At 36.8% G+C, this 144,179-nt stretch overlaps 3 protein-coding genes across 14 annotated transcripts; 2 read left to right on the top strand and 1 right to left on the bottom strand.

The window, feature by feature from the left end:
- Positions 1-24,617: 24,617 nt before the first annotated feature.
- On the bottom strand, positions 24,618-43,113 carry METTL4 (methyltransferase 4, N6-adenosine). 6 transcript variants are annotated; one of them, XM_085571984.1, is made up of 9 exons: positions 42,868-43,113; positions 41,700-42,214; positions 40,927-40,989; positions 37,416-37,782; positions 35,423-35,492; positions 33,455-33,629; positions 33,135-33,241; positions 32,452-32,540; positions 24,618-26,408 (listed from the first exon to the last, which is right to left on the bottom strand). In XM_085571984.1, the coding sequence occupies exons 2-9, from the start codon at positions 42,126-42,128 to the stop codon at positions 26,266-26,268; spliced, it is 1,443 nt and encodes a 480-aa protein (XP_085428110.1). In that variant the 5' UTR covers positions 42,129-42,214; positions 42,868-43,113; the 3' UTR covers positions 24,618-26,265. The 6 variants fall into 6 exon arrangements, with proteins under 6 accessions (XP_085428110.1, XP_021407206.1, XP_085428109.1 ...); XM_021551531.4 differs by having other exon boundaries at positions 24,618-26,411; positions 42,872-43,113; XM_085571983.1 differs by having other exon boundaries at positions 42,872-43,113.
- A 106-nt stretch (positions 43,114-43,219) lies between these two features.
- On the top strand, positions 43,220-60,569 carry NDC80 (NDC80 kinetochore complex component). Of its 3 annotated transcripts, XM_085571981.1 has the most exons (19): positions 43,220-43,305; positions 43,361-43,529; positions 43,696-43,857; positions 45,022-45,236; positions 45,628-45,714; positions 46,459-46,582; positions 46,710-46,882; positions 48,102-48,204; positions 49,014-49,103; positions 50,368-50,461; positions 51,591-51,697; positions 52,493-52,637; positions 52,932-53,137; positions 54,281-54,433; positions 54,692-54,781; positions 55,516-55,608; positions 57,061-57,191; positions 57,708-57,810; positions 58,162-60,569. In XM_085571981.1, the coding sequence occupies exons 4-19, from the start codon at positions 45,136-45,138 to the stop codon at positions 58,282-58,284; spliced, it is 1,923 nt and encodes a 640-aa protein (XP_085428107.1). In that variant the 5' UTR covers positions 43,220-43,305; positions 43,361-43,529; positions 43,696-43,857; positions 45,022-45,135; the 3' UTR covers positions 58,285-60,569. The 3 variants fall into 3 exon arrangements, with proteins under 3 accessions (XP_085428107.1, XP_085428105.1, XP_085428106.1); XM_085571979.1 differs by lacking the exon at positions 43,696-43,857; XM_085571980.1 differs by lacking the exon at positions 43,696-43,857 and having other exon boundaries at positions 43,220-43,529.
- A 9,790-nt stretch (positions 60,570-70,359) lies between these two features.
- Positions 70,360-138,695, top strand: SMCHD1 (structural maintenance of chromosomes flexible hinge domain containing 1). 5 transcript variants are annotated; one of them, XM_021551571.4, is made up of 48 exons: positions 70,360-70,542; positions 81,972-82,047; positions 82,489-82,650; positions 84,886-84,968; positions 85,071-85,201; positions 86,721-86,835; positions 86,988-87,107; positions 89,921-90,087; positions 92,268-92,361; positions 92,614-92,824; positions 93,629-93,746; positions 93,828-94,011; positions 94,520-94,717; positions 94,801-94,914; positions 95,368-95,474; positions 95,562-95,644; positions 95,797-95,910; positions 98,143-98,220; positions 98,293-98,412; positions 103,736-103,880; positions 104,102-104,198; positions 105,601-105,673; positions 107,303-107,442; positions 108,442-108,576; positions 109,400-109,627; positions 110,288-110,436; positions 111,164-111,252; positions 112,378-112,496; positions 113,143-113,310; positions 114,353-114,478; positions 116,365-116,444; positions 117,840-117,997; positions 119,648-119,763; positions 120,294-120,355; positions 122,329-122,416; positions 122,823-122,954; positions 124,169-124,318; positions 127,709-127,835; positions 128,001-128,120; positions 129,378-129,463; positions 130,492-130,614; positions 130,824-131,014; positions 131,784-131,893; positions 133,243-133,313; positions 134,189-134,360; positions 136,295-136,453; positions 137,146-137,269; positions 138,290-138,695. In XM_021551571.4, the coding sequence occupies exons 1-48, from the start codon at positions 70,363-70,365 to the stop codon at positions 138,390-138,392; spliced, it is 6,096 nt and encodes a 2,031-aa protein (XP_021407246.3). In that variant the 5' UTR covers positions 70,360-70,362; the 3' UTR covers positions 138,393-138,695. The 5 variants fall into 5 exon arrangements, with proteins under 5 accessions (XP_021407246.3, XP_085428099.1, XP_085428098.1 ...); XM_085571972.1 differs by lacking the exon at positions 70,360-70,542 and adding an exon at positions 70,870-70,955; XM_085571973.1 differs by lacking the exon at positions 89,921-90,087.
- The last annotated feature ends 5,484 nt before the right edge of the window (positions 138,696-144,179 follow it).

The raw sequence follows: 144,179 nt of genomic DNA, 5'->3' as shown, positions 1-144,179 counted from the left end.
TGGCACAGGTGTCTGGTGAGATGGACAGCAGTGCAGTCACACTGCCCTTGGCTGCCCAGAAGTCATCCCTGCAGCAGTGGCCACCTCATTCCTGTCCCACACCTCCACAGGAACAGTTTCCTCAAATGGTTCTGCACCTGAGCTGAAACCCCATCCTGAATGAACAAGTATCAGGGGACTTACAGCTACAGTCTCATTCCCAGGGGAGCCTAATCACCAAATTAGTAGGTATCTGGGGACACTGGCTGGGCTTAGAACAAAAACTTCATCTTTGATGAAACAAAACTTAAGTTACACCTTCCAAATTTTAGTTTCCATCAACTGAAGTTTTCCAGGAAAGTATTTTTTTCTTGGATTTTTGTCTATTAGTTCTCCTCTGCTGCACAAATGATGTTTAATGTGCTACATTTGATAACAAATGTAATATATCCTTTCTTTCCATATGGGTATTTTCTTCCAGTTTTGCCAATTTTCAATATTAATTCTTCTTAAGTGATGTTCAACAAGTAAATATATTCCTTTCTAACATATTCTCTTGTTTAATCATGTGTTAATCTGATTTTCTGCTTTTTTAGGGGTCAAAGGGCTTGGCTCAAATCCTATAGCAAACTTGCTTTCTTTGCTTTGTGTTTCCTGATTATTTTTTCCAGGATGTCTCAAAACATCCTTACTATGCTCATTCAGTCACTGGTGCTAAGTGCCCAAACTAGCTGTATAAGTGTAAAGAGTATAATGCACTTGTCATTATAGCATTCAGGCTTCAGCAAATATCCCTCATGAAAAAGGAACAACCCAGAAATATGTTTCTCCTTCAGCTGAAATCCTATTGTATTCTGCTACTAAATCCTTTTTCCCCATTCTTCCACAGACTGTGTTAAATTTACCTCTAAAAAGGATGAGGAAACAACAGCACAGAGAATTCATATGGTTCAGAGGAATATGTGTCTAATGTCCAAGAATGGTGGATTAGAGAAACCACAGGTCTGATTCTCTCTGGCGGTTCCTGACTTTCCTCCCTCTGTTTTTCTATAGAAATGCACAAACACTTGGTGAAACATCAGTCCCTGGCATACACCTGCCTCACTGATCGCTCACAAACACACAGGAGAGCTGGGGATTACTTTGGGAAATATTTAAGGAAAAGAGAAGAGAAAAAAGAGGATGATAGGACAAAACCATGAGTGAATTCAACCCATTCAACCCACAGGTTCAGGGAATGGTTAAAGGTAGAGTAAGGAAGAAAGATGCAACCCTCAGCCACCAATAAACCATTTCTCTCACAAGACACTGCTAGATAACACATGCTAAGTCACGGGCTCTATAAGCAGTAATTTTAGGAGAGATGATTGTTAGCTAGTTGAAGTACAGTGTGAGTGGTCCCTTAAAACCTAATCTGCCTTGGAAATGTCTTAGGTCATTCAAGGAATACACAAAACAATCGTCCCCGAAACCCATCTCTCTATCCAGACAGTTTTGGATCACAAAGAATTAGATGTTTGTTTTGCTCATATTTCTATTAAAAGGGTGTATGTTAAACTTAGTACTAATGAAAGGAAAAATAATGGCACTCAGCCTCTACCCCCAAATGAGTCCCTCCTAGAAGTGTTTCATGTTAAATGTCGAGATCGTTATGCAATTATATTTCAAATTCACATGCAGACATACTGTGCTTGCATATTTAACTATGTTTTCCTATACAAGACTGCTTTCTGTCTTACAGATTGAATCACTAGCTGAAATGTCCCTTCTGGCCACATTTAAAATCTTGATTATAATCCTTGATGAAATAGGGAAGTGAACAATCCCTGTATTTAATCATAATAAATTAAACTAATGAGCTTTCCTGGCAGATTTATTACTTTTCCTATGGATGAAATTCCACTGGCTGATCATATGCAAGGCAAAGAAAGTCTTATATAAGGGAAGGGGGTGGGGGAGGGGGTGCATAATATTTTACTTGAAAACAGTACATGTTTATATGTTCCTAAGAACAAGTAGGTTTGTGATTTTTCCTTCACACTTCTATAAGCACCAGAGAGGAAGAGTCAAGGCAAACTTCAGAGACTCAGCAATGGGGTGGAGAGATGCGGGATAGTGCTAGGAATGGTTTTAGCCAATAGCAGACCTATCTGACACAAGGAGATAGGCTTTAGTTCTGTGCCATTGCATTCATGCAGTACAATACAGTGGCTCTTTTGGCAGCACTCTAAAACATATACTTCAAAATTTCATGTACTTATTTAAGACTACACATGGAAAAAGATAATATTTTCCACTAAAATCCAAGAAGCTGTTGAAGCACTTTCCCTTTTTCATCAGGAAAAGCAGCTTAGGATGGGGTTTGGTCTTGACCCTGCAGAGATTTTTCTCGGTAATACAGAGACAAAGTCTTGGATCCTGAGCTGCAGGTAGAATCAGATAGGAGGGCTTTGCTCCTTGAGCTTCCTGGTCTGTTTCAAAAGCAGACACAAAACAAAAAGTATCCTCTCTTCACATTTGTCTTAGGGCTGTACTAATGCTGGCTGACAGCAATGCAGAAGAAGACCCAGAGTGAGGAGACACATACCCCGAGAGAGCTGTGACCATGCATGAACTCGGATGGGCAATTGTTAGCAAAAGGATCACAGATGGTGTAGCAATAGACCAAGTTCAGTGCATGAAAGGACACAAAAATCTCCATATCCATGTAATAGCAATTTGTCCTTGCAATTCTTCCCTTTCTTTTTCTCCTGACAATCAGATAAAGTGTGGGAGGCCATCTGTCTGCAAGAAGACAATCACTGATCTTTAGTCCCCAGTAGGGTGAACTTAGTCATTGCTTAAGGAGAATCACAGGTCTGAGTCAATTACTGCAGACCTTCTACACAAAACATGCTTGCTTCTTTATTCCATTCAGATAGAAAACTATTTTTAAATGCAATCCTATGACTTTGTTTTCAGACTTCTTGTAATAAAACAGGAAGTGCTTAATGTTTCTACTTCTGGAATTTTGGTCATTCATACACCATCACTTTAGACCACGTAGTGCCAGTCCAAGGACATGGTTAAAATTTGTTGACATGCATTTCAAAGACCTGTCAATTTGCAAGCATCTTGTTAAAATAATGAATAATGTTGTTTTCTTTTGCAGATAAAAGTTGTTCCAGACACCAGCAGCAAACTCAGGCATCAAAGAATTTCTGGTCCAGTGGAGCATTCACAAGACTAATTGATACTTCAGTTGGATACTGCCTGGTAAGGCACTATCCCTGTAATAATATTCTTTTGACTTTCTTCTCACCCCGTGAAATATCAGGTGAGAAAAATTTCCCATCCAGAAGCAAACCAAGACACAGAGATACCTAGCAAAAGCAATGGTGAGAGAGCTGGGCAGCTGCTTCATTACAGAGTTACAGGCTACTGGCATTTGACTGGCGTTCCTACAGCAAAAGACAGACAAGCTCTGGCTACTAACATTCCTTTTTCCCTCTCCTGCATACCTCTCTCAGAAGAGGCAACTCTCTGATAATTGCTACTGCCCTAGAAATGGGTAAGATGGGGCTCCAAGTGCACTGTGCAAAGGCAAGCATAACAGAAAGAGAAAAAATTATATTAAAATCCAGTGTTCTTACTGTCTTCTTGTCTAAGTTTGCTGCTTCTGGGTGACTATGGATTCAGCATAGTATACATGGAGAATTTAATTAAGGAGGGCCAATGAAAGCAAACCTTTCCCTGCTCAGCACAAGTACTCTGATTTCAGTTTTAGAAGCTTGCATGATTACTGCAGGAAGCAGTTATACAGAAAAGTAAAATTTTATTCTTCTTCATTCTTAAACTCTGTTTGATTACATCTGGTAAATATTGTGCCCTAAAGTCATTTAATTATTCAGCTTTTCCACTTTTAAATAATATTAGTGCTGTATGAAAGGTTACCTGGAGGGCCAATTTTAATGGCTAAATACATCCTGAATAAAAATATTCAAAATTATTTCCAAATGTTTACCAACCCCAGCTTTAATAATATTTTTTTACAGCATAGTTAAATTTCAATGTGTCTGTTAAATTTCATTTATTTTTTTGATCTAACTCCTGGGCTACTCCAGTTGTGGATTTCTGGATATTTTGGAAACAGGTGGCTGTTAAACTAAGTTCTGGTTGAGAGGAGAGTATTAATCAGTATATTGCAATTTGCAACACACTTAAGACTTGAATCCCCCATTAAATCCAAATCTATCCTCACAAGACACTAATTATGGAAATGCATTCATATATTTCAGTGATATTAGTTACACATCGACATCTGCCTCAGACAGACAAATTAAAAAATACTGCTGCAAGTTAAACATGGGGCTCTTAGACACATGAGAAGGGAGATGCCACACCAGGCTACCCCTGATTGCAACAGAATTTCATTTCTATGCACTTATATATAATTGTTTCAAAGATGATAGATAATTTCCAAATACAATCACTGAATAAAAACAGATTAAAAAAATCATAAGTTAGATGAAACCTTTCATTATAAAAACCTCATATTTTCACATTGATTAAAGTCCCAGACTGAGCAAATATTCATTTGGAGTCACTAGACTACACTCTCCATCATTCTACATGATGCTATGTTGTGCAATAAAAAAGTATAGGAAGCACAGCAGTATCTGTCAAAAGTATTGACAAAAATAAGGCACTCAATTTCAACAATTTTGCTAGTTATAATATAAAAAATTGTCCTATTACCCTGCCTATAATAAATAATAATCTTCACAAGGGTTTGAAAAAATGATATTACAGTTACGTGAATTCATAACTCTCAGGGTATCTAAATCAGGGAATAATATCTAAGGTAAGCAAAGCCTTCTGGAGCCTTCCCTTACAAATCCAAATCATACACTAAAGACAGTGCAAAGTTCAGCAAAGCTAGCTGGAAGGCTTCTGTGAGCCTCAGGAAGGATTGATCAGACCATGACAAAAACATTTCAGTCAAACATAAATAGAACTCCCATTCATTCAATAATGGTGTATCACTAGTTTAAAAGACAAAGAGCTTTTCTGTCTTCTAAAAAAAAACATCTGATTTGAAAGAGTGATGTAAAAACCCTTACAAGTAGATTAATCAAAATGGATTTTCACCATCTATTAGGTCACACATCTGTAACCCAAGCCTCTTGGTTCCTGCCAGATTTAATACCTGTTCCAAATTATGAGGCACTTTCCTGTTTAAATTGCTAAGGCTTTACGTTTAGCACTGCAACAATATGGGTGGTTTAGGCAGAGGTAAATTTCTTCACAGAAGAGAAGATCTAGTACAGCTTGAACCCCTTGCATAAAGGAAAAAGAAAAAAAAAAGAAAAAGAAAAAGAAAAAGAAAAAGAAAAAGAAAAAGAAAAAGAAAAAGAAAAAGAAAAAGAAAAAGAAAAAGAAAAAGAAAAAGAAAAAGAAAAAGAAAAAGAAAAAGAAAAAGAAAAAGAAAAAGAAAAAGAAAAAGAAAAAGAAAAAGAAAAAGAAAAAGAAAAAGAAAAAGAAAAAGAAAAAGAAAAAGAAAAAGAAAAAGGAAAAGTTATAAAAAGGAGTGACTTTGACTGATAACAGCCATGTAGTTTTTCAAAGTGAAAGGCAAATATGTGACAAGGTTATAATAGGCTCAGAAAGACTTCTCCAGAGGAATAACATGTGTATGCTTCCTGGCAGCAGGACTCTTCTGTAATGAATATACCTGTTTCTTCAGGCCTTGTAGGAATGTGGGCCTGGGGTTGGAGGTCTAGAGCTGAGGTCTCACCTGGGCTGGAGATCTGGTTTACAGCCACACCAATCAACCAAAACCCACCCACACCGAATGGACATGTGTGTATTTTTTGTCTCTGAACTTAAATTCTCTGAAGTGATTTGATGTTGTTGAGCTTCCTGGTTAAGGAATGGTCTTTCCTTGAGGAACCCCTAGTGCCCATTCTGAACACCACAGGAAATGCTGCAGTGAAATAAGAAGTTCTCTAAGCAAATCATTGCAGAAGCCCCAAGTTATCAGAAGACAATGTGAAATGGTCACAGCCACTTCTTCTTCAATACACCTTCTCATACCACCCTCCTCAAAGTAAGGGGGAGAGAAGGAAGAAAATCCTCAGCCACCAGAGCTTTTGATGGAAAATCCATCTGGTTTTGCTGGCATGAGAGAAGCCAAAACTTGGATCTCCTGAGACTAATCATGGTTTGGAAACTACAGCCCAAAGTCTTCACTATGTTAACACTTCATTTCAGGAAATAAAAAATAATAGGGAATGAGAGTGAATGCTGTGCTTCACTAGATGAGCAGTCTTGGAAGAAATTTCAAGAACTTCTTCATATACTTCAGAGTTCTGCTGGCACCAAAATTTTGTTTTACTGTGATGTTTTCATGTAGGCGGATAAATTTTCAGCTTCCAGTTTCCAAACAAATATCATCTCACTTGTGAAGTTCTTTGTCTTCCAAACAAAGCTTTAGTGTTTTGGATTTTTCCTGAAGAATTTCAGCCTGATGGATATTGGCAGTGGAAGGCATGTTAAATAATGCATGAAGGAAAGGATGGACACAAGAAGTGTCAGTTTTCCATTTTAAAACCTTTTCCCCTGCAGCCTTTGAAACATATTTTATGCAGTTTCTTTATAATTCATACAAATATATAAAGGCTAACCCTTCACATTAGGCTTTCATGAATATACCATGCAAATTCATATGCAAAGCAGATGTAACCCTCAGGCCATTGCTACATGCCCAGCTGTAAAAGAGGTACCACTGTATCAGGCAGCATTTTGCTGTTTCTGGCAATCCCTCTGAATTTAAGTTAGGAATGAAACAACATGGAACAGACAAAGGAAGCCTATTTTACACTCCTTTACACTGGAAGTACAAGTACAGATCAACGTACTGTCTCTAACCTTGTGGGATTTTTAGCTGTCTCCAGGGTAAATAAATCAGCTTCTACTTTTGTTCCTTCTCTTAAAAAATGCCCACAGTTCTGTCAGTGATTTGAAAGTAGTGGTGTAGGAAGGTATTATCTCAAAAACTGATTCCATATGTACAACAAACATCCTTTATTTCAAACACATATGTATTTGCATTGCTTTCTCAAAGCTAGCCTGTGACAAAATGGATGATCTCATTCAAGAAAATCTTCTTTCTAATGATAAATGTTGGCATCATATATTTTGATTTAAAAAATACTTTATCTTACTAAGAACCTGTCATTACACTGGTGTCAATATGGAACTGAAGAGAAGTATCTGAAAATGTTTGCTTCAGCATGATCAAAAACCAACAGAAACCACTGGAAAGACTTTCACAGTCTTTCCTGAATTTAGTCTTAAATCCTTCCAGGCATCACAGTCTATCCTGCATTTATATTCCCACCTAAATAAAGTTGAAATATTTGTGCATCAAAGAACAATTAGACTGAGAAAAGAAAGAACAAAAAATACTTTCAAAGAACAGTTTCTACGAAAAATTTAATATTAGTATTTCACCACTAGGCTGAAACAGCATAAATCAACCATGAATGTTGACACAAGACATCCATTAAAATGTTAATTAAAATGTATTCTGCATAACAGCAAGTCTTGGCAGTGCAAGTCATCTACAAAACACTATAAACTGCAATTGAAATTTGAAAAGAGCATGTGCAATTCTTTTAAAAAAATGTATAATTTATCTCAAGAGACAAGGAAGTTTTATAGCATTCAAATTGCCCAGCACTTTAGGTTTGCCTGAAATTACACACACATCATATAGTTTGGTCCTTATAAATGGTATTATTTATCCTACCCAATGCTACCATGCTATCTAGGTTGAGGTCCCAGTAAACTGGTGTTTTTGCAGAAAGGCTTAACCTTTGTAGCTCTGATCCAACAAATTCTCTCCACCATAATCTCTTTGTAATTAATAATTTATTATACTTAATGAGATTTCTAACATGCAGAAAATTAGACAAGTTGTTATGTCTTCAAAGGATCGCTTCCTGCCAAGCAAAAGTAAGAAAGCAGCAGAACACTCAGTAGAAGGATGATTGCTCTGGTGTAGACAAACAGATATTTTTTTTTAAGTATGAATTAATCATCTCCAGTTACCTCTAATGAAGCCATTGTTACTTAGTTTTTATATATAACTGTACATCTCTTAGTTTTTATATATAACTAAAGCTTTATATTCAAGTGTTGTACATCTGTCAGTTAGCATTAATGTGATACAAGGTTCTCTTTTTCAGGCTTTATGAGAGCTTAAATTAGCTAATTTTCTCTCAGGTTGCTCCTAAGCATTGAGATTAACTTCAAAACAGTAAAATCTCACTTTTCTCTCTTAAAACATCCTTCATTCATCTCTTTGTCAACAGAAAATCTATTTCTTTTAAACTTTAAATGCTGTTGTGTTGACACCATGGCAGCCAATTTGTGCAGCAGTAAAAACATGGTCCTTGTTCTCCACTGCTTCTTCCCTTCCTGTGGATCATACATGTGCCACGCTGGACCAAGACTTAAAGGGTCTTCACCAAAAGAGACTACTCCAGACATCTTTCCTGGGTAAGGCAGACTGGTTCAGATTAAAACCTCAGATGCAGACATATTCAGAAAATTGCTCTTGCTTGAGCCAACTCATCTCCATAACACATGGTCAGAGGAGGAAGTGGCCTTTGGCACGTAAGAAGGGCAATTGCACCCTTGTGAGGAAGCCACTGTGCTGTCTGTGTTTGCTTATGGGCTTTTTTTAGAGTGAAGCATACTCAGTAAACCTGTTAAAAGGAAGCTATGAGAAAAATGAGAAGATGCTAAACCAGGGTTGAGGTCAGCAAAAAGCAGATGCTGATGTAAGAAGGTGGGCCATATTTAGAAATAATAGGATATGGATGTACACTAGGGAAACCAAGTATGGTAGGATTCAATAATGCAGATGGGGATAAGATTCTGGTGTAAGGATCTTAGATTTTCAGTCCTTTCTTTTCTGGTGTGAGGATCTTAGATTTTCAGTCCTTTCTATTCTCCAGAAGAGATTAATTTTCAGGGTCTGATCTGGTTTCCACTTTTCCATTCATATATGACACATCCTGTGGGACCAATCAATGTGAAAGGAGAAAAGTGGGAGATGAAAATGTTGTTTACCCACTCTAACCAACATTTACAGCTAGATATTCCTCAGAACTGCCCATTTCTTCCTTATGGGACTTTGGAGGAAGCGAGTGGAATCAAGATACAAGACTCATCTTGTTTGTTTCAGCCTCTTACACTGCTCCAAGATAGGAAAAGCATGTGCAGCATCAGGGAAGACTTACTGAGTAACCAACTTTCGTGATTAGCATGGAATCAGTGTTAGCTGTTTTTTCCTTTGGGGCTGAAGGATGGGATTAGCATCTGGAATTATTTTTTTGTGCTATGATTTCTACTACTGCCTTTGCAATGTACCAACAAGAACATGAGTGCCAAAGCTTCTTGATATTTTCTCTGCATTTACCTTTTCTCATTAGAATCTATTTTAATAATCACACATTACTCCAGAGCAGCAAAAACATGCTTTTCTTTCTGTCTGAAATGTTGCACTTGGTATGCAAAGTTGTTTTTAATCTTCAGATTGGTCTGCATACGTACAGATAGTGCCTTACAGCATTGTTTTTGCAGCCTTAATGGGGAAAATGTACATACTGGAGCAAAGTAATTGGATTTCAGCTGAGAAGCAGCATTTGAATGAAATCAATAAAGATTCTGTCATCTAATATTTTAAGTTTGGTACAATGTGTATATTGCAGGTCAGTGTAAATTCATTAAAAAGATCAATGCAATGAAATTTGTTTTGGGTGCCTTGAAATATCCTAGGGTGACTTGAGAGGAAGTTGCCAAGGAAACAAGAGATGCAACTCAGAGAAACATTTAGGTGTTTTAAGTTGATGTCTGAATTCTACTGAGTTTCTGTGATAGTATAATATAGGAGGTTGTCATGGAAACAAAATTCAACAAATAGTTAATGAAGAGCCAGGCTGGGCAATTACTGCAGGTGGCTGTGTCAAACAGTTTGGAGCAGAACACCCTTAAAAAAATGAGAATTCTCCACAGGTCCTTGGTTGTTGTTTTTTACATCAAATAAGAAGAGGAAATTATGCTTAGGCATCAAAAGAGTAGATGCAATTCTCAAAACTGCTAACAGATGGACATCTTTATAGCTGTGCTAATTTTTGATAATATAAATCATAACTCCTTAACCAGCATCTAGAAGCTCTCATACAGGTAATCAACCTGATTTGAAGTTCAGATATAATTTTCTTGTATTATTGTCCATATTAAATTAAACATTTTAATTAAAAATACTTTTAAAACTCAATTTGTATCTTGATTGGTGTCTCTTCTCTTCCAAAGGCTTTTTGTTTGACATGATGTTTTGGTTACCCTAGGTTTAGTCCCATGTGTACTTTTCTTCAGTAGTAAATCCTTGCCAAACTTATCTTAATTTCTGTAATAGAACATAACAGTCATTTTCCAGGATCATGCACGCATCAATGTTTTTCTTCCTTTATTATTCCATTTCAGCTTCTCAATTTCCTGTCTCATTAGGTCTGAAGCATTTGTTAGCATGTGTACAGTGCTTTAGGGTCTCAGCACTGATGTGAAAACTCATATAACTTCCTATCAAATTCAAAGGAGAAATCTAAGAACACATACAGTAGCATGCAATCTATATTCTTTTTTAATGCATTGAAGAAACCATAGCATTGGCAGTCTCAAGGAGATTAGCTGATGCAGGTTCCATAACTGAACATGCAGAAGGAATTTCATTCTGTTATATACAGAAATAAATATATATATATTCTCTTCTGCGCAGACAGACCACACCTGATGAATAGATAAGATAGACAAGGTAATCTAAATACTTCTGCACAGAAATTCTTTTCACAAAGCTACATAAAATTCACAAAAATTTTACTTCCCCAATGGAATGTCCTCAAATAGTTGTTCCTGGGAAGTATTTCCTGTCTAACATTCATACCTTAATATGAGAACATAATGCTATTTTACTTGCTAAAAAGCTTCTGGCCATTATGTTCTAGCTTCAACCTGTCACTCATTCAACATAAAGCTTTTTGAGACATTTCACAAAAATTTTTGTCAGCCTTAAATAGCAAGGGATTAAGATGCCAACTACTGGATGACAATATCTGTAGCTACCTCACCATTTTCAGTTATAGCTACAATTGTGAAATTTACATTATGCCATTTCTGCCAGTTACAAACACACACACACAAATGGGACATTTTGAAGCATATCTGTGCTTGCACAGGAATGAGGGTGAGGGAAGCTTGTGTAATGTGCTTGGCTACTAGAAATACCATATGCCTTTAATGAGGTTTAGCTTTTTCCTGGACACAGAAAAATCTTCCTTTTGATCCCTTCTCCTCCTCCTCACCACTGTACCACAAGGGTGCCAGAGGTTAGTGGAGTATCCACACACCTGTGGTCCTGTCTCTCCTTCTGCCCCAGGCTGTTCCTCACATAATGCAGCTGCACTGATGGTGAACAAGAGAAAAAAATAGGCAATCCAACCCAAAAATACAATATTTTTAGGACCGCAGGACCCCTCCAATTTGTTATGGGATTTTTGTGGGGTTTTGTGACCTCAAGAAAGGGAACATAAGATGGAGTGTTACTTTCAAATTTGTCTTCACAGAGCTTCATGAGATCCAGATGGATGCTGGGCTAGAAGAAAAAAAGAGAATCAAACTTTCACAATCTCATTAGAATTCTGGAAATATCAGCACTTCCCCAGACCCTGAATAAAGATTTCCAGGAATAAAGATTTCCAGGAAAATTTCAGCTTTTATGCAAGTCTCTGGACTTCATGGTCATGTAGAAAAGTGCTTAAAAGGTTTAGAAAGAGAGGACAGAAAGGCTAAGCCCTGTATACAATTTTTGTATGTTTTTTATCATCTACATATTATTGAAAGGCTTAAAGCATGATACATGAATGATTGGGATTGGTCAAGAATCAAGACTTGAAATGTAAAGCATATTTCACATGAATGCATGCCCTTGGAAACCACACACAATCTCTTTTACCATCCATCTTCCCAGCAGAATATCTAAATAGAAGTAGGATTTTACCAAACACCAGAAGATGTCCCTGAGCGATGAAGGGTACAGTAAGATAAAGAGAGAAAAAATAATTCATTGTCATTCCCAACATAGTAGTTAAGCCTACCTTGCACTTAAATGCATTTTGCAACCTGTATGATTCTGTAATTGTACAGCTTTGTGCTAAAGATAATACAATAACCTTGAATTGTGTTTCATAGCAACACAATCAATTAACTACTTACATATGGACAAACACTTGAATATATTGTATTGTGTCTAGATGCTACATTACACTTCTCTTGTAGACTGCATTCAATTAACTCAAGGCTGCTCTGAGCTCCTGAGCAGGCTGCAAAATAAAGTCCTTCAGTGAAAGGGCGTTTGCCTCTTGTGTGTCAAGTTATTCAAACTTTTAACTTGAATGAGTCCTCTGAAAGTTTAATTGCAACACTATTAGTGCTATAAAGTCTCTTTTTTAAGGCCTGTTGCAGTTTAAGGAAGCTGAGGAATCAAATCAGACTCTGGCTCACTGCTCATTGCCCAAACATGGTGTAGTCAGCTGGATAAAGGCAAAAATGCATCTTTATTTGCTATGCAGTTAAATATCATATGTTCTCTGGAATTTTTTTAATAGCATTTATGAGAATTTATCAACTTCTTGAGATCTTAAGTAAAGGGGTATGGGAATAAGGAACCTTAAATTTAGTTGTTTTTCCTCTACTATTTGTATTATCTAACAAGAAAAAAGGTGCTCTGCTGTAACAGCAGTGTTTTCCCAGCAACAGATTTTGCTTGGTGTTCTGAAAATACAAGCTGAAGAGACATTGAAGCTGTGGAAATCTTGGGATACAAAGTTATGCTATTGTATTCATCATTTGTCCTTCTTAAATACTCATATAGGTTAGCATTTATGTAAGAATCATTGGCATCACTGGGTTTCTTGCATATTTTGTAATGACAAGTGCAGCTATGTTAGATCAGGGGTAACAAATTATCCTTTACCTTACTAATACTATCATCATTTCACATTTTGACTATGCACAAAAGCAATTCGCATCCCATACACAAATTTAATGCTTGTACCTGTGAAATTGGCAGCAGTTCTATAAAGAAAACAGATTCCTTGTTAATGATTTTTCAAACTGTAAATGTGAAAAGTAAACCTTAAAAAATTTCAACAGTCCCTTTTTCATTAATATAACTTTCAAAATGAATAGGTTTGTGAGCTTTTTTGTTCTTGAAAAACATATTGGAGAGCGGCCAGAGCTGTCTTCCCAGGAGAAGTCTGTTAAATAATAAATATAAACCCCACTAACTTTCAGGCACTTCAGACCAGGCACAAAACACAGAAAATTCACAGCAGTTAGTCAGTAGATCAGAACCAGGGATTCAAGTAATTTTTATTCACTTGTGCAACTCAGGGCAGTTTGTCTCTCACTGAACTGCTGTTTACACAAAGCATCCACAGCTGAAGAACATTTTAAACATCTTGTGTACGGAACTTCCCACTAGGAAACACAGCTTGTGATGTGGCAATTTAACAAAAATAAATTAAATCTATACACGACCCTCTCAAAGGCAGAGCAAAGGAAGATTTGCCAGTGCTTTGGGGAAAATTCTCCCGTTGCTTACATCTTCTTTCAGAAATTTTCAGGTCTCTTCTGATCTGCAGACCCTCCCTGCATTTTCACAGTATGGACTCATGGGTAAATTTAAGCCTATGGCCAAAAGACCTCGTAGGGACTGAGCAAGAAAATCCACATCAAAGGGTACAGGTTGGGACAGAGAATCCAGCCAGCCACTTGCTCAGCATCAAGGCAACAGTCGTGCACACCCATGGGCCAAGCCTCTTGCAAAATTGGTGTGGTCTGCCCTTGGTGAACAGTGAGAGAAAGGGGCACAGAGATAGGGCTGCTAAATGCCAGCTGTCCCTTGCTGGGGGGCTGCAGCATCTGGGGTGGACACCTCCAGCTGAGGTGGCACCACCTCAGCATCAAACACACATGGTGCAGGGTCTGCTAATCCTGACTGTGGCATCCTTCATTCCAGGTGGGAGAAACCCTTACGTCTTTCTTTCTTTCTTTCTCTTTCTTTCTTTCTTTCTTTCTTTCTTTCTTTCTTTCTTTCTTTCTTTCTTTCTTTCTTTCTTTCTTTCTTTCTTTCTTTCTTTTTCTTTCTTTCTTTCTTTCTTTCTTTCTTTCTTTCTTTCTTTCTTTCTTTTTCTTTCTTTCTTTCTTTCTTTCTTTCTTTCTTTCTTTCTTTCTTCCTTTCTTTCTTCCTTTCTTTCTTTCTTTCTTTCTTTCTTTCTTCCTTTCTTTCTTCCTTTCTTTCTTTCTTTCTTTCTTTCTTTCTTTCTTTCTTTCTTTCTTTCTTCCTTCCTTCCTTCCTTCCTTCCTTCCTTTCTTTCTTTCTTTCTTTCTTCCTTCCTTCCTTCCTTCCTTCCTTTCTTTCTTTCTTTCTTCCTTCCTTCCTTCCTTCCTTCCTTCCTTCCTTCCTTTCTTTCTTTCTTTCTTTCTTTCTTTCTTTCTTTCTTTCTTTCTTTCTTTCTTTCTTTCTTTTTTGCCCATCACTTTTCAGCCATTCCTTGCACTGGACAGGCTGCATTGCTGAGTTGGGCCACCCTTCAGCAGTGACCTTGACTTTAGACTGTGCCCCTCACTGGGCCAGCAAACATCTGTTCAGAGCTCACATAAGCACAGGTGAGAAGTTTAAGTGTGCTGCTAACAGAGAGATTTGTACTAAAATGTAGGTGGGAGTCTGAGTTAAGCCTGTGGTGAAGGCATGGTCTCAGTCTAGACATTCCATCACAAGGATGACAGATCCAACATGCACCAATGCACTGTCCTAAGTCACACTTTTGCTAGTGTCAGGAAAGGAAAGCAAATAAAGCAAGGAGGTAAGGACAAAGCATAATGAGTAAAAATATATATGTGTATCCATAAGAACATGTGCCCACCCTACACACACACTGCATAATATAATTGCATTTCCCGTGATAACACCTTCAGGAAGATAGTTCAATTTCAGCCATGAAACATAACTCCATTTTTTTGGGCATGTCATAGATTTCAACTGGCAGTTGGTAGTTTGAGGCTGAAGGAAACACTTTCATTCATTTCACTGAGGGTAATCATGGTGTGCAATGGCACTGATTAAAATTATAATCTGAAAGAGGGCTAGAAGTGAGAGAAAACCTCTCTGCTCCCTCCTGCCTCTACTTGCTTCCCACTCCTTGGTGCTGGATTCCTCAACCTTTGCCACAACTTGCTGGTAAATAGTCTGGGCTAAAATTAGGTATATAGCAAATGGTAGGTGTTTACCATCTGCTGCATGTTGTTAATTCTTGATGGCCTGATAACATCTATTTTTGATGTTCTTTATTATCTTTCTGGGGAGAACACAGGGATAGGGCTCTAGTGCCACCATCAGTGGTTTGCAGTATTTGCTGCTTTGCAGCCACCTCTGCCATAGCAAAGAAGTTTAAGAAGAACATGCTAGGTAAGACAAGTGACCATGACAATATTTGAGTTATTATCCTTCATTTCAGTGCCTTGAAATCATCACTGCTTTTTCTCACCTGGTTCTGAACTCTCCATTTGCATTCTCACCTACAGTCATGCTTCCAAAGATGGAGTAAACAAGTCAGATAAGTAACTTAGCACACATGACTCTTACTAGGTAGTAAGCATGTAAATGATGGCTCTTTAAAGACAGCAGCTGAAGGCCTGAGCTGCCTTTCTGAACTTTTACATTATACATGGCTAAGTATTCTGCATTATGCTCGGCTAAGCATCTGCAAATAAAAACTGGGAAGAGAAAATAGCTCAGAAATTAGCTCAGGCCTCTCAAACTAAAGAGAATGTTCATCATAGGTCAAATTTTCAAGTGAAAAGTTCATTAAATATTTTAAAGGTTAGTACTGGATGCTACCTTTATAATACAAGCTTGGCATGCATTACGAGTTTTCACCTGGAATCCTAAGCTTTATATTGACCAGTTATTCTGGAATTCCGACTTTATGTAGACTTCTTACTCTTATCTTGCACATCCTCATAAAAGCTCCTTCATTGCATGCTACCAGTCATCTCTTCCTAGAGCCAATGTTGGCCATACGCAATAATTCCCTTTCATCTCCAAGGTGCCAGAGATTCACCATGACACCAGCTGTGACAATTAAGTGCTTCATCCTCTAATGCACCAGATGATGCAGTAGTCCAGCTCTCGATCCCATTGAGCTGCCATCCTGGCTGGATGCCTCTGCTATCTTGATCTGTCTTCCCAAAGCCCTTCCTGAGAAAGCTTGGCTGTGTTCTTCCAACTGCATGAAAAAGCCAACAAGCAAAGCACTGCTTTCAGGACTAGCAGTATATTTGCTTTCAGCATCTCTGCGGTGAGTCAGTGAGACAGATGTACTCTGGAGGGCTAGCAAAGTCACATTGCCTTTTTATGAATAGCTGAGATATTCAAAACTGCAAAACAACTTCCCAGAGGAGGCAAATGCCCTAGCCTGAGTCGGCTTAGGCCCTCCTAGAAGACTCAGTGTCTGGAAACATTAAGAGGCAAGAAATATCAACAGCAACTGTAAATGTCAGCGAAGAGTTACTATTCACAAGTGATACATTAAAGATCCCCATCCAGTGGGAAAACTGTATTTGATATTAAGCTGTCCCCAGACATAGAGCTGTGCTACGTAGAGATGGAATACTTGTACCTGAAACAGATAAACTCTCTGGCTGCTTTGAGAAAGCCTTCTGAATTATTTGTCTTTTTCAATCTAAGGAGATTTATAGCTCACCATGAGCTGGCTATACTAGGACAAGCAGGAAAAAAAGGGAATGTCTGCAGGTGAAAGTGTTACCAAACTGCAACACACCATGTGACCTAGAAGCAAGAAGTTTTAGATACTTAGCTCAATATTTCTAAAATTGTGGTCTGGAATGTTTCTAAGGGTAAATAAAAGATACAAAATAAGTTTAAAGTGTCAGCTATCAGGAGCAGCTGTAGTTCATTTCTAAAGGAGGGGTGTTATGGATGTGGATTATAGAACAAGGCTGCAATATTCACAAGATGGGGAACTCATACACCCTCAGCTGGTACCAGCAGCTCAGCTCCTTCGAGGCAAAGCATTAATTAAAATCACTTGTAGCTGGCAATTATGGTTTGGTTTGATACCCCTGTAAGACATGGAAGGAGCTATGTCTGATGAAGTGAAGTAAAAATGCTGGGATTACACGGAAAAAATGAGTCAAAAAATAGTCACAGATGGTTTAGAAAATACTACGCCTGCCTTATAGGGAGCTATCTGTTGTTTTCTAGTCTGAATAAGCTGAGAAATTCACAGAAGGGAAGAAAAGTGGACACCAGAAGCTGTCAGGCAAAGGCTTTGTTTGTGTGATCTAGCAGCATTTCATCAGCTTCCAAGAAAATTCACAAGTTCATACCAGCTGAGGACCATCACATGTGCTGCTGCTATGAAGAAATGGAAGAAAGAATAAAGGTCTTGCAAATATGAAATTATCAACTATAGTACCCACTCAGAGAAAGAAAACTAAATAGTTGTATCCCAAAATCTTATTCACATACTCCCTTCTTTCACAAACACACAGCATATGCAGGATAAGGACTGCTTGCTAATCCTGGGCTATTGCAAAGGAAGAGAAGTAATCCTCTGTAATCAAATCTGTATGAAGCCTTTGTTTCTTCATAATAAAGCATTCATGTTACAGATGCCCTGCCAGATTTTACCATCTTGCCATTATATTGATTCTTAAATAGGAAAGCTATCGTACTTCTGACTGCTTCTCATGAGAAGACTAATTAGATTATTTCATCATCTGGTTCATCAAAGCAGGAAATACTTAAGTGTCACAGCTGGTCTCAAACTAAATATCTAGTACCAAGATTTTAAATGAAAATTATTACATCTTCAGTGGATAAGCATTTTATAAATGGCTAGACAGTAAAAAATTATGAAGATAACAGATATAATCTCACATCTTTGGGCTGCAAAAGGAGTCAGCTCTGCAAGTGCATTTGGATTTATTTTCTTTTGCTTTTGCTAGTAATATCATCAAAGAGGTTTTGCATAATGAACAGATCTGGAAAACTGAGAGAGCTATTTAGATTTCTGGCAAAGACTTATGACTGAGAATTAAAACCTCTTAGGGAACATCTTCATTTTAAGTGAATCTCCTGTTATTGATGGCACCTTCCCAGAGTACTCACCACATTGGCAAGATCAACTACAAGGAAGCACATCCCCCTTGCAAAGGAGCCATCCCACTGCCCAATCACTATTCACTGCCCATCATTCCTTTCTGAACTTGTAAATGATCTTGCACTTTTGCACACACTGTGTACATTCACCAAATCCTTCTGTAAAGAAACGCATGTGACAAAGCCACAACTTTGTTGGGCTTCACCTTCTATATATACACAGAGGAAAAAGAAAAGACAAACTACTCATGTGAAAGAAGTGTTTGTTACCACAGTGACTTGGAGTGAAATGGCCACCTATCACTAGCAGACACTTAGGAAAAGGCCTTGCAGATCTAGCTAAGACCTCAAAAAGAGCAGTATGACAGTGGGTAAATAATTTCCTTTAAAGAGTATTCTTATGAAAGTCATATGTAAAATCAAAGTCTTCATATTATACCAAAACCTCAGTAACTTTGTTATGGGATAATATAATCCTATTTCTTTTACAGACCTATAATGTCATTATGTAAATGGCTATACAAAGCCATGATTGTATCAACAAAATGAAATTGTTGTGTAAGACAGTTCCCAGCCTCTGCAAATGAGGCTTTTCAGCACTGTAATACCAGAAAGTTTCCTCCTATAATGCTAGAGGTAATGTTAACATTGTTGATTCCTGTGGCATTTTTTACTTTGAGGTTCATCGCAATTAACCTTGAAGAACACAAGACCAAAAAAACAATACATATGTGGAAGTTGCATCATGCAGTGAAAATTGTAATAATATTTAGATTCCTCTTATGTTCTACATTTCCTTGACTTTATTAGAAATTTAGAAATCCTCATAACTTTGCAGGTCAGTTTACTTGGTCAAAAATAGCTCCTGGTAATCTATACTCTCTGGGTTATTTAAAAGAAAATAGGCTGCAGGCCTCATAAAAATTTTCAACTATAGTTTTGACTGAGTCAATTTGATGTGGAAAAATGTAATTTTTATGTCATAACTATCTTTTTAAAGTTACATGAACCAACAGATGAACCATGAACCACAGAAAAGGACACATTCTTTCTGAACTCAGCCTAACTTTTGGAATGTAATGGAAGATGTAAATCATTTAAAATCATTTTAAAACACACATTGACTAGTTTGAGGGCAATAACAGTGTCATAAGAGTATTTCCAATAAGCTGTCTCCTGAATTAATAGCATTGAGCTGTTACAAGACAGTGCTATTTAATAAACCAGTAAAATGTTGCTAAAAACTTCAGTTAATGATCCTGTAAAATCATGGCTCATGATGTTTGCCAATATTTTTAGCCTATTACATTATTAGATATTCTTAAATTTCTAACTTATCTCTGCCTTTGTGCTGGTTTTACCTTGGATGCATTTCATTTTCTACATAGTAACCAGTGTGTGGCCATATTTTGTATTCTGAAAAAAAGGCCAGAAATGAAATTCAGATTTTTGTACAATTCTGCATTTCACCTGTAACCAGCAGTGTGTAACATCTGCTGTGCTAAAAATGCTGGCCAGGGGACTGCACCCATTCTCCTGTGTTGAAAAATGTCTCCATCTCCAAAAAGGCAAAGAGATGGATCTTTACAGATCTTCACAATAAAGTCTCAAATGTGTGTATGAGCTTGTCCACAGTAATGGTTTAGAGAACCATGAGCACTGCAGTGGCACTAGCTGTGAAGTGTACAATCCTCATTATTCCACTGCTTTTCAGGCACTCTTTTGCACTTCGTCTGTTTTCTCCTCTTTACAGACCCTCATTTTCTCATACATAACTCATTTTCTCATCTCATAACTATATGTTACAGAAATACCCTTTAAGGAAGGACAGAGAAGGGAAAAAAGAGATCTAAGTCAGGCCAAAGTGATTTTTTCACCAATCCCAGGTGCTTAAAGGACTGTACGCTCCACAATCTGAGGCAAGTGTAGGCAAATTACAGACAAAATGAGAATGTCTGACCTCCTTCTCCTTCAGCAGAAGTTATTGTTTGGGTTTTACACAAGACAAGGAAAACTGAATATGGGTGCTCAACATTCCAACTGCTATTTTATTTTAAAACAATTTACTTACTGACATGGGAAAAAGGAAGACATGCCAATGCATATTGAACAATAGCGGGGGGAAAAGCTTACTCAAATATTTGCCTTCATAGCATTTTAGCAGTAGTATTTTAACCATGAATACTATCTCACTAGCTGATCTGGAAGAAGTCTCCTATATTCTGTCAGGGCTATCATTTCCATAAAGGTCATAAAATAAGGCCTTACTTTGTTGTTTTTTTTATCAAACAGGTAGCACTAGAGAACTGATAAATAAAAATCCCCTTGTGGATAGTAGTCCTGCTATGGTACTGATGTCCTATTTAACTTTTTTACTTACAAATTAGGCAACATAACAGAGAAATCACACCTTTCTCTCATGTGGCTTACAAATTCTTATGTTCTTGTGGCAGCAGCCAATTTTGTTATTGCCATAACTTCCCATCCTCCAGCTTACATTTACTAAGTAGCCCCTTGTTCCTCCCAAACCACCAGATTCATGTTTCCAATCCCATGCCATACTCTGTTATCTACAGTTGTTTGTGGAAACAGGCAACAAACAGCTTCAAACCATGCAATTTTACAGACAAGCCTTCCTAACAATTGAAAGAAATCTAAAGCTACCTCCAGTAACAAATATTTAACAAAATAATGTTACTAATGTGTAAATGAATATTAGATTGAAGAAAACCAGTTGAGAAATAAAGGACGAAGGAAGAACTAAGCAGCAAAAACCAGAGCTTATGGAAAGTCAGACTAACTTTCCTGTAAGTAAATGTAAACTACTACCTGAAATATAAAAATGCTCTGAAACAAGTAATGGAAATTTCAGAATTTCTCGTCACAGGGAAAAGATGAAAGATGATGCATTTCTTAAGAAGGTGCTGTGATTTCAGTGTCAAGACCCCAGTGTCAATAGTGCCTCCCAGCCCTTCTTTTCATAAGACAGGTAGCTAAAAAGCCAAAAGGGAGGACCACTACAGAGCTCTGTCTGCAGTTTGGTGGCCAGAGTACTTCCAAGAATGCCTGATGTCTTGAGACCAGAGGCATTTTGAATTTCAGCCCTTAAGAGCATGGCCCATAACTCTCGAATCCCAAAACAGCCCGTGTGGCAGGCTTAGACCCAGAGCTGAAAGCCCAGGCTCTGCAGCACACCAAGAGTTTAGCAGAGCAAATAAAAAATACTTGCAAGTAAAAAGCAACTTTCTTCAGAAAATTTTCAGTCTACTTGAAGAACAACCCTGACAAGGTGATAACCTCAAATCCTTCATGCCAGGAATTAAAGTCCTCATAGCCTGGCCCAGCAAAGTCACGCAGCCTCATTAGAAGAGCTCTGATACCACGTAAGTGACATCATGGCACATTGAGGCTGCCAAAGAACCCATGAAATCACAAACCTGCCCAACCCCCTGCAGGCTTCCCACGTTTCTGAGATGTGGCCAGGGTCACAGGAACACACCTGGGCAGCTGCTAAGCTGGTCACTTATCAGTGTCAATGTGATGCTTCCAGAAGATTACCAAGCAAAAATAAATCTACTAAACAGGCCCCAGCAAGCTTTCAAACTATGTATGGTCTTGGGACATCTCTAACCAAATAAATAACACTTTTCCCCACAAATTTGTAACATTAGGACTCTGCCAAGTAAAAATACGGTGATATTAAATTTCTAGTAATGTACATACTGTTGTTATTTAAAGCACTGTATACGAGTGATTCACACTACTCCAGCAGGTCAGCTTTGCCTGGAAACACACATGCACATACACAATTCTCTCCATAAAAACCTGGCTGACCCAGCCATGGAAACATTCAAGGTCAGGTAAGGGCTAGGTGATGAAGTTATCCCTGCTCATTGCAGGGAAGTTGGACTAGATGACCTGTAAAGGTCCCTTCCAAATCAAACTATTCAATGGTTCTATGAAAAAACCTGCCAGATGGGACAGCACAAGACTTCTTTCAGAAACTGGAATATACCTCATATCCCTTGGCTATTCTCCAGCCACCTTCCACTCTCTTCCTCTTATGTCCAATTCAAAATAAGCAGTAGGCAAGTCTTTGGTATGTTGAGGCTAATGAATGCAATTATGAAGGCAAAGTAGCATTTATCTCCTCTAATTTAGAGTTGTTTATGTAATTTGGAAATCTATTTTTAAAAGCCAACCCTTTGCTGCTGCTGACACCTATCCAAGCTGAATGCTATGAAGAGGTACAATCTCCTCACTTATCTCACTTCTTTAATAATGTTTAATCTTGCAAAAGAAGTTTTGCTGTTTCCACAGGAGTACATGCCTAGCAATCATTATTCCAAAACATATCTTACTTTTTACTTCACAGAAGTTTAAAAATACAAGTAAAGGTCATATGCAAATTTGACATTTCAAAATCACACTCAAACCTGAAGATTCATAAAAGTTTGATTATGACACTTGATGTAGTCTACATATAGAAAAAGCTTAAAATTACTTCTTTTTGTAATGTAACTGAGTTTTTTTTTTTGCAATAAGACATAATTTTAAAAGGCTGTAAATAGTAGAGAACACCTAGCCAAAGAAACTTTTACCATTGTCCTGCTAAAACAACAGATGTACCAAACAACAGTTTCTGAAAATCCTTGAGTAATCACAGTTGTCACTTCTCCAAGTTGCCACACGAAAAATTTATAGCTTAAAAAACCCTTTTATTGAGTTAATGTTGTAAGTAAAATACACACTTCACTTATTTTTTATTTGAATGTGTGATACAAGAATACAAAATAAGAAAATCCCATTTAAAATAGGGCAAACAACCTTATAATTCCTTAGGAAGATGTGCATAATACCTAGGCTGATACTTATTAAATACACCTTTAACATCTCATTACCATCTTGTACTCCTTCATCCTTACTTTCTCCCTTTTTTTTTCATTTCTTACCAACTTGGTAAACTCTTCAGAGCAATTTTTCTTTTTTACACAAGGCTTGACAAAACAGGAGATATTTTTCCCTCTGAGCTATTGACATATTTAATATAAAAGGAAACTGGATCTTGAATTGTCCAGTTCTATTAGCTGGTTTCACTCATCACTGATCCTTCAGTATGGTGCAGATTCTGCCTCAGAAGAACCTTTTGACAGACACTGAATGATCTGATGGCTGGTTAGGAATGGCTGAGGTTTTGGAGAACTGGAAAAGTGTAAGGGGCTATTTAAATTATGAATTCAGCATAACAGACAAATAATTATGTTTAAAAGATGATCCTATCAACTCAAACTATCAACTGCTAATACCACCATGAGATTTCCAAGTTAGCAACAGGCTTTCTCCTCCTAAGAAAATGCAATGGTTCCAGGCTGGCTGCAGATGTGGAACATCACTTCTGTTATAGTCACAAGGTTTTCTTCACAGCCAGAGCAGTGGAAAAGCAGCAAACAGGTGTCCAAGGCACAGTTTTTAACTATTTAGGAAAGGATTAGGTATGCCATAAGTTCCAATCTTCAACTTTTGACTTAGCCTGAGAAGCTTATAGAGTCTGCCTGCACAAGTCTTCTACATACAAGCCATACTTAGGAGGCTGGATTCCCAGGTGCTGGAAGCAGCAATGATGGTAGGTTAACAGCTGGACTTGATCTTAAAGGTCTTTTCCAACCTTAATTATTCTAGGATTCTAGAAAGCCACTATTTGCAAAGGGACTCCACAGAAAAGACAAATTAATAAGGTAATCAATTCCTAACCAGCCTAAAGAAGGTTATTCCCCTAGAAGGGTTCTGTTGCTTAGCTCAAAGGAGAAAAGTGGCTTCCTGATCTCTAAGATTGTTCATCTTTTATTTGGAATTTAAAAAATAATCTGGAGTTGTTCATAGCAGCAGATGTGGAACAGACAACATTGTCATTTCTTGTGCTGTTTTGAAGAGTACAAAGGGGAAACAAGATAACTGCAGCAGTTATCATTTATTCCACGCTTGAGTCCCATACATCATTTAGTACTGGATGAGAGTATCTTGGGAGGGAAGGGCAATTCTGACTGGGAAAGCAGAAGCTCCAAGAAGGGAATGTCTTATAAAACTAAAATCAAATAAAGAACCTTCTATCCCTTGTAGCTGTAGGTAAGATTGCTTGCATACTGAGAGTTTAAAACACAGACTAAATAAAATCATGCAGCAAGAAATGTTTTCCTGGGTAACTACTTCCACTGCTACATTATTTACTTATTTTGAGTATATGTTTAACTGTTGGGGGAGGGAGAAAAAAGAATTTTCCTTGTTTTATTAACTCCACTTCTCCAATAGGCAAAACATGGAATTGAACGGTAATATAGAAACTGAGTCTGCAAAAAAGACACAAGTTTTTATTTTCATTTTTATTACAAAATTATAAAAAATACTCTGCTACACTGCTAATATTTGAAGTTTAACTTTAAAAGTCTTCACAACTCAGCAAGCTACCAAAATGGAAATGAAGGTAAAGAAGTTAGATAATGTATTTTATTCTCCGTTACAAACAGTCAGAACACAGGAACCTGCCATCAGGAAAATCAGTTTGTCCAGCACCTTTGCCTGTATAAATGAGTAAGTGGCAGAGGCCTCATTACTTTTTTTTTGTATTTTTCAAAGTAAATCTAAGCACAGCAAAGGATACACAAAGTGTACCATTCTTTAATATTTTTTTAAGGGATCATTTTTTTGTTAGCTGAAAAATGCAGCTCACTGGCATGGCTTTATAATGTTCCAGAACATAAGGAAAGAATTTAAAAATTACATATAATCTGTTATAATTTCAGAATTTTTAAGAGGTTGAGACTGATTATTTACAATGTAGTAAAAAAATTATTACCATATACACAAAACAGAATTGCCAATTGTTTTAAAAGTATAATTTTACATAGAACATGGTCAGTCAAGAATTCATGCACCGATAAATATAAGCACTTCTCCATTTATTTTCCCTGAGGCAGACAGACACAAACAAATATGTAGGAAGATATACTGCTTTCATAACTATTTTAGTTCAAAACAAATTGTTTTGAAAAAAAAACTTTAAGAAAACATGTATCATTCAGAATTGTTTACTTCCATTGTCTCTTGAAAAACAATACATTATAATTCTTTAAAAATAGCACAACAGCTAAAGTACAGCACTAGCAAAGTGCAATTAGCTCAGATTTGATAGCTTCAGTGAGAATACTTTAAAGTATCTTTCTTTTCTTGATGTTTAAAAAGAACAGGGATGAACTTACACTCTAATATTGTTGGCAGATGAAAAATTGTTTTAACCCACCATATTAACCTGGTGGATTAATATAATTATTCTTCAAAAACCACAAACCTATAGAATGACAAAACGCTTATTCTCTAGGGTTATGTTAAACATCAACCAAGAAGGAAAACTGCAGAGTAACCAGCCCAGTTATGCCAACTTTTTACCAGTTCATTGGATGGTCAAATATGATCTTGGGGTGGCTGACCACCAGGACTCACCAAAGAAACCCCTGGTACAGAAGAACATGTCTGCAAAGGGGAGGGAACATATGTTAATGATTTTGGGGAAATTATCATCATCTGTAGGTTATTCAGAAAGGTCAATGAATGTGTATGCAAAAAATACAGTATATAAACAGGAGCCTTCTCTGTAATCAGCATATACAATATTTCAGAGAAGATACTTCCTCATGCATCTGGCCAAAAAAAGAATGCCTGCTTCTTAATGCTACCCCTACTGTTAAGGAGTTTTATCTTCACTGATTTTTGATAACGAAATCAGTATCTAAATATGTTCAGATGATCAAAATAAGGGACGACCTTCCACAGAGGGGAGATAGCATTAAACAGATATCTTGTCACTTAAAGAATTCTAACTAAAATGCAATTGGTTTTATTTCTGTTGCCTTTAGGTGCACCATCAGTAATAAAACTTAATTCAAGAGCCCCCTGGGAAGATGTGGAATTTCAGAAAGCATAGATGTCTAAGATCCAGCTCAGTTTTCATTCTGCAGAAGAGTGAAATAATCAATGTGCTGAAACTTCAAGACCTCATTTCCCCAGCTGGTCCAGCCAGGCTGTAGGTTGCGAGCAAACAACTCCAAGCATTCCACATCCGGCTTGACAAACTCTGCCAGAACTGCTGTGCAAGAGGAAAAAAAACAAAGACAACAACAATGACAATAGTTCAAACAACAATAGTAAAAAAATAAAACCTCCCCTGTGATGCTAGTAGATGAAAAAATGAATGTTTCATTTAAAAAGGGAGAGACAGAAAATTAATTTCAGAGGTTTCATCAAACAGCTGGACTATTTATAGTGAGAAAGTAATTTTAAATAAATGCCCTTGAGATTCTGAAAAATACTGTCAAGGCCTTCAATAGCCTTGATTTATTGGTTTTCATTTAGAGAAAGGGAAAGAGGATTTATTTCAGCCTTTACATAGATGAGTTCTGAATTTTTTTTACTAATATCAAGCAAACACCTACTAAAACCTCACTTACCTCCAATAACATGAGGGCAATACTTAAATAAATAAATAAATAAATAAATAAATAAATAATCCTTCTCTTAATTAAGATCACATCCTCTTTTCCTCTGTACCTTAAAGTGGATAAAAATATTTTTGCAATGACAACTGTTAAAAGTAACACCAGTTAAATAAGTATAGCGCTAAAAGTGCTATAAAAATGCAGGAACTATTTTTTCCCCCCAGTATCAACCTGGCAGCTGAAGAGATATTTCTATAACTGTTACTGTTATTCAGTAACATAAATCTCTTTTAAAGTTAGGCATTTTTGCTGCCTAAATCCAAATATAAAGTCACCTGTCATTAGCATCAACTGTGTCACTGATCATGACTGCTATTCTTGGAGTGACAGAAAAAGATCTTGCATTTTGCTTGAAAAGTGTCATTGCAAAGAATTTATTGTTAAATGTGTTACTTTTCATATAGAGGCATTTAGTCTGTGGCTGGTTCAAGCAACTCCTTAACTAGATTTCATAAAATAGCTACAAAAACATTGTGTACAAAATCATAAGAAAAGCAAAGGTTTAAGGAGCACCCAACAGAGAGAAGACAGAAAGACTCAAAAACTTATCTATACTAAAAATTGCACGTTAGGTTTTTTGTTTTGCTGCTGAAGATAAAAGAATAAAAATTATGGAAACATATCCCTTTCCAAAGGATACTTTGGTCATTTTTAGATCAGATCTGCCAGTGATTTCTGAATCTCTGTCCCTTAAAAATACAGCTCATATGGCCAACATTTTGCTGCTTCACTCAGTCTCTTCAGATATGATTACTGCAGAAAGCAAAAATACATCCAGTCAACATTCACAGATGCCCTATGTGAGACTCTAGCTGATCAGGTCATGGATTGCTCCTGTTGCAGAAAGATGAGCACTCACTTAACTTTCTAGTGTTAGCCAAGCCAAGGTGCATTTCCTACCTACATGATCACTTCTTCCAAAGCTCCAATATATTAAAAACTTTTCTGTAAATATTTTTAATAGTTGTTTCCAGATTTTATTGTATTTTGGCATGGCATAAAAATCTATTCGCCTTCAAATCTTTAACAAATGTTATATGAATGTCTCAGATGGGTTATCATCAAGGCAGCTTTTAATCTAAAAAATACTGCTACCAGAAGGAATCTTATTCAAAAAACCTGCTTCTTTTAGAGGCAAGATAAAATGTTTAAACAAATCTAGCATTTGCAGAGAAGAGTCTGGGAAGTTTAGAGGAAAATGTACGTTCTGACAGAAAACTCATGAACTGTTTGGTGTTGTGGGTGTTCATCTAATTAGACACCACTTATGAATAGCTGCTTAATACCATTTTGCAAACACATCATAATAAAAAAGTGGTAAAATTTATTGTTCTTTTCACAGCTCCATTAAGATAAGAATTTCTTGTGCATCATTTTGCTGACAATTTGATCAGAGGGCTGAAGCACCTCTACTTAGGAGGACAAGCTGAGAGTTGGGGTTGTTCATCTTGATGAGAAGGCTCCAGGGAGACCTTATTGTGGCTTTTCAATGCTTAAATGGGGCCTATAAGAAAGAAGGCAACAAGCTTCTTTTAGCAGTGCCTGCAGCAATAGGACAGGGGATAAAGGTTTTAAACTAAAACACGATCAATTCAGACTAGATATAAGGAAACAATAAGTTTACAGTGAGGGTGCTGAAACACTGAACAGATTGCCCAGAGAGGTGGTAGACCTTAAAATTCACAAGTTATCATCATAGCACTAAGTTCAGTAATCCAAAGCAGTTCTGTTAGGCACCAAAAACTTTCATGCCTAGAAAAACAAATTTGAAAATCACACTTCGGAGATTCAACCAGCCTCAAAGGACTGATTCACCAGAAAGCAAAAAAGGGGTAGCCAAGAAACCAATCAGTTCAGCAGAAGCAGGAAATATGTGCCAGTCTTTCTATCAATTTGGTTCTAGAATTTAAAAAGGAAGTAACAGGACTCTCCTCCTCTCCTTCTGGAAGAGACAGCATCTTTTTAAACTTAGAGGGCTTTTTTTAAAAAAGAGACTTATTACATATAATTTGAGACCACATTATAGTATGATTCTTCATTGCTAGGTTGTAGGCATTTACATAATCCCATCAGGCAGTAACTTGCACTGCAATGAAATTACCATATCAAAAGAGCTGAATTTTGTTGGGTTAAAATCTCATTACATTGGTTTCCTTCAAATAGGAAAGATCAGTGTTCAAGTTACAAATTATGTCTTCTTTTCAGACCTTTACATCACCAGCAGGCTATCTTAACACACATGGATCTGATCTGCAGACCTCAAGCAAACCTTTGGGGATTTTTCCTCTGAAAACAACTTAGAGAAGTTCCATCATTAGAAAAGTCAAATATTGCGGTTTTCTACCACAGAAATAGATTGACAAAGAAAACCCAGAACACAATTACTTCTATCCACTTACAGATACCACTGACAGGAAACAGGTTAAATAGATGATAAACAGCCTATTCTTTACCACTTGCAGGTGTCACAAACAGTATGACAGCAAGTCAGGCACTTATACTTGAGCACCTAATGCCCTAGGACACTGAAACAAGCACAAAGCCAGCTAGCAGACACAACAGCTCCAGAAAACCCATTTCACTCTGAAGCACGATCCAGTGCCCAGGCAGGAGACTTGACACATCTGCACACTCCTAATCCCAGACACGTATTGAATATTCATGCTCCTAAAAATGTTCAAATGAGATAAAGAATTGTCTTTGAAACAAGCAACACTTTCTCCTTATTTTTGGACTTCCACTGCCTAAAAAGCAGCTTCTGCAATAAGAAATTGGATAAATAAAGTGAAAATAACTGTCTGCTTTTTCATTGTTTGATCAGTGAGCCATGCAAAGCACAAAGTGTAAGTTTTCTCAGTTTAAAACAATCCTTCAAAATAGTTGGCAACATAGAGGTCCTTATTGCCCAATTTGTCTAAACCCTGGACCAGAAAATGACCTGAAATTCAGCTCAAAGATGGCTTTACAGCACTGCATCTTTCCTGAACTTTAAGTTAAACCTAGATGGTGATGCACCAATCAATTAGTCTTACAGCAAGGGCTGACAAGGCCCATTAGGAAACAAAAGGCATTTACTTTTTTTGGTTCCAAGAAAACCTTTGTAACATGGCCTAATAAGCCATCATTGCTACAGGAGGAGGGACCTCCTATGATTCCTCATTGCACAGTTCTGCTGAATATATGCAAATTGGTTAGAACATAGCCAAGAATTAATTCCAGTGCTTTTAGGCAAACTCCTACACAGCAGTGTTATTTTCTAACAAGAAATGCGTATACTTAAAAACTGGAAGAGCAATGGCTGTAATAAGAACAACCTATAATACAGGAAAAGGAAAAAAGGTGATGTGAAGTTATGTAGAACTTCACACATATCTGTAACAGAGCATCTTCTGTGCTCTCTAAGAGCACCATTGAATTGAATTAGGAAGAAAACCTGCTGTTATTTGAATCAAAACCTGGAGTAATAAAATTTGATTTTAACACATTTGCATAAAGCAGCTTAAGTACATTCACAATGACATATTAGAGCTCTAAGCACTGAACACAGCATATGCATCACCAAAAACCCCTACAGTTGCAATTTCATGGTTAAATGCACTGTAGAAACACAAACATCTCTTTTTGATGGCTTACTTTAATTTACATCTTTCTCTTCCCCCAGAGAGATAAACTTTTCTAATCAGTCATTAAGTGGCTACATATGTACGAACATACAACCTTTATTGTTGTAATAAGAAACAAAGTGCCCGACAGCATCAGTAAATACTAATATTTTTGGCTTTGTAACTACTTAAACAAAGCATAAAGAATATGTGTGACTCATCAAGTGTCCTTCTCCCCCCTTGCCAAATCTCTACTTCTGTTCGAATTTCTTCTGAACCCCTCTAGGATGTAGCTCAGCTGCTCCCTACTGGCTGCTTGAGAATATTGCCTCGTCATGAAAGCAACAGCTTGTACAGCATAGAAGTCAGAGCATCAGCAATCAGCTTTTGCTTTACAGTCTACCTTTTTATTACATAACCATATTCTGCATAAACCTACCAAAAAAAACGTAGGATATACGTGCATTTTCACATAAACCTTTTAAATCATTAATATTGTTCCACAGCCAGTTCATTCTTTCAAAGAGAAAAACAAATGGTGCACAATGTTATCAAATCCCATCACTCAAGTGAAGACTCAAGAAATATACACAAGAAATTAGAAAGGACAGTTTCTTTCAAAGTCTACTCAGGGTTATAATTTATAAAGTATTCTCCTATATAATTTCTAGATTCTGCCCTACAAAAGAATTGTTCCGAGGACCATTGTTGCACACAAATTTTCTATAATATATCCAAACTGCTGGTTTGCACACTTGGATGCCTCACAAGTTTCCCATCTGTGTCCAAGTTTGCTGCTAAGTATTGGCTTGCTAAAGAGATCCTAGATGACAGCCTCATAAATATCCATCCCACTGTTCATTAGCTTAAATCAACTCATATATTGCCTGCTCTAGCCCTAATTCTTAAAGATGTGGCTTTGGGGTGGCAAAAAGATCCTCCTAGAACTGCCTTTTTTTTCTATTTTTACCTATCCAAAGTATGTCCTTCCTACTAGTTTTTTAACAGGGTGTGTGTGTATGTGTGTATGTAGATATACATATACGGCAATTTAATAAATGCAAGCCCCCAGACACAGATTTTAGAGCATCCCTGGAGGTACAAAAATTGTTCAGACCAAAAGTAGTTCTACCCCTTGGGAAGAGAAAAAGGAAAGCATATCAGCAAAGCAAAGTGTGACACACCTCTCCTATCCAAAAGCATCAAACATTTCTTCTACCTGCCTTCTCTAACGTGAATACAAAACACCTGGAATATGTGCAGACTCATCATGAGCTTCCCCCTTAGTGGAGGATGACATTGATTTTGTGAGAGGTATTAAATATATTTCTTACCACAGCCTTGTAAAGCTCTAAGGTGCTGTAATGATGAAAGAAGTACCACTTTCTATTGACAAAATTAGTAAAAGTGCTTCAGAACAATTCCTTGGCCTAGCTCTAAAAAGTTGAATTTATACCCATACTAACTGGCTGTCTGGAATTACTGCATCAATTTCAATGAATGAAATACAACTCCTAAGAAACAAGCAGGGCATGCTTTATTTGCTGCCTCTTGCTAGCAGTCTTAAATAGTTAAGTTTTTGGATTTAAAGGCATAATTGTACTACAGGCATATAATCAATTCATGCAGATATGTAAACATTTATTTTAGAATGACATCATAAAGAAGGTTTCTGCTTTCCTATTTTATGTATTCCCAAAGTTCTCTCCCTTACAAGGCACTTTAGGTCATTGTCACAACTTCATATAAAACTGTTTTTGCAGTATTTAAAAGATAATTTTGAAAAAGGCAACATTTTTTCTACATCCACCCAAAATGTTCACACAGTACTACTTGAAGTTCTAGTTTTCACATTAATTTTCTGAAACCAAGACTGAGGTGCTTCAGAACACTTTTAGAGGAACCACAAGTTCTGTTAAGTAAAATTGCTTGACAGCTGGGAAATTAAGGCATTTCTAGGTACATCCCATAATGAGGCATTCAAGACCACTGTGCTACAGAAACATTAGGCAAAAACACCAAAACATACCAGCAAGAGGAGGTTTATGTGAATGCAGACTGCAGGGTATGCTGACAATTAACTGATGCTCGGGAATTGGAAGAACACCTTCAGATTTCCTGTCATATAAATCGGAAAAGAAAATAAATGTGAGAATGAATGTTAATTCAATGTGATACTACAGCTCTTGCAGAGTTATTTCAGATGGGAGATAACACACAATGCTCATTCATAAACTTCAGGGAAGTCCAAGGGAAGTTAAATGTTGCTCAAATGTAATATATAAAATGATAGTTTATCACTGAGGCTTTGGACAAAACATGGTTTACAATAGCCATGCAAAGGCACTGAGAACAAACAATGCAGACCTGTAGGTGTCGCTAAGTGTGGAACAACAGCAGTATCCCCAATCTGGCATCAGCCTGTGCCAAGGACTTGTGGTCCAAGAGAACCTGTCAGCAAAAGAAGCCCTGTCCACAAAGCTTTTGTCCAAGACAGTTTCTCAAGACAGCAGATACAAGTAACAGACAGGGGGTTCCATTCTATCATCTCACTAAGGCACTCTCTTATTCCAAAGCTTATAAGTCTATCTTTAGGTCCAAAATTAGTCAAGAGGTTTTGGGATATTTTATTGCATTATGAGTAAGTGATATATACAAAAAGAATCCTAGCAGCTGCAAAAAAAGACATTTACCATAAATATCTGGACATACCTTAAGGCTTCCTTCACATCTCCCTGAACTCTCCCCAATATGAGAATTTCATATGGTTTTTTGTGCAAAGAATCCAAAGGCAACACAAATTCTCCAGCTGTAGTAATCTGACAAAAGAGTTAGAAATATACAGCAGAAAATTTTAATATCCCATATTTTTCCAAGATCTTTTCCTTTATAGAAAGAAGGATACTGATGATATCACAGCTTTTAAATACAGAAGCAAATGGCAGTAAATAGACAAATTAAAAGAACACAAAGTGTCATAGTGCAAGTCTTCTCAGTCTCCAAGAAATTAACAAAATAAATTGAGAACTTACTTTTACCCAGTGCCACTCAGCAAGTGTCTTCACTGACCAGTGAGGATAAAGTTCATCCTTAACAAAACGTAGGTGTTTCTGTCTATTAGTCACCCATGTGACTACAAGACAATTTGGAGCAGCTAATGCTGGTATAGGAATCTTCTTGATTTGCCATGAAGACAAGTAGCTGTACCTATGCCAATAAAGTGAGAAAGCAAATTAGCATATACCAATCATAAAAATTGCAAAGCAAAACAAATGGATAAAAAAATTACACAGACCAGTCAATTCAAGAATTATCTCCTGACAATCTAAGTCATAAAAATAGTTCAAGACTGACACCCAGTGGACAATTCTGAGAGACTGTGTATAAAATCATTGGTGTATGTATGTAAGTTTTACTGAGCAGAACCTTGAACTATGTATTTCCACTATCCCTTGAAATAAAGCAATATTAGTTGTGATTCTGAAGTTTAGAAACACGTTTCATTTAAGAACTATCAGATGTAACTCAATATTCTCATCTTTGTGCCAGAACAAAGCTATTTAGTGAACAGAAGCTTCTTAGGCAATGTAATACTATTCACTTCTCATAATTAACTCTTTTCTGAATGAAAATGACAAGTGAGTCACACTAATTTGAATGGCAAGTGAAAAGGTCATTAGAGATAATAACTTCTCCAATTATTTTCACAAGTTGTTAATTTTTTTTAATTATCAGCCATGGTAGAAGTCTTCTAGCTTATTCAAAACCATTCAGCACTTTCCTGAGATAACTGAATGCTCCACCGGTGAATCCAGGATGCTTTCCAGATCCTATCCTGTTCTACCATTTTTTTTCATTATGCACTATGAATAAACTGCAGCTCATGCAACCTACACATTACAGCACCAAAAATATTGGCACACTGCCTAATGAAAATCAGCGGCCACCACGTGGGTACTCAGGACCCTACACACGCTACAGTGAGAAACAGTAAACAAGGACAAAATCCAAATACCTCCTGGACTAGACTGTCCAGAGGAGAAAAGATTCACACAGATGAGCAATGCTTCACAATGATTGACTGCCAAGAAGATAATTATAAGCAGTGATAGCTCCTCCACTTATTGCCTTTATTTCATAAGGGAGAAGGGATCTTGGTGACTAATTTATGCTAGTTACTACAATTCTTCTCTGAGTACCTTACAAGCTCAAGAAAGACACTTCTGAATGAGAGTTTACAGAGGTTTCTGAAGGGCTTTCAAAGGAAAGCCTATTCATCAGTCTCTACATCTTCAAATTATGTCTTCATAACAAGCATCAAAAGATACAGTGAACTTTATTTTAGAAAGTTGTAAGACCATATTTGCTGTCTACCCTTCTTTCAAAAAGATACAATTCTATGGTAATCAAGAGGACTCCACTGGCACAAACATGATGTTACTCAGCAGTGAAGGAAGCCCATAAAAATTTAAGTTAATGACTTCATAAACTACAGTACTCAGAGTTCCTATTGCACTAGAGGATTTTACTGCTGCATTATTACATTCTTCTAAACATTAGACTGAAGCTTAAGTTACACCTCAAATTAAATAAAAACCCACTCAAACTTGTAAGCAAGATTTCAGTCTTAGAAATATTTACACATTTATCTAGCTTTATGTCCACTGAAGTAACCCTATTAATTACAAACTAATATGTGCATGATCCAAGCCCTACAGAACAGCGGAATCCATACTTTCTTGGTAAAGGTCTAACATTCTCTCAGCAGCTAGATAATTTAAGATCTACCCTTGTAAATATTTTGTATGCCAAGTATCCAACACACTTCAGTGAAATACCAAAGGCAGTTCATAGATTTGAAGGTAAGCATTTGTCAAAATATTTACAAGTTTGAGCTATAGTCTCATGTTATATTGGTCCTGGATTGGATCAGTATATTAAAATGCTAATTACTCTTTGTAAGCTATGAGGACAAAGTTTGATTTTTCTATAAAACATACCTGTTACTCCTCTTAACAGACTTGTTCTCCCATGGTGGATCAATCACAATTACATCGTATTTTTTCTTGTCTGGCAAGATTAAAGAAATTAAAGGAAAAAAAAATAGGATATTAAAGTGTAAGTCTCAAAAATAAAAATTTTTTCCAAGTTTCCCAACAGAAAATATGCCGTATGGCACCCAGCTGAGTGAAAAGCTACAGTCCTGAATGCAAGATTCCTGTCTTGTTTGATCTTTTATTAGACCAACAGGGACATGCAGAGCTTCAAGCCAGCCCTAGAAAATTGTTTTCCACTACTGGAGGTAAAGAGAGACAGATAGCTAGACATAGTGTATGAAATGGGAATCAATGAACAAGAGTAAAAGAACAGAAGGAGTTTTCATGGGAGCAGCTGAGCTTACTTTAGCTGGAGGATAGAAGAACACACCCATGAAAAAACAGAACTCCTCAATTTTATTTCTCCAGAGAATGTTCTTTCATTGAGTCTGACGGTAAGAACAACAGCTTAGTATTTGATGTTCATTACTACACCTTATTCATTTAACACTCGAGGTGTTATCCTTACAGTGGACTGACCAGCAAGAATTACTTCTCTTTTGGCAGGTGAAAGGGAAGATGAAAAATAATAATTAAAATGGACAGCAAACTTACTCAGAAAAATAGTCTACAGTCAGGGCATTATGTTAACATTCACTGTTGTTTATTTCAAAACCATTTTCTCAGATTTCTTGGTCTGCTCTGTAACTCCTTGGAGAATCTAAAATGGTCAGCTGTGCAGAGTGGTAGCAGAATGATAATGATCTTCTTTCTTTCCTACAGATGAAAACTGCTATCTAGATAGATTTTGGACTTTAAACACAAAATTATTATTTATATAGTAAGATTCTACCTCCTGAATATCTTCTCAATAAAAAACAAAATTTAAAAAAATAACATCTAAATTACATATGTTTCCTCTCGTGTGCAATTAAAAAATCTAAAATTACTGATTAGAAGATAGAGCAGTAATGCCCAGCTCTTGCTCACCGGCAACATCTTTCCTGTAAGATTGTCTGTCCTACAGGAAAAAAAGCCTACCTGTGACTGATAGTAATAAAAATAATAGTAATAGTAATAGTAATAGTAATAATAATAATAATAATAATAATAATAATAATAATAATAATGAAGGTCAGTTTGAAAGCTATTGGAATGGCACTGAAGACTGAGGCATGCTGTCAACTCAGGGCTGCAGACAGTGCCTTGGAGAGCTTTTGATATATTTCTACAGAGGACTTGATTATTCTAAAATCTCCTCATTTCCCTGTCACTATTTTTTCCATAAGCCAATACTCTCAGCTGTGAAACATAGAAGCTGAAAAGTCAAGTCATGCTTGCTACTGCTGGTCTTGCCCTCCATCTGGGTGCAACAGCTTCTCAAACTGTTATTTTCCCTGGGGGACACTGGGCTTTGTTCCACGACCAGTTTATTCCAATCTAAAAAGACCCTGCTCCTGAACAGGATGAGTCTCTAAGTGAACATTTGCTTTATGGTGCATTATCTCATCCCTCCTCCATGGTTTAATCTAGCTAAAAATCAAGACAGCAGGAGCACCACTTCAGCAGCAGCATGGACCTACCGATGCTAAAGGCTCATCCTGTGGGACAGGGACCCAGCAGCACAGCTAGTCCCAATTCAATGTGTTTACGTGACTTCTATGCTGACAGCAGCTCAGAACACGCTCACAAACTCCTGTATTTTGGCTGAGATTTTTAAAGGAGTCTCCTGGAGATGCATAATCCCGTCATGACATGATTTCCTACCCACTCAAGATTACTTTGAAAGTCCTTACCTATTTGCACCAAGTTAGAAATATCACCTTGAAAGCCTGCAGCAGCATTTGCTATCAGTGTGATGCTGTATGTTAAAATCTGTTCATTGAGAGATCTTGACATTAACTGCCCTTCTTGGGCAAGAGAAAAGGGATAAATTATAACACCCAAAGATACTTACAGTTCAGCAGGGGCTGTAAGCATGAAATATCAGATAAGAGGAAACTGCTTTTTGGTGGTACCAAGTATTTCTGCCCCATTAACATAATTATCTTTGCACAGTTTGAGCTGTTTTCCATAACACACGAAGGCAGATCCTGGTCTGCACTGGAGGTTTCCTCCTCTAGCACACGTACAGCTTGATGGTCGTTTTCATCAACAGCTGGAAACTGCTTTGCCATTTCACATAATTCAGCCAAGCCACAGACAATGCGCTGAGGAATATTATTCTTCCTGCAACTGAGTTTTGCAGTAGTTCGCTGAAGAAAACCACTTTTGAGTCCCTCTTGGACTAAATGCAAAGTCCCTTCCCAAATGAGCTTCCTGACCTGTACAGTGACCAAAGGAAAAAAAAAAAAAAAAAAAAAAAAAACACACAGAGGAAAAAATAAAAGATCTTTCAAGTATCTGCTTGACCAGGGAACGCAACTAAAATCAAAACATTTTAAATTTGCAGGCAGGGAAAAGGATCCTTGCCAGTTATTGAGATCACTGGCTCAAAAGCTACAAATGCATTATAATAAGGCATGTGTCTTGGTCTAACCCCAGCTGGCAAACAAGTACCACTCACACCACATGCCTACCAATCCCTGTTGGGAAGAAGAATCCAAGGAAAAAGGCAAACCTCATGGGCTACTATAAGATCGGTTTAAAAACTGGAACTAAAAAATTATTATCATTATTTTTATTATTGAAAAATGGGACAGAGAGAGAAGAATAGCACAAGAGAAACAACTGACACACAGTAAGATTGCTCACCATCTACTGACTGATGTCCAGCCCATCCCTTTGTAGCAAATCCATGGCTCCTGGCCAACTCCCTTCATTTATAGTGAGCATGATATCCTATGCATGGAATATCCCTCTGGCCAATTCGAGTCACCTGTCCTGGCCATGCTCCCTCCCAGCTTCCTTTGTGCATCTGCTCACTGGTAGAGCATGGGAAACTTAAAACTCCTTGACTTAGGGTAGGCACAGTTTAACACACTGTTGTCTGAATTGTTGCTGTCAACATTATCCTCATGCTAAACACAAAATGAGAATCTTTGATGTTTCCTGATCTATCATGACCAGGCTGGAAGGGACAAAGTAGCTGCATCTGGGTGCAGACACTTGGGCAACACATCTACCTTTAGCATCCAATATGTTGACTCTGGGGCTTTTAAAAAGTCTTAGGTTTACTCTTCATTTTCAGCAGTCCCAGTCCAACTCTGCATTAGCTGTCCAGCTACCAAGCAGAAAACTAACTCTATCCCAGCCAAAACCAGGACATCACACTAACTTCTGTTGTTGATTTTCATTTTTTGGTAAAGTTGGAATAATTAGAAGGCTGGAGAAAGAAAGAGGGAGAAACTGAGTAACACATTTCAGACAACAGATGTGGAATATCATTGTTTCAACCAAACACAAATTTCAAAGCAATTATCTGAAGTTTAATTTAAAATTCTAATTTAATTTCAAGTTAATGTGCCCGTGAACATCTTTTTAATTGAAATGTATACTGGGATCTAAAAATCAGTCATTTTTCACATTTCAATTCACTTCATAAAACAACAGTTTATGCATTTTATAGTCATACTGAAGTACAATCAGTAAATCAGAATTTGATTTTTGCAACTTAGTCCTAAGTGGCAAAAAAAAAGCCTAGTTAGTCATGATGACATGAGTCTTGGATGTATATACACTGTCATTCACCTGCCAGGGAGTCAGCACCTCCCCTTCACAAAATTTAGAGACCCATTTTATTTCCAAATCATGAAGTCCTTATGACTTTTGATTCAGTGAGGTAAGTTTATCCATTGGCCCATTGTCAGTTACAGTGGCTTTATTAAAGGTTTCAAATACATACCATGGTTTCAAAAGCTTCTGATTACAGAATCTTCAAGATTACAAGAGGGTTTTACAAAATGCACTTTATTACAATTCCCAGATTAGTGGCAGGGGAAGAAAAAGATTTTTTTTAATAATTTAATAGTGCCACCTCTAGATACCAGAGTGTACAGAGTCATAAATTTTTAGTACCTAGGTTTGTGATAAGAAAAGTTCATACTGTTTTAACAGAATTAATAAACATATCTATAGAAAGTATACCTTCTTACACACATGTTAACTCACAGGTGGACAGTCTCTTAACTATGAAGCAATCAAAGCAGGAGGTTTTACAAATGGCTGCTGAAGGAATTTAGCATATTTTGTACTGTTCCCTATGTTGACATTGACTGAAATTCATAAATGGATTCAACAGCTGAAATTCATAGATTCACTTGCAAAAATAAAATTGTGATTGTTTGGGTTTATTTTTGATGAGTCTACAAATACAATTAAGTGCCAAAATAATCTGGGTTAATTTGCAGACCTATAGCATTTAATAACACAAATATCGTAATAATCCAACACTTTCTAATCTGTGAATGATACAAGAGGCTACCTGGAGTCACAGATTTTTCCAAACTCTCTTTTCCACATATTCAGCAAGTATCACCAACGTTACACAAGCCTCCAAGGCATCAAACTTCTTATCTTCATTTCTTTCCTTATTTCTATTATTTAATTATTTTATTTTAGCTTTAACGTTTTCATATTCATGTTGATGCTAAACGTCAAAGTTTTCTCCTTTAATGTGATTCTGCACATGCGCAGCTCGTTCACGAAAATACTCACAGGACCTCTACAGTGTATCAGCAAGCTGCAAGTTTACCACAAGATTGTTGCCATGTAAAAGAAAAAAGTATCCTCATCTAAATGTAGTTCAAGCAGAACAGATTTATGCAAAAAGCCCAATGTGACTAAACCTTTGTCAAGAGAAAGAAAGCAAGTGTAGCTCCTAGTTCAGGTTCGCATCACTATTGGGCAAGCAGTAAGAATACGTCAAACATCACCTACATATTACATTGCTACAGTTCACTACTATGCTTCAGTGTAACTCGGCTGCACCTTCACCAGTACACCACCTATATAAGCACACAGACTTGAATTCCAATTCAATCATTCATTAGTAGGATTATATAAAACGTTAGAGAAGGATTAATTTTTTTTCAATTGCAGAATAAGATACTTTGAAGCACATTTGGTCACCAAAGTGTTGAGTAACTCCAGCACAGCATCCTGAAACACTGAGGAGCTGATCTTCAGAACAGGTTATGTTGCCAATTTCAAGTCAGCTAATTCCTAATATTCAACTAATCACAACACAATGTTCAATTGTCTATAACTGTCCAAGTTACTTTGTGAATGCAGCTTCCAGCTCTTTGTAATGTCTCAGATACAATTTCACATGTATCTACATAGAAGATTTATGGTGTAAGCATGAATTTAAATAAGGATTGGAGAGATGAACTTTCCTTTCCCTTTCCTTCTTTGCACCAGTGGAACAAGCTACAAAACCAGAATCTGTTTGTAACCCATGCCCTCCGCTCTCCACAGGCCCAAAGTCAAATAGCTTGTACTTGCAAAAAATATTTTTTCCAACTTACCTTTGAATGGTATTCCAAAGCATCTAGTTCACCTTGGTTGAATAAACATTTCCTTTTACGTTTCTGCAGAATTGGCAAAAACCAACAACAACAACAAAATCCATATCATTCCATGATGAAATAAAAGGGAAAAAAATCAAACATACCTGAATTACAAATTAACTCTTTAAAAGCAGAAGAAATTTTCCATCTCTTTTTCTATCACAAGTCAAATAAGCAAAAAGATCTGAAAATACCTAACCTGCTGGAGGCATTCACAAGGTACATAGGTTAAAGCTGGTTTAACTTATTCATGGCACTAGTATCTGAAGGTACCTAGTGCACAGTTTGTGCTCATGCCTCCTTTGGGCCCATACTAAAAGTGGCAGCTGTCAAGTGCAGATATACCAATAAAAGAAAAAAATTAAGTATGTCTTCATGATTACATTTATTGGTTTAGAGTAGTGACTCTTATTTTCTTTTGACCATATGGAACAGCACTGAACAACACTGAAAGTAAATTCATACTGTCTTCCCAACTTGCTAATCTGCACAATCTCAACAGCTACCACGGCTTCAGACTGTGTACCTGACCACAACCAGTGTCAGGAGATTTCAGGAGCAATCCACCGCTTATGAGACACAAAAAGCACATTACTGACATGAGGGACACAAGAATATCCCCAAAAGTTCCCGCTCTTCTACACTACCTAAAAGACTCAGGTATGCAAAACAGTATTAGTATATTATTTATCAAGGGATTACTGTAATTTACTGTGTTACAGAGAACATACCTTCCTAGCAGTGGCAAGAGAATCTCCAGTGTGACCCTTTGATCCTTCTTGGTATTCCTCTCTGTTGCTGTTGGCCTTTATTTCTGTCAGACTCACCTCAGGGCATCCCTGATGCAGCTGCTCCTCAGAAGCTGCAGCTATATGGGGCTTAGAAATATCAAAGAACTCCTCCCGAAACACGTATCTCATTTTTGCTCTTTTACCTTCTGTTTCTACAGCACCTCCACGACCATAAAAAGGACCTTCACTTGATGAGAGGGTGGCAGCAAAAGTAGAAGTATTGTGACAGTCTTCAGTAGATGTGACAGAAGTATTGTGAGTGACACTACTTGGGTGTGCAAGGGAGTCACAGATCTCATAGCCACACTGATTGATGAAAGAGAGATGATCCACAAGCCATCCCGCTGTCAGACGATGTACCACAGACATTGTAACTCCCTTTTTCAGGATGAAAAATCAGCTCCCTGAAACGCCAGCCTTCACCAACCATTCACACTTCCTGGAGAAACCTCCTCCTGTGGGAATTTTTATAAGAATTATAAAAGATAACAGAATTATCACTGTTTAATAAATTTGCACCTACCTTCTAACAAACATTTCCATGCACACAGAGGGCACACTGCTGAAACTTCTGACTTCAGCTGATTTCCCCATTATGTTCATCCCTATACCACTACTTTTTTAACAGTAGCTGAATTTTATATGACTTTTTATATTTTTATACAGTATGCGCTTACTCAGAAAACAGCCCTATGACACACCCATTATGCCTAACACTATATGACATGTGTGTATATCTATACACTGTATGTACACCACATATACATGCATTTACACTAAATACCTTTACTACACATTACACATACGCTATATAGACTGCGCATATACTATATATATGCACATACTATGTATACACGTATGCTATGCATATTCATACATATATGCATATATACGCACATATATTCTGTATGCATATGCATATATATATATGCATGCACTATATCTACACAGACACACCATATATATACACATATATACATATGTATAGAGACATATTTATACATATATACATATAGAGATATATATACATATATATGTGTATATATACATATAGAGACATATATGCATATATATACACACACGCACAGATATATATATATATACGCACATACATATAGAGACATGGATCGCTATGACAGCACCCGGGAGCAGTAATACAGGAACAAGGGCAGCCACGGTCCCAGCGCTGCCCATTCCCGCGGGCACACAGGGACCGAGAGCTCGGGCTTTTCCCCAAGAAAACTCTCGGCGGCTGGAGAAAAGTGCGGGGCTCGCCGCGGCCGGCAGCGCCGAGCACACACTCACCGCGGGCGCCCCGCCGCCGCCGTACTGCCGTGGTCCCGCCCCGAGCCCTTCCGGGCGCTGGGCCCCTCCTCCCTCCATGGCCGCGGCCCGTGCCCGCCCGCCGCGCCGCCGGCCCGCGGCCCCGCCGTGACGCACTTCCGTGGCACGCCCCGCGCGACGTCCGGGCGGGCGGATTTGAATTCGCGGCGAGGCGGCGGCGCTGGCGCTAACGGCAGGGCCGGGCCGGGAGCGCGGCGGAGCAGCAGCCTCACCGCTTCACCCCCGGGACGCGTGTCCGTGCGGCCGGGAGCGGGAAGGCGGCGGAGCAGCAGCCTCACCGCTTCACCCCCGGGACGCGTGTCCGTGCGGCCGGGAGCGGGAAGGCGGCGGAGCAGCAGCCTCACCGCTTCACCCCCGGGACGCGTGTCCGTGCGGCGGCGCTGAGCCCGGGCTGCGCAGTCGCTGCTGAGTCCCCGCTCGCCTTCGGTATGGTTTAGACGCGCTCTCCGGGCGAGCCGGGGGAGCTGCGCCCAGCTCTGCCGCGCTTTGACGCTTTCTTGGGGTTCTTTTTCCTGCTGGCGTGTTGGCTCTGGCAAACTGTTCTTAAATCTCTGCTCAAACTCTGCTCTTACGGCGTCCTGGCTTATGTCAGCAGCAGTGTGGCCAGCAGGACCGGGACAGTGACAGACCCCTGTTCGCGGCACTGGTGAGGCCGCGCCGCCAGTGCTGGGCCCCTCGGTTCAGGAAGGACATTGAGGGGCTGGAGCGAGTTCAGAGAAGGGCAACGGAGCTGAGGAAGCTCCTCACAAGTCCTGTGAGTAGTGGCTGAGGGAGCTGGGGTTCTTTATCCTGGAGAAACAGAGGCTCTGGGGAGCCTTATCACTCTAGAACCACCTGAAAGGAGGCTGTACCCAGGTGAGGTCAGGATTTTCTCCCAGGCAACAAGTGAGAGGACACGGTCTCAAACTGCACCAGGCTTTGGTGGGACAGTTGGAGGAATTCCTCCACAGAAAAGGCAATTATACTCTGGAATGGACTGCTGTCATGAACGAGTATGTTTGTTGCTCAATCAACCACCACTTCTACCCAGCATGGTGGTGGAGCCAGTGTCCCTGGACGTGTTTAAGGAAAGGCTGGATGTAGCACTTAGTGCCATGGTCTAGCTTACAAGGTGGTGTTTGGTCATAAGTTGGACTTGATGATCTTGCAAGTCTTTTCCAACCTAATTATTCTGTTATTCTAGAAGCTATTTTCTTGCTATGATTGTGAAAATTCATTCTCTCTGTGGTTGGCCCCAATTAAAGTGATAGAATAACGCAGATTCTTCCTCAGACAGAGTGAGGTCCTGAATGTGCTGCCCTATGAATTGAGATTGAGCTAAACTTCTGTTGTGGTTTTTGAGGTGCAACTAGAAGAAAAATTAAGCAACAGTTTATATTAATAATGTGTTTTGGTAATGTCTGTAATTGAAAGTTTTTTTATTAGTGACTAATTCATGACTTAATTCTGTGTACTTCAAATTCTCCCTTAATGCCACAGTGGGGACAATGGTATTAATATTCTAGTTTGATTGATATTCTGCATATATAGTCTGAAGGGAGCCATAGTATTATCTTAGAATAGGTTTTTCAGTTATTGTGCTATAATACTGGGAGATCAGTTGCAGATGAATGGGTAGGCACAGAATGAGCAGCTCAGGATCTGATGTATGACTGAAGTGCTATAAGCAGTACTTGTGGTAGTGTGGCCTTTTTCCCAGTGGACTGAACAGAAAAATTTCTCAAGCTCTTTTGTTTCTGGAACCTATATGTTTGAAGTGGCCAAATATAAAGAAAGGCAAACCAATAGGTTTGGAATAAGCACTGACACTTTTATTAATAGAATGGTTAATTTAAAAGGCTGTGATTGCTCTTATATATTTCTAGAGTCTAACATAATCTTTTTTCTAATTTTTTTTTTTTTTTGGTTCCATGCACAGGTCTACTTGTTTATTCTGAGCCTTTGGAAAATCATTGTGTCATTTAGAAAAGATACCCTGGATTTTCTGATACTGCTGGAATACTGAGGGCTTGTGGTTTACAGTAGAGTCAAAATGAGGCGAAGCTCAAGTATTGCTGGAAGCAGCAGTCGACAATCTATGATGGCACTGAGAGTGCAGGACAGCAACAAGATGGGCCTTCAAACACCTCAGATGTAAGTCTTGCTGGTCATGTTGCTAAAAATAAGTATATAAAACTAATTCTGAAGAGATTTGTCATAGTGTGTTTAAGTGTGAACAGCAACTGAGGGGGAAAAAAATTGAAACAGTGAGAAGAAGGCTCCTTACAGCCAAGGATGTTTACACACGTGCTCCAGTTTTGCAAAAATACTTGCTTTATTTTTATGTACCTATGTCACGTTTCAAACGGTAACACTTTGTCACATGTCTCTTAAGAGGTGGCTGGGTGCATCAGTTGACTTGACCTTTCCAAGATGTTGCTGGGATGAAGGTGCTTAGGAATATATGAGTCTGTGTATAGCTCTTGTATGAGCAAAAGATGAATTGGTGGAAATAGTCACTTGAATCCTTCTCTCTGCTCCTCAGGAAGGACAGAAGCACCTTTCGGAAGCTGAGCACAAGCAAACCTACATCTGGAGCTTCAGAAAGAAAAGTCAGCTGTTTTGGCAACAGGTATGTATAGCTTTTGTTCTCTGCACTGTAAATTAAAACAAAAATGGTCCTCTAATTTTGGTATTTTTCTTGACAGATGTTCACTATAGGGAATAATGGATCTGAGGCAAGCAGACCTTCAGGTCTGCCTTCCTTCAGTCCTTGATCACTAAACAATAATGTGTGAAGCAGGAATTGCTTTGAGACCTGGCTTTTTTTCCTTTTGGGAATGATGTGCACTGCAGACCTTAAGAGTATCTCAGTACATTTTCTTGTTTAAGGAAGAATGACATCTGAAGTATACTCTGCATTAGTTTCCTCTCTCTAAGATACAAACCTTCCAAAAATCTATAATCTTTCTGCTTAGCTCATGACTCTCTGTGTTGTAACTTCTTGATAGTACTCCAGTGTTGCAGGGGTCTATTCCTTTTAAATATTCCTTACATATTTCAGATTTTATTTACAGTCACGAACATTATTTTTTCTTCATCTTTGGGGTATTTTTCTGCTCTCTAGAAGTTTATTTCATTCAATAAAATGAAGAAAGTATTAATCTAGGATGCAGTAATCCCTCTGTTGTATGTGTGGCATTGTGGCTTCCAGGTTGATGATGTTTTTCCAGTGACCTTAAATGAAGAAAAAACTTCAAGGAACACTTTGTATAACAAATGCAAAGAAAACATAAACATAGCAATTGTTGTGACTTGAAGAGAGTTCTTCTTTCTACGTATTGTCACAAGACCTGTATTTATTATCTGTCCTTAGAATAAGTGGTGCTGGAGGGTCACGCAACAGTCAGTACGGTGTGTTTGGGACAGAAAAGATAAAGGATCCCAGGCCCCTTCATGACAAGGCATTCATCCAACAATGTATCAAAAAGCTTTGTGAGGTAACATATGAACTTATTCTGCATGTATCTTATGAGGTGTAAAATGTGCTAATCAAAATGGGTTTTTCACTTGGTTTCAACTATAAATTTCATTTAGTGACTGGTATTCCATGTTTCTTTTGCACAGTTCCTCAGTGAGAATGCTTATGTCCACAATGTTTCCATGAAATCGCTACAATCTCCATCTGTTAAGGACTTTTTAAAGATCTTCACCTTTATCTATAAATTCCTCTGCCCTTCTTATGAGCTGCCTGACTCAAAATTTGAAGAGGAAATTCCCAAAGTTTTTAAAGACCTTGGGTAAGATGATTATTGTTAGTCTCCTGGGCTGAATAGATATGCTATGGCTAGAAATTTAGAAGCTAAGAATTCTGCATTGATAGCTGAGAAGAATGGATATTTTTCTTTATTCAAATGAGATTCTAAAAGTACAACGTGCTGATTGTTTTGTTTCACTTTTGTTTAGCTCTAGGTTTGCTCTCTTATTTTCGGTGTCTGATAAACATTTTATATTCGAACTTGCAGAACATTTTATATTTTATATTTGAACTTGCAGAACTATACACTCTTGGAATCTTGCTTTGGAATGTAAAATTTAATTGATTATTTGTATAAAACTTTGAAAGACAAGACACAATTTTCTTTTACAGACCATTCTGTTAGAATCTCAGAGCTAAAATTTCCAGAATTCCCAGAATCAAGACAATTCAATTTACTTTAGTTTACACAAATTTAATTTAGTTTAAAATATATTTTTCCTGCAATTTTTCTCATTCTGCTTTCAAAGCAGAATGTGAAAATAACAAAAATTACTGTCGAGGTGAGACAAACACTAAGTTGCTGAGTGGTTTATTGCTGAATTTGTTCAGTGCTAGAAATCATTAATGCCCCAATGGTTTCCAGAAAAGAAAATCCTCTACTTGTTGATAATTGTGAATTTTCAGTCTCGTTTAAAAAAAAAAAAAAGTGTGTTTTACTCCTGTAGATTTGAACCCATGATAGTGTGAAAGTGCCAGGGCTCCTTAAATGTTTTGTTCACTTTTCAGCATTTTAATAAAATTGTGTTTTAATCTGTAACATTTAAAACTGTTGACCTAGCTTGAAATGTTGAAAAGGATTATACTCTGCTGCACCAAGAGTGTAATTCTGGACAAAATTACTAATCCTGACAAGTCACTTAAAGTTTTGGGAGTTCAAGGAGTATCTGGATGACACTTTTGATCATATGGTTTGAAGGCAGTCCTATGAGGAGCAGGGAGTTGGATTTGTTGATCCTTTGGGATCCCTTTCAAACCAAGATATTCTATGAATCACAAAATGAGATGCGCATGATATTGAATAAAATAGTGCTGTAAGAGCTCAACTTACTTCCTTTGAAGTACAATAGAGTTGAGTTTGCTCTTTCTTCTGGGCTTTCATCTCCATATAAAAATGTGCTGCTTTATTTTCAAAATGTGCTGGTTTGTTTTCATCACTGTCTGCCACAGTTATTAAAAATGTATCTTCCTTGGCCTTACAGGTACCCCTTTGCTCTGTCAAAAAGCTCCATGTACACTGTGGGAGCACCACACACCTGGCCTCAGATAGTGGCAGCTTTGGTTTGGCTAATTGATTGTGTCAAGGTAATGTTTGTCTTAAATATTTTCCCTTTCCAGGCTGAAATGTTAATTTTAATACAGATCTAGTAAATATTTTCTACTTATCTCCTTGTTTAACATAAATATGAACTTATATGTTCTTAGCTGTCATCTGGGAGCTGGCCCTTAGCCTTATATTTAGTAACTGTTAAAGTGAGCTTTTCATGTTTTATTGTGATAATTTTTTTCTTTAAATGTATGCACTATGTAAATTCATGTATAAAAAAAGGTGGAGAAATGCTGATTTATACATACATTAAATGTGAAAAGTTAATGAGTATAATCATTGAATAGAATGTGTATCTTCAGTGCAAATGTTGTGGCATCTGCCATTCTTTCCTAAATTTGAAATCTAAGCATGGCATTTTCAGTGGAAATTATTCAAATGTCCTGTGATTCTGATACAAAGTGGCGAGTTTTGTATTTGGGGGTAATGTTTTTATTTAATTTTGGTTTTGTTTGGTTTGAGTTTTTTAGTAGTGTTGGCTGTTGTTGCTGCCAGCTCAGGTCTGAGCAAAATTTGACATCTGTCACAGAAGTTGACCACTGCTGAGCTGAGCACTCATGAAAATTCTGTCCTTTTTTTGCTCAAAAGACACAAGACAATTTGGCAGCCTTGACTGTCCACTTCATGCCTCCTTACCTGTGCGTTTAGTCAACTCAACACAGGCTCATTCCAGCCTGCTTGCTGAAATCCTAATACATTGTTACTCTGCTTCTTTTCATGAAACCAATATGAAAACCTAATGGATGTCTTCACATTTGTTCTTTGTGTGTGCACTTCTGTTTTTCAGCTGTACAATGCCATCAGGGAAAATGCACCATCATTCGATGACAGACAGAGCTGGGGAGGAGAGACAGATGATGGAATTGTACATAATAAGGTACCATAAAGGAAATTAGAACCAGAATTGCTCAACTGAATTTTGCCACGTGATGTAACAACACAATTTAAATACAGTTTAGATTGTTGTGTCCAGTGTTTATAGATTCTGTTTCCTTTTATATTCACAATGCTTTCGAGGAAGTAGAGTAGTATTATCTAAAAAACCTGATCAACTATTTCCTGAGCAGGTATCATGGCCAGTCTATTGGTGAAGACTGGGTATTAAACAAAATATTCTCCTTATTTTATATTCACCTTATTCTCCAAGTATCTACTGTTTCAGTTCTCCTTTGTGAAGAAAGGGAATAACTATGCTGTTTATTGTTTTAGTAGAGGTTCTGATATATTTTGCTTTAGCACTCAAGACTTCTGATGTTAACAGCAGTGCAGTGCAAAGACAGAGACTGAATTCTAAATATAGTGACTTGTGTCAATACCTACTCAGTTTACTGTGTAAAAATTAGTTGTAAAGTTTTATTTCTGAGCCACAAAATAGGGTGGCAGTGTAATTCAGGCTCTTAAAAATCCAACAGCTTGCTTTCTTTTTAATTGATCATGGATTATTAGTACTACTCAGATATAACTCAGTGTTAATTCACAGCATGTGTTTGGAGAGGGTCGCATTATAAGCTAAAACATTTAATTAGAAATTGCAAAAATAAAGTAAAATCACAATTTTGTACTAAGTTTGCAACATGATGGTTGTCAAGTAAAACTGCTTTTCAACTAAATATATTCTTCTACATTGACACTTATGCATATATGTTGATACAAAATTCACAATACTGGTGTAATTGCTTCTGAAACTTCTGTAACTTAGGGTCTAGCAAATTCTTTTTGCATAATCTTTCATTATAGGTAAGTACTTTGACATCTGCAGATCTGAATTGTAATGGTCATATTTATTGAAGAGGTCTGTTAAAGAGATCTCCAGTTTCCATAAACTAGCCTGAGAGAATCATATGCATCAAGATGAAAAAATCTTAAATATTGTACCTACAATCCTTCTTAAATATCCCAGAAAAATACAGTATTCCCAGATCTTTCTTAATGTTAATTATAGGTGTCTCCTTCTGCCTGAATATAATCTGTTGACATTCTATGTTCAAAGGGAGCAAAAAGTTTAAGTTTATGAAAGTACAATCAAAGCATTGAAAGATATTTTGGTGTCTGTTAATTTCACTGATTGAGTAGCTTTAGACTATCCAGAGATTTTACAGGCCTTGGAATTGTTGAAATGAAAGATTTTAAATTGTTTTCAGCTTTTCATGGACTACTGTGTGAAGTGCTATGATCTTTTCATGAAAGGGAGAGATACCTTTGAAGAGTTGGATGCTGAAGTGCAGTCAAAATTAAGTAAGTTTTCAAGTTTTAAGTATTCAATTGTGTTACTGGTTTCTTTTCTCCTAGCATCAGTTTGTTCAATTTACAAGTGAAAGTGATCTAAAGGAGTCTGAAATTCCTAAGTACCTTTCCGTTACTTCAACTTAATGCTCTCTTTTTTAATATATTTTTAGTGGTACAGATGCACAGGTCATAATCTGCTATCAGCTGTAGCTGTGTCAGCTGTTTTTTTAATGGCTTTGTTACATAAAACTAGTATACAGTTCTTCAGATGTGAACTCCATCTATGCAGATGACTCTTGTCTCTGTCTGGCAAAGTTAACAATTTAAAAAAATATATATATATTTTCAGAGCATGCACACCTGATATGTAAGTTCAGTTTTTGAATGATCTGAAAACAGTCTGCAAGAGTTCCAAACTGTTGTGAGGGTTTCTGGGTGTAATTCAGCATGCACCTGTGTTTGTCTTCAGGGAGGTAGAAAATTATTAGCATTTTTTGACTCACTCATTTTACCACCTACAGAAATACAAACTGAATGTGATAACAAGGAAGAAAAATATTTCTTAATTTCTTTGCTCTCCTATGAAAACCCAGCCTAGGAGCCTTTTTTTTGCAAACTGAAGCCATCAGTTCGACAGTAAACAAGCTACTGTGTACTGTTAGTGGATATTTGGAAGAAATAATCATCCCGTTGTTTGGCAAAGGCCAAGTGAAGTTAGGGAAAAGATGTCTCAAGAAGCAAGGAAGTATATAGATAAGAAAGAGGTTGTTAAATAAGTTTGATTTGTTCTAGCTTCAGAAGGTAGTCCTGACTTGTATACTCTCCTGTGGTGTGAACTGTATGAGAGTTTGGAAACCCTTACCACTTGGGAGTGACTTTGACACGAGGACTCTTTCTGACATAAGGACTGAGAAACCCATTTCTCTTCTTGTTTTGGGACTTTTGCCTGGTTGCGTTTTAACTAAAGGTTTTTCTGATAAGTTGATAAGTTTCTTGGTTGTTTTTAGTTATTTCTTTAGTGTAAAATAATTATCCAGATAATGGGTATTTACTGTGCTGAAGCTAAAGTTCAGATAGTCAAAATAGGTGGTGCTATTGAGATGAATTTGTAACCCCACTCTCTTCTGCTCTCCCACAGAGGATTTATTTAATATAGATCCATTCCAGATTGAAAGCTTAGCAGCTGAAAACAAAAGACTTCAAGAAGAGATTGCAAGACTAGAAAAAGAAAAGGAAAGTGAGCCGGTTAGTAAATTTGGTGTCCGTTTTTTATGGTGGAGTTGAATTTTATAATATTGACCATTTCTGAATGAAGACACTTAACGATACATAACAAATGGAAAACTCTCAGTGCTTTGAGATTTTGATTAGGCCAGGTTTTTACAGACTCTATACCATTATAGAACAATGTTTTTTGTGTGGAGTGTTCAGTCACTATTTGTTCAGTAATGTGCAGATTTTTCCAGGTAATAAGGTATTGTCTGAAATATTGATAAAATACTTGAACCACTTTTTTTAATATAAATTTCAACCTTATTTTTCAAATCTGTTAGTATGAGGCATGGGATTCAGTGGTAACAATATATTTTATGGAAAATATTTTGCTTGAAAAGATGGATTCAGCTTTTAATGCGTCATGAGTTTAAAAATGGATTAGCAGCTATGCAGGTGGCAAATGGAGACTCCTGCCAACTGTGCAAAATGTGCAGAGTTTATTCCTGGCCTTCCATGCCCTCATTTTATCTGTCATCCATATATTATTAGAGTTGTGAACTACCTGTAGTAAGAATTGTCTAAATGTAGTATCTGATGCTAATGAGAGACAATGCTGAAATGCAAGAATCTTTTCATCCTTCTTTGCTGTTATTTTAAAGGTGTTTGACTTGACTTAGCTGTCACAGAGATAAAAAAATTGTTAAAGTTCTTTAGTTTTATATTTATGCTATTGCTATTGACCAGTTACTCTACTGTCTTATCTGAAAGTGAAGTCATTATTTTATATTTATCCAAGAGTGGTTGTTCTTTTCACACATTTCCTAGGATCGTAGAGTGACGCTACGAAATGTGAAATCATCTCTTCAAGCAGATGTCCAGAAATACCAGGCTTATTTGACTAATCTGGAATCTCATGTAGCCATCCTTGATCAAAAGTTGGAAAGTGTTCATGATGAAGTTGAGACAGCAGGTAAGGAGGCCTTGATTACAGTCAGGAGAGTGGAGCTACAAAGAACCTTCAAATAATTGTAGTTCTTAGCTTGAGGACAGAGCAAGATACTTGGAATAGGATGATGCAACAAATAAACTTTCCAGAATGGATTGCTAATAAAGATTTTTTTTGTCTAATAGCTCTTTGTACACTAGAGTAATGAAAGGTAATGATATGTAATAATTATGTTATTTGCTCATAAAATACAGAGGTGAGGTTTATGTATATCAGCTGGTATTTTATGTCCATTTCACAAATGTTTTATGAACTTAGAAATGGAAGTAGAAGCCATGAAGCAGGAGAATGCCCGGCTCCAGCACATCTTAGATAACCAAAAGTACTCAGCTGCGGACATTGAAAGAGTAAATCATGAGAGAAATGAGCTGCAAGAAACCATTAACAAGCTGACTAAGGAACTGGAAGCAGAGCAACATCAGCTGTGGAATGAAGAGTTAAAATATGCTAGGAATAAAGAGGCGGTATGTGAAAACCCAACTACACTCAGAGTGGCTATCAGTTTTCATCATGCAAGCTTAAAACTGGAGTCTTGATAATTTCTTTCCTAAATAATCTTACAACACCGTACATGTATCTAACCAGACAAAGCTGACAAGAATGGCCTCTTTTTACAATATCTCTGAAAAAAGTGGGTTTTTTTCCCTTTTTTCGTTTGTGCTTAATGGAAATGTGTATTTTTTTTCTGCATCATAAGAGATGTATATAGATTATGAAGCATTGTCAACTCTCACTGCTATAGCATTAAGAGCTTTGATAACATTTCCATGCCATTGCTTTAATAACACAAGAAGTTACAGGCTAATGTTAATATTTCAGAGCAAGGAAGTAAGGCAAAACTAATTAATCAATAGCTTTGCATGCATTTAGAGCCTGATTAGTTCTTTGTGTAGAAGTTGTAACAGCTTTCAAGGGCCAAGTTCAATCCCTTCAAACAGAATGAAAAGTTATAGTCCTGTAAGTGATGGGATTTAAAAACTTCTGCGTTGTCAACTGGAGAACTAAAGAAAAAAGTTTCAAATATATTTGGTAGGCTTACCCTTTATCAAGCATTTGTCTTAACTTAAATCCTCATGTGCAAGTATGAAGCATGTAAAACTGGAAAAAAACTCTTGGGTTCTTCAATTTTTAATTTAATAACACTCATTAATTAGAAATCAGAGCATTTAATAAGCTTTGTTTAGTTGTATGCTCAAGTTAGTTTGTTGTTAGGATGTGTGGCTGTGTGGAATTTCCTGTCAAAGCTAATGAGAGAAGGTGTATTGAACTGATGACCAGTCATTGGTTTAGTATTATTTTCCAGCATGTTTTTAGTTTCCTATGAGCTAATTCTCAAGAACTTGAGGCAGGAAAAATGGCAGATGAATATGGAAAACCACAGGTGAAACCATTCAGTGTGCAAACTCTGAAAGAATCATAGAGTAGTATCTAATGCAGCAAACTGCTGGACTGGCATTGCAGAGAGCTCTTGAATACTGTGGAGTAACAAGGAATCATGGCTATAGAGAGCAACTCAGGAATTCGTTTAAAGTACTATATGAATACTTCTTGCAAAGCTTTTCACTTGTATCTCTTCTATGATTTCTGCCCTTTTCTCCTCTGAGCAGATTGAAATGCAATTGGCAGAGTATCATAAACTGGCTCGAAAGCTGAAATTAATTCCAGCAAGTGTTGAGAATTCCAAAGGCTGCAACTTTGAGATTCAGTTTAATCCTGAGGAAGGACCAAATTGCCTAGCCAAATACAGAGCTGAGATCAAGGTAAGTGGAGTCAACACTGAAGGCTTTAGTTACCACTCACAAAATATATGTGTTTTTTTTGGAAATGCTGGGAAGGTCCCTCAATCTCACAATGAAATGTCTTTGAAAAGCTTGTGTGATGAGTCACCATAATGACATTGTAGGATGTGAAAGAAATTTGGTATTGGAGAATACAGTAGCCCAAAAAAAATAAAGGGGTGCATCTTAGTTCAAATAAGCAAATTGTACTTGTCAGATCTTTTTGTATGCATATTACAGGCGCCCCTTGTGAGGATCATCAATGAGACTGAGGAAGAAATTAGTAAAGCTACTGAATGGAAAATTACTTTGAAAGAATCTTTGGATCAGGTGCGTTGGTTAATGGAGATTAGGACTAAGATACCAACCTAAAAACCTTATCTGCTGCTTTAATTCAACCTTTTGCATGGGTAAAGTGTAAAGTGATGGGTTGGTTTCTTGGATTGGTTGGGGTTTTTCTGAGGACAAGTAGAGGGGGAGAAGCTGTGAGAAAACTGCTTTAATTGTGATGGAACCTAGAAGTTTTTCTAAGAACTGGGGTCTTCGTTGGTTGAAATATTGTGTATTCTCTGAATTAAAGTTTACGTAGCTTACGTATATTTGACTATAAACATTGGAAGTATTTGTTTTTAATAAGTTGTCCGGACTGAAAGAAGGAGAATTTTATTTCCTTGTTCTTCTACCTTTACCTCGTGCTCAGTTTTTATTGCTGAGCATGATGTTATGTGGTATGGAAGGTCCTCTTGGCCAGCTGGCCTGGCTATGCATTTCCCAGTCTCTTGCCTATCCATACCCTACTCTCTGATGGCTCTGGGAGGGATAGAAAGCCTTGGAATGCTGTGCTAGTACTATTCAGCAGTAGCCAAACCAGTGGTGTGTTACCAGCACTGGTTTAGCCCCTTATCCAAAACAAAGCATAATACAGGCTGCTATGAAGAAAGGTAATGCCATTCCAGCCTACCCTAATTGTTTTTTGGAAGCTACCAGGTGCAGTTTGTGATGGCATGGATTTATATGTTGGCATTCTTTTTGAACCATATTTCCTTGGTATGTTTTCATCCTAGGTGAACGTAATGCTAGAGGACAAGAAACGCAGTGTGAAAATGCTGACAGAAGAAGCTGAAAAGCTGGATGATCTCTACCAGCAGAAGCTTAAGGTAGAACTACTTACAGCTTGATGACAACTTATCCTTAATGATACCCTTATCTTTAATTTTTGTATTTATAGTTAAGCTTTTGGGTTGTATTTTTGTTTGGACTTCTGCCTTTGCCTTCTTCCCTTCCTCCTACAGGATTTTTTCATTCTTTTCAGAAAAGTGATTTGGCTACTGCCTTAACTGAATCGGTTTTCACTTTCTTGTAAGAGAATCTGGCATCATACTGTAATAGACACTGTAAATCATAAATTACTGCATCCAGTAATAAAAGCAGCAACATTCATCTGACCTCAGGATGTCTCTGGGCACGTGCTTGAAGGAAATTTTAGGATTAACAGCATCTGTCTTGTATAATCAATTTGCATATAATAAATACAGTTACAGTTTTTAGTAAACATGCTTAAGTAGCTTCTGTAAAAACTAAGGAAAACATTGACCAAGAGCATGTTAAATTGTTTTAATTATCTCAAACTGTTGCTTCCTTTAGCTTCCTTTCCCAACACAGGAGTAGCCCCTATCCTTTTCCTCACTTGCAGTTCAGCAACAAAACATAGCCCTCTCTGTTAACAACTGAGTGGCTATTTTGGTACCTCCCAGCTTCTCTGACAACACTGCTTTAGTGGGGCTGTGGTGCCCTGCAGAAAAATGTTCTTTGAACTAAGCCAGTATTTACCATATATGCTCTTGCAAATCCAAATTTCTGTGCTATAGCCATGAAACAGGGTTATTTCACTGCTAATACCTGCTGAGGCAGGTATGTATAGGTATATAAAGGCAATTAATTTATTTTATATTTTTCAAAACCACATGACACTTAGCTTTTGATCTGTGTTTTCTCTAAAGTTAAGCTTATAAAATACACACTTGCCACCGGATGTTTGTAATAAGAGGAATTACATGACTATGTCTTGTAATTTTTAAAATGTTGTTTGTAAGTCTTAAGTATGGAAATTATTTTTGAAGGCTGTTTCAGTAATCTACCAGAATTTCATGTTGAGTTGACATCAGAATTTTGTTTGGTTTTGTAGATTGTATAGCATCAACAATGTCATTCTCCTTGATGAGATTATTACTTGAATTGTACTCTCAGGCAAAAAGGAAAAGCTATTTTCTTACTCAAATGTGGTTGTATTTTCTATTATCTAAACAACACTTTTTGAGTTTGAATCTGAAGGGAAAATAGCTGCAACACAGGCCCTTAAATATGTTTAGAGGAATAAAGGGATGGTTGGGCTTATTCTGGGATGGGGATAATACAGAAAATAGCTGAAACTTTAGGTTTGGGAAGGATGTCCTTGGGTTTTTTTTTTTTTATTTTTTCAGTTCGGAACTTGGACTTGTGTGAATTTTGAATTCAAGCATTAGGATGTAGTCAGATAATAGAAAGAAGGAAAAAAATCAAATTATTCCTGAGACAAGCCATTTTTTTCTCCTCTTTCCTTATGACTATAGGAGATAGAAGAGGAAGAGCAAAAATGTGCAAATGAACTGGAATCGTTAAAGAAGCATAAACAGTTACTTGAGAGTGGTGTCTATGATGGTCTCAGTGAAGCCACAAATGAATTGCATGATCTCCAAAGACAGTAAGACTTGTAACTTCCAAGTTTGTCTTGTTTATTTTGGTTTTTAAGGCCAAAGATACTCTCTTGAATTTAACATAAAGTTGTTTCAGCTTGTATCCATCTCAATGTATTAATTTCACAAGTTAATAATTGAAAGATGTTTCTACTCAACAGTGTTTTGCTAGAATATTTGTCTGATTTATTAGAACTCCTGTTTTCCATGTATTTTTTTATATGTATGTTTGTAGCAAAGAAATTAGTTTATTTCCAAACTTAAGTGACAATTAAATTTTATACCTCAAAGTCTGGAAAGAGTATTCAGACTCTAAGGTACATTGTTTCTTATCAGTTAGTGCAATACAGTCCTTTTGGTTTTTTTTATGTTGAGTATTAATATATTCTAACTTTGTTCAAATTAATACTAATAGAAAAAAAGTATGGCTAAACATAATGATAAATCAGACTTGAAGTGATTGTTTTAAATGTCAGGAATTCTCTAATTATGGATTTGACCTTCTGAGTATCTTTACTTTTTAGATATCAAGTTGTTTTGCAAACAACAACAGAAGAGAAGAGAAGAATTGGTGCTAACTTGAGTCGTCTTATAGAAACAGTTGCTACTCATATAGCATCTATAGTGGTAAGCTAGAACTTGATATTCAGAATTAAATCTTGCTAGAAACATTTGCAGCTAAACACTTGGAAATTAGAGCTTACTCTTTTTAAGGAAAAGTTATGTAGCTGCTGCACTGAGTCCATGGATTCTAGTTAAATTTTCTGACAAAACCTTTGGTATAAATAATCAGAATTGATTGTTAAATTTTAGCAGTAACATCCTGTCAGGTTAAACCTGCTTCTGGTAAATGTCTTTCAGGAAACTGTTTAACTGAAAATGGTTAACCTGTGCAATAACTAGTTAAAATGTTTTAGCAGAATCAGTAAAATACAGATTATTATGGAACTAATAAAGCTTTCCATACCTCTTTTCTAGAAATATCTTGATGAACAGAACGTGAAAATTTACAGAGAGGATGAAGAATTCATGCCTGAAGATCTATTGTCAGACTTGACCAGCATCCTAGACAGTTATAAAAAGAAGGCTGAAGGTCTCTAATCACTAGAAAGATGAAGATAAAAATGTCGCATTTCTGAAGCTCTAGTAGGGTGCCTTCTAAAGGGATGTGTGCTACCTGTGTTTAGCACTGAAATTGGTTTTAAGTGGAAGGAAGTAGTTATGAACATTCTTTGTTTTCTTGACACAAATACATTCAAGAATTAAACAATGTACTTGCATTTTGTTAAAAAAAATGCTTTGCTCAGACTTTGTACTTTTAATAGCATATGTATGCATTCAGGGCACATGCATCACAGACAGCTCACATCCTCCCCCAGGCCTTATTTTACTAGCAAGACTAAATGTAAATGTCTGTCTCCTGCTTGTTCTGTTACTATCAAACTGCACAGAGACACCTCTTACATGAGTAAAAACTCAAAACTTCTTTTGAAAAGATTAGTAATATAGTAATCTTGTAAATAATCTAGAAAAAGAAACACAGTAGTTTGAAAACCAAGTTTTGTCTTTAACTGCTTATACTCCCAGATGAAACGTCACTGAACATCTTCAATATGTGTACCTGAGAAAGTTCTAAATAGGACATCATATTAATTCTGGCTGTATATCTAATCAGTTATAGGTTTACTTCATCTTAGATACAACAAAATGGTCTAAAATGTCTGTATTCTTCTTGTTAGGCCTGTTGGACAGACTCCTTGACTTTTCTTCTTCAGGAAAGTAATAGTAAAATTAGTGTATGGCCAGCTCTGTCCAAATACTTTGAAGAAAGCAGATTGATGCTATGTGAAAGTAGTATATTTTTATCTATTCTGTGTATAATTTTGTGTTAAAAAATAAATAAAACCCAGCATTCATATCTTGGATAGTTTGTGATGGTATTTCCTAATGAAAGCATTGAAGTATTTGAGTGTTGTTTTTAGAGGTCAGACATTCAAATATACAAAGATAAAAACAATATTGCAGTTTGTTTACAGGCTTTTAGCAGCTGATAAAGGAAACTGCTCTGTAATTCTGCAATATTTGAATGAAACACAGATCCCTAGAATATACAACAAAATTTGTGTTAGACCATCTAAACACGGACTGCAAATAAAAACTGAACTGCAAATAAAAACTGAATTGTCTAATGCTAAGTTATTTTTGAAGAATGAGTTTAAAACTCAGTTGTCCTTAATATAGTGTGTGAATCTTCTGGCCCTGGTACAAGTATTTTGCTTCAGATATGATAATGATGATGTTATTTAAACTTCTAATTTTCTGTTCCTTTTTTATACTCCAGAATTTTGACAGCTAGAAGTCTTCTGAAAGGTGGGAAGTGTTTATGCTTTCTTTTATTGTCCTCTTTTCTCTTATCTTTACAGACTCTTACTTTTTGTCTTCTGTAACAAACTAGTCTTTGCTACATCCCAGTTCCTTCCCTTTGGAAGTTTTTTCCTTTTGTGATCTCTTTAACATTTTTGTTATCTAAAGCAATGTAGCAATCTAATGGAGCTGTATATGACAGCCACATTCCTTTAAACTAGGTGCTTGTTTAGGGACTATTATCTCTCTTTTTACTCCCCCATACCTGTTTGTCTCTGCTTCTGTAACTGATCTTGTGTTTTTAGCATCTGCAGGTTCCTTGCCATGTGCAGTAGTCAGTTGATTAAATGAAAGCAAAATAAATGGCATTTCCGAGGACTTTATATTAAACTTACTGAACATGGGTCAAAGAATCAAAATCATAATGCCGCTTAATGTACTGGCCAATGTAACATTCTGAAATTAAAGTAGTCCAAATAATAATAAAAAAAAATCCATGTTAGTAACATTGGCAATGTGTTATTGTTATTGGTCTATATGTCAGTTAAGCTAAACTGCCTTTAGAACCACCTCACATTTGAATCTAGCTTCTGTAAAATACTATGGGGCTGTGTGTTGTAATATAACAGATCAACTTCAGCCAGTGTTTACTAGGTCCTATGTCTTCACAATTTAAAAATTGAGGGAATTGTTAAATCCTTGTTCAACATGTTTTCCCTGTGATATATTGAAAGTCAGGCAGTTATTTTTGATTTGTGTTCTGGAATATGGCTTCTAAATTTAGGGAGTAGGCACTAGAACATAATAACTTGGTTTTGGTTTTGTTTCTTTATTGGAATATAAAGTCTTAATGAGAAAGTACCATGGCACCTGTACATTTCAGTAGTATGAGTCATTTGTAAATGTTGGCTCTTGTGTAGATACAGTTGCCTCATTTAGTGCTAGTGTACCTTTTGTACAGTTTAATGTGTCAATTTTTGTATTCTTATACTCAATAAAGTTTCTTATGCCTGTTTCTATAATGGACTGATTCTTAGTGCAAGTGTAGAAATATGACATATAATCCCAATCATCTGACTTTCCTCAAGGAACTAGATAATCATTTTAGCAGCTGCTACTAATTCCCTGGCTCTCCTTACTGTTGGAACATGCATTGTGTAGAGAAAAAATAAAATACAGAAACATCTTCATATAAGATTTAGAGGAACAAAAATTGCTTTAACCTTTTTAAAAATAAATGGCTTTTAAAAAATTCTTAGGAACATAGGGCCAAGCTGCTTTGACAATGATTTATGTAAGTGTCCTTTTGGCATTAATCTCGCCAACCAGCCTTTTGCTATCTTCGTATTACATAAGTATTTCCTTTACAAACCACCCTTGCATTTGTTTTATTATTATTATTTAGCTATAAAAAAGAACACTTGATGCTGTAGAAGCATGCTGGAAGTCTGTAGCTTTCTTCTTTTTCCTGTGGTGCATTTTTTTTTATATTTTGTTGTCAGAAACTCATCACCATCAAGAACGTGGTAGTTCTTTCTTGGGAGTATTTCTTGAGTGCATCATGTAGATTCATTCAGATTGGATTAACACTGAGTCCAACTGTTAATCCAACACTGCCCAGTCCACCACTCAACCAGGTCTGAGTGCCACATCCTCATGATTTATACATACCTCCAGGGCTGGTGATTCAACCACTTCCTTGAGCAGCCTGTTCCGATGCTTGACAACTCCTGCTGTGAAGAAATTTTTCCTAATAGCCAATATAAACCTCCTCTACTTCAACCTGTGCCTGCTCAGGCTTTAACTTAAATGAAGCTTCTGCAATGGTCTTCATTGGTTTTGCCAACACAAAGTATGGCATGCCTATGCAAGCCTTTAGTTCTGAGCTGGGTAACAATTTGTGCTCTGTGGTTCTGTAATACTTCCAATAATTTGCCTGCTCTGGCCTTTTATGGGAGCTCTCATCCCTGCTCTAACTTCTGTGGTAGAATTAAAAAAACAGCTATATTTTTTTATCTACTTTTTTGAAAGTAAGAAAGAAAAAGTCAATAGCTAAAGACATTCTCTTTTCACTAACAGGGCAACTCCCTCAGTGCAATGCTCTATTAAAAAAGGAAGACTCTGGTCTCTCATGCTAAATGTAAAGCAATGGAGATTTTGTTAACAAGGGTATTGCCTATTCATTGCTAATCTACAGGCATGCAATTATGCTGAGCACTGCAAGCAATCTGAAGAGACTATATAAACAATCTTTCCATTCTTCTTTGGGTTGCACTAGTTTGCTTTAATACTGAAAACCTTAATGTGTCCTCTAGAGCCATTTAACCTTCCTCTTTTGGCAGTAGTACAGAACAGGGAATTTACCTGTTTTTTTTAATACTTCCTGTCTACAGATTCTTGGCTGTGAAAAGTGCCTGGTATGATGTATCACTGAGTCTTTTTTTCTTGGAAAGCTCTCCATCATATAGGGCTATTGAATCTTCATCAGGATTTTGCATTTTAGGTGGTTGTTGGAAGTTTTGATGGTATTCATTCCTTTTTAAGAAATGGAAGAAACGCAGAAGACACAAAGGCCTCAGTGCCCCCCACTGGGTGAGGGATTATCAATGTCTTAGCCAATGTCCTGTCTAAGAGATGTGCACTGACATTTTCAGTCATCTATCAGGAGATTTGCAGATCACTCTGCCTGAAGAAACTTAATTTTGCAGGGTTATTTTTTGGTTTGTTTTGTTTGGTTTTGTTTTTGGGTTTTTTGGGTTTTTTTGGTAGGATTTGATCTGTTTACTGGATTTTTCTAGACATGACAGATGTCAGGTCTGTTGTCCACTACTGCCCACCACTGGAGAGTGGACCTTTTGTGAACCTTGGTTCATAAAGGTCTACCAGTCTCAGTATTTGCCTGAGGTAGACAGGATCACATGGCTGTCTACAGCATGATATCTACTGTCTCTTCATTACAGAAGTTAACAATAGCTTCCTGATAACAAGGATCCTTCATGATGTGTGGCCTGCATGTTGTTTTTCCTAGCACTTCATACATATGAGCACAGTTTTAATTGGCAGTGACCTAATAAGCATTTTAGTCTCAAGAATCCTTTGAAGAAGGCAAAGATTTAAAAGGATGTCTTTTATTCTAATTTCACCTCTAAAGGAAGATTTATTGGTCTGGCAAGACTCCAAAGCAGAAAGAAAGGTGATGGAATGTGTATAAGTATTTTGAAACAAGTGATAAGTATGTAATTTTATTTCACTTTTCCTACAAGGATTCAGAATAGTGAATGCCTTTTGTATTAGAAGAAGTCATGCGGTTCTTAGAACACTGAACACTGGCACAGTCATGCATGACAACTGGTATGCTCAGCTGAAAGGCATTATTTTCTGCCTGGAAAAGAGGATGTGGAGTTACTAATTCTAATTATTAGGAAGGTCTTGATGAGCAATGGAAATTACATTACATTTGAAATGCAGAGTCAACACCAAATAATGGGGTCTGCTTGACTACTTCTGGGTAATGATGGCCCGCCCAAGGGTTAGGCTATCACTTGTAACAAAGTCATAAGTAAAGCTACAGAGTTGAGTCACACAAGACGAGAAAGGGAAAACAGAGAGAGGTTGCACAGTTCAGACAAGTTTAGGTATTTTAAGAGAAAACCACTAACTTGAAAGACATAGAATTGCAAAGGTATAAACAAGAAATCAAGGAATGACAATTCAGCATTAATGAGGATCTCTTCCATCAATCACTGGATGATTTGATTCCTCAGATGTTTTATTATGGGTGCTGAGAACACAAATACTCAGCCTAGAAGCTCCTTAAATACGATCTGTCTTTTGTGTATGCTTTTGGGTTTGCATGGCCAGTTTTGGTAGCAGGTGGACTACAGGCGTGGCTTCTGTGAGAAGCTGCTGGAGGATCCTCCATCTCTAGCAGAGCCAATGTCCAAGGCAGCTCCAAGATGGATGTGCTGCTGGCCAAGGCTGGGCCAATCAGAAATGGTGGTAACACTTCCATGATAACATATTTAAGAAGGAAAAAATAAAGGTTATTGTGCAGCTGAAATTGTAGCCAGAGAAGAGCAGAGCGAGAATATGGGAGAGGAACAACTTCTGTTAACACCAGTCAGTGGAAAAGGAGGGGAAGAAGGTGCTCCAGGTCTGAGATTCCTCTGCAGCCCATGGTGAGAATCATGGTGAAGCAGGCTGTCTTCCTGCAGCCCACAGAGGTCAATGGGGATGCTGAGATCCATCTGCAGCCCATGGAAGACACCAACACCAGAACAGTTGGACGCCCAAGACAAGGCTGTGAACCCAAAGGAAACCTATGCTGGAACAGGTTCCTGCCAGGGACCTGTGGCAAGAGAAGCCCACACTAGAGCAGGTTTCCTGGTATGACTAGTGACCCTGAGGGGGGCCCACACTGGAGTAGGCTGTCCCTGAAGGACTGCACACTGTGAAAAGGTGACCCACATTCCAGCAGTTTGCAGAGAATTGTTTCCTCTGGAAGGAATTCCTGATAACAATTCCCCTGCTCCCCACACTGGAGCAGGGGAAGAACTCATCTTACTGATCAGCATCAGGAATAATGTGTGATAAACTGACTGCAACCCCATTCCCTGTCTCACTGTGCCACTGAGGGGAAAATGTAGAGCTGGGAAGGAAAGAAGTGTGGGGGGAAGATGTTTTTAAGGTTTATTTTACTTCTCATTTTACTTCTTACCTGATCAGATTCAGTTAGTAATAAATTCAATTAATATCCTCAACTGGAATGTGTTTTGCCCATGATGGTATTTGGTGATCTCTCCCTGTCCTTATCCCAGCCCATTAATTCATTGTATTTTCTCTCCCCTGCCCAGCTGGCAGATGGGAGTGAGAGACCAGCTTTGGTGGGTGCCTGGCATCTGGCCAGCATCAACCCACCACAGTGCTGCAACAAAAACTGTGTGATACATGCTTGAAGAATCTCTGCATGGCAAGACATGCCCATAGAGACAAAGACAGGGAAATGGTTACTGTGTGACTGTCCCAAAATCCATGACATGCAGAGACATGTCACGAATAACTAAGCAGTCAACTGGGGTTGCCCAGGCTTCCTTGGAGTGCATGGTGCCACTGCTACTGGAGCTTGTGATAAAATCACTCCTTGAGGTTTCGGGAGAAAGCATCCAGGAGAAGGGAAAGGGTTAAAATAAGAGTGTAAATAAAAGTGTTAAAAGCAAGGTAAGAGAAGAGAAAAGGAGGAAGCAGCCTTCCAAAAAAAAAAAAAAAAAAAAGAAAGAAAGAAAAGGAAATACTAGTGATGCTCAGCTACAAAACACCTGGAAGACACTCAGCTAAGACCACAGAACAGCAATAGCAATTTGAATGGAAAAGCATAGGATCTTACATACAAGGCAGGATATTCTCTGTGACAATGTATTTATCAAGTTTTTCTATTTCTTACACATTTTACAAGAGAGAATGATGTATTTGATCCCAGTCTTTTAAGAGTGTGATTGGAGGGATTTCTTCACACATGATCTTAAAAATCTTTGCAATCCTAGCATAAATGGTGTTTTATTAGAATAGTAATACTTGAAGACATAGATCTTATACTCCAACAGCCTTTCCACAAATTTATAACTGTTTTGTCCCAGTGTGTATTTGCCAGATACATGTTCTCATGTATTTGTTCAAGAATAATTCACGTTTCTTTGTCTACAGATGGAGAAAGTTTTTAAGGGTTGGTACATCCTTTTTAATTTCCCATGAGAAAGTTGACTCTGGGACTCACAAGGTGCAGTGGATTGCCATCAAACATATTTCATGACCACTGAATATTTGGCTGCATTCATTTGCCCTTGTCAGAGGTGAATGACAAGAGCTTCTTGCTGGGAGCAGCTTCTTGCTGAGCTTTTCAGAGAAGTTGCCTGCTATTGCCATGGTTTCCCTCAAATAGTTACATGACAATCCTAGGAGAACTGACAGGCTGAATCCTACACGTATCCATCTAGTGTAGTATCCTCCTTCCAAATACGTCTTTGGAAAATAGTGCAAAACACTACAATGATCAGATATGGAATAACTTGCTTTCCAACTTAAACTCTTCCTACTCAGTAATATTTGGATATTTTATTCTAAGGCCAAGTATGTGATTTGTATGTCTTCTGGGAATAATTTCATTCTTAATTTTTCTAGTCCTTTATCTCTTTTCTATTCATAGGAAGAAAAAAATTGTTTTAAACTTCACTAAATTATTCATTCTCATACTTCATAGCTCAATCAAGTATTTTATGAAGAATAGATCTTCCTGTCAGTTCTGCATGTTTCTTAATAGAACTCCATGTTCCTTCTTGCTTTGAGAGATAGGTCTTGATTATCTTTCCTATTTTTATACTTTTAACCATAATACTTTCTTAGTTTGAAAATCCCAGTCATCTTAGGCATGCTTTCCACAACTATTTATAGCCTATCTGTAGTGATCAGAGCCTTTATTTCTACTGGATTTTAACAAGTGTGTCACTTGATATTTTTCTTAATGAAGTACACAATGAACAGTGAGAATTTAAATGAGTTTTACTCACAAAGCCCAGCTGACAGACTTAATTTGGACCACTGGAGGTTGAACTAATGGTTTGTTGTGCCTTCCCCTTCTTCGCCATCTCTTTCTCAGTTACCTTCAATTTTTAAATTTTAATTTAATCTCTCATCACATCACTAAAGTATTTCAGAACCATGGACTGTGTTTACGGACCTCTCAACTTGACTAAGTGGATTGTATTTCACAAATTTTGTCACTTTATTTCCTCACTAATTTTTGTCAAGTTCCTGAGAAGCAAATAAAATTACTAGATAGCACTTCAGTGGCCCATTTCTCCTTATCTACCTTAGTTTTCATGTTATGATGATAATTCATTGTTTAATTCTATGATTTGGTTTCTGTCTCTCAGATGACTTGGTTTTCTGAATAGTGATGCTATTGTTTCACACCTCAGTGGTTCAAATAATGATGTTCTTTTGTTTCACACATCAGGGGTTCTCACTAAGGTACTTTTTCTAACAGGCAAGGTCAAAGGTCCGTAGAGCTCCAAATCCAAGATGCCAACTCTTCTATAAAACCTTTGTTACCTTAAGGAGGAACAGCATTTTTTTTTTTTTTTGATCATTTGGAATTGGTAGCATTGCATCTACAAAGCATATGTAGGCAGTAGCATCCAGTATCACTCAACAGACTGTGCCACTGCAACAAGCTACTAGAGAGGCTGTGCACTTTCTTCTAATGAAGACACAGCAATTTTCATTATGTGTATACAAAATATTTGCTATCTAAAAATGTCCAGTGCTGAAATTTAGCTAATATTTGTCCTTGATTAAAAAAAAAATAAATCAGGTACTTAACTTATTCCTTTAATGAAAAAAAAATTAAATACATGCAGGATATAACAATAAATACATCCTTGCACACATACACAAAATAACCCCACTTTCCTGAGCATCGTCTGAAATATCAAATGGCAAGATGAACAAATTTTTGGTTACTCTACTGTTACTATTAATTTTGAAAAATAACATGATATCTGACCTTAAAATACAGTAGGTGAATATAAATTCCTTTTTCCAGAAAAGAAATTATTTTCCACGAGGATGAAAATGATTACTCAGTTGTTCAAGAACAAAGTACTTGGCACTGCAAAATGAAAACTTTGCAACTGCAGGCCCTAAAGAGTGGTTTAAAGTGATTTAAAGAAACCAGCTTGGAAACAGGCTGAAAGGTGAGGAATTTATTTTCATGTAAATTAAGTGCCTGCATTTCAGGTAGAAACATCCCTTCCTCCTTGCAATATTAATTTTGAAACTAGATTAAATAGTTCATCAAGTTTTTTTCCCAAAGCACTTAGCATTACAAAATGGAAGTGCTGTCTTAAGTACACTGTAAAACAAAATTTTGTTTGATGAACTCATAAAGTAACAAGGTTTGACACATTCTTCCAAATTGCACCAAGTCATCATTTAGAGGGGCTCAGAGTCACAGCCTATATAACAACTCTCAAGAGACCCTTCCTCTCTTAACTGGTCAATACATAGGTTCTTTATTCTCACAAAACTCCACAATGCTCAGTTCCACTATGCAATTTGCTTTCTTGTAGTCTAACTGGGCTCAGAGAATGGTGGAGCTATGTCCAGACAATGGCCAGTCACAAGTGGTGTCCTGCAGGTCTCAGTGCTGGGGCCTGTCCTGTTTAGTATCTTCATTGACAGCCCAGGTGATCAAGCGAACCCTCAGCTGCTTTGCACCCCAATGTGCAGAACTGTTGATCTGCTGGAGGGGAAGAAGACTCTGCAGAGAGATCTGAATAGGCTGGATTGATGGGCTGAGGTCAATGCTCTAAGGTTCAACAAGGCCAAGTGCTGGATCCTGCCCTTGGGCCACAGCCCCAGGCAGTGCTAGAGGCCTGGGGAAGAGTCACTGGAAAGCTGCACAGAGGAAAAAGACCTGGGGGTGTTGGTTGGCAGCAGCTGAACATGAGCCAGGGTGTGCCCAAGTGCCCAAGAAGGCCAGTGGCATCCTGGCCTGGATGAGCAAAAGTGTGGCCAGCAGGGCAGTCTATCGTGTACTGGGCACTGGTGAGGCCACACCTCAAATCCTGTGTTCAGTTTGGGCCCCTCACTACACAAAGGACATTGAGATGCTGGAGCATGTCCAGAGAAGGGCAATGGAGCTGGTGAAGGGTCTGAAACATATCTTGTGAGGAACAGCTGAGGGTGCTGGAGTTGTTAGCCTGGAGAAAAGGAGGCTCAGGGTAGTCTTATCTCTCTCTACAACCACCTGAAAGGAGGGTGTAGCCAGCTGGGGGTCAGTCACTTCTCCCAAAATACAAGTGGCAGGACAAGAGAATATAGCCTCAAGTTGTGCCAGGAGAGGCTGGAAATCGGGAAGACTTTCTTCACTGAAGGGGTGGTTAAGCACTGGAAAAAGCTGCCTAGGAAAGTGGTAGAATCCCAGTCCTTGGAAGTGTACAAAAGGCAAGATTTTTTTGTTACTTGTTTGTCACCTTTACTGATTTACAAACCTCCCTTATATGCCATCACAATCCTTTCCTCAAAACCAAGACTCCTTGAAACAGAAGCAGCTACACTTTTGTCAGGGTTGAATGAGTGGACAGTGGGGTGGACGGAGAACTGGGTGACTGGCAGATCCCAGATCATGACCAGTGGCACAGGATATAGTTGGAGTCATTAGTGTTGTCCCCCAAAAGTCAATACTGGGTCCAGTACTGTTTAACTTGTCCATCAATGACTTGGATGAAGGGACAGAGGCCTCCTTGGCAAGGTAACTGATGACACAAAGTTGGGAGGAGTGGCTGATACTCCAGAGGACTGTGCTGCCCTTCAGAAGGACCACAACAGGGTGGAAAGATGGACAAAGAACATTCTGAAATTCAGCCAAGCTATACACAGGTTCTGGCATGGGAAGAATAACCTTCTGCACCAGTACAAACTGGGAGTCACCCTGCTGGAAAGTAGCTCTGCAAAGAAGGATCTGGTGGTCCTGGTGGTCAACGAGCTGTCCATGAGCAAGCAGTACCCTTGTGGCCAAGATGGCAAATGGGATCCTGGGATTAGGAAGAGAGCATCACTAACAGGTCAAGGAAGGTTATCCTGCCCCTCTACTTATCCCTAATGGGGCCACAATTGGTGTTCCATGTCCAGTTCTGGGCTCCTCAGTACAAGATATGGAGATCCTGCAGTGGATATAGTGGAGGGCAACAAAGACAATGAAGGGACTGGAGCACCTCTCTTACAAGGACAGGATGAGAGATTTGGGCCTGTTCAGCCTCCCAGGAGGATGGAGCCAGGCCCTCCTCAATGGTTCTAAACAGTAGGACAAGGGGCAACGGGCAGAAATGGATAAATAGGAAGCTCCACCTGAACATGAGGAAGAACTTTATTGTGTAGGTGACTGTGGACTGGAATAGATTGCCCTGTGGAGTCTCCATCACTGGAGACACTCAAGAACCATCTGGGCACAATTCTTTGCTCTGGGATGGCCCTGTCTGAGCAGCGATTTGACCAGGTGACCGACTGCGGTCCCTTCCAACCTGACTGTTTCTGAGATTCCGTGATTACGTAGAACAACACTGTTGGGATCCGGTCTGGCCGCTTTGTTTTAAAGCAGATGAACCGGGACTTCACACCTGTGGTCCCTCCCTGGCCGCTGCCCGCGCCCGGCGGTGGCAGCAGCGCGCCCGCCCGCACCGCTCCCGCCGCGGGTCCCGAGCCCGCCCGCACCGCGCGCACCGGCCGGCGGCCGCACTGCGCGCTCCCATGGCCCAGCCCGCCCGCGCTCCCTGCGGCGATGATTCCGATCCCCATCCCCATCCCGATCCCCATCCCCATCCCCATCCCGATCCCCATCCCCATCCCCATCCCCATCCCCATCCCCATCCCCATTCCCATCCCCATCCCCATCCCCATCCCGCTCCTGCCGCACCCGGCGGCGGAAGTGGCGCGAGGCGGGGGGCGCTGACTCATTCCGAGGTCGCGGTGCCGGAGCGGCGCTTTTGTTTCCAGGCGCTCCCCACCCGCCTGCCCAGCGCCCCCTCGCACCACACCGCACGGCCAGCAGCGCAGCCGTCGCTCTCCCTCTCTTTCCCTCCCTCCCATCGTCTCCTTCCGGGGCTCCACGGCGCCTCCTTCCCCGGCTTCCGTGCCGGCTCCGCCTCCTGCTTCCCCGGCCGGGACGGCTTTTGCCGGGCGGGGGCGCTGGCGGGGCCGGTAGCAGGAGCCGTCGCTGCCGCCATCGCTGAGGGACGGTTTCAGTCTCCTCCGCTCCCCAACATGGCAGCAGCGGCGGGGAGCGGTCGCTCACCTCGCAGGCCGGCGCTGCTGACCCCTCGCGGCAACGGGGACCGCACCGTGTTCCTCTTCGACCGACGGCGAGAGCAGGCGGACCCGGACGAGAAAGTGCTCAGCTACGGCACGGACAGCTACCGCGCTTTCCGCAGCGCCGTCTGCCAGGTACGCGGCATGGCGGGCGCGGCGGTGGCGGTGTTCCACGAGCGAGGGTCCGTGCCTGCGGGGCTGCGGGGCGGCCGGGGCGGGGGTGTCACAGCCTGCTCGGGGGCCGCCGCTCCCGCCGCCTGCCCGCGAACTTTGTCGCCGGGATAGGTGGGCGGCCTTGGAGGAGAGACCGCGGCCGCCCCGTCGCCGTCGCCTTTCTCCCCTTCCCCGAGAGGCCGGTGCGGGGCGGCGGCGGGAGCAGCCCCTGGCGGCGGGCGGGCAGGCTGCGGGCGGCCCCGAGCGCCCCCGCGCGGGGAGCGGCGGCGGAGGGCGCGGTGCCGCGCTCCGCAGGGCGTTTGTAGCTGACGCAGCGGTTGGCGCTCGGTCGCAGCGCCGGCTCGGGGGTCTCGGCATCTCTTCCAGCCCAAAAGGTTCTGTGCCTCTGTTTCTGCTGTCCAAGGTGTTGGCGATGAGCGCCGTTTCCCGAACGCAGCGGTGGCTGCCGTTTAAATACCGTGTCTGGCGGCGCCTTTGCCCTGTCGTGTGTCCTTTCGGTTCTCTTTCTCTGTCGTAACGCGGAACGAAACTTACTCCATCTTCACAGCTCGGGGAGGTGGAATTTGTTTTCCTTGAACGGGCTGTTTGCAGTAGTTTGCTGGCGCTGCCAGTAGGCATCGCCCGTTTCTGTCATGGTTTCGTTTTCTGAGCGAGTAGTAAATGCCATAAATCTGTTAGCTGCCTGCATGTTTTGCCATGTGAAATGCGGAGGAAAATCAGCTCTGAATTTCTGTACTAATTTGTTCTGATTAAAAAAATTAATTTTAGATTCTTTATCCGGTATAATTTGCACTTAGTTTTCTAGCATGTAAATTCTATTTTTTACATATAGACGTGATATAATAAATACCTGTTTTACATTTTAATAAATAGAATTATTTCTGAATGTTATAAAAATTATCGATTATTTATGAACAATATAAGTACTACCAAGTATCACTTCTATATGTAATATAACTATATCATGATGAAATATATACTTAATTATATGTGATAATAATTATATATAAGAGAGCAGCAAAATATTTATTAATAAAAAATAACTAAATAAGTTATGTATAAATTGTTCTGTGTTGGGCAGTGTTTAATGTAATGGCTTCCTACTGTGATGGAAGCTTTGAGTTGCTAATATCAGCAGGGATAGCTGTCACCTGTAATTGCCTCCTCCTTGCGGAGTAGTTCTTTGTCCAAAATGGCATAGCTGTGACCTGTCAGGGGCACTGAATCTTAAGGCGGAGTCATCTTCCTTAGAAGTGTCCAAAAAAGGAGTAGAGGTGGCACTTTGTGATGTGGTGTGATAAGAGACTGTGATGTTACTCAGTCGAGGTTGGACTTGGAAGTCTTTTCCAGCCTTTTTGATTCTGTGATTCTGTACTCATAAATGAAGGGGTTATGGAGTGTTAGCACATTCCTTTGTCTGATCAGTGCCCAATAAAGAAATTAATACAGTGTAGCATTCTGAGAAGCTAGACTGTGGGTTAGGTTTATGACCTTCCAAGAGTTTGTATCTCCTATGAGTAAGTTACATAATAATAATGTGTTACATCATTTTCTCCAATAATTGTCTTAATACAACTTTACCTAGCAGACAAGTTGCAAGAATACTAAGTATTTTCAGTAGTCGAGGCAAGTCTGCACATGATGAACCCACCCCTTTTTTCTCTTAGATTTTGTACTTAATCAATGGGCTGAGTTTAACACTAATTTACAATTTGTTCTAGATCGGAGTCTGTCTTTTCTGTTTTTTTTTTAAGATATACTGCACACTTCAGTGACTTAATGTTTCCTTGCATCCTCATGGTTCTCAGTAGTTCACAGAGCTTTTGGCATATTTCCAATTTTATTAAGAAATAAACCATCATCACCAGCTGTGACAGATCTTGGGTACAAACAGCTTCAGGGATTTTTTTACCTGAGAGATGTACTGACATTTTGAAGTCAGTACTTTAATACTGTTAGGCAGACTTCTCACATGTGCCACAGTGTTTTTGTGAAACCTGGTGCTGCAAAGGAGACCTTGTTGTGTTTGAATGTGGTGCCTGTGAAACTAAAATTTTCAATAGTTTTTTTAGTATGTTTAATATCACAAGCCTTAGCACCAGTCCTGATGGCTGTTTTGGGTGTTAAGGATAACGGGGTCTGTGCTCTTACAAAGGGATGCAGCGAGAACCTCAGCTAATCATCCTCTTAGAGAAAAACCTTCTCCAATAATGTGTTGACCATCAGTGAGTGCAGTCAGAGATGCCTCTGTCAACTGCTAGTTTCAGTGTGACGACTCTGCACTTTGGATCTTTTATCATCTGACATGTAGGATGTCTGACTCTGGAAGGATGCTGAGACAGGTGGATTAACATGACCTGTAAATGTTGGTACAGTGAAAACTGGACAGGCAGAGGGTTGGGATGTTTGCTGTCTCGTGTCTCTCACACCAACAGTATACAAGTTCTAGGACTTCTGGAGAACATTCTGGCATCTCAGTGCTCCGAGAGCTTTGTAAATTGTGTTTATCTGAGTGTTGTAGTCCACAGTTCTCAATTTCTGGCATCTTGAAGGTTGCAACTAATTACTTTTAGGAGAAAGTGATGAATGGGTTCACCGGCTTGGGACAGACTTTCCTAGCTTTGTGGTGCTGAAAACGCAGCAGGGAGGTGATGAAAGCTCAGGAAGAATGATTCTTTTGTTAAGATAAGCAGATTTTGAGTTGGTTCAAACTAAGGTGAAGTGGAATGATGTATTCACTTTAAGACAATTAAAGCTGTTAGGCACTGTCAGACTGCTTGATTGGGCAGATACTGAGTATGCAACAGCGTTGTTTCCACAGGTCTCCTGTCTGGTGGCTCAGCCTCAGTACAGGCTCAGCTTTCAATGGACTTTGATTGGCAATTTGTCATGCAACTGAATGATGGGACTGTAGCAGGAAAGGTGCTCCGACATGGTCATGGCTGACAAGGATGCTAGAAAATATTAAGGTGTTGGGACTATTTATTGTGAACGTCTTCCTATGGCACAAGAAGATAGAACTGGATGTGTAGGAGTCAAATCTTACGAAAAATTATGACATCTGATTTTGGTACGTGATGATCCTGAGTTGAAAATAATTAAGTACCAGAAGGCATGGTCTTAGGCTGCTACTTCAGAGACTTAGGGTTTTTTTTCATAATGCAGAGAGAAGGTATTTTCTTCTTTGTGGAGCAAAATTGATTCAGCCACTTCAGAGGTTGATTTAGGAGCTTCTGTATGTCATATCTGCTGTCATATAGAATATTATTCTATTATTACTAAGATATTCTTAATTAATTTTTGAAATTTTGTCGGGTTTTTTGAAGCAAATTTTTTTTTTACTATCCCCGTAGCAGTTAATGCATGCCTGTGTAGTTGGAAGTGGCTTTATATACTGATAAATTAGCCTTTCATTCTCAGTGTTGCAGGAGGGAAGATTTAGGGAAAAATCTTATAAGAGGGTGGAGCTTATATATGGTCTTCATTCTTCATCCTTGTAGTGATCAATCCTAAAGCAGATATCTCTTAATTGAGAATAATGCTAATGAGTATTCCATTTGTGCCCATGTAGAGCAGTCATATAATTTCAGTCTACTGAACCATGAACATTTAAGGTGAATAAGTGGGTTGAATACTGCATTTTGCTTCTTCTTGGCTGTACTGTTTCTTGTGCACCTTCTTGTGTCTTCTGTTAGGTCTGTGTCCTACTGCTTGTCTTGATGTTTAGAGTATAATTCAAAAATACTTGGTAGGAATAAGCAGAATGGAGCTAAACTGTTGGCAGCCAATCTGAGATTCCTTGCTCATGTTATCCAGGTGCATAGTGGAGCTGGAACACTTCAGTTTGTTGCTGAGATGGCAGAAATCCTTCAGGCACTTAGAGAGGTGATACTCCTTTTAGAGCAGAAAGATGACTGCTGAAAACTGCACAGAAGTTTTGTCATGTGTGAAGGGATTTTTGAGAGGCTTTGAGGTGAACTACCAGTCTGAAGAGAGTTGTTGATACTAAGATTAGGGTTACTACTTGTATAGGAACCAAGCTCATTAGTAAATGCTTCCTTAGTTCTTCTGAAACGTCCCCTCATTGTTGTGATCTTCTTGTGTAAAAATAAAAAGTATACATCTGTAATCTGTATAAAAAGTAAATATCTGTAATTGAAGTAGATACTCAAAAAACAGGTATCACAATAAAACAAAGTTTTTTGCTTTTAATCTTTTGTTACATCTTTTGTTGAGCTTCCCATTGTATACTAACCTGTCTACTTACTATTTAAATACATTATTTTGCCAATCCACCCAAATAAATTCCAGTGTCTCAATGAGCCAAGAGGCAGAAAAGGATATTCATTAAGATGGTGTATTGAAAAGAAGCATAAGTATCAAATCAAGACATGGAATAAGTGAAATTTTTTTGTGACTATTTGCTTAACAATGCATAATAAATAAAATATAATCAAATTATTTGCAGTCAAAAAAAAAATATTAGGGACTTCTGGAAGTTTGTATCACCAAACCATCATTCTGAATAAATGCTTAATAGAGATACTTCCATTAACGATGAAATCTGTCCATCTTGCAATAATTGTATTTTTGTATTTTAAGCCCTATGTTTGTTTAGCAATTTTAGCAATTCTCTATAACCAGAAACTAAAAATAGATGTATTTTAAACATGCTGTGCATACGCAAAGCACATTTCACCTTGATTTTTAGAGACACTGTTGGAAATATTGTAAGATCTATGTAAGATGCAGCAATGCTGTAAGATTTTTCCAACACTATCACACTGTATTTCAGACATCACTGAAATTCTTACTGGTGTTTTGGTGGGAAGAAGGATGCACTTTGCATACCTTTGTGCACTTAGGTACAGCCTTATGTCTATCAGTTGATTTGGAAAGCTGAGTGGCTTGTACGTTCTTGGTCAAATTTGAGTGCTGGCAGCACAGTGAGATGAAGAGTATCTGCAGTCTTTAGGATTAGTTATCCAGGTGCACTTGTTAGATGTGGCTAAATATTTTTTGGTTTTGAAGAGTGCTTTCTGATTTCTTATTCCTTTAACAAGTGATGCCATACAAAGTATTTTGGTCGGAGAAGCTGGCATGAAGTTAATATTAAAATTTTGGCTGATAGCTGCTCTGAGTATTTGTGACTATGGTTTTAGACATGGTAGTTTGTAAAGGTCTTGTGGAAGTTACTGTGTAGACTCAGACTGTCTAGTAATGTGGTCTTTATAGAAATTGTGGAGTCCCAAGCTTCTTTCTTCTTGCTAAAAGTTGCAAATTATGAAAAGATGTCTGAGTTAATGCATCATTCTGGACAAATACACTTGTGACGTGTGTAGAAATCTTTTGTCATACAGTTTGCTTATTTTCTTTTTTTCTCTTTTTCCATCAAAATTGTGATAAAACTTTTAAGAAACCTCAAAAACTTATTCTATTACTGAATCTTGTGATACATAGCAATGTTCTAAGTGTTTCTGTTAAACTCTTAGTTCTTAACATCTTTTATTGATTACTTTTTGTAAACATTTAGAAGTGTATCACCTGAACTTTTGAAAGTAGTGAAGCTTTTAAGTATGACAGAGGACAAGGACCTTCAAGTTCCGCAAATGTTATCCTCTGTCATTTGTTCTTCAGATGGAGATAGTGATGTTAATAAAGAATAGTTGGAAAATATTTTAGAGCATTAGTGTTCATTGCTAGTTTTTATCTAAAGATAGTCTCTAAAAACCATTTGACCATAGGCTCCTGTGTATTTTTGTAATATATACATTTTTGCTTTTAACTTCAATAAATGCTCAGAAATAATTTCTGCCTTTATTTTTAAATTCAGTTACTTTTCTAGAGACTTTTAGATTCCTCTTTCTGTTGGTGTCCAAAGATGTTGTATATAAGTTTGTGTTCTCACATTAGGGAAGCTCATAGGGATTATGATTAGAGATGACTCTTACATCCTTGCCCTGCTACCATGAGTGCAGGGTCCCAGGTCCTCACTAAGACATCCTCAGCATGTTGTCATCATGTTGATAACTGTCCTAACAGTGGATTGGAACAGTTTATTTGATTAGCATTCTTACGAGGCATGTACAGTTGTTCTCATTTACTTCTAGCAAGGTCTCCACTTAATATTTTTATATTTTAGTTTTCATATTTGCCACTTCTATTAATTACTGTAATATTATTTAGTTGTATGAATAATTAAGAGAGATTATACGAAAGACAGTTCTTGGCTTGAAAATCTGGGATTTGAGAATAAACTAGTTTCCCTTAAATGTGTACTATCTTTTCATCCATTTGTTGATGTAAGAGATTTCTCTCAATTTGGACTGATAAATCTTCATTAAGTGGGCTAGTTAATTGACAAATGCATGTCTTTCAGATGGTAATTTGGTAAATGGCATGGGATATTCAGTTAATCAGTGCAAAATTACAGAAGCCTACAGGCTTCTCAATATTTGGATGTGGCTCTTAGCTTCACTTTTTCAGATTCCTGGACAAGTTTTTGTAAAGGAGCTGCTGGATCAATTTCAAATACTGAAAAAGCTATGTTGCCTTTTGCCATGTTTAACTAATACAGTCCAGGTTCCCATTTAGAGGTTTGCATTGACAATACAGTTCTGGTAGTCATAAAAAGTACTTCTTGGCTGTGGAAGGTAAATCCATGGATGTTATCTCTCTGTTATCCCTTGGCTGCATCACCAAGCTCTGAGGCCATTTATTCTCATTATTCTCATATGCTGTCTGTTTGGTTGGATTGGTTATGGTAGGAGGATGCAGAATTTTAAGGGTTCAGAAGTTGCATATTGTAGGAAACAACTGTTTGTGTTGGAAAGGTTTGGATTCCAAGTGGTTAAACGTCTTTTCTAAAGATATTGTAGTTTTGGCTTCACTGTTCTACCTTTGTCATGTTGGAGAGTGTTCTGTTCCTTCAGTTCTAAAAATCACCACCAGAAGGACCAGAGGAAGCAGGCCAATGACTGTCCTCACAGTGTGTTCCCTCTCCTTCACTTGCCACTTCAAGCCTATTCATGGTACACACACAAAATTAAATATTTGCTCTTTGAACACCTTTTCCAAGGCAGATAGTGAATCCAGAGGCAAAATCTATGTTGACTCCATGGTGAATGTTTTAGTTGGCTCAGTAGCCAGGTAAGACTTGCTGTGCATGTGTAGATCAAGTAGAAGTAAAACTTTTGAGCTTTTGTGCTAATATGTAAAAAAGAAAACAAACAGAGGCCTGTTTAAAGGAGTGTGAACTGCTGAGGAGTTATCTGTGTTTTACGGGCTGTGTTTTGTTTTGAGGTTTGTTGGGTTTTTTTAATTTATAAAGAAAACCTGTGACTGAAGCTGGTACATAAACTGAACCTTGCTTCTCAGATTTAAAGGTTAAAGATACCACAGTTCATTCATACTTTCATGTGTCATATCTGTAAAATACTCTGCTGAAAGCTTCTTGGGCATATGACATTGCCTTAATTTCCTTTAGCATTATATTACTCTCATGTCATATAAACATCTACCAGCTAATAGGGAGCTATTAACTTTATTTATCATGAAACATAGTTGGTGCTCTAGACTGATCCTCCAATTACAAGCAGGGTATTTTTCTTGTTTGTACAGGCAACTTTTTTACTTCTGTATCATTCCACAGGTTTAAGGACTGATACCCTGCTGTGTGCAAAACAGGCTAAACTCAGGGGTTTTCTTTCTCTTTTGTGATCATCAATCACAAACTTCTGATGTTTGATTGTGGAGGAAAATAATCACTTTAATTAAAGTGATTAATTAAAGGGGGAAATTTAATTAATAATAATTTCCCCCTTTAATTAAAGGGGGAAATTATGCCTTTCCTTCCCCTTTTCCAAACTCATCTTCTGTCATACACCATTCTTTCCCCATTCCTAGTCTAATTTATCCTTGTTCTCCCAATGCACATCTCATGGACAATCCAAATTCCTTTGGTTAGGCAACAGGTGGTGTGAGATGTCAGGGCATGTACAGGGCTTTATTCTGCTGCTCTCACTGTTTGTTTTCCTGCTATGATGAATTGCCATAGGTCTCAGTTACATGGGAGAAGGAGGACAGAGAGAGAAAATTCTGTGCCCCGACATGGGTACTCCATGGGCCTCAGCACCTTTGGGACTCTCCCTGCTCCGGTGTGGAGAACATCCTTTCGATGGGTGTGTCTCCTGATGCATCTCCTCTGTTGCTTCTCATTTGTCCCTTCTATTTCTTCCCTGGTAAATTAGAGCAGAAGCATCATGTGCCCTGGTGGAAATTTGGGTGAGGAGTTGTTGCAGCGCGCGCCAAGCGGGGCGTGTTGGGCGGATGCGGCAGGGACGCGACCGTCTGCCTGCGAGCTCTGCAATTCCCAGCTATTGCCTGGTCCGGCGCAGGGACAGATAACGACGACATGGAGCTTGGGGTGTTCCACAGTGGGTTTATTAGCTGGAGAAAATGGAGCCCCAAGACCAACTTGGGAGGGCAAACAGAAGGTTTTATACAGAAAGTCCGCAGCGTGGCGGGGGTGGGGGGGGGGGGGGGGGGTAGGAACACTAACCAATGAGGGTAAAACTGGGGAGGGGTCTAAGGTGGGACTAGCATACCATAAACCTATCAGGGGAAATAGGGGAGTGGAATAACACAAGGTAACAAATAGGGTGTCAAGTGTAACTAAATGGACAGGGAGCACTCTGGAAGAAGGGGAGGAGGTTAGGGAGGAGAATAGGGGGCAAACCTGAAGTATTTGTTGACATAATCTATACTTTGTAGGCTTTAGGTGTAATTTTTCTCTTCTCTATGCAAGTAACAGTTCATCTTTACACCATTTTAACTCTTGCATTTACATGTAGCAATAATATGTAACCAGCTGTTTAGGGATCCTTGCCTTTTCATGTCTGCCTTTTCTAGCTTGTGGATTTATTTGAAGCTTGTCTCTTGTTTTTTCCCCAGCATCTCTTCTTTTGTATGTAAAAAGATAAAAGCTTTCACTTAGTTGTTTGAACACAGTAGCCTCCAAACATGCTTTCACTGTAAATGTGCACAGGCATTTCTGAGCATAGTGATTGTACTCTTGAAGATTTTGATGACAATGCAAGCTTCATCATGGCTGTGTGTCTGGATTATCATAGAATAACTCACAGGTTTATCATACAAATGTGCTTCTGGATTGTCTCATGAATCTTATCAAATTGTGTGCACCTTCAGTACTTATTTGGAAAAGGGCACCATGCTGGGCTGAAAAAAAAAACCATGGCAGTGAAACCTGAACTTCTTACCAACAAGAGATATCATGATATCTCTTACATGCACAAATCTTACTGAGAAATTAAACATTTGACCAAACATTTGACCAACATTTTCATTCAGAACTGAATGAAAATCACCAACTGTATAAGTAAATTGCCCAGTAGGTTCACCTTAATTCAGGAATGACCAGCAGCTTCTCGTTCTGGAAATCAGATCCACATACTAGCACAGCAGCGCAACTGCGTCACTGCTACCTGGTATAGTGGGAAGAGACAGGGACTAGGATAACCAAGAATGTAGGATAGAGGGAGGGAGGAAGTAAAACAAATAAGTCTTATATAGAAGTGAAGCATTCAAACAGAGTAATCCCCAAAGTTTACAAAGGATATGGCCTGTTAAACCGTGGCATGGACAAGAAAAAGCAGTAATCTGCAGTCCAGACTGCCAAACTTGGTCTGTTTACCTACCTACTACCTTGTGAAGTGGAAAGGACCTGCTGCCAGTGGACACTGAAATTCTGGGTTCACCCAGGAAATTAAAGCATAGCCTGCCAGACTGTTTGGGTTGATTTAGTTGAGACTCTCCCATGGAATGGGGGAGAGGACCAGAAAGCTGGAACAGGTGAGATTGCCCCTGCTCTGTAGCAGGCTGCTGTCTTGTACATGCACTAGCTGATCCTAACTAACATCTTGCTGCCTCAAAGTAAATACTTCACTCTTGGTAAGGGTGTGAGAGCAGAATAGCCTTTGGGAGATCGAGGAAACTTGAGGAAGCTGTAGTTTTAGCTGGAGGGAACAATGCTTGTCTGTGCTTTTAAATGTAAAACTCTACAGTTACTCTATATTAATCACTGACCTCGAATGGCACAGTAGGATGTTACTTTCTAAAATCCATATATTTTAATGCTTACTTTTCTTGCTCTGAGCAATTTTATAGTTTTTCCTGTACGGATTTGCTATGTGGAAATTTATGTAATGTGAGAAGTAAAATTGAAGTGATCTGAATTCAGAAGAGTTAAAAAGTATTACTCTTCTGAGTTTAACTCAGAAGAGTTTAAAAGTATTCTTAAGTCTGAATATCAGTCTCTGAGTCATATGCATTTGTTTCACCTGCACCAAGTACTATGAGAAATTCAACATTTTTTCTAATTTTACTAATGGATAATAACTGTAACTTTAATGTGGTCATAGGGAGAAAGTATCTGAAATGTGGAAAGTAGGCTCTTAATGAAACCATAAGTAGTATTTAAAAATATTTTCATGAGTCTGAGTAATAAGGATGGAAAGAAAGATGTGGGAAATGATGAGCTGCTGCAGAGAATGCTAGAACTTCCTTCAGGGAAGAATCTGGCTGAAAGTGCATAAAGTACCTGTCTGAGTTGTCACTGCAAGACTGACTGGGTTGATGGAATTTGATGAGACCAGGGTTGACTTTTGAGTTTCAAAGACTGGAAAGGCAGGAGAAGGTACAGATATTATTTTATTATTTTGAGAAAGCGATTAGTGTTGGATTTCAGGGTGCAAAAATGAAAGTAAAAGTAGAAGCATTTAAATGCATGTAGAAAGCAGGATAAAAAGTCTAAAGCTACAGTAAACACATTCAAAAGAAGGCATCAAAGTGGCAAAGATTGTTTAGGTTCAGAAAAATAAACTTCAATGTTTTAACAGTAAAGAATTTTTCTGAAAGAAATCTTTATATTTTTTAGATGTATGATATAACTGAAGAACAAAGACTTTAATATCTAACATTAAGAAATATTAGGTTGTTTTGGCGTCTCAAGAGTGCAGTTATATATGGGACACCCTCTAGATCATAACTATTGCTGTTGTAGTTTCACAGTCTCATTCCTCTGCCCTCAGGGGGGATTATCTATAAGACAGTTCTTCCTCCTTAAAATTCCTCTTGCTCACTAGAGCATATTTTTATTTTATGCAGTTAAAAGAACTACCATAGTATGGAAAGATTTGGCTGAATTGAGAAAACAAATGATCCTAAGTTCAACTGTGTTCTGAGAGATTATGTGATTACTTATCAGTAGTTTGTGACAAAGTAAATAGACTGTGCCTTTTTTTGTTTTAATGTATCTGAATAGTTTTTGGACTACTTAGTTATCAAAACTAAATAATCTTCAATTTTTATAGGCATTTGGCATACCTTCTGATGAAACCTTTGTAATCACCACAACAAATAGGAAGGAAATTACAGAAGATAACTTCAGTAAGTATCTTAGATAACAAAATAATTAGTTATTTCTTATATTGATCATAAAGGTCACATGATAACTGTGCTGTATGACATATAATAATTAACTGAAAGTACAAATCCTGTAATAGTTTGCCAAAAATTGTTAAAAAATTACTTTCACAAACATGTTTTTGATGAGTTCATATGATGATAGTTATACTAGCAATCTTCTGTCACAAAGTCTGTAAATGGTAGAAAAAAAATATATGTACATAGCTGTCACCTGAGAAAACCTGCATTATAAAGCTTGGAAATGTGAAAAGATATTAATATAAATGTTGTTGCTGAATGCTGAACAGGCAACGCCTAGGACAATACACAGATTACCTGCAACTAAGCCCGTACTTGTTTTGAGAGCCGAAGTTGCCTGATGCAGTGCTCTTCAAAGTGCTTTATGTTTCATCTTCACTGCAGGCAACCTTGTTCACAATGGAGTTACTTTATATCTGCTACAGTCAGTTGATCAAATGTTGCTTTTGGCAACCAAGGAACGAATCGACTTTCTGCCCCACTACGACACACTTGTCAAAAGTGGCATGTACGAGTACTATGCCAGCGAGGGCCAAAATCCTTTGCGTAAGTACCTGCAAAAGTAATCTTGTGTAAATGGTGTTTATATTAATATAATGTGGTTATGAGTAATTCAGCTTATAATTATAGCTGCTAAGAAAAAATAGTCTTAACTGCAAAAGAAAAATTAATACATTCTTCATACAAATTTTTCTTTTAAAAAAATCTTAAAAGTAGTCACCTAAGAATCCAGATATATAGATGTACCTTCTCAAATACTTGTTCAATAAGTTTGAGTATTTTAGAAGTAAAATAACTTCAGCCTGAACAACCTTGTGCATGTCATTCAGACGGGTCAGTATTTGTGTTGTCAGGTTTTTGTCTCCTGTACTAAATTGTAGACTTTGTGTTTGAATTTCATGAACAGTTTTTGTGTGAGCTGCTGTAGAATTTTGTGTGCCCTCCCATCTGGGGTGCCATAGGGCTTAACTTACCAACACAAGCAAGTATTTCTTTAAAAAGATGCTGCTTTAATTATTTTTTATCTAAGTGGTGCATGAAATATGTAACCAACATTTTGTATTGTTTTACTGAATAAATTGCTTTCTGTTTATGGCTTCTCTGAAAATACTGTCTGTGGCTGTGATTACCTTCTAAGTACTATGTACTTCATAGGTACAGTAGGTTCAAAATTGCACAGAAAAAAATGCAAAAAAAGAAAATCAAGAATCAAGCATGATACCATTCCTGTTGTTTTAAACAATATTAAAAATGTTTATAAATAGCAGCTGTTATTTTTAAGGACCAGTCTTTCCCCTTTCATCTTTGTGCACATCATTTGTACCATGTCCCAGCAAAGGCACTGTTTTGGTTCAGGTTTGGTGGTACTGTTGAGTCAGTGGTACATCTATCCCTGTGTGCAGGAATTGCTGTGTAAGGCCACACAGAGTAAACATTGTGTGATCTGTGCTTTATTCCTGCCAGCAGCCATTAGTGGACCTGTTGTTTCCAACACTGAGAAACTGACTGGAAATGGCAAATTAGGCCTGGTCTGTAGTGGCCACACCCTGGTGGAATTCGGTTAAATAGGCAGTGTAAAGTATTGTAAGGACTCTAAACCTTAGGAAAAGACCTTTCAGTTATTAAAGGGTGTGGTGCATGGGACACCGGGAAACACCCTTGGGGATAAAGTAGTGCTTGCAATTACTTAAATGACTTTTTAAAGCACAAGAACTATTGATTTCTATGTGGAAGAAATTAGGTGTAGAATGCAGAAGACTAGCATGGCTGAGTAAAGACCTGGTCAGACATTACAATTGTTCTTTGATCTGCAGTAGTAAACATGGATCACATAACTGATGCTCAACTACTCTGGAATGAAGAAAGTTGCAAAAAAGTACAGAACTGTTTTTAAACTTTGATAACAGCTTAAGGAAAATGCCAAGTGCTCCAGTGTTGCTGTGTTGCACTGATACTCAAGGGTTTTCTTTTACATGTCTGAAGTGTGTGGCCTCACTGTAGCATTCTGAAGAACTCTGCAAATTGTAGGAAATAAGGTTTACTTTTTAGAGAGATGGAATGGAAATGTTTGTTCACTAAGGCTGGTCGGTCAGATTGAATTGATCTGAATTTGATGTATTTTTTTAAGATTAAATGCAATTTTCCAGTAAACTTAGGTAGTTTTACTTTAATTAGGTAAGTCCTCCAAGCATTGATGGTTAGAAACAACAAATGTGTGCAAACAGTTTGCCTGACTATTTGTGCTGTGTATTGCCATGCATCTGACAAAAATTTGGTTTTATTTACCATTCACTGAAATCTTTCAACAATTTTCTTTGTTTTTTTTATAGTCAATTAACATTGTAGTTTTAGGTGTTTCACAAAATTTCAATTCAGGTTTCTTCAGTTAATTTATTCTTCCCTCAATATTTTAACAAGTCAAAGTCCATTTTTAATTTACTTTTGACTCACATATGAATCACAAAAATTAATTTCTAATCATGAAAGGGACAAATCCGTCTTTTGGTAGGAGACAGTTGGTGTATCATTGTTCTTTCTAATAATTGTGATCTTACCATTAAGAGATGTGAAAGATTCAGTGATGAAACAAATCATAAAGTACATGTACAAAAGCTGTGTTATTTTTTAAACAAGATGTTGTGTGATTTTGATTGTTCTGACAGGGCTTAGGTCTTGTCTGTGTTTAGGTAATGTGTTATCCTAATTGCTTGGAAGAGAGTACTATAAGTGGGTGTCTGTTTTCTGAGCACTAATAGGGTTATGTTTCTTCAATTTCTTTAGCATTTGCCCTTGCTGAATTGATTGACAATTCTCTGTCAGCTACATCTCAAAATACTGGTATTCGGAGTATACAGATAAAATTGGTAAGATAAAAATACTTTAACGTTTTCAGACATAGTTTGCATTATCCTTTTATTTTCCTGTTGCTCCTTGTTGATTTGTGCTGTTTGTCTTTCCCCAAACAGCTGTTTGATGATTCCCAAGGAAAACCAGCTGTTGCTGTGATTGATAATGGAAGTGGAATGACTTCTAAACAGCTTAACAACTGGGCTGTATATAGATTATCAAAGTTTACGAGACAAGGTGACTTTGAAAGGTTAGTTCTAAATATTTCTACAACAATTAGCAAGCTCTGCAAAGGTCCACAAAATATGCTTTTAAGGCATAGCTGTATACCAACACTTAGCTAAACCTTGTCATTTTATGATTACATAAATAGACCCATACTTTATCTAAGTAGGCAATAGAGAAGTTCTTTGACGCAAAACTGCTCTTCTATTATTGTGACACATGGAATACTTTTTTGTTCTTGGCACCTTTTGTAAACAGTCATTTGCTTGCCTGCATACAGTTAGGGGCATGCTATGTCCCGCAGGGGAGTTTTGTACTGTGTTCATCTGTTACCTGAAAACATTTTAGTAGTGCATTAAATGATTATCTGTTAAGCTACTGGAATAACAGATGAAGAGATACATTATTTTAGTTCAAGTTTCTTTTTTTTTTTATTTAAATCTTAATTCTATATAATGGACTACAAATTATACCTGAAAATGTCTATTTTTTGATGCAGGCTACACAAAATAAATGTTTTTCATTTAAAGAAGAGAGTGGAGGTTCTGTGGTGGATTTTGCTACTTACATGAATTAACTTTATGGTTTTGAATCTGTTCTCAAGAGATGTTCCACCTGCACAGCCAGGCTTAATCTTCTTGTATAAAATTCCACAGGATTAGTTATGTACAGTTTTTGAACTTCGGCCACATTTCAAATACCTTAAGCCTAGGATTGTAAATGTGAGGATGAGAATTACAGTCTCAGTCATAACTAATTTACCATATTAGCAGGTAGTGTAAAAAGTAGTGAGAAGTGATAAAATAGCTGGGGGAAGTTGTTCTGCATATAAAGCATCTCCAGAGAGAAAGTCAATGTCTTATCTGGAGCTAAGTGCATAAAAAGTGATTCTGCATCATGTGTAAAGAAATTCACTGCTTTTTGAAATTGTTGTAGGCAAATTTAGTAACAGAAATGTGTAGTATTCCTAACATGCAGATTTAAACTGGGGATTACTACCACTTAATGGGTAGTAATCTACAGTTTACTACATCTCATCCATCTACACCTTATTTTCATTTGGGACTGCTGTGATTTGAAAATAAATGTTTTCCTAAACTAGATAAGATTGTTCAATGTGACTTAAAAGATGTAGAATTTCACTACTGATAGCATCTGTTATATCTCCAAGTCTGCATTTAATAGTTGGTTGGCATTATTTCCCACTTTGACTTAAGTGTTTTTATGAAAGGTTGCTGTCAGAAAGATCAGACTTGCTTTGTAAGCCATTTTCATTTAATAAGATTTGGTTTGCGAGAAGGGGCAGAAATGGTTTATAAGATGACTTTGGAAAATACTCTGTCATCATCCTTTTAAAAAAGAGTACATCAAGAATTTTAGGGACATAGATTTTAATGTTGCAGTTTTAAAAGGTATAAAGTGGAGGATTTTTTAACAAAATGCCAGGAGGAAGAATTTAATAGGTGCTTTAGATCAGAAGTATCTTTGGGTTTTGTAATTACTTTTGTGTTGAAAAAATTTATTAAAGACCCTCTTATTCTCAGTGATCATTCAGGATATGTACGCCCTTTGCCAGTGCCTCGTAGTTTAAATAGTGATATCTCATATTTTGGAGTTGGAGGCAAGCAAGCAGTGTTCTTCGTGGGACAGTGTGCCAGAGTAAGTCAATGTCAGACTTTAATTTTATTTTAGAACATTTGCACACAATCAGATTGTTACTTCCTGATTTTTAATAACGGCATTAAAGTATTTTATGTTGTTGATTTTAAGCCTTATTTTGATTTTAAATGCTCTTTCTTTAATAAAATCAGATGATAAGCAAACCTGCAGCATCTCAGGATGTTCATGAACTTGTCCTTTCTAAAGAGGATTTTGAAAAGAAGGAGAAAAACAAAGAAGCAATATATACTGGATTCATTCAAAACAGAAAGGTAAATAGCCTTAAGATTCCCGCATTTATAATTTAAAGCCTTTCCCAGGTTAATGTGATTTAACTGTATAATATTTCTGTAATAATTATCTGGGGATGTTTTCATCTTACTGAATCATTTGCACCCTGTAATGTAAAAGGAAGTAACCAAGAACTTTTGGGGTTTTTTTGTGATGCTTTTTCCTCTTTTCAGTTAAGGTTAAATGACAGAAATACTTTACAGTTTTACATGTCAAGTTAAGAAAACTACTTAAAAATACTTTTCTAAGCACAGCAATTATTTTTTTTGTGTATGAAACAAAAATTAATTTTCTCTGAAGTAGTAAGGAATAAATTAGGGAACCAAATTGTACTTGTTTAGAAATATCTAAGATTAACCTTCAAATGGGAGAAAAGTCCAGCCAGATCAACAAAACCCATTGGTTTTATGAATATTCATAAATGTAAAATAAATTAACTGTTTATCTGAAAACTAAACTCAACAGTCCCGATGCTTTTCATCAAGAAAAAGAGCCCAAGTAAAAAAGCTGTAAGATAAGGAGGAAGACTAAGGAAAAGAACTGTTCTAAAGATGTAGCTAAGGGTGCAGATGGGAGGAAAAGTGGGTGGTGTGTATGACAAGGTAGTCATACCTTGAGCCCATATCTGGTGGGTTCTATCAGTGTACTTGGTGTTTCATATGGATAAGAGAGGAACAGTAGGTAAATAAGGTTTTTATCATGCCAATTCTGGGTCTGTGAGTTGCAACAAAAAATGAGTTGCCAGAGTTTTGTTTCTATTCTCTCTATAATATCAGACTCAAAAAATAGAAACTGAAAATAAAAGCAGACAAAATCTGCTTTATTGTAAAGGGTACAAATGCTTTTCCTCCCTGCTTGATATTAACGAGAAAGGTTGGATGATATAAAGTAGAAGACAAACTGGCAGGCATAAGTTGGAGGAAAGTAGCTGAATGAGATGCATAGATACTACTAAAGAGTTCAAGAAGGTGGTGCAATCAACTGTTTGAAAAGTTGTTGTAATAATATAAAACCAAAGTTAAATTGACGTTGTTAAAAATCCAAGTTCTATTTAGAGTTAAAAGATAACTTCTAACTATCCAAGATGGAGGAGATGCTGTGAAAAGTAACAGAGGTGAAATGTGAAGATAACAGAGGTTCCCCTAAAAGATTCCTGAAACTCAGGTGTAGGAATTTTTTTGCAAATCATTGAAATACCTAGGCCAATTAATTATATTGGTGTGAAATAAAATGTGTGAATTCATCTCGCTAATGACTTAAAAAATGGTCTGCACTGCACATACGTCAGTAATAATACTGAGAATACTGTGGCAGAAGTAGAAATTGTAAATGGGTTACTAGTGTGAGAAGAATAATTGAGCCTTTGAGCCATTCAATAGGTGAAGGAAGTTACTTTTGCAAAGAAATCAAGATGCAATTAATGTGAAACAAAAGGGACTTTAGAACAAGGCCATAGCACTGAAGAGAAGTGGCATTAATGGTATCCCTGCTGGCCATCTTTTCTTGATCGATAATAGGTACCTGTCTCCACTGCAGTCACTTCTCTGGACCATTTAAAATCACAAAGAAATAAATTGTAATTTTCTAGTTGAGATAGATGCTAGGAATGAAGGGGAAGGTGGTATAGTAGTTTGTCATCTGTAGTGGGAAGGCAAACAAATAATTTGGGAGTGATATTTTGAAGGCTTTTTCAGTCTGTAAATTTCTTCCATGCTGTACAAAGTGGCACTTGTTCAGCTTCTAGATTTTTTAGATCATGTGGAGATGAGGACCCAAGCAGCTCTGGCTTTTCTTTATTGTTACTAATCCTATCACTAGCATAGAATAGTCCAGGCTATGGTGTGGGCAGGAAAAAGAGATGTAGTCTTCTTTGATGAAAAGTCTCAAAAAAGTTTTAATTATCCTCTTAGCTAAGGAGAGCTCTTTGATTCCCTGGGGAAAGTAAGTTTTGCTAGAACACCCTAAATTAACTACTTCACTTAACTATGGTTAGGTAGAACATGTCTCCTTTCATGCCAGTGATGTGGGGTTTGTCTGCTTTCCTGCAAAATAAGGCATGTAGCTGCATTTACTACAACATATCTTCGCAGCTGTAGCAATTGTTTGCATTCACTAGAAAGATCTTAATCTTTGTTTTAAACATAGTTTTTTTCCTGGATGTACCAAATGTAAGGATTACTCACTGGTCAAGTGTGAAGCATGACATCAACCACTGTGTCTCTCTGCTCTTTAGAAAACTGTCAAAGGAGCAAAGTGCATTCATTCAGGAAAAGACAACTACTAGCTTCTGGAATTGGGCATCTCACTTTCTGTTAGACTACTTGACATTTCATCTTGAATTGAGGATTCAGCTTTTTTTCTTTTACAGCAAAACTGTTTCTTCCACTTGAGTTTCTGCTATAGAAAACAGCCTATCCCTTTAAAAGCCAATAATTTTTTTGGCTTTGTTTTCTTAAAGAGGACTTAACATCTTGCACACTTAATGCTTCCACTTGAGGGATGAGAACATGGATATCACACACTATTACATTCAACATGATTAAATGCATTTCTAGGCTGCACACTATACGTGCTGTGATGCAAGTGGGTTGAAAATGAACTGGATTAATGATATCACATTCTCAGCTTGTTGGCTTTAATTTGGAAACTTTTATTTTAAGATTTAATCCTTTGTGATACTTAGCATCGTGTATTCTGTATTACTTTTCTGTTATGGTTTTAATATCTTTCAAGTTGATGGGAGTTCAGAAATTCAGTTTACATCCCTGCACTTATTATTTTACTCTTTTTGTAGCCATCTGATTCTACTCACATCACAAGTGATGATGAAAGATTTCTTCATAATCTAATATTAGAAGAAAGGGATAAAGAGAGTTTCACAGCAGTTGTCATTACAGGTGTACAACCAGATCACATGCAGTACTTGAAAAACTACTTCCATCTTTGGACAAGGCAGCTGGCGTAAGTTGGTGATTTAAAAGTGGGCTACTAACAAAGTCAAATAATTATGAATTGCTTCCTTTTGGTACTTTGACATTGGCCTTATTCCTGTTAAGGACTTTGATACTACAGTTAGCCTCCCTATGTAACCAGTTTTACAGAAACGAACACAACTGAATGGGGCATCCCCAACCAAAGATGTGACTTGATGATTGGTATATAATTATCCACTGTAATTTTTAGTAGCCTATTCAATTTAATGGTGTATTACTAATGTAAGAAGTTGTATATCTAATTACTAATAACTTCATCAGTTACTTTGCTCACAGCTGTGCTCCTAACCTTGGTACCTAGCTTTGTATTTACAGTTCAGGGGATCTTTTGGTTGGTTGAATTTTTTAAACAACAATAAAAGAAAGTCCTGATGCTTCATCCCAATTTAAGAGGGAGAAGGATATATGACACTATCTGCTCTGTACTGTAATAATGTCATCAGTGGGCCCACAGAGCCTGGAGATACCTTTGAATAATTTGGGTTTACCTGTTAAAATGATGGATCCATCTGTGAATATAAACTGAAATACAAAGTCATAGACAAATTTTTGAAATCTGGAAAACTATAGACCTTTGTTTTCAAACTATGATTTTATTTTTTGTGGTACCTATAATCTGATAATAATAGATATACTTAAAAAGACGGTTAATATAAGAATTAGGTAATACCTTACTATGTGAAATATCATTCAGTGTTGCACATAAAAACTTGTTGCTGAAACCATTTTTAACCTCATGAAAATATAGGGTATATCTACCTGCAGAGAATAATTTATATCCCTCATGAGCTTCCAGGTGCTCATCAAGTGAACATTCACACTTAAGTATGTGTTAGTTCTTTCCAACCATCTCTTGAAGTGAAAGAGCTGCCTCTGAGATGGAACCCAGGTGCAATTATTCAGATATATGCCCTGTAGCTGTTACAGTAAAACCTTTAGCTAAACTCATTTAGCCTTCCAGTGCTACACAGTCCTGCATCACTGTTTCAGTTGTGAAATGGCCTTTTTCCCCCTCAAACACCTCCCCATTCCCTTCTGCCATGCATTTTGCCACACATGTATGATACCAGATTCATTCTTCTTTAATGTGCTGCAGCGGAGCCTTCATTATTTTGGATGCTTTAAAGTGGAGATGAACTTCTAAAATAACAATGTCTTAAGGCCAGGAGACTGCCTTTTGAAATCTGGAAGAAATACACACAAAATACTAGGCAATTTGGACATACCATAAAATCCTGAGCAATAAGATCCAGGAGGAGCTTTTTTCTGGGAAGCAAGATTTCTCTTTGGGCAACATTTAGTGCAGTGGAGGTCAAAAGCAAAGCAGCTATAAACTTGCAGGTGCATTTGACTTTAGTCATGCATTCGGTCCCCTTGACTAGTACAATCTCATTTTTCCCCTAACCATCCCCCAGAAGTTTAAGGATTCAGTCTTTGAAGTTGCAAGAACTAGCTAAGTTGCTGAGAAGTTGAAGTAAATGGAGGTAAGTTCCTCAGATTTCTCAAACTGCATATTTCTGTGAAATTATTTAATCTGTTTGACCACATGGATTTTTTCATGAATGAGGAAAAATGCCAATTAGAAAGCAATGTTTACAACTGAAAAAATATTTCTATTATGCAGATCACATCCATGACTCCTACCTATATTCAAATTTGTGTAAATAATGTAAAGATAGTGGTTGTTTGTTGCATATTTCTATTACTATTAGATGATTGATATGAAACTGGTATTAGGGATTTGTGGCTCTAGTTCTTTCTGATTTCCAGAGTGCAGAACAATTTACAGTAGTTTTTTAGTTTACCCTTTGATGCAAAGGATCTGTAGCCAAACAATTGTGGTTTTTTCACTTACTCATTTTTTTTCAAATTTATTTTCAATTATTTTACCCAAAAATTAGTCCTAATGTGATTGTGCATGACAGAGATGAGAGGAATGAAAAGGAGGCACTCCTGTTAGTAAATCTTTTGTACAGATATATATTGTCAAAGAGTTGATCCATAACAGTGCAACAAACCAGTTATATTTTAATAAAAAATACAAGCTTTTTTTTTTTTTTTTTTTTTTTTTTTTTTTTTTAGAAATTATAATCTGCAATTTTTAAATTTCACTTACTGGTTTGGTTTTTTTTCTGAAATGTATTTCAGACACATCTATCACTATTATATCCATGGACCAAAAGGAAATGAAACTAAAGCTGTAACAAAAGAAATAAGCCCTTTCAACAACATCGATATTGAGGTAAGAGATTTTATACATGTTAGTCAAAAGTCCTCTTTGATGGCACCTTTTTTTATATCATGCCTGTTTCTCTGTAATCATGCATTTTTAAATACAACATGCAAGATGTGTATGTAGTTTAATTTTTTGAAGTAATTCTGTTCAGCATTGCAGAGTAGGAACTAATTCCTTTGCTAACAGTAAATTGTCTAAGTGCTTATTACTGTAAGTCTTATGCTCTAAGGAAAATCAACGTGTCTTCCTTTTTTCCAGATTTCAATGTTTGAAAAGGGAAAAGTACCGAAGATTGTCAATCTGAGGGAGATCAAAGATGACATGCAGACATTGTACATAAACACTGCAGCAGATAGTTTTGAGTTCAAGGCACATGTTGAAGAAGAAGGTATCGTTGAAGGCATCATCCGATACCATCCCTTCCTGTATGATAAAGAAACATACCCTGATGATCCATGTTTTCCATCAAGTAAGCGAAATGTTTTGCTGCTTGTCAGTCCTATCATAGACAGTCCTACTACTCTAAATATTTTAATGAAATAAAAACCACAGGAACTTTATGTTGAAATGCAAATTATTACCTGATTTAGGTTGTGACAGAACAGAAAAGTTCTCATTCTTTTGGATTAACAGATCCTGTGAATTGGTTGTTGTGGTAGCTCGTTCCTGTAAACTTGATCTTTGGCATAACACCATCTGATTTCAAATTATAGACTCTTATGGAATGTACTCCAGTTGAAACTTTGCATTTTCTTTTCTGCATCTTTGCTCCAACAAAGTAATAAAATATGAGCAGTTAGATTCAAGAGATTCTAGTATTGAAATAATGCAAATAACAACATGTAGTTTGAAGTCTTTAGTTTAAAATTTGTTTTACTCAGTTGTGCATTTCCAAAAAGGGTTTTAAAATACTTTGTGCTTTTTTTTTGACAAGACAAATCTTGAGTTAATTGGGACAAGATTTCATAATACTTGAAGAAATCAGTTGAAACTAAGGAAAAAGTAACACTCAAATTTTAAATTTTTTAATTTGGTAATATTTAACTTTCATTTAGAATTTTTCTTTACCTTCCTTAGTTTTTCTGCTTGGTATTTCTAAAACAGGAAAAAAATGTAATATTGTAATGAGCTTGATATAATGTACATTGCTAATGTGCTGAATGTAATAACAATAGTATTTCATTAAGATTACGATGGGTTTTGATATTATATTAGTTTTTTAAGGAAATATATTCAAGAACACTATTTTTTTTTTTTTTTTTTTTTAATCAAGGATTAAATGATGATGATGACGATGACTGTTTTTTAGTAGAAAAAGGTGCCAGAGGAAAAAGGCCTATTTTTGAATGTTTTTGGAATGGAAGGTTAATACCATACACAACTGTGGAAGAGTAAGTGGTTTGTACAGTCTCTTTTCTATAATGTAAACCTCTCTTTATAGAAAAGGATTGTAATTACTTTCTCCTTTTAAGTTTTGACTGGTGCGCTCCTCCAAAGAAGAGAGGATTGGCACCAATTGAATGCTACAACAGAATTTCTGGTGCATTGTTTACCAATGATAAGTTCCAGGTCAGCACAAACAAACTCACTTTCATGGATCTGGAGCTGAAGCTAAAGGATAAGAATACTCTGTTCACAAGAATCTTCAATGGTCAGGTAATTACTGCATTCTGTTAAGTGTTTCTTCTTGGTGAAGTTCAGTGCATATAATACAATTATTTTTCATGTCTCTCTGGTTTAGTGAGTAGTAATGCTGAATCTTTAAATTTGGAAACTTAAGACTCAGTATTTTTCCTTTTATTTTCTTGAACAATTACTTTATTTATATGTTGTTATAGGACAGTTTTTCTGGCAAGACCCTCTTCCTAAAAAAATATGGCTGCTGGGGGAAGCACTTTTTTTTGACTTGAAGTGTAGCTTTCTTGGAATTTTTTAAAATTTTCAAACTAAATAATCTTTTTTTTTTTTTCCTTTGTGTCTTTGTTTCTGTGTTTCTTTTTCTTTTTGTTTTGTGGTATTTTTTTTTTGTGTGTGTGTGTCTTTTTGGCTTTTGGTTTGAATACAGTATCTCTGTACTCTTACAATTGTTCGGACTTCTGATGTGATCAGATTCAAATTTTATAATAGATTGTCAATATGTACTTATTTTGTAATCTCTTTATAGGAGCAGCGAATGAAAATTGACAGAGAATTTGCTCTGTGGCTCAAAGACTGTCATGAAAAATATGACAAACAGATAAAATTCACAGTCTTTAAAGGAATAACTATACGTACTGATGTATCATCCAAAAGAATGCAGAGCCCTTGGACAATGTATGCTGCAATAGAGTGGGATGGAAAAACATACAGAACTGGGCAGCTGGTAAGTTAGTTGAACCCTATAAAAGGCAGATACTGTGCATTTGATGCAGGAATAATGTATTAATTGGTGTCTTCTGCTTATAGGTGAAAACTACTAAGACTCATCCAATATTCTATGGAAGCATTGAGAAATTTTACTTGTATGGGGACCATGATGGGGATATATTTGCCACTGGGGGAGAGGTTCAAATTGCTTTGGTAAGAAGAAATACAGAAAGGATTCACACAGCTAGTGTGGATATTAAATCTTTAAACATAATCCCTTGTCTGATCTGATTAAATTATTTTAAATAACAGTAAATACCTTTAATGTAATTTTTGACAATCAGCAGTCTAGAAATACTTAACTTTAGCTTTAATGTGAATATATTAAAAATATTATTCATTATGAACAGTCTGATTTATTAAGATTTGCATATGAAATAAAGTATCACAGTTGCCATCATTTACTATTGTAAATTGTGCATCCATTTTAACCCCTGTGATTTCAGCAAATTTTGAAACAATGTCTTGTAGTTTCACTAGGTAGTATTTGTTAGCATGTTGCATTATGTCTGTATTGATTTGTCTAGTCCCTTCATTGGGACATCTTTCTCATCTGACATATTATAAAGTCTGGCCGTTTATAACTGCACCAAATTTTTATTTCAGGAACCGCAGGCATTGTATGGTGAAGTGAAAATTATTCCAATCTCAAAACTTGACAGAACAGTGTCTGACAAAGCTGTTAAAAAATACATAGAAGATGAAATGGCAAGGTAAGCACTAGGTAATAATTACATAATTGTACATAACCCTTTATTTTGACTTACTGAAAAATTTTTCACCTTTTTTTTTCGTATTAGACTTCCTGACAAATTATCAGTAACATGGCCTGAAGGAGATGAGTTATTACCAAATGAAACAAGATTTGCTGGTACACCAATAGGTATATTTTTTTCTTGCAAATACTAAAATGTTAAATGCCACTTTAAAAATACATCATGCACCCTTGTTAAAAAGACAAGCATACAGAAATTTCTGATCACTTTTAATCCGCAACATATTTTAAAAGTCTGCCATTTTTCATTTTAAATTCAGGACCATTAAGAATAGAAATTTTAAATAAAAAAGGAGAAGCAATGCAAAAACTTCCAGGTACAAGCCACGGAGGTTCAAAGAAACTTCTTGTTGAACTCAAGGTTATTTTGCATTGTGAGTATTTCACTATATTTAATTGTATCTTCATTATTTTTTAAGTGCATAATGGAAAACAAGGTATTTCTTTGTATAATATATGTACCTACCTAAAATGCATATTAGAATTTGATAAATGGATGTGGCAGTTAGACAATGCTCCATTAGTGTATGTAGTATTTCAAAGCCACTTTTTATGAAATGACAATTGCCTCAGTACCATATATGTAATGTCTTAATGCTGTATTTTGATTACATCTTCTATTGCAAGTAAGGAGGCCTATCAATTCCAGCCTGTCTACTTAACATGCATAAGAACATGGGTAAAATGGATAATGTTTCTGTAATTAGCGTAGCAATTTACATGAGCTGCATAAATGTAGAGATGAGACTTGCTTAGTATCTGACATAAATTCATTTCAGAATTTAAAAAAAAATCAGGATTCTTTTGATTTACTGTTTGTGGTTTCCATTTTGTGGGTGCTTCACTTGATGTTCTCACATTGCATTGTTAAGAATTGCATTCTGTCCAAGGCAGCTGTTCAGATCACTCAAGTTTTGTTTTGAACACAGAATTAGAACACTAAATTATCTGAAAATTCCAATTCTGCTCATGTCAAATGTATCTGAAACTTGTAGAAACCTAAAATCTTCTTTCTTTCCATACACCATAGGAAAATCCAATTCCTTTATCTGTTAGGAGTTGTAAAAATAGCTTTCTGAGCACTGAGGTTATTGTAGTGATACATGTCAAGCAAACCAAATGGACATATCTTAGCTACAGTTTAGTGTATGTGTCATGAAGCTACATATTGTATTCTAATGGCACTTGTTTATGGGAGCTGGCCTCTGTGCATGACCATTGTCCAGCATAGTGTGCTGGGGCATTAAGAGGTTGGAACTGAACAAAAGCTGTTCATTTAATATAGATTATCAAATTGTCTCATATCGGCATGTGTGACAAACCAGTGGTTTGCAAGTTTAATAAGGTACAGCATCCTGATGTCAGGAAATATGGATTTGAGAGAGACCTGGTGTTTCTATTGTTCTGTTTTGTCAGGTATTGTTCTGTTTTTTTTCAGTGATCCTAGGATCACTGAAAAGTCTACCTCCTGAGCCATTCATTGATGGAAATTTGTACTTTTAACTGTTTCTACTGCTTCCTGTGTTAGCTATTTTCTCTACTCAGTTGAAGAATCAGTAGTGTAATCATCATAGTCTTCACCAGAACAATTAATAAGTCCTATGAGTGATGATTTGGGCATGGCACACCTGGCAAAATTCAAACCCCTGATTGTATAAATGAGAGAAATGCAGTTTCACCCATACAGAAGCCAAGATCAAATATAATGTACAAAAAGTTTCTCTTCTCTTTTGAAGAGTGGAATACTTGGTGGACTATGGGCTACCAAGAGACCTGAGCTGTGAGAAACCTGATCTGTTACTGGGGAGTCTTATTGTACAAGCTTGGACTCAAAATTAGTGTTTGAATTAGGGTAAGGGAATGATAGTCTCATCTACAGCTCTTTATCTCACGTATGCCATTCGGTGCAAGAACAGGGTCTTGAAACAGTTTTGCTTAGCTATAAAGCAGTTTGTATTTCTACTGCATTTCTTTTTATTCTGTGTAATCTTACTACAGTCACATTCTATATTCTGAAGTGTGTTTTGGGGGAAAATAAAAGGTATTAATGCCTCTTGACACTTACAACAGTAAATCTTACTTCTGTACCTTAGATTACAGAAGCAGTCACTAAAACTGCCTCAGAGTTTCAGTATGTTCTATTTTTGTATGTGTCTTAATTCTGCAGAAGTTTATAAAGACAGATAAAACAATTCGGAACAAAATTGTTCTTTTTTTCAGTTATATTTTCTGTCAACTGCACATTTTTATCATTGCTCCCATTTAAGCAATTTTGCTGCAGTCATGTGTCAGTTTGATCCATTGCCAGCATGGAGTGAGGAGTGCTCATACTTACAGGGAACATACAACCAAAGAGCTAATAAATTCAGCTTTACAAACCTGCTACTTTCAGTGCAATGTGCCTGAGGCTAGCAAGTTTTAATTAAAATGGTATTAGACAGGGAACTCATTTGTTTAGCTGTGATCAATGTGTTTAGTTGTAAAGCTGAATTGATGTTAGATCCAGAAGTGATAGTAATACTTAATAATAAGTGATACTAATGCTTGAAAAAGTTAAGAATTATGGTGTAAAATTTAAATACATGAGGTAAGTGTTTGTTTTGCAGCCCCTACTGAGAATAAAGAAATAATTTCCCATATCAGTCAGCATGGAGGCAAGTGGCCATACTGGTTTAAAAAAATGGGTAAGTTGCATATTCAGTATCTTCTATTTATTTTTTTTTTTTCTTTCTAATTGTACTTTTGTATCTGTTTAGAAAATCTTCAGAAGCTTGGTAACTACTCATTGAAACTGCAAGTAGTGTTGAATGAAAGTAATGCAGACACATATGCAGGAAGGCCTCTGCCATCTAAAGTATTTAAATTTACTATTATAGGTAAGAATTCCCATCTTTTTTCCTACTTTTAGTGTTTCTATTTGATTCATAGTATATCAAAATTTGTCATGTCCTAGTTGAGATGTGGTTTTCAGCACTGCAAAGTAGCATTTACATATCAAATTTGAAGCATTTCCAGGAAAAAAAGGCTTTTTTTAAAAGGTTTTGATTTCACATGTAATGTGTTGGCTCTGTGGTAGGCAGTTTTACATAAAAAAATAAAGGTTTGATGGAATATAAAGTTCATTGATGTGAACTTTCCCAAATGTACTTAAAAAATAAACTTCATTAGACTTATCCTTTTTCCTCATGCCATTGTCATAAATATTTTTTCATAAAACTAGTATTCATTAGGCCAACTTTCATGCATAAACCACAGAAATGCATTAAAAAATAGATTATATGTTTAAAATAAACATACTGAGATTGAAGTCTTTTTAAAAAATAATTAATTAAGGAAGACTCCTATGCAAAACTAAATTCTTATTTGATTGTAATGGGTATGTCTCTTAACTGCAATGCTTGCTAGAATACTCATTTCAGAAAGGGTCAAAGTGAAAGGAGAGGTAGTGGAGTAGCCTGGAAGTGTTTAGACTTTCTGGAACTTGATGATGGTGACAATTAATGTTGAGTGTTTGTGGCTAAGAGAGTGGGGAAGGCCAACAAGGCAGATACTGTTGTGGGAGTTCTGTTACAAACCACCCAGCTGGGATGCAGAGGCAGATTAAATACATAAACAGCTGGGAGAATTGTCACAATCACTAGTCCTTGTTCTTGTGAGGGACTTCACCTTGCCAGATGTCCAGTGGAAATATAACACAGCAGAGAGGAAATGGTCTAGGAGGTTCTTAGAATGTGTTGAAGAGAACTTGCTGAGCTGACACAACTGGTGAGGGAGCTCCATCTCCTTTTTGACTTTCTCTTTGTGAGCAGAGAAAGACTTGTGGGTGGTTGGAGGCTGTCTTGAGCACATCAATCACAAAATAAATGTTTACAGTATTCACTATTCTTGAAGTAAGGAGAACTGTCATCTTGGACTTCCAGAGGGCAGAATTTGTCCTGTTTAGGTGATTGGTTGATGGAGTCCCTTGGGAGGTAGTTCTGAAGGGCAGAGGAATCCAGAAAGGCTAGAAGAAGAGCAAAAAGGAAGTTCACAACCTGAACTTCAGGAGAAGACTCTGGCCTCTTCAAAGATCTGCCTCTTATTGCTCTCTAGAAAGAGGCCCTGGACAGACTGGAGGCCCAAGCAAGTTTGTTAGTATTCACAGGTCATCTCCAAGTTCAAATCTGGTTCATCACGAATAAATAGGACGTCAGACAAAAATTCCTGGAGGCTTACATGGATGAACAAGGAGCTACTGGCAAAACTCAACACAAAGAAGTAGTATACAGAAGGTGGGAATTCCTCCCAAGTAACCAGGAAGGAATACAGAGACATTATCTAAGCATGCAGGAATGGGGTTAGGAAATCCAGACTCCAATTGGAATTGAAAATGGAATCACTAGCAAGTGATATCAAAGTCAAGAAGACTTCTTTAAATACATAGGTGACAAAAGGATGGCTGAAATAAACATGGGCCAACTGTTGAATGAGACAGGGATGTGGAAAAGGCTGAGATACTAAAATCATCTGCCTTAGTATTTACTAGTAAGACATACCTCAGGAATCCCAGACCCCAAAGACTGGTGGAAGGTCTGGTACAAGGAAGATACACCCTTGGTGGAAGATACATCCTGGATGATCAGGCCAGGGCATACCTAAGCAAACTGGTGATACCTAAGTCCATAGGGCCATGATGGGATACACTCATGAGCCAGAGAGAGCTGGCTGATATCCTTATGAGACCACTTGTACTAATTGAATAATCATGGCAATTGAGAAAACTGCCTGATGCTTTGAGGAAAGCATCACTCCCATCTACAGAAAGCAGGCGGAGGACACAGAGCTACAGGCCAGTTAACTTCATCTCAGTTTGTGGGAAGGTGATGGAGCAGTTAATCCTGAAAATCATTTCCAGGTATGTGAAGGACAAGACCATCAGGAGTAGTTAGCATGGATTCACCTTCTATGAGGAAAGGACTAGCTTAGTAGATGATGTCTATGTAGACTTCAGCAGTGTTCTCATCAGTAAGATCCCGCAAGATCCCCACAGAGCAGCTCATTAAGTTTGGACTGGATGAATAGAGTGAGGTGAATTAATGAACAGCGAGCCCAGAGAGTGGTGATCTGTGGCTGTAAGTCTAGTTGGAAGGCAGCAAGTAGGGGTTACCCCAGGGCAATACAGGGTTTGATCCTGCTCAGTGTTTTCATTAACGATCTGGATAACAAGACAGAATGTACCTTTAGCAAGTTTTCCTGATGAGACAAAACTGGGAAGAATGGCTGATACACCTGAGAATTTGCCACCATCCAGAGCGACCTCAACAGGCTGCAGAAATCAGCTGTCAGGAATCTTAGGAAATTCAACATGAAGGGCAAAGTCCTGCACCCACAGAAGGACAACCCCCACCTGCCATCTAGGTATCTGGAAAGCAGTAGGAAAGGACCTGGAAGCCCTGGTAGGCAGCAGGTAGACACAAACCAGCAATGTGCCCTCACAGGAACAAGCAGCTGCAACCTTTTGGGCTGCATTAGAAGCAGGTCAAGGGAGGTGATCCATTCTCTCCACTCAGAATCTGTGAGGCTAGCTGGAGTACTGTGCCCAGAACTGGACACACTACATTACAACATAGAGACATGGATATACTGGAGAGAATCTGGCACAGGCCCCTGAAGATGATGAAGGGACTGGATGGTGCTGAGGCAGTGAAACAATATTCCCAGAGAAGCTGTAGTAGCCCCATCCCTGGAAGCATTCAAGGCCAGGTAGTATGGGACTCTGAGCAATCTTGTCTAGTGGAAGGTGTCCCTGTCCACAGCACGGGGGGTTGGAACTGTATGATGCTTAAGGTCCTTTCCAACTCAAACCATTCTATGATTCCATGATGTCTTACCTGAAAAAAGTCTGGGGGATCAGTGACTGCCCTGCCTGGAGGTGACTCATGGGGGTCTTACCAATGTGTATAAACAACTGAAGGGAGTGTAAAGAAGGTGGAGCCAGGCTTTTTCCAGTGGTGCTCAATGACAGGACCAGAGCCAATTGGCACACACTGAAACACAGGAGGTTCTCTCCAAACATCAGGAAACAGGGTTTTTTCACTATAAAGGAGACGTAGTGTTGGCACAAGTTGCCCAAGAAATTGTGGGGTTTCCTTTATTGGCGATACCAAAAGTCATCTAAACATGTTCCTGGGCAACTGACTCTAGGTGGTCCCACTTGAGCCAGGGGCATTGGATAAGATGACTTCCCAGAAAAACCCTTCTGACCTCGACCGTTCTGTGAACTTTATCTACAAGGGAGACAGGATGAGGGAAAGAAAAAAAAAGCTAATTTCTTTGCATTTAATATTAAAATGGTTATTTTTGTCACAATTTTGGGACGTACAGCTAACATGTTTTCAGAAGATCAAAGGCAGAAAAAAATAAATGTTTTCTATTTCTTCTGCAAAAGAGAGGCTTTAAATGCAAATTCTTGAGGCAGAAAATAGTTCTTTGTATGTAGCATATTCTTCTGAAAGTTTCTACTTAATAGCAGAATAGAAAGAGGTATTCTTGTATGACACTAAAGAAAAAAAAATGTTTGGCATTACTTGAAAAGAGTAATTATTTAAACATATGTCTGAAAAAATGCCATGGAAGGTTCAAGATATTTCTGTGAATATCTTCAGAAGATATTTCTGAAGATATTTCTGCAAGTAAAGAAGAGAAAAATAGACTTGCTCTCTGAACAAAAATGAACCTTGCTTCTTTATCAAAATGAAAGAGAATCTTATTATTTTCCAATAATAGTGTGGCTTCCCCCATTGTGGCAGCATTCAATTAAAAATTCCTTCAGCTGTAGCAACTGAAATGAGCAAATCTCAATGGAAAGGAATAAAAACTTGAAAAAACAACTTAGCTAATAGTGTGGTACTTTTAACACATGGGATACTAAAATCTTTAAAACTTTAGCTATTGCTGCTTTTTTATTTATTTAGAAGATAATTCAACATTTTTAACATTGTCAGTTTTTAAAGGTAGATATTTCAAGTCTTTATTATTCCAATTGTGTTTGTGTTTTCTCAGAGGCAGCCATAAAGCTTCACACTTGTTATTCCAAAATATTAACATTAGTGTTACCATTCATGATGTAGATTCTAAAAATACAGAAAAGAACAGTCTAAATTGAAAAAGCATTTTTGGCTGAGAAACAAATTATTTTATTTCTCTAACAGAAGGTTGTTGTTGAGTGTTTATAGTTGTTCTTGATAATCTAAAAAATCACTATAAATGCTGGTTGAAACTGAGCTTCCTAAGTCAGCCTACAAGGTTTGTGGTTTTAGTTTAGACATGTTCTTTTGTCAGTTACTGACTTTAATATTGCAGAAGTTATTCTACTGTTACTTTCTCAAATAATTTTACAGTTTTATTATTCACTTACAAGGATAAATAAAGTTGTAGACACTGTTACACTTTCTCTTGTTATAACCAGTAACTAATTTTAGTCAATACAAGGTATCTGTTGTCTCTTGTGCAAAGGGAACTCCCTGATAATGGACACCCCTGGGTTTTAAAATAGTTGTTAATTTGAGTTCGAAATTGTTTGCTAGGATATTAATTTACCACTTAGCTCAGCATCTGTTGCTTCTTTTTTCAAAGGTCACTTTGGTCAAGACATTTTGTTTCCACAAAATAGGATTCTTGATTTACATGCTTCAGTTGATAGACACTCCACTTATTACCACTGTTTGGTCTTGTTTGTTAGTGCCTAATTGGAGGCAGTATAGCGGGGCCAGGTTTTGCAGGAAAGATACATTCTTATTTCTTTTCCTAATACTCATCATTATATATCTTTATCTCTCAAATTTGAGGCAGGTGTAGAGCAAAAATATTATGTTGCATGAATTATGTATTTTACTAGAATTAAAGCAATAAAATATTTAGGAAAAGCTGTCCACACAGAACTTTTTCACTTTCAGGTGCTGTATTGATGTTTTGAATTCTTTGGGAATTTCGACTGTCCTGTTATGTTTCTTATACTGTAGTCTCCCCCTGTCACATTTTAACTAATTTTTTTATTTTAGTGTAAGTTAAAAAAAAAGAACATAAGCGTAACTTTGGTTATAACAGTATTCTGAACAGCCTGTTTACTTTGCATCTGAAGGCTTAGTTGCAGTCTTAATCAAGAAAAAGCCAAGGAGCACACATAATTCTTTCTAAAAATGTGTTATTCTTTTCTCTTAGAGGGCAAACCAGAGAAATTTTTGGTGGGTCTCTTGGAGCTTCCTTTTCGAATTGGAGTGCCTTTTAGTATTCCTTTGGAATTGCAGGATGAATTTGGTCATGCCACACACTTGACAAATCGCATTAGACCAATTCTGGAAGCTAGGTAATTCAGCTATCTTTTTTTTTTTTTTTCCCTTTCTTTATGTGACAATAATATAATCATACTTTAGGGTTTATCTGAATGATATGCTGGGAATTTCTTACATAAATTAACTGATATTTTTACTTGTATTTTCATAAGAATGTTTGAAAGTATCTTGTATATTAAAATATTGTGTTTGTTTTTAAACTTGATTCTCTTGTGTTTTCTATATATTTTTCTAGTGGATTAACACTGAAGCATGAAGACATACCTGTGGCAGCAAAGTGTGTCATTAAGGGTGTTACTGCTAAAGGCTGTGTAAATAGTTGCCAGGGCAAGGTAGGCTAATACATTTAAACTTGAAGTAACATACTAAAAAAAAAAGACACAGAGAGAATAATTTTTGTGTGAAATGAATTGTCACATAGTTTTAGCTTAAGTTTGAACTGGTGCTGAGATAGGTTTAAGCCAAATCATCCTGGTGACTTTTGCACTGAAGGATGATATAGAGGTAAAGAAGATGAAATCTTCCATTCTTAATTCAGATGATAAGTAGTAAAAGCCAATATGCAGGGTGTCTGCTCAAGCTTCTTTAATTATTTCCACTATTCTTGTTGCATTTACACAGTTACGTTTAACCACTGACACACTTATGTTATCCAAATCCAACCTGTTACTGAGGGATTCTCAGCACCTTGTCAAGCTTCTACTTTACTGTAAAACCCAAAATGTACATTCCATGCTAAAATGATTTTTTTCATAAAACAAGTCTAAATTATTTTGATAAATACAGATTTACATTTTTTTTATATATAATTTAAAGTTTATTTAGAAGGCATATTAACACAGTATTTTAGCCAGGTCCCTATCCTTTCATTTAGGTTCATAGCCTAGCATAATAAAGACAAAGATAGGAGATGATGTACCCCATTTTACTGTTGATATTGTTGCTTAGAAAATAGCAAATAATGTTGCTGGTGGAAAGATGTATAAAGCGAAGAAAGAGCATATACCTGCTTATTGAAAATCAAAGGGTGTTCAGTGTAGTAAATTTGGTAGGCAAAGTTCAGAATTTAAGGTGAAGGGCAAGAATAATGACATAAAATGGAGGGGGTTTTGAGAAATAAAGTGTATAGGAGCAAGTGTGCCAGACTTTAGCAAGAGATAAATTTGGTGAGGGGCAAGACTATGAATCATTTAAGGAACTTGCAAGACAGAAATAATATCGTACCATAATAATTTTAAAAATTATTCTCATTACTATTTTTCATTATCTGATTTTAATGTGAAAATTGGTTTTAGTGATGCAGTTTATAGCAGTTATTTTTCGTACATCCTTATTGAAAGATGAGATGGACAGTGATAGTGGTGCCTTGCTAAGGAATAACTGACACAGAACTTGGACACCCTTATTTTAAAACTTTTTTATTTGAACTGTTATATTTTTCCTCATTAAAATAGTCTCTAAGCAGGAAATGAGACTTTTCATTTCATAGTTGCATTTCGTAGTTTCAGAATCATGTAGTTTAACATACAAGCCCTGACTTGAACATCTCTCATTATAATAACATGGAAAAGACAGGTTTCAGTACAGGGGGAAATCTTTATTTTTTGTAGCACTGCAAGACAATTTCTAGGGACTTCTGAAATTAACGTATATACAAATTGACATGATTATGTGAAACTAAAATATAGTTTTATTTAAGTTTAAGTTTAATAATTAAAATATTCTTTTCATTAGAACTTTAATCTGAAGATTACTCTTCCTGGTTTGAAAGAAGATACACAAGTCATTAAAATAAGATTGCAGCCTGGTAAGTATCCTTAAAATATTTAGTGAAATTCTGTTAAATTTTATTCTGGCACTATTAATGAAAGGTTCTCCCAAGAAAGTAAAATATTTAGTGAAGCATAAAAAAGGATCCAGGTGATGACTAGAAAGGAAGTAAAGCCACGAGCATGTCATTCTTGGCCGGAGTATCATTGTACTCAAAGCCTGGTCTTATTTACTATTCTAGGGGCTGGAATATTGCTCTGCTTATTTGAGATACATATTTGTCTTTTAATTATTTTAAATCTTTTTCTAATCTAGTGCCACTGAACAAATAAATTTCTTATCTTCTTGTTTTTCTTTAGCATTTAAACCTTTAACCTGTACTAATCTGCATTGAACTTTTCTCCCTGCAGAAAACCTCTTATTCATAAGTCGTCATTCAGTTTCTTAACTGAGCAAAGGGGGATGCTTTTGCAATTGAATGGTGTCTGAAATTTTAATGTTATGTGAGTTTATCATTGCAAGACAGGAACATAGAGGTCTGTAAGGATGCTGCCCTTACCAGAATTTTATGTTTTATGAATGTCTTGATTCAGAGGATTCCCTTACATGAGATCTGTTATCCCTTGTTACCTGGGGTTTTCTGGATTTGGGATATATAGTATGAAAGCTAAGTTTTGGCCTCTCAGATTACCAAAGTTCAGGCTTGCCCGTCTCATTTTGCAGAGATATTGTCTTCTACTAAGTAAGACCAACAATGCACAGTTTAGTCCATTATTATTTATCTTTTGAGGATAGAAAACAGTGTAGAAAACAGTGAAATGATTGGACTTGAGACAGACTGTGCTGTGGGTTGCTGTTATTTACCTTGGACTATTACTTACCTTCATCCTTCATTTTGCCTTTGACAATGTAGATATGCTTCACTGCCTCTTTCTTCTCACTTTAGTTATATCCTTGGCTTTGTAAGCTGTTTTTTTGAGGAAGGAATAATAAAAGCTATTTCAGTCTCATTCTTCAACCAGTGAGTTTGAAATAATAGATTTAACAAGTCATACAAAAAGGATGCTTCTGAAAAATTACCATCTTTTTTCTTCAGAACCTGTCTTTTAATAGTAATCTTTTGCTTCCTTCTCTTTTTAAAAACTTGTAAAATAACTATGTGTTCCACGAGATAGACATATCTGAATAGCTTCACTTTATTATCTAAGTAATGACAACAAAATTTTCTTCTGTATTTCTTTGCATGCAGATTGTAGCTGTGATAGCTTTGGCAATTAATTGGATATCTCAACATTAATATTTTTGAATTTATCATGTCAAAAGAAAGCTCAAAGTTTCTCTTTTGATGAATGTGAATCCATATAGCAAGTAAACAGAACTATTATCATGTGTTTACACCTTGTATATGCTGCATTTCTTCATGTTTGTCTAAGTGTTCTCTACTAAAATAATTCAAAAGGTTGGCAGATGGTATGTGTTGAAGGACAGAAAGTCTAGAACTTTCCAGTACAAACCAGTTTATATACTTGAATTGTTTGAAATGGTCTGTTACCACAAATATCTTGGTAGCTTGGCTTTAAAGTCTGAGATAGCAAAAGCTGAAATTTAGTTTCTCACAAGTTATCCAGCATGTAACTATTGTTCTGCAATTGTGCATTTTTTACAGGCCCTCCTCGTCAATTGAAAGTAAAACCAGATTCAGAAATTCTAAAGATTGAAAATGGTACAGCTTTTCCCTTTCAGGTTGAAGTACTGGATGAATCAGGAAATATAACAGCACAGCCACAGTTGATTGTTCAGTGTGAGGTAAACTGCATTTCATAGTGTGCCCTAAGGATTTTTATTATTGCTTTTTAAAGGGCTGGACAAAGAATCTGTGTTGAAATCTGTGTAGAATTTAATATCTTTAGCAATGCTTTTGAAGTTTCTATGGTTTGCTAGCTATAAATGTGACTCTCTTACCTCTTATCTATTATGAGCCATTCAGTAAGTTTGAGAATCAGTGGAACATGAACTTACAAAAGGAAGAGAAAATTATGTAAGGATGTATAGGTTCAATTTTAAGGCACTTTAGACTATATTTATCATATACAATGTTAAAATTTATTCAGAAAAATAACTTCAGAAAGCTTACTTTTGGTATTTTTAAGTTGAAAATTCTAGTCTAGTGCCTAATAATAATATTAGAAATTATCATAAGCATCCAGTATAAGCTCAGAAGGGAATGCATATCTTGCTCTGACTTTAGAAGGTAAAAAAACTTCCTCTTTTGGCCCTCTTTTTTGACTCAAGAAAGTGAGTTTCCCAATTCTAGTGAGATCCAACAAGGATATATAAAAGTCTTTTCCCACCCACTGAAAAATAGGCTGCATTCCATTTGCACTTTTTATGGGTACATGCTCTTTAGCCTGGGTCTGCAGCGATATGATGACATGTTGAATGTGATGTTTAAATGCCTTTAATATGTGATGTTTAGTAGATTAATGAAAAGGAAGTTTACTTCACAAGTTAATTGAATTTATTGCATAATGGCAGAAGAGTCTAATTATTGTGCATTATTAAAGCAAGTGAATAGATAGTATACCTTATTTCTATAACTTACTCCTTTCTCCCACACATCTCTTATCACCTGCAGAAAAATATAGGTGTATTTCCAACTGTATTACAGTTGTTGGAAAACTGAAATCTATTATTTTTTTCTGTAAATAATTATAGATATATTTGGACTTTGCAAATAATCATTTCTGAAATAATCATGGTAGTTCTGGAAAGGAAACTTGATGTTTATTCTTACATTTTAAATAGTTTTTAGGTGCTTCAGACCTTCCTGTGTATTCTGTTGACTGCAGTAATGGAGGAACAAACATTTTAACTGGTCCAGTTATACATGTACAGAATATCAAGAAAGACCAGATGTTGAAAGCAAGGTTTGAAGTACTTGTAAGTATTGACTGGAATGTTTGGATTAACAAAAGATTGTAAAGTTTATTGTACTGTCTTGCCAGCATTTTTTATGAATAAACTTAGTTCCCCCACAGTTAGTGGTTTAGGTATCATAAACCTCATAATCACGTGGCTATGCTTTTTTATCACTACAAAATCATAAAAAGGCAAATAATTTTTTTCCATTTTTTTCTTCATTTCTGACTCTTATTTTTTAAATCCATGAGGTGTTTCAGAAATGTGCATGTTTTCTAGGATTTTTCTTCATTTTTTTAATTCCTGGTTTGTTTTCACAAATTGCCCTCATTGCATAAACATTTTAGTGTAAAAATAGATATGGCAATCAATAGTTTTTTGTAGCATTTCAGTTTCAAAGCTCACAAAGTATGAATTCTTTTAAATGCTATTGAACATTCTAGTTCTCTGGCAGTCAGGAGAGTCACACTGCTGGAGAAAATAAGACCCATGTGTGTTTTACCCTGGAAAAATGTGTGAATAAATACTAGTATGGCAAAATCAATTATATGAAATGATACTTTAAATTGCACTTAAAAAGTATTTTGTAAATTTTATAACCTACTACTTCTGGAGTAGAAAAAATCTAAATAGCTAACATCAATTCTAGTGTCTGTTAAAAGCTGTAAGTATATTGGCATTTCTTTTTTATTTACTTTTGACAAGTCGAGCTGATTTCATGTTTGGACACCCAGTCATATCTGATAATTCTGAGTAGAGCCATAGGCATTATGGCATTATGTGTATGCATATCTAAATTTGATACCTTAATTATGTCTTTTTTTTTTTTTTAACCCATTAATAGAATTGCAAAGATGTGCCACCAGTGGAAAAGATTATAAAACTTCTCCCTAGCAGTCATGTTGCAAGACTACAGGTCTTAAGTATGAATGGACAAAAAGCTCTTCAGATTAAACATCAGGATGAAATTAGTTGTGTTGCTGGCCAAGTCATGAACAAACTTATATTTCAGATGTATGATGAAGCAGAAAGGGAAATACCCATAACTGCAGCTGCTGCAGAAAAGGTCAAGGCAAGTACTTTCAAGTAAATAGCAGCATCATATGGGGGAGAAATACAAAACTGATACCCTTAAAATCCATAAATGTCAGACTGCTAAATAATATTCCTCAAAACTGTAGTAGTAAACATGAAAACTTAACTCTCCTCTTAATTATTTTTTCAAATATTTTTATTAATTAAATGTGAAGTGCTTCAGGGTAATATTATGAAAAGCAGGTTAGTGATTTCAGTGCTTCTCCTAAATGAGTAAAATAATTATCACATAGTTATAATTCCTCAAATCCAGGGTCTTCCCAACATTTAGGAACTTTGAATAGGGATGTTCCCCATGAAGGCTTGCTTGCCTATATTATCCCCCTGTTGGTGTACTTATGTGGAACCTAAGACAAACATAGAGATTCACCAAATATATCACACTTGTATCTTTCCTAACTCAAGTTCAGTGAGGGAAACCTAATGTATGTTTTGATCTGCTTGGGGCTTTTTTTCAGGTAATTGACTCTATTTCAGCAGATAGCATTGGTTACTGCTGGGAAATGTCCAGGCTTTCCATTGGAAGCTGCTATTGCCTGTATGTTACATCAGCATATTTAGAATGCCTACAAGATATATTACGTAGCTAGTCATTTATAATTTAGCTTTTGATTAATTTATAAAATTTTAATTTTAGGTTAACTGGACACCTCAAATTGACAGAGAGCTGTTGATGCAGGGATTATTACCTGATGTAAAAGTACCAACTTCAGTAAAAGATGTGCGTTACTGCCTAATTACTTACCTCGATGAGCACGTGTCTTTGGAAAGTGCATTCACAGTCAGGTTTGTTCATTTGATATATTTCTTTATTAATCATGTTATTGGCATAGCATTGTAGATCTCATTACTTTGGGTAAAACAAAAGTCTTTCTACAGAAACTGAAATAATGAAAGTAGTTGGCAAATTAACAAGAGAATGTCAGCTTGGGAAATGGGAAGGGTTTGTGTAAATTTATTACATGTGAGAGCATTACCTATGTGAAGGACTCCATTGTGATTACTGGCTGGCATCCAGCCCTGTAATCACTTGTATAAATATACATACACTGAAGAAGAGTACTGATGTTTTTGTAAACATTTGCTCACAGAATAAGTAGTTGTGCTGAGGAGTTAGGTGACTGGTGACTGAAGAAAAAGAAATGTCCCTGCAAAGTTAGTTCTCATCTGGCTTCTCAGTCAAAACTGACAGGCTGTAAATTGAACTTTAAAACTACCTGCTTATCACTCTTAGTGGGGTTAAGACTTGTATCTTATAAAGTTTATTAAGAGGAATCTGATTCTAAATTACTTCACTGTATTGCATATGATTTTAATACGTTAAAATTAATTAATCCACAGTACTTTGATGCCAGGGTTAAATTTGCAGCAATTAGTCATTTAATAGATCTGCAGTAGGAAAATAAAATGTACTAAATGACCAAGCATTAAGATTCTTTAAGATATTTATCATGCCTGCTATTACGTTATATTTACCTTTATGAGAGAAATAAGTCAATTTTCATATTCTCAGACCAGTTCCTGATGAACCCAAACACATTAAATGTAAACTAAAAGGCTCAAACACACTGCAGATGGGTGAAGAACTGCAGAGTGAAATCGGTGAGTGCATATCCTTCTTTTTTGCATCTTCATTTTCTTCTAAGATACATTTCTTTTTCTTGGCAGTTTGTTAAGACTGTTATATATACAGATGTCATCAAGAGTAAATGACCTTCAACTAATTTAATAGAAAAAACAGGTTTACAGTCTCATTCACAGAAAGATAATCAGACTTTTAAATTGCCATTTTACAATTCTGGAGTTACTCTCTGATAAAATTTGCCTTTTACATGCTTAGTTCAAATAGTTCATAAATTTTTGTTTAGTTAATGTATTCTGAAATCTCAAAGGCCATAACAGCATTCAGACTATTGCTAAGGCATGGACTTCAAAGTGACATGTTTTGAGGTTAACTTTAACCTAAGAGGAAGGCATGTTAGAGATCAATCTTCTCATTCTCCTTTGGTTTCTGGTATGCAGTTGCCACATGACATACTGAGAAATTAAGTATTCTTATAGTATTTTGGGACATTAAAACTTGTGTGTGAATGAAGAAAGCACATAGAACAAAAAGAGATAGAAAAGAAAAAGAAGTTGAAAAAAGATTTCCACGTTAAGATTTATTTTCTTTGAACTTTTTGGTAAGAAATAATCTTTTTATTCAAAGAAGGGGGAAGCACAAATATGGGATATAACTATATAGATACATTTGGTTTATACCCACAAGACTGGGGGTTCTTACCAATGTATATGAGAACCTGAAGAAAGTCTAAAGAAGTTGGAACTGGGCTTTTCCTAAGTGTGTTCAGAGACAGTAAATAGAGGCAGTGGGCACCAAGTGAAACATGGGATGTTCCTCCTGAACATCAAGAAACACTTTTTCACTATGACAGTGACTGAGTACTGCCACAGATTGCCCAGAATTTGTGGAGTCTCTCTCATTAGAGATACTCAGAAGCTGCCTGTCTGCAACTGGCTCAGTTGAGCAGGGAGTTTGAACCAGGTGACATTCAGAAATACCTTCCAGCCTCAGCCTATGATTTAGTAATAGTTATTTAAATTTTCTTTATATTGTGTCTGTGTTGTATATGTTTATATTCCGTATGGTGTATAATGCTTCATTAAAACAGCTGCTGAGGCAGTCATCCTAATAATCATTTTAATCATCATCATATTTTTTAACAGATGTAATGATTACAGATCAGTTTGGAAATCAGGTTCAGACAGTGACATCTGCATGTGTAAATTCCCTAGGAGTTTCTGGGCCTGGACTTGATAAATCAAATTTGAAAGTAACTTGGCAGGTATTTATAACATGTCATATAGTTTATTTCTTTGTGGCATTTGTGTGGTAATTGTCTTAATTCTGTTACATAGAATTGAACCAAAATTGTGGAAAAGTAGTCAAATTATACACTAGTTGGTCACTTAAAGCATTAAAATTCTATGATCCTATTCTAAGGAACACAGCTGCATCTGTTAAAAACCTTATTACTGCTGCAGCTGTACAATGTGGAGGCCAGTTCACTCTGTGCTTGTGTCAGGCTTGCTTTGTTTCTAGATCTTTGTTCTATATATTTTCTTCTATCTTGCTTTTGGTCTTTTCTTCTGTGGTTTTTTATGTTGGTACAGTTGATTTTAAGCTCTTTTGAAGAACCTTGTAGAACGGACTAGTATCTATACCTTTTAAATTACACTGGATATAACCTGAAAAACAGGTTTCTGAGAAATTCTTGAGTTTGAAATGGGTCACTTCTTAGTCATAAAGTTAATTTAAATTTTACAGAAGGAATTGAACTTTATATAGCTTAATTTTTAGTCCATTGGTCCACTGTCTCACAGTAAAAATACCAAACAGTATTAATAACATAAATGCTGTATGGAAAAAATTCTAATAAATTTTACTTTGCTTTATTTGTTCTTGATAAAATCTTCTTTGTTTCTCAATAGGAAAGTACTCAAACAATGAAAGTAAAAGGTATTAGATATAAACCCTGTTTACTTGGAAGCAAAGAATTGTGCTTTGCTTGGCGTGAATTTTCTGACTTTATCAGAGTGAATTTAATAGCAGGATCCCCAGCTAAATTGCAGTTTGTTGATTGGCCAGAGTTAGAAAAGGTAAGTTGAACAATTGTGCTTTGAAAGAAAGCAACATGATCTCTAGTCAAGTATTTTCATTCCATTTTTCATGCAATAGCTAACTACATTAGCCTTTTAAAAGTAAACTTATTTTGGAGTAATCTAAATCATATGTGTATGTTTACAACCTTAAGTGTTGTAAACCTTATTCTGCCCCATTTGCCTTTCTGCAGATAGTGTAACTTTTCTTTGGTGCAGTAAATTTACTGTGGGCTGGATCCTGACAACCATCTTTCACTGCTGTTTTCCAGTGATACAACCCTTAGTGGTAATAATGGCTGGCAGCTCATCTCTCTCTCTTACTGGGTTTTTTTTATGTTCAGTATGTAGGATGGCAGTCTCAGATTTACTTCAGTTTGCAAGTGTTTACTGTCAGAAAGTAAACACTTAGAGAGAATGAAGTACAGGACTTAAAGGAAGTGGCTGGAGTGTTTTGGTGTTGTGCATCTATTTACCTTGGGTTTTTAAAATTATTTTTCAGTGTTTATTGTGGCTATTCAAATAACAGTACTTCTTGCAGAAACTTGAATATAAAAAATTGAAAGCAGAAAAAAGAAAATTGTATCTCTCAATAGAGGACAGGAATCAATATTGGTGTTTTGGGAAAATGGAGAAGGAAGTTACTGAAGAAAATGAAGCAAAAGTTTCAGGGAGTCACATAACTGGTTTTTTTCTCTAGGCAGCTGTTTAAGTTATCAGAAAATAAATGTTATAAGCCATAGCTCTTCCTACAACAAGAACATTGATAAGACTTTCCAGAATTATGTCCTTCCTTTTATTTGCATCAACATGAGTAACCCATGCCATTTAATTCAAGTAGTGCATTTTATTCTAAAAAGAGAATATAAAGTCTAGAAATGCATTCCTGCATGCCATTCAGTTATGGTCTAGCTGTTCTGAGAGACAAATAGTATAGGAAAGGGTGGGCACTGTTGCTCTGGGGTTTCCTGAACTGCTGTGAATGTCCAAGATATGTACTGTTGAATATCATTTGAGTATAGTGTATTTGTATCTCTTCCAGCCTGTTGCAGTGATTAATGGTAGAGAATTGCAGAGGCCCCTAATTGTTCAGTTGTGTGATCAGTGGGGAAATCCAGCTCCTGAACCTAATGTCAAAATCAGCCTCACAAAGAGTAACAACTTAAAGGTAAACATTAGCCGTATTAAGTGAACTTTGTTTAACACAAATTTTGTTGTCATGTCTATGGTATGTTAATTTTCAGGACATTTTTGTAAATCTTAATAAAATATTGTAAGAGCACAAAAGAATAACTTATCTAGTAGAAGAACAGTGGCAACAAATAACATAAATAGGTCCAAGGACAAAAACCACAAATATAACAAAATTCAGGTAGGACAGGGTCTGAGTATAATTCAAATACATTCCAGATCTTCTACAGAACCTTTTTCCAATTTTGCATGCACAGCATGCCACCACATCCCTCATGTTATCAGAGGTTATTTACTGAATTATAGTAATGACAATGATACAGTCTCAACTAGCAATCAAATAATTTTTATCTGATCGTTCTTTGGTTTTTATTCCTGAATGTATGACTTACTGGTCTGTATGTAAAGCTGGTCAGCAGGTTTGGGCCCTACTTGATTATCCTGTGAAAAGCATTGGCAGGATAAATGAAATTAAAACATTGATGATGAAAATCTAGCCCAGATTTAAGTGCTTACTGTCTGTTCCATAAGTGAGGTATGAGTATCAGGTGGTTTTCACATCGGTCTGTAAAAAGGAAATATGCCATTTATTAAAATTTTATTCCTGTTTTTAAACAAGAAAAATCAAGCTGTCAAACATTTTTACCTGTCAGTTCAGAGACTGTTATATTGAATATATATATGTTATCAACACAGTATATATTCATCCTCCTCTGGACATAACATTTTTTCATTCAGAGCTGGTCTTGTTCCCTTTTTGTTCCTGCTTGCCATGCATTTGCATTCCTCAGTTTTCTCAGAATAACCAACAGCCAAGAACCTTCTTTTGTTCACTTCAGAGCTGTGCCACAACCTTAGCTTTTGCCCAGTTTCACTATGCTATTATTACTGTTTTTAATGGGGTATTTTGAAGTAGATTTCTTGATATCCTGAACATTTTTTTTCTGTCTTTTTTTACTATCTTGCCGTAGAAGCCTGCCTCAGAGTTTGGGGATTTTTTTCTTTGCCTCAGCTACTGCCTTTATGGTGTCAGCTGAAGCTCACTATGGGTTCTAGTTATGTTGTTCTTGAGAGAAGACACAACCTTGGCAGTAGCATTGCATGGTTGTGCTGCCTGGTCAAAGAGATGTTGTGATGGCATGCTGTGTCTTTTCAGATTTTATGCCTTTCCAGGGGGCACCAGCAGCATGTCTTAGAGTCCGCATGTTCTTTAGCTTAGTGCAGTGTGTCCAGGAGAAAGTGTTCTGAACCCAAGGTGGATCATTGTTATGAATTGTTTATTACGGCATGCTCTGCCTTGGCATTTCCAATAGGTTGTATGCATGTTTTACCAAAAGAAATGAGAAGCTTTTGGGAACAGAAATTCTCAAATAAGATGTTCTCTGTATTTCAGGTTCCACCTTTTAAGTCTCCAAAGCCTGATACTATGCAGTTGCAGCATGCATTCCCTGTACTCCTTTATCTTACAGATCCAAAACTGAATGAGAACTGGAGAAATACTGTAACAGGCACTAAATAGTTTGTAGAAGGCTTTTGGATCTGAAAATACACTCAGATTAACATCTGCTATAGATTATATAATAACATCAGTAGCAATCTAAAAAAATAACACTTACAAAATATTTTAATATATTAATGAAGAAAAATATCCTAGTTCAGATGAAGTGATTGCTTTTAAAAACTGGCAGAGAATTTGAAACCTCTTCCTTAAAATTTTCTTGATAACACTTTATCTTTCCCTAACTTACAGTGCAAAAATTTAGTTATAGCTCAAATTAACACAGTATGCAGGCAAATGAGATAAACATTTTATCCTAAGACTATTTCTGTATCATTGAAAGATTTTTTTTTTTTTTTTGACAGCTTATGCCTTCAAACCAGCAGCATAAAACAGATGATACTGGTAGGGCTAACCTGGGAGTTTTTAGTATTCATGCACCTAGGTAAGTAGTGAAAACCAGATGGATTTCATAAAGTACTACCAAGTATTAATCTAGAGCTAAGATTTACTATTTGTATGCAGGTGGATGGATAGATAGTTACTTATAAAATACTAAGTACTTAACTAAATAAAATTCAGTAGCTGCTTCTTTTGATCTAGTGAGAAGCTGCTGCTGTGATTTTCTGAATCTTGTTTTTTTCTGGTGATGGTAAACCTTGTTATTTTAAACCTGCACTTAGTGCAAGTGATATTGTAGACTACTTTAAAGTTTTGAAATGTAGATTCTTCAGGTGTCCAGTTCCAGACACTATGCTTTTAAAGTAGGAACACATTGTAAGAGGGTTTAGATCCCGCTTTCTCTGTGTGCTAATTTTAAATAGATGTATTTCATTTTTCCTATTTTCAATTCAACTGCTCAAGTCTCATTTCCATCAGATGTATGTCCTATGGCTCCTGCTTCTTCATCTTGTGCTTCTTCATGCTTACTTCATGTATAGCTTCCCTTACACACTTATGTCCCATATGGCTTTTCAAATTCATCATTTCCTCGTATTCACAGTTCTGCAACCCACTCCTTCTACCTCTGAGTTTTTGGAGCAAGACTGGGTTGGCTTTAGGTTATTTTGAAGCTAGCAATAAGTGCTTGTTCTTTGTAATAAAATATGGAGGATTTGACCTATAATACTCTTGCATTTGGAAATTTAAAACAGTATTGTTTTAAATGCTGTTGATGGTGCTCAGTGTGTTTAAAATGTCTGTGACCTGGTAGAAGGATGATGAATATTATTTGTCAGTTTACTACTGGAGGTTAGAAACAAGTGTGACATCATACTATTTACAGCGTAATTAAAACTGGCTGGGAAGTACAGTGTCTGTGCAGTTAAATACTATATTCCCAGTTATAATTTTTTAAAAACTGGGAATTTTTGAAAAAAAACTTGAAATTTAAGCTTTTAATACTGTAAAGAAAATTAGTTATTTGATAGCATTGAAGACATATACTTTCAGTGTACTTTGCTGTATGTGAATGGTACTGGGATTCGCTCTTTGGAAACTTGACAAAGCAGAATGCTCCTCACCATTTTACCTGCTTTATGCTTTACTGTCTTCTATTTGAAGCTGTAGTTGCTAGTGTCTTACAAGCAATAAAACATGGTCAAAATAATGAAATATTAACACAAAATTAAATTTAGTAAGTTAGTATCTTAAGAATAACTTAAACTCATGTCTTATCTAACATGGCATTAACAGTTCCTTTTTTTTCTTCTGTTTACTACTGCATTGCTAGATAGTGCTTAGCATGCTTTCATGTACATTATTCGGACTTGAAGCCAGTTGAAAACTGTCTTTTCAGAAGAGATTTTACATCTGTTTTTATGATTTCTGTATATTGCAGAGGAGAGCACATTTTACAGGTTAAAGCCTCATACAACAAGGCCATATTAGATTGTCTTGTAATCACAATAAATGTCCTGCCTGATCCTGAGAAACCTGTCTGCCTGAATGTTAAATACGACAAAAGTCCTTCTTTTCCAGCAGGAGGTACCTTTCCTGGTAAGTATAAGAATTTTTGGTGGAAGCCAATCACTCAAGACTTTTGAAAACATTTGAAAAGCTATTTTGGTGGTTTGCCTACTGTATTGTGTTTTTTTGTTTTTTCTGGTCTGTTTTCTCAGTTCTTTGTAACAGCTGTGTCCGAGATGTAACACTTGGACAGAAGAAATATGTAGGTCATCTTTGGAAAGCATTTCAAAAGACCTCTTATTTATTTGTTCCAAATTGTTCCTTTTATCTATCTAGAAATGGTAAAATTACAGACTCTCTTTTCTGTCTTATTAAAATATGATCTGAACTAGTTCATGTATGTTTTTCCTCATCTCTTTCTCTGGAATAGTAGCAAAGGAAATAGCTACGAAATTCTAGACCAACTGTGAGCCAAGACAAACCAAAAGTAATCAGCAGGAGGACAACACAAAATACTCTTTTCTCCTGCTGTATTCTCTCACAAATGTGTTGTTTCTTGGCTGTCATAACTTGATCAGCCAACATTTTTATGGCAAGAGGTTTTTGTTTTTTAAAATACTTCATATCGTGTTATGACCTTTATTAAATTCACAAGGTATTTTAATTTTTCCTGGAGGAATCATAAAATGACAGAGTGGTTTGGGTTGGAAGGGATCTGTAAAATCATCTACCTCCAACCCCCCTGCCAAACAGACATTTTTCAAATGTAGCGTGTAGTGTAAATCAACCAGGCTTTTATTTAAGAAGGAGAATTAAACAGCTTCTTCAGGACAATATATATAGTATATATCACATTAAATTTTAAAATTAAATAATAAATTCTGTATTAACAGCCTCATATTATTAAGTAAATAAAATAACTTCCTAATTATTTGATTTACTGTTGATCTCAGGTATACCTGAGGGCAGACACTGTAATCTTGGAGGGGATCATGCCTGAATTTTTCATGCACATCTAGTCATAGTCCTTCCTTAAAGTGCAAAATTCAGTCCTGCATGAACAGTGCAAGTTCATTTACATGCATTAAACCTATTTGCTTTGTTCATATTCTGAACTAGAAGAAGGGTAGCTTTGTTCTTGTTTGGATTCCATTTCCTTAACATCACTAGACTTTCTATGGGATATACAGGAAAAGTGAAATTTTTCATACTGGGATATAAAATGGCAGATATTTTGACTGTAAAGGCAGTCATCTAGAGTGAAATGTCTCCCTGTAGCCTATTTCTAACAGATACAACTGTGTGATCCTAGTCTGTAAGAAATAAAGCACTTGTGAAGGAAGAGGGGGATTTGCATTTCCGGTCCTTGAAGGAAGGAATCACTTACTTAATTGGCTACTAGTACTCATTCCTGAGAGCAAGAAGCAGCCTGCTGTGCTGTTTTGATAAGAATGATAATTTGAGAAAGGCAGACTTGAAATTTTACCTTTTTTTTTTTAAAGCTGTCATAAAGTAGGTGTTTGGTGTTTCCTAAGGATTGTTACCTGGTCTAATGACAGGGATAAGGAAGAAGGTTTTTCATGCTTGATTTGAAATTCTTGGTGGTTTTGGCTCCTTTTGAAATGCTTGTTTTGTACATTTTTTTTCTCTTAAGTATGAGGGAGACACAGAAATAAATGAAGTTTCAGCTGCTTAATTCTGAACAAAAACAGTCTTCAAAACATGTTTTTCATCCTACAGATTTTATGGTTAGTGTTCTTTCTGAAGATGACACCATTATTAAAAATATTAATCCAGCACGGATTACTATGAAAATGTGGGAAGCACAGAGCAGCCGGGTTAGGACACCAATTGATGTAAGTCAGCAAAATGCATTTTCAAAATGGGTATGAAAATGCCAGCATAGAACAAACATACTTTTAGTACAAGCTGTCTTTCATTTGACAGATCTGTGTCCTGTTCTAGATTTTAAGTAACAAATATTGGAGATTAACTCTACATGTTTTATCAGTGTCTATCCTGTTACAAATTGTCAGATTGGCCAAGCATCAGTACTATGGTAATGACAAAAATGTTGCTGTTCTGTTGTTTTATCAGTGTCTGTCCTATTACAAGTTGTCAGATTGGCTAAGCATCAGTACTATGGTAATGATAAAAATGTTACTGTTCTGTAAAAGCTAACTCATAGCAGGGAGAGTATTAGAAGTAACCACATTGAATTTTGCAAAGAAAAGACTGTGAGAATTAAGAACATTAAATTAATTTCTAAAATACAGGCAGTCTCACTGACTGTCGGCTATCAGTACTGCAAATCATTAAAACTTCATAGCATATTACAAGTTAAGTACTTTCAGTATATTGCATTAAATTTTTTGCATCTGTACAGGTTATAACGTTTAGCTGTAGTAAAGTGAAGGATGACAAGGAGGATGGCTTCTTCTACTTCAGGTATAATAGCATTTATTCTATAATTACTCATGGAACTTGCTATACAAAATACATAGTTTGAAATAGAAAGAAGAGTATGTTTTGATAATAACAGTCCATCACACAATTAATATGATACAGAAGAGGTAAAAGATACTAGCAAGATGCACTGAGATGAAGATTGTATTCTTTCCTAGATACTTTTGACATTTGTAGAATCAGAGAGTAGAGAAGAAAGGAGTCTAAGGTAAAATTAGAATACATTTTGAGAAACACTAGCAATGAGAGAACTAAATCATCAGCTTGTAACTTATACAGTAACTCTCTTTAATTCTTTTCAATGTTGCTTTAACTACTGTAGAATTCCAGGCTGGACAAAGCAGACTTATTACCTTCTCTAGCTGTGCATCAATCCTGGGCCATGACCTTGGTCCTGTTAGTAATCATTCCTTGGGCTACTTATTCCAAAATAGTGTTTTAAATGAATGGTGTCAGAACTAGAGCTCATCATAAGCTGCCACATTCTTTCTACATCTATTTCTAGTAGGCAATCTATGGGATTAGCTAAATAGCTATGGTACTGGCTATTGAGTCAAGCTTTTGCCTCCTGGGAGTGGGCTTTTCTTGGCATAGGTAGTTTACTAGTTGTCCACAAATGTCCAGAATTAAAACTCCCAACATTACTGAAAAATTTGAAAAAAGAGTAGACACTGTCCATTAGCAGCCCTTGTAAGAAAGTACATTTTACTTGTTTCTGCCTGTGTCTGTGGCATCGCTGTCTACCAAGTGACTTTCTCTCAATATTTCCTGTTCTTGGCACACTCTCAGATGGTTTTCATCTGTTTATTGCCAGTCAGTAATATGGATGCCATTATGCAGTCTTAAACAACTTCCATAGCAATTGTGTCATTTCTTCTTTTTCTAAAGCCTCTGTCTGTCCAGCCATGAGATCCTTAGTTGATTATTTACTAATTAGTGTTTTAATGTACCCTGACAAGGCAGATGCTACTGTCAATCTTAAGCTAGATAAAATGCAGAAAAGAATTGTTGCTTCTGTATGTGAAATCTAAAAAAGGAAAAGTCATGGTCTGTTCTAGAAATGATAAAGCTTTGGGATTTCATTTTTTTCCAAGCTAAGCATTCTAAGGAATCTTGCATATTATTACTTCCCAAACAAAATCAGAATAAATAAATTACTTAATGTTGACAAAACAGTTAAACTGCTGTATGTTGAAAACAAGAATCATTAATCAGTTCAAGAATGCCACATATCATGCTTGGAGAAATACCTGCATCTTGGCTGTTTACATCTCTTCAAAAGTTTATAAGCATTTTTAAGTCACTATTGTCCCTTACTGAATATTGCAAAGGTCCTCTGGATGCCATGTGGCCTTCTTTACTGGATGAATTTATAGCAGCAGAACCTCAGGTGTCTGGGCTTTTCTTCATTTTTTGGTGGTAGGGGTTCTTTGCCAGTAATCTACACTCTGGAGTGCTGTAAGGTAGAAGGAAAACTCCTTATTTCTCTCTCATTATACTCAGCCTTGATCAGTGGTCCAAGTTACCAAACTTTGTACAATCTGACTAAGGGAAGAACTAGATACTCTGATTTTAAGAAAATTTTATTAAATTTGGAGAGAAATGATTGTTGTTTCAGATCTAGACATATCTATGTTTTGTTCTGGTAGCTTTATGAAAATTCTGAATAGGAAATTAAATGGTGTAGACTTGCAGATTTCTGAACAATAAATCCATGACAAACTTCCTGTCATCTAGACGAGACAAACTCTTGGAGGAGACTTCCCTCATTCAAGCTTCCAAAAGCCTTACTCTAATTCTTGAGGAATTTTGATGGCCTTCTTGCTGAAGGAGTATTATGCCTTAGTAGGGCTTTCTAAGTAATTCAGAGGACTACTCAGTTTTAATTGCTTGTGTACTTACGTATTTGTGATTATCATATTCTCATGTTTGGGTTTTATTTTTGGTTTTTCTAGGGATAAAGTGGTTCCGGAGCGAGTGGGCACTTACATCATCCAGTTTACCTTTGCTATGGATAAGATAAATATGCTCAACAGTGAACAGGTTTGTATCTATGATTAATTGCAAGTAGCCAAGAACACAAAATACAGAATCCTCTGGGTGAAGTGTTACAACACTTTGTAGGTACAGAATGGAAATACTTTCACTCATAAATTTTGAAAAAAAATTATTTTTATTTTTGATAGTTACTGATTTCAAACTGTTAATTATCAAAATATGTTTTCATTAACTGCTATAACCAACAATTTGACGGTATAACAGAGGTGCATAATTTGCAGCCTAGCAGAACTGCTAGGTTGTGCTAATTTATTTTGGGTCTGTCCATAAATTTCACATACATTTGTTTTAGTGTCTTTTGAGCAGCCCAACTGTGCAGGTGATTTGCTGTCAATTATATCAGTCTTTATTTTATTTTGTTTTGTCTCATTCTTCCTTCTTTTTCTGCTAGATTATAATTCAAGTTGTACCTAATGACCCTGTACGCTTGTTACCTGATTCTTTGCCAGCTACTCCAGCAGTTTCCAATGTCCGAGCTCTTACCAGCCGTACACTGGTCAAGGATTTATACCTCCATTTAATGGTAACTATACTTCCATACAAAATCATAATTAAGGAAATGTAGAAAAATGCTAAAACGAAACTGAATTTTGCTGTAAGGCATTGCTACAGTTTCTTTGCAGATTCACTTCATAAAAAAAGATGTTAATCAGTAGTCTTTCAGCATATGACAGGTTCATCTTCTTTCATTTACATACAGATGACCAAAACTGAAATGTTTGGTACTTGCTGTCAGGTATCTCAATTGAAATCCATATCTTGTTGCCACACAAAAAAATTGTTTCAAGAATAGATTTTAGTGGGAAAACATGTGTACAGCAAATGTTTCTCTCCATGATTTTTCCTCCCAGGTACAGTTTCTCTTAGAAGTCTTATATTACAAAAAATAAGGTTTCTTGAACTTTAATTAGTCACAGGGATAAAAGAAAATAATTTACCAGCTACCACAATAGCAAAGCAGACTCAGCTTCTGTAAAAGTAATTTAATTTAATCTCCAGTTAAAAACGATTTGTGTAATAAGAAACAAAGACCAAAAAACTGAAGCAATACCTTCTGCCCCACCCTTTCCTAGGCCCAGCTTTGTTCGAGATCCCTGCACCCTCACCCAGGCAGTTCAGGGGGATGGAGAGTAGGGGCTACAGTCAACCCATAACAGCTCCTCAGCTCTTTCCTTCCAGTGCTTTTTCCTCAGTTTCACTGTTCTAGTTGTGGGTCCCTTCGTGGACCACAGTCTTTCATGAACTGCTGCACTGTGAGCCCTTACCACAGGTTGCAGTTCAGGAATTATCAACCTGGTTTAGCATGGAGTCCTCCATGGGCTTCCATGTAGGTCTCTGCTCCACCGTGGTCCTTCATGGGCTACAGGGAAGTACCTGATCCTGTGTAGTTCCCCTGTGAGCTGCAGGGGAATTTTTGCTCTGGTGCCCCAAACACCTCTTGTGCTGTTCCTTCTTTCACCCTCTGCTGTTTTCTCTATTTTTTTTTTTTCATTCTTACCTGCCTCTGCATTTCTGCCCATTCTTAAATAGAAAGAAACACTATTTTGGCTGAGGGGCTCAGCTGTCCCTACAGGGTCAGCTGGAGCAGTGGCCATGTCCAGCCTCTCCTTACAGAGGCTGCCTCTGCAGATCCCCTCTGCAGAGACTGCTAGCACCTTGCATATAAATCCAGGGCAGTACAGGAATGGATTATTTAGTTCAGTCCCAAAATAACTTTCATTTCTTTTTTACTCACAGGATGAATACAACAACCACACTGGACTTGATCTAGCTGGCAGGATAATAGCAAAAATTAAAAGCCCTAATGAAGAAGATATAGAGATCCCGCAGTTTCAGGGGAAAGTCAGTACAGTAGAGTTTCCATTGGAGAGTGGATCAGCTGAAATTGTAAGTGACTGTAATACAGAGCTCCATGAGCACTGTGTCTAGTGAGGCTTATTTTCCTGCACTTTCAAAGTTATCTTATACTTCATTGTGCTCTATGGAGATTTAGTTTATATTGTATACTTATTTCCCTTAGAAATAAGTAGATTATTATTTCTTCTGTGTTTGGTTGTTGATTTTCAGAAAACCTGAAGGAAAGATGTTCTTTAAACAGTTTATCCTTTCCAAGTAAGGGAAGTACACATACTTTCAGTTAGGAACCAGGACATTGGAAAATCTAGGATAAACATTTTCTTAATTTGAATTTTGTATGTGAATAACACTTAAACAGTTTTTAGTTAAACCATTAATATCACCAGTATTTTACATTTTTTTTTATAATACTCTCAGGCTGTTAAGCTTAAGATCATTTAGACTTGGCTTCTTCATATATTTCTCATTAAATTTTGCTAGGCTCTTTTTTGTCTAAGTAGTGGTCATATATATACTTTGTAGAAAGGCATCCTACCCTCATTTGAAGAAGATAAAACTTCACCATTTTTCTTTATGCTTTGTTTCACTCATTAATGCACCTGGCTGTTAAAAATGCTTTCCTTATTTTGGTTTGAAACTCTGACATCATGCATACTCTGAAAGTACTGAATATTGTAGTCCCATCACTGCAGTCACTTTTTCTTCAACAAATTCAGATTGAATTTTTAAAACCTGTAAGTTCCATCTGTCACAGTTGCTATAAAATATAATACAAAGATACAGTATAAAATGTGCACATGCACAAAAACAGGAACTCTTCAAAATACACCAAAGAAAATCCAGCTGAATGTGGAGTTTCTTCTGAGTGGAATGGTCACAAACTCTGTCTACAATCTCAAGCCTACACAGAACTTCAGTTAATAGTATTCCTGTGGTGAAACAGTTGTATATTGATTTTTGTTTTCAACTTGAAATATCATATAAGAATGGCGGAGCAAAATGATACCCCTACTTCATTTGGTTGTCACGTATTTTAAAAGTCTGACATCCACAGAAGTCTTCAAACAGTTAGAAGATGTACCAAAGGAAGATCCAACTTTTTAAGGACCTTTTCTCAGCCACCTTTTCTAACTCGCTCTTTGGAAGTAGCTTTATGACAGACCAATATCAGTGTGTGCCAAATGGAGACAGATACTTCATAGCAATCCAAACAAATTCTCCAAATACATCTTGGAAATCACCACCATAGGATCCCAGTAGAATCCTAAAATCTGAAGATCCTACATAGAAACTTCTTCTTAATATATTTTATTCAGTACTTTGACTGCTTTTATGGAGCTACATATGTGAAACTGAATGATACAGCGTAAGTTATTCTCTGTCAATAACAGTCAAGGACAGAAACGTCTAGTTAACATGGCCAAATGTTATTAATCTGCCAAATTTCAGTCTACTCTAATCCATACAGAAAAGTGACAAAATATGTATGAAAAACAATCTAGTAAAATAACATGCAGGGACTGAACAGAGGTATCAGATAAAATTAATACAATGATTGGTTTATGGTACACTCTTGGGTTTCTCTGGTTTCTCTACCATGTTTCAGGAGTAATAAATTAATTGGTTTGTGAACACATTTTTCCCCAGGCACATGGGGTTAAGAAAAGGTGCAAAAGTATAGTTAAAGGATCAACTAAAACCATTGGTCTAACAAAACGCCCTGCAAATCTTGTATTTACCTGTGGTAACAAGGTGTAAATTGAACACCTTTACATGGGTAATAATAACCCCATATATGACCTGTGACAGTTCAGATAAAATGACTGGATAATTTCTAAGACGCCTTGCTAATGCAGAATTTTTTTTTTTTTTGGCTTATCTCCATGTAGTAGTAACTTCTTGATGTGTAATTGTGACCTAAATACTTCAGTTTTCCATCACTGACAAAGCTAACCTCTGTAATGCAGGGGAGCGTGTGTTAAGTTTCATGGTGTTTGGGGGTTGTTTGTTTGGCTTGTTTTGCCCTCCTCCCCCTCTTTTTTTTTTTTTTTTTGTGTAAGCCAATAGAGTATTTCTTTCTACTTAAACATTCCTGGTTTGGTGGGAGGCGGGGTTTGCATGCTTCTTCATTTTTATTACTATGATCTAAAGTGATTCTGCTGCTTTTGACAGTAACTTGTGTTCCCCAGTCATCCATGGGGACTAATTGCATTTCAGTGAAGTATCTCTTCCCCTTTTAGGCAGTTTTCAGGCATCTGGTTTATATTGAGTTCACTGACTTCAGACTACTCCCAAACCCTGTGTGGAAAGGATTTGTTGGTTGTTATGCTCTGTCCTTTTCATATAACTTGTAATGGGCAGGGGAAGGGACATACTCTTGTTCTTCAAGTATTTTGAAATTGTTCCATCTTGTTTGTAAAGACAGTTGTGTGCAATTAGCACAAATAATTAAAATGATAATCTGACATGTTTACCTCACAAGTTCAGGAATACTAAACTTGTTTAATGAAGAAAAATGTTAAGATTTTTGTTGGTATATATTTTCTAAGGAAAAGATATTTCCACTACAGACTTGTCCTGATAAAATATGTAGCTGCAATATTTTTGAAAGCTATGAAGACTATCTTTGAAGGTTATATATCTATCTCTTCTTTTAGGCTGCAACCACCTCTCTTGATTTGGCCAGTTGAGTAGCAATTTCTACATGTTAAAGGTGGAAACAGTATGAGTTTTATTATAAGAATTATTCATTTTATGCATGATACCTTTCCCAAAGTAGCAGCACATTTAGATAGTACCTTTACTAATTTTATTTCTGTTTACCCTTATGGTTTTATAATATTTCTCATCTTTATAAAGAAAGGCAAAGGATTTAGTATGTCTTTTCAATAAGGACTTGATAAGAAATGTTTATGATAGTGTTTGTATGTATATTGTTCATTCATTTGGGATTTGCTGTCTACTTCCATGGTAACAGCAGTAACTTTAACTAAGCACTGGGAATAGTTTGTTTTTCCTTCTCTGTATTTATGCTTTGGGTCTTTCTTTTTAATGATCTGTTTGCATTTCACATACTGAATGAAGTACACCTGAGGATATCTTGCTTATGAGACAGTGCAGAGGATATTTTTTTCTGAGCATGTGTCTCTGAAATTAAATATATAGCCAAAAATAATAAGACTTTTTAAACAGGTAAAATGACAGTCTTAATTCTTAAATAATAAAATAGTTATATATTTGTATTTTACTTTTGTTTAATTGTTACAAAAGGCATTTCCAGGCCAATACTTAAAACTGTAGTAATACTGTATAGACATCATGTGTTATGTAACTTAGAAGATTTAGTATCAGAAGAATGTTTATTTTGTGTGTAACCTCAAGCATGGGCATAAACTTATGTTTGTTTGTTTATTTTCATAGAATTTAGTGCTGGCTGAAGACAGTCCTGGAAGAGATAGCACTGAATATATTCTTGTCTTTGAGCCACATCTGCCAGCTTTGAAAAAACCTTTGGAACCATATTGTCTCTCCTTTATGTTTTACAATGGTATGTTTCAAGTGCTCTAAAATATTTGCTTTTCCTTAGAATCAGCTATTTTTAGATCTATAATATGTTTTCAGAACTATGTTATAGCTTAATAGATTTTTGCTAATGCTTAAACCAGTTAAGTGTGTTACTGTATTTTCTTCTAAAAGTTTGTGTATTCTGTAGATTCCAAGAAACAGCAGCTGATGGCAACACTGACCAGGGAGAAAGACCAATTATCCAAGTCCATAGATCTTTACAGAAAGATGTTTGATACAACGAATCAGCTCGTAACTGAAATGAAATGTAAGTTCAATCAATTATGTAAATAATTTTTCTGTGAATTAAACTTCTGTTTTATAATGACTTTGAGAATGTAGTGAAGGGGAGAAAAATAAGTATTGAAATCATGAGAGATAGTAAATAGAGGCTAGCAGAAGGGGTATATGTCTTGCAGGGAAGCATCTGATTATTAAGCATTGGATGTTCCTACCTATAAAGGTCTTGATTTGATGTAGAATGTCATATGTCAGAATTATCTAAAGGAAAAACAAAAATTGAAGCTGGTGTTCTTTTTATCCATGACTGCCTTTTGCTCCCATTTTTGCATGCTCATACATCTGAAATTCAAAAGTTGCCTAAAAATAATTTGAGGTGAACGAACTATAGATAATCCTCTTTTAAAAAGTTAGTCTTATGTTTTCAAAATGAAACTTTTCCCACTTCACATTTGACCCTTTGTACATTATTTAGAAGTGTTGTGTCATTGTATTCTTCAGCAAATGTAATTCTTTATGAATGAAGAAAATACGTTACTTGCTTTTTTTTTTGTTTGAATCATCCTGCCTGTTGATTAAAAGGTTTGTTTTAATAATTGAATTTTGAATTTTTATTTTAAATAATCATCAAGTGTAAATGAAGCATACTGGCATAGAAGATTCTGCTGTTTCTTGTAATTTTAATACTACATATTTGCATTATGAATGGAAAATCTTGAATTCCAGTGTGATAGGTATAAAATCTTGTTTCATACATGTACATCTGTAGAGAGTAAGAGTACAGCATTACACTTTAAGTAATAAGATAATTTCAAATACAAGCATGCTGTAAGTTGAGGGTAGAAAGCAATTCACCTGTTTACTCATTTGTTTTTGAAATTAGTTCAGATATGAGAATGGAGGAAATAGTGTTGACAAAGTAGTGTCCCATATAACAGACAACAGAAGGTAGTGCCAGCCACCACTCTACTATTTTGTCTTGCCATTTCACTTGTTGGAGAACCATTTACAATGATAATTGAGGATGAAAACTAAAGCCATCTAATATTCTCAGACTGATACAAGGTCTAGGCCCCTTTGCTTCTTGAAGCTGAAGGCATGGCATCTGCTGAAATTGTTTAGAAACTGGACAAAATTTCAAGATCTTTGTGGGAAAATTCTGATATTCTGTGCTGAAATTAAGAAGTAGATGGGGTCAGTTGCAGCTGGCATAATTCTGTAAGAAATTCTCTAAGTGTTCCATTGCTTTCTATCATTTCCTCACTCTCTTTTGATTTTGTTTCAGGTCAGGTTAAAGAAGCTGAATCAAGAGAAGCTCTCCTGAAGAATGAACTGAAAAAGCACCAAATTGAATTACCACAGACAAACATAGTATGACTTAATTTTTACTAAACTCCATTAACATATCTAAAATTGATATTGATAATATATCAATACTAATATTGCTGAATCACACCTGTTACCAAACCAGTGAAAATTTAAACTATAGAAAAATTTGTGAATCTATGTCAAACTTAATTTTTTTTTTTTTTTTTTTAAATATTGCTCTGTTAGTGTGAGGATCTTTTAAAATACTGTTAAAGAACTAACAAAAACCTTGTCTTTTATATCCTGGTCTTGTTTTTCTGCTGTGTTTCTGCTAAAGTTACCAGTGTTACTGGTACTGCTAGATGTTACAGTGGGTTTTTGGAGGCTGGTCAATATATGTTGGATGTATTCTGGCATAAGTAAGCCAAAGGAAAGTACTTTTTTTAGATAATCAGGGAAATGCATATGTTACTGCCAAATTTCATGTAAAAATAAGTTTGGAAATATTCAGGGCAATGTGCCCCTATTGCTGATTTCCCTTAAATATCCAATTATGTTTTAAGAAATTTCTAGTAAGTTTTCAAAATACTAACATTTGGGAGAAAAAAACACCTATATAAACAATTATCTTTAGATCAAATAAGACCAAGTTATAGTCATTAATCACAAATCACTGGAATAAAATTGCAGTCACAGCACTGAAGTTCCCCCTACTGGCAAAATTTTTCAAGCCTGGACATAGTCAGCTTCTGAATTTTTTTTTTTTTTGTGCATTCATGATTGTCTCTTCCTGCTGTTTCAAACTTTCTGCAGTTTTGTCTCTAATCAAGCACTGATAGTTCTTTGTGAAATGCTCCTTGAAGTCCTTAAAAATTAAAAAAAAAAAAGTAGCAATTAGAAAGTTTGGTCACAATTGCAGTGAGCTTTCCTTTTGCTATTCTCTGGGATTGTGCATGGTGGTCCCTTATACATTAAAAGTCTGTTTCAGGTTATTGAGTGTTTATTGTTAGAAAGTTAATTGATGGCAGATAACTACTTCTGCTGCTCAGTCCAATGGTACATGCTTACTGATTTTAAATTTTCATTCTCAGCTTCAGTATGTGGATTCTCTTCTGAAAAAGAAGATGTTGGAACAAGAGGGAGTAATGAAGCAGCCAAGGAGAACTTGTACCCTCCCAAACTATCCAAAAGGCAGCCAGGATATTCTAGGCAAGGTGAGTTTTCTTGCAGGGAGCCTTCCAATGAGTTCTGTTGGTTCCACGAAGTGGTAGTGATGGAAAAATTATCCAATGACCAGTTCCCATAACACAGCCATCAGCAGGGAATTGAATGTCTGTCTGAAGTTGCCAGGATTATTGTGATTACTATGAAAGGGGACATGGTCTTGGTTTCTGTTTTGACTGTTGTAACTTCTGTGGTACAGATTGCACATTTAGCTCAAATTGAGGATAACGAAGCAGCAAAAGTCATCTCTTGGCACTTGGCAAGTGACATGGACTGTGTAGTCACACTGACCACGGAAGCCGCTCGGTCTATCTTTGATGAAACTCAAGGTCGACAGCAAGTGCTACCCCTTGATTCTATTTACAAGAAGACACTTCCAGATTGGAACAGGTAGAGAAAAAAACTGTGTTCTATGTTTGTATTACACACTTCTTCAACTCTTTTTTCTCGTCTAATTTGATTTTTAAATCTCAGTTAAAGATTTGAAGTATAAAATTTCTGGATTCATTATCATAGCAACAGTAATGTCACTTGAAGTGTTAGCTGAGATCTCAACTCTACATTTTTAACTACTGTGTGATGTTCTTTATTTAATAAGGTGTTTCTATTACATAAGATAATCTTCTTTTTCTTCATGTCTACAAGTTTTCTAGAGCAGGAATTTATTTTAAATAATTATAGTGCTTGTAATCAGATTATAACTCTAAAAAAATCCAGCTTCAGAATGCATTCCTAAAATCATCTGTAGTAATAGAAATTCATTTTGCTATTTCAGTTGCCTGAAAAATAAAGTACAGTATTTCTACTCCTGAAAATAATTTGCTTATGAAGATGACTGCTAATATAATAAGAATGCCCTTTAGAAAAGATCTGATGTATAAATGTATTTATAATGTTCAAATTCTCAATTTTCATACTACAGTGAATTAAAACTTGCTCATAAAGTAGTCATATGAATTTATTGGAAATAATGTCTCATAACAAATCAGTGTTGTACTAAAATGTCTTTAATGTAACTGGAATTTAAGATAATGGTGGGATAATTCATCTAATGTGGAAATGTTAAGATGCACTCAGTTCAGTTGGAAATTCATGATTAGGATAAGGACAAATTGCTTTCTTCTTTTCTTCTCCCTCACTGTCCCCTTTCTTTAACCAGACCTTTACCTCACTTGAAAAATGGAAGAACTTTCTTCAGACCTATTGGAAATCCTGTATTTGCCAGAGATTTGTTAACATTTCCAGATAACGTAGAGCATTGTCAAACAGGTAAATTATAAGAAAGAAATAATTGATAACTTATTTCTTTTAAAGAATGAAATACAGAAACATCACAAATTATAATCCATTCAATAATCCTCAATGATACATTTGCATATACCAGCATACATTCCTCCTGAGTTCTGTTGGTAAAAATAGAAGGGCTTTAGCATTAATTATTTTTAAACAGAAGTTGTGAAAATTTCAACCATGACCACTTTCTTCTGCTTGTTGTCTTAGTTTCATTTTCTCTACTTAGATGTATGGCAGGTTTTTCTTTTTTTAATTCCTACAACATTATCTTATTCCCAAGCTCTTTAGAGCAGGGACTGGCCATCACAAGATTAATTTTATAATCTCATATTGCAGAAGTTACTCCTTTTGTAAGGCTCTGTTTCCAGTTCGGTTCCTCTCAGAAATGTGTAATGCATAGATTTTTTAAGTACGTGCAGACTGAACTGTACATGACTGTGTGTGTTATGCTTAAACAGCATAATAGTTGTGAGAAATCTTTCAGTTTTTACGTAGATTTCAGCTTAGGAAACTATTGTCCTCTTGCTCTTTCTAACAATGTAGCAATCCCTACCTCTTCCTACACTACTTTTTAAAATTAAACAGATCTGCTCCTTTATATGGAGAGTTGGAGTCTGTAGTTACTTAAGTTTTGCACTTAATTTCACGACTTCCCACTATTGAAGTATTCCTCTCTGCTGTTAATAAAGACAAATTTTTAACCCTATGCATTTTCAGAAAGTTAGATATTGACAGACTATTAACTATAAATTTTTTAACTATTCTTCATGTCCCTTAGAGAAATTGTAAAACCACATTGCATTGTATATCTCATGCATTACTACATCGTTAGATTTTGTATGGAACAGGCTTATATTAGAAGAGTCTTAAGCTCAGTTGTATCCTTCGCATGTGAATGTTTTTTTCTTTGATCAACCGTTGAATATGAAGAAAAATATTAAGAAACTGAGTACAAAATTCAACATTCCAGGAAGATTTTTTAAAATTTATCATTTATATAATTTCATGAAACTTGGGATTTTATTATGTGTGTCTTGATAAATGTAAAGTATCAAGAGAGTATTTTATTGGAAAATACACACAATTATGCCAAAAGGCACTTAAATGTACTATTTTTTTTTCCTTATGAATTCACTGATGAAAGCAGAAGATTCCATATCTGTCTCAACCTCAAGAAAATTTTGTTGAAACAAAAATTATTTACATACTATTTCCCTTGCACTTATCTTAGAAGATGTAATAATGATGCCTCAGAATTGACTTTTCAAAACTCAAGTTATTTTGCTCTGGAGAAATTTCATAGTTCAAAAATTTATATTTTTCAGTGTTTGGTATGCTCTTGGGTGATACTATCATTATAGATAACTTGGATGCTGCCAACCACTACAGAAAAGAGGTGTGTTTCAATTTTTCTTTAAATTTTATTATACAGGTATATTGCAGAGCTACATATTTAATATTTTAAAAACTTAGGGTAATTTCCAAGTTTATTGCTGTGTTAGCTGTAAGTGTGCTTACTGTCTGCGGGTCTCAAAGCACTTAACAGTGAATAAAATCTCTATTATTAGCACTGACAAGATTACCTCCATTCAACAAATTCTATTATATGAATGTTGCTATGGCACATGGGACCATGTTTCCAAAGATAAGCATCTTCAGTTCTGCTGTGTTAGTGTTAAACACAAGTTCTTCTGTACTATCCTAGTCACTCTGTGTCATAAAACACAGGACTCTAAGGCACATAGTGAAATTTCAGATCCACTTGACTAAAAACTTAATGTGAAACTTACTAGATGTCTTTGAGACCCATTTTATTTAGGTTTAATGGTACATGTTTTAGCCAGCAAGAGTCTCTGAGGAAGTGCTGATACTGGGCACTTTTACTTTCAGCTTATGAGTTTGCTAGATTCAAAACAATGATTGAGCATAAGAATGTAGACCTGTACTGATTGCTACTGCTTCCTAATTCATACATGTTGATAATCAGCTTTTCCCATGTATAGATCTAAATACTGCCTTCAGAGTTCTGGTAAAATGTGAGAACACAAACCCAAAAAAACTGGTTATCATAATTATTGCAATACTGCTTAATTTTAATATATGCATTTTATTGCTTGAAAGCAGTCATGACATAATTTCATAAAATATGTTTTTCATTAGGGGACAAAGTTGCATTGCAGTTGAAAAATACAAAGGTTCACAACAGCATTGCTGAAAACTTAGATTTTTCTGTGGAGTTACTAATTTATTATCAATTTTATACCTGAACAGGTTGTAAAAATTACACACTGCCCTACATTGCTGACTAGGGAAGGAGACAGGATTCGCAGCAATGGAAAATTTGGAGGCCTGCAGAATAAAGCTCCTCCAATGGACAAACTCAGAGGAATGGTATTTGGAGCACCAATGCCAAAACTTTACTCTACTATCTCTGTACAGATAGGTGGGTTAATGAAGTCACAAACATACAAAACTTAGAAAATTATATTACTTATCCTATGTTTTTTATTCTCTGATGTAATACAGAAAGGAAAATTTCAATTTAGCATACAGTTGTTTTAAGAAGTAGGAACTGTACAGTGTTCTGTTTATAAATTTGCCTTTTCTTAAAAGCTTACAGCGATGACATTTCCTGAAGTACAAAATAATAATAACGAGATAATCACCTTTTTTTCTTAGTCATATTAAAGAAGGAGTATAAGCAGTAATAATCATTTAAACAACTGGCATGAGAAGCTTGAGCTGATTGAATTCCAGCATCACTGAGAAACAAGTTTTAGGTCTTTCTACTCTGGAAACACCATAATCAATTTAGAATTTCTTATGTGCAAGTGAGCTCTAGTGGTAGAAAAATTCATGTTCTCAAGAGAGAATATCTCATAAGCTACCCTATTTCCTGTGAAATCACTTCAATTTTTTTATGTGCTCAGATTATTCATTTCAGAATAAAGTTTAGGAATTAAGTTAGAAGATGCAGTTTCTGACATGTAACAACTGACCTGACTGAGTAAAACACTGAAAAGTCTTACTTACAAGATTGTTCTTAAATACTTAAGTTTAAAAAGAAAGGACATGAAGTTTATCCATGACAGTGCAATGGAGGGGTCTGGGGAGAGAACACACATACCTATTAAAGTAGCCATATAGATGAGCAAACTACTTAGCACTGACAGTTGAGTAGGAGAAAAAAAGTAAGGACTTTAAAAAGATCTTTTCTCAGCATTTTATATATATTATGCCTAGGGAAAACACAATAAGCATGTCAGTCACAGACTAAAATACACTGGGTTTAGCACACTTTGTCTATCAGCATGTTTTCAATTGTTAAACTTGGTTATTAACCAATACAAATTGAATTGGAATTTTCTATAGTTTAGTACTGGAGCAATCATGGTAGAAGAAAAGGGTATGTTTTAATTTCACTTAGATAGATACTAGACACTTAAAGGAAAATTCATAGTACAATTCCATTTAAAGGACAGCATCTCATTACACAGGGCTTGTTTTGAACTTAATTTAACACTTAGCATTAGTTCTGACATGCTCTTTTTCAATGTTTGTAGGATAAAAGTTGCCGAATCTGTTATTACGCTGGCAAGGTACTTGTAAAATAAGCTATACTAAGTCTGCAGTGCCTTTTGTTAGTCTGCAGCAGCTCTCTGTGTGAGAGCTTTCACCCCATGGCAAACTTAAGGTCATTTAGTGTTAAGCTTTGTGCAAGATACCTTGTACACACCTGAAAGTAAAATGAATGAGTCCAGGCTAATATGCTTTAAGCCTTCCTTTATTACTTGACATATTTATTCAATGCCTGGACGTGGAAAAATTTTTTGTCTCATGTGTTTAAAGAGGAAAAAGGATTGTCAACAAAACACACCTCTCTTTATCTGAGTCTGCTTGATTAGATTTCCATAGTGGAACAGAGTGAAACTCAGTAAATGTTCATTTGGTCCACAAGGTGGAATACAATTCAAGTCAATAATGCAAGCTTCTGCTTTGTAGCACTGAAAACACAACATGCTACAAGTATCTCGTGTCATCAGAGGTAGAGTATTTCACTTGGACCACACAGGCAACAAGATCTGTGCAGTGACAGCCATTTTCCACATCATTTTTAGAGCTAGCAGGTACTTCACCGTCATCTAAGAGATGGACTCAAAAAGAGAAGAGGAATCAAAATATTAGATGTGATTTTTTTATTTTTTACTGTCATTTTAAGAACAGCCACTATAAGTTTGGATGTTTTTTTAAGTAGTGTTTTTGAAAGATATGTTTTCTTGTGGATTTATATGTTTTCTGGGTTGTATTGGTAGCATTCTAAATCAAAATGGTCATTTACTTATTGTTTTGTGGCTTATTGTTTTATTTTTCAATCAGATCTTCTTCAGCAATACCGTGCAGCAGTGATTAAATTTGATAGTGTGAATAAGGACCTTGATTTACATTTGCAGTCACTGAACACTCCAGAAATGCAAAAGAAAAAACAGGAACTTGCTGAACAAGAGAAAAGCCTCAAGCTAGTAAAACAAAAATTGGGTAGGTTATTGTATTATAATTTTGGTGTACTGTAGGAGAACAGTTAACTGCAACCAGATGTATTATGCTCTTACAAACTAAGAAGTTCAAACTGTGAATGAAAATTGTTAACGTTAATTAGTAGCTTAGAGATGTCACATTTTAGGGAAAGAATAGAAAAACTGTATGTAGAAGTATGATGCTGTGGATATTGCCTAAAGCAGCACTGCCCTGTATTGTGTTCAGATAATAAGAATGTGGTCAGTCTGTGTCTTGTGAACATGAAAATATGAGCTCACTAATAAGAGATTATATAACCATTAGTGTGGCGAGCCCCATGCTACAGAACATTGGCATGCTCTTTGAAATGACAGTGTAGTTAAGAGCTGAATTGCTTTTGCTAAGGAAACACAACCAAAACATTGTGCTATAAAAAGAAACACCCTGAAGTCTGAAAGGATTGTCTGCATTACAATTTTTTTTATGTCAATATCAAATAATATTTTAAAAATCAATATTTACTCTGGGACAGTTATAAATAAATAGCTTTAACTGTCATCTTTGAACTCTTGGTTCAGATATAAGGTAACCATAAAATTTATGACATTTCTGAAGTTGTATTTCAAAGGTCTAACTGTATTGCTATAGGGCCCATTTATAACCAGCAGGTTTCATTTTTCTTTTATTGGTTCTTACTTGCAACTTTTTCATAGGTATGACTGCTGCTTTATCAGATAAAGGTGCTGAATCATTACTTCAGCCTATAATGTTAGATATATCTGACACGCCCATTCCTCCCAAAAGAATGCGAAAAGACACACTGAAGAAACTGTATAGGTAAGTATTTTCTGAATCTAGTAATTATTTTCCCATAATCTGAATTCAAAACAAAAACTCGTTTATTCTGCATATTTTGAAATTCTTATTTGTATCTTATAAGCAACAATTAATAGAGTTTACAAAAAGCCAATATTCAAGATAATTTTTAATTTCTTTAACGTTTCTATCTCATTTAAAAGTTAAGCCTCATATAAAGATTTGTTTACTAATTCTAATTCTGTTTCTCTTTATGAACTGATCAGCATCTTTGTGCGTCACATTCCCCATATTTTCTGGTATAGTCCACACTTTTACACCCAAAACTATCTGAGATAGCTTGGTCTGTAAACTCTTTTTTAAAAAGTCTGCTGTCAAATACTGGATAGATGAACACAGAACTAATTATTCTTATGGAATAGAATCATTCTTACACTATTTTTTCTAAGTAACTGTCTGAGGTGAACTGGTGGTAAAGTGCTTTACCCATCTGTTCTCATTCCCTCTGTGCTGATGTTTGAACACATGCGCACACACACACACACACACACACACACACACACACACACACACACACACAAATTTGGGAAATCTGTGTATCTGTATCTTTAAAGTAAAATGAAACTGTCTTTGCCATTTCTCATGTCTCTCCTCATGACTACATAATTGTCTTTGCTGAGCTATGGTCAGCTATTTTTCTGAGATTATTTAAATTTTACCTAGTAGTGTTCTGTGAATCTCAGAACAAGTGTTCACTATATTACTTTACTTTTTATACTTGCTACTATTTTAATTTTTATCTACATATAGAATTAAAGTGGTTATGTAGTTAAACTATCTAATTTTAGCCTGTTGCTATTCTTCATTTTAACAAAATAAATGCAGTAATGAAAAGCTGTGTACAAATATGGGGTCTATATTGTTTATACTTTTGTGGGAGCTCTATTATATATATGTGTGTATAGATATAGATACATATATATATGTATATATGTAAAAGAAAAGCTTTATTTATAAGCCACTGTGCTGTGTTTTGTTTAGCCCAGAAGAGTGGATCTCCTCTCCTGGAAAGCAGCAGCAACAGCAAGTGTTGCAAATGGCCTCTTCAGAACTTAATGGAACTCCACGGAAAAGAAAGGCATAGACTGATCAGACTTGCTGGGAAAAGCTGTGTATTGAAAATGTGAATACATTCAGTTAAAGGAAATTCTTAGTGGTATTACCATTATTCTGAAGATTTTTATACTGATAGAAGATAAAAATGTATTTCAGTTAGTAGGAACAAAAGTGTAAGTATTTAACACTGATAGCCCAATTTTTGTATAGTTATTTTTCATTTCTAAAAGTTTTTAGAGTTATGTTCATGTGTGAAAAAAAAGTTTTTAAATATATTCTTTTTTATTTATGAAAATAAAAGATCTTTTCAGTAAAACTGCTTCAGTACAAAGCACTGACAATACAATCACTTGCATTGAATAGATTGTGTTGTGAAATTAGACTTTAATTTAAAAATCATCCCAAGATATCTTGAGGAAGATAGTCAAAGGTCACTTTTAGTGATCTGCATTGCAAAAATTTTAGTAATGAATGGGGCAGAAAAGGATCAGCCATGATTAAAGATAGAATTTCAGCCATGGTCAGAGCAAGCAGCTGGAAACAGACTTGATGGAAAGAAAAAGATAGGACAAGAGCAGGAAGCTAAACTTGAAAAGTATGAAACTATTAGTTGAAGCCCTGTGAATAACGTAGGAGACACTGTTCAGGTGTATGGATGTGTGGGTTCACATCTGCCTCAAAGATTTTCTGCCTTGGAGTGAATGTTGACGCCAGATCTACTGATCTGTACTCTCAGTAACATGCCTTTTATATGCATACTCATTTTCTGAAAAGGGACTTCAAACTTAAAAAGACATGGTGGTCTCCTGCTAGAAGTTTTAGAATGCTGATCACTGGTACACACCTCCGTGAATAAAATGAAATTTCTCCAAAGAAAAGGAGAAATAAAGCAGAGTAGTTTGTGGTTGAAGGTTTTCCAGAGCTTCCTGCTTTAAAGATGGGTTGAACATCAAATTATCCTACTCTTACAGAAAATAAATATATTCAAGTATAACATGCAACACCAGCAAGAAACTAAGCTAGCCCTACCTCAGCCCTTTTTTCTGTTCTTTCTCTCTCTTGATTAGACATCAAGACTTGAATCATGTAGCCCATCATGAAGGGTTTGCCATATAATAATTTGTCCCACCACACCAAGTTACTTGATAGTACTTTTAAATGCATTTATTTTAATTCTGACATCTGCCTAGGCTCAACCTAGGAGAACCTCTGGATAACCTTGAACCTTATACATATTATTTTAAATATGTATTCCTGCAGAAATGTTTCCTGTTGGAATTCATCTCTTGCCTTTGGTAGTCAGTGTAGGCACTATTAGCATCATGTGGTGTATCTCCCTGGTGAAAAAAAAACAAATAGAAAATTAAGGATGGTTTCCAGCGTTGTGCAATAGCTATCAGAGATTTTAGCAAATTTCACCAGGGAACTTTCAGGATTTTCCAGCAGAGCTACTATAGTGCAAGTCACTGCTTTGCAAAGCTGTTGAGGGCAGCTAATTTGGTCATGACAACAAATTGGAGCTCTGAAGGTAAGTGTCAATTTTTTTTTCTTTTACCCACTCTTCACTCTGCAACAGAGCGGAGCACGGGCCTCAAACATGCTAGTAGGCAGTGTGTTGTCCTCACTGATTGCATGAGGGGCTGGTGGAAATCCATGCAGGAAACTGGGAGAAAGTGGTTGTGGTTTTGGTTGAAAGTGGTTATGGTTTTGGTCTGGGTCTGCTTTTCTACTAGCACCCAGGGATGCAGAGACTGCCTGCCAGGTGAATGGGGATGGATACCACATGTAACCCAGGGAGGTAGATTATATGACAAGTCCTTTCTGCCAAACCACACTTGCAGTGTTACAGCCCCACCATCAGTATCATGGCCCTGACTCTACATCTCTACAATCCTGGTACTTCTCTAGCCATGTATCTCATCTGGGACTTCCTCTGCCTTCTCCAGGGTCAAAGTCTCCTTGTCAGCCAGAGCTGCAGTTCAGGGAAAGAACAGTGAGAGGGAAGGAGGAAGAGATGATGCCCAGGGAGCAAAAGGGAGGCAGGGAACCACTGCAGGGTGTTGCTATGCTACTGCTACAGCAGTATACTGGATGAGAAATACACACATTCCAAATGCCCATTGAGACATTGTGAGACTGTAGCAGTGTAATCACTGGAAGTTTTCTGCTGAAGCCTCCAGAGTAGGTGCACATTTGCTTAAGTTAGCATTATATTGCTATCCTGAACTCCATTTCAGCTAAGTCTTTAAAGAGATTTGCAGTCACCATTGGTGAATAGTTCATTCTTCAGTTGGTCACAATGGGAAAAGACAGAGGTAAGTTGCTTGCTTTTTAACAGCAAAGGTATGAGCTGTTCATAAAGACTTCAATAATTACAGCACATTACTGCAATTGTGGTAGTGTCATTTTGTGGATGTTTAATAAAGCATTATTAAGGAACTGTTATTAAAATATGTGCCTTCATGCACCAACATTTTATCCCAATAAATTGTTCAATTTAGGGGTTTTTTTTAATACTTGGGAAACAAAACCCATTAAAGTTGCATTTCATGATGATGCAGCAAGGATAGACAACAATCACAGACCAGATATGCAGTAAATTCCTTTTCATCTTCCAGAATGCAGTACACCATAGGAGAAGCCCAAATCACTTTTAATATTTTCTTTTTTAAAAGTCAGTTTGCTTATTATCTAGGAACTAGAACATGTCTTACTGACGGTAGCAGTACCAGTATCAGTAAAAAGCAGCTTTTTGCCTCCCTTTCTGCTTGTGACTCAACTGGGTGTATCCAGGGATTTTGACATTTCTGCCACACCAGATCATCTCCCCACAAGAACAGGTATCATTTCAGGCTCATAAAAAGTATGGACATGTGGATGTGCATACACATGCCAAGTACATATGGGCATGCATACATATAGGTCCTCTATTCCATATTTCCATAGACAAATTCTTCCATACCCACTGTGACTGTGGAAAAATTCCAAGAGAGCTATTGTGTTGACTGGATGTGCTTTAGCTGCTCCTATCCCCTATCTCTGCTTCTGTGGCATGTCTTCTCTGCTGTAAAATGGTCCTAAAGCAGAGCAGCCCTAGCTTTAGCAATGAAAACTGACTTTAAAAAGGTGTGCATGTAAACTAATTGAATGCAATTTTATTTTAACCCAGCCTATATATAAAACTAAGGAAAATTTTCAATTAGAGGCAAAAAAGAAATAGCACTTTCAATTTGTAAGTATGTAAATTCCACAAATTTTACAATATATATTAAAGCATTCTTACAAGTGTCACTAGCTTTTATAGGACTCAGTATTTATGAGGGCTCTAAAAAAACACCCACTCACTGCTTTGGGGGTTATTATTTTACAGTAGCCTTGCTCTTTATGACATCACTATTTGAGCCTTGTTTGTATGCATACTGTCAATCACAGGTGATCTTTGCAAGAGAAAAGGAGCTGTTAAGACCTTCCTTCAAAAAGCTGAAATTATTTTATACAACAGCAGAACTATGTTTCACTGTCTTACCTAGAAACAAATCATGAATTATTTTTTTTCATCTAATAACAGCTCAAGAAACTTTGCGTAAGTCATATAGTATTCACCCTTTTTAGAAAATGAATGTTACTTTTTAATTACTGAAAAGACATTTAGTGGGCTCTCATTTCTTATTATTCACTCTCTATCTCTCATCCTGCAACTTTGGTAAATCAATTAAACCATATCATGCAACAAATATTGCAACCAAGGCTGATTTCAAGAACAGAAAAATTATTTTCCCTCAGTGTACTTAAAAGTTTTTAAGTTAAGTTATTTTCCCTCAGTGTACTCAAAGAATGATGAACAAATTAACTGCAGCAACCTCTGATTCATCATTTTTCACATGCACACACAAAAATTGGTAGAGGAAAAAGTTACTGAATAAAAAACTGAGCTATTGAATTAAAAGTTGCTGCTACTTTGTTTAATGGAAAATGGGAATGATCCCAAAAACTTTAAAGTTAACTTTCCCCAGTAAACAGCTAGTGAAAACAAATGTTTCATATTAAATACAGCTCCTGCTTTTAGCCTTTTCTTATAAACAAAATATAGTAGAGAAATGAAATGGCAATGTCATAAAATTAGTAGCTAAAGACTGCCTTATAAGAAAAGAGAAAGGTGGACTGTCATGTTCCCGCCCTGTCTTCCACAAGCCTTTCTTTGTAACTGAGGGTCTCTTAGCATGTGCATGCTCCTGTGTGGTGGTATATTAACTTAAACTAACTGGTTCAGAAGATACAGATCAAAGGTCCAGCTCTGCTCAAACTGGAAGAGCTGGTTGAGCAAGAGGAAGATTCATGACAGCCTGAGGAATGCAGTGAAAAGAATTCTTCCGAAACAATGGTGGAGGCCCTACTACAAGTTGCTCAAGAGTTTCTTTTCTTCAGCAGAGTCCTGGGGCAATTCTAGGACAGAGAGTGTCCTGGGAAAAGTAAGAAGGGATGGTTAGAAGTTTTCTTCATACTAAGGACTTCTGGCAGAAGGAGTCATGAGAGTAAATTTGGTAATGCATACCAGAGCTAACCCAGCAGTGATGGGAAGTCAAGGCAGATCTGCTGAAATGGAAGCACACTGAGGGCTGGGTCACACATAACCTCAAATGCTAAAATAGAGCCTGCTTCTGTTGCAGGTAATTTTGGCAGATAAATAGCTTATAGAGAGCTGCTTTTAATGTACCAGCTCCATCTTGCATCTTTCATACTGAACTGACCTAAGGCATACAACACAGGTAGCGGAGTCAAACTGCTGCAGCAGCATGGTAGAAATGGGGACTGGTGAGATCAGTTAGTGAGTTGTGGTGTGTTGCGGTTGCAGTGTGGTGCACAGACATGTGCAAGCTTGCAACTAATCATGTCCTTCACTGGCATTTTAACCACTGTTTTGAAGTTTGTAAGTACATTCCAAGTGGAGAGCCCTTGGATGCCAAAGGCAGTTTGTTGTCATGCAGAGCTTGAAAGGAAAATTTCCTCTGAAAGTGGGTGGTCAGACCAAGACTGATTTATCCGCTTGGTCTCTGGATGGAGATTGTATCTACCTTCAGAACTGAACCTCTCTAGGAGTCCATGTCAGAGCATCTGAACTGTACAAAATCTGACCATTATTGTCCTGCTTTCTCTGGAAGCAAACATTGGGAGGCCAGACACAGTGCTGGCAGAGTGCTGTACTTGTTTCACACTGCTCAAAGTCAAAAGGGTCTTTACTTCTTCCTCTTAACTGTTCTTGGAATAAGCTTGTGATGCTGATAGAGTCTCTCTACCCTACTAATCTTTGGCATCCTCCTGTGCCAAGATAAACAAGATTCAAAGATAAGCAAGAGTCCCCAGACAAGTCCAAATGGGGGAGTTTGGGGTAGGGAAGGGGGAGTGTGGAAGCAATAAGATCATAAGGAATCAGGCATCTTTGGCTTTGAAATTTGGGTCTGAGGTTTCACATCTCCCAAAAGGAAACCTGAGAGTTTGTTAGGCCTCTGTTGTTGGATGCTTCTGAGACTGAAGCAGTTTGGGATTAGACATGAACCAGCCATGGAGGCTACTGGCACATGACTTGAGTCCCCAGAAGACTCAGGAGTGTGATAAGAGTTCCCTACAATTGGATGCTGATGGCACAGGGAAGATGAGCAGAAAGATGGAAACTGCTTGATTTCCCAAAAATTAGAATACCAGGTAAGTATGCAAGGATTAGCAGGAGAGTTGACCAGTCTATCAGGAGAGATGGACACATCTATCAACCTAAGAGGGAGAGATTTATGGCAGATTAAGGATGGTCTCACCAGTGCAA

Source organism: Lonchura striata, chromosome 2 (genome assembly GCF_050655825.1).
Source record: "Lonchura striata isolate lonStrDom1 chromosome 2, ASM5065582v1, whole genome shotgun sequence".
In the NCBI taxonomy this organism is placed as follows: Eukaryota; Metazoa; Chordata; class Aves; order Passeriformes; family Estrildidae; genus Lonchura; species Lonchura striata.
Note: the sequence above shows the minus strand (reverse complement) of the source record. Positions and strands in the feature narration are given on the sequence as shown.

Excerpts from the sequence above, each read along its gene's own strand:
- METTL4 (XM_021551531.4), bottom strand. The coding sequence starts at position 42,128 with ATGTCTGTGGTACATCGTCTGACAGCGGGATGGCTTGTGGATCATCTC. Across the intron at positions 40,990-41,699 it reads CTCTTGCCACTGCTAGGAAG|AAACGTAAAAGGAAATGTTT; the intron begins GTATGTTCTCTG and ends CCAATTCTGCAG. Across the intron at positions 26,412-32,451 it reads ACATAAACCTCCTCTTGCTG|CAGTTCTGGCAGAGTTTGTC; the intron begins GTATGTTTTGGT and ends CCTCTTGCACAG.
- NDC80 (XM_085571979.1), top strand. The coding sequence starts at position 45,136 with ATGAGGCGAAGCTCAAGTATTGCTGGAAGCAGCAGTCGACAATCTATG. Across the intron at positions 45,715-46,458 it reads GTCAGCTGTTTTGGCAACAG|AATAAGTGGTGCTGGAGGGT; the intron begins GTATGTATAGCT and ends ATCTGTCCTTAG. Across the intron at positions 48,205-49,013 it reads GGCTAATTGATTGTGTCAAG|CTGTACAATGCCATCAGGGA; the intron begins GTAATGTTTGTC and ends TCTGTTTTTCAG.
- SMCHD1 (XM_021551571.4), top strand. The coding sequence starts at position 70,363 with ATGGCAGCAGCGGCGGGGAGCGGTCGCTCACCTCGCAGGCCGGCGCTG. Across the intron at positions 92,825-93,628 it reads TGATCCATGTTTTCCATCAA|GATTAAATGATGATGATGAC; the intron begins GTAAGCGAAATG and ends TTTTTAATCAAG. Across the intron at positions 129,464-130,491 it reads AATTACCACAGACAAACATA|CTTCAGTATGTGGATTCTCT; the intron begins GTATGACTTAAT and ends TTTCATTCTCAG.